Source organism: Canis lupus, chromosome 33 (genome assembly GCF_003254725.2).
Source record: "Canis lupus dingo isolate Sandy chromosome 33, ASM325472v2, whole genome shotgun sequence".
Taxonomy (NCBI): domain Eukaryota; kingdom Metazoa; phylum Chordata; class Mammalia; order Carnivora; family Canidae; genus Canis; species Canis lupus.
In genome coordinates, this window is record NC_064275.1 from 19,852,517 (window position 1) to 19,996,695 (window position 144,179).

Below are 144,179 nucleotides of genomic sequence, written 5' to 3' on the forward strand. Positions count from 1 at the left end.
AAAAAAAAAAAGAAAGAAAAATAGCTCAAGAGATGCTTAGTATTCAAAAGGCAGGGAATATAAATGAGCTATATTTAAACACTTGCTGAAATAGTATGTGAAAGAGATATTGTCCTAGGTGGCCCAAGGTTTACAAACTGAACTAACAGGTGGGAGACAAATCTCAATTTCTATAGGAAAGAATAGGGACAACGTATATCCTAAGTATTGTCAAAAGTTCAAAAATGAAAAGCTTTGAAAGTAACGTGCTTTCCTTCAAGCACAGGATGTTTTATCATTTGGTAACATCAGATGAGGTCCTGGGCCAGATGACCTTATGGGTATCAGCCAACCTTCTGGAACCTTTGAAGTTCAGAAGCATACAATGCAAATGACTGAAGGCATGCAGAGCCCAGTTTCTGTGAAACTTATTATTTGAAGACTTGCTAAGAGGGGCCCCATATTCTCATTATCCTTCAGACCATTAAACACATCCACTCTGATGAAAGCCCCTAGAAGACGACAATATGCTAAATGAGGGGAAAAGACTCCTCTAATATATCAGATATTAGGAATGAACATGACAAAATCTTAATGAGAGACTCTCTCATCTTGAAAAAAGTAAATAAAACTGCAGTCATTAGTTAGTGGCATGGAGATAGACGAGATGACATTTTTGAGCTTCCATTTCAGTAACTCAAAACGTTCAATGCTGAACACTCTAAATAAATGGATTAAATGTATATAAACTAATACAAATATAATAACACTTTCTAATAGTGAATGTCTTTACGTGAGTCAAAGAGACTAGGGTGTGGACTAAAGTACAGCACAATTACAGATGGCCTGGGAGAGTTATTACATGTTAATCTGCCTTGGAAATTCAGAGAAGTGTATTTCAAACAACAAAAAGTCTTAAATCTCAAATGGTGGAATTTTTTGTTGTTATTGAATTTGACAGAAGCTTGGGGCTTTGAGATGAAGGAAGGAATACAAACTTGGGAACAGAAAGCCAAATAATCAGCAGAGGAATTTGGGGGATCTAACAGGTACTAGAAGGGATTTAAAGGAATACCAGATGAAGATCGTTGGAAATAAATATCCCAGAGACTTAAAGACAGAGAACGGGGAAGTCTGTTCAAGAAAATTCTGTGGACAGAGTACATTAGCCACTCTAAGTATGTTTTGGATGGCTTCACTATGAAGGATTTTAATGTAAAGGAGAGTAGACTTGGATTTCAGACAGAAAAGGACCAAAGTTGTTTAAGCAAAAAAAAAATCTCAGTTCTAGTCTTGACAGAATCATGGTGGGACTGGGGAAAGGGAACAAGGAGAAAAATAAACCAAGGCATTATGTTATAGGATGAGCTGCCCTGTTTGAATTAAGGTTGAAACGAATCATGTTTAAGTGATATCTATCAATGCTTCAAGCCAAGATGAGCAAATTAAATAATATAAAGCTATATATCTGAAATTTCTCTTACTATCCAACTATATACATTGTATACTATATAACACCTCCCAATAGCCTGTAGTCTACCAAAAATAATAAAAGAGTATCACAAGACATGGGAGAGGATAAAAAGTAATGAGTTTAGGGATATAGTCTTTGGAGAAGAACACCTCTCTGATCCCTCACATAGTGGCAGTTAACATTTGATGGAACACAAATGGGGAGCCTCATATTTGGACCCTACCAGGAAGGCGGCATTTTGTCATTTCTCCAAGCCACATACACTCCAGAAGGATGTTTAGAATGGGGCAGATTCAGGATATGCATGGAGCTGGTGAGAAGCAGAGCCACGTCGGTGTAGAACAAAATCACAATTAGATTGAAACAACTGGGGATTCTGAAAGTTAATGTTTGAAATTGAGTTCAAACAGCCTTCTTCTCTTTTTCCCCTTCTCACCTCCTTTTTTTTTTTTTCCATTCTTCTCTCCCTTTCTCCCTCCCACCCTCCTATTCTTTAACAACTGTTTATTGAAGACTTAATGTCTCTGTGTCAATACCAGAAACCAGAAGCAAATTTACTAAGAAGCTAATTCAGCTTAAGGTTTAGGGCTCCTCACTCACATGGGCCAGGAGTTACAGGTTTGTACATTTGCACAAAATTTGAAATAGTAAGATATTCTAATAACAGCCCGTGACTTCTGTCTGTTTCCACTAAAACTTCCCCTCTGTAACATTCCCCACAGGTCAGGTTGTACTGAATGGCTGTGGGCAGTTCTGGCAACTGGGTAAGATGTGGTTGTATTGGTGTTACATTTAGATTGGGTTTAATGGGATTTGTTTATGTTTCTTCCCTGGGCTTTTATGTGCAGTTCAGTTATTGCTAGCCATTTATGACTCCAAGGAATACAGTGAGCCAACTCACTGGGCATGGTAACCTGAAGTGCAGAACCAGAGGTTGAATTGAAATATAACCATCACTTGGCTTTGGCCATGTAGCACCTGAGTCATGTGGTAAAGATGAGAAACAAGATGTGAAACGTATGCGCCAAAAGTCTGTAGAAAATTTTTCCAATCATCAGCTATATAAAATTTAATGTGAGAGATTCAGTTTACACCAAAGTCTAACCAAAACTGAAGTTCTTTTCTATTAGGAATAAATTTGATAAGGCCACATGCATAATTTACAAATGTATCATGCATATTTTTTCTCTTTCCATAGCAACTATTTGAAATTTCTCAGAATTCCTGTGTTTTTGTATTACTGCTTGTGCCCTTTACCAAAAACACATCTGTATGTGAAGTCTCATGTGTTAAGCCCCCCAACTATCAAGAATAAAAACAAATCCAATCAACCGTGTTAGAGGAAAAGACTCAATTATCTTTCCATTCTCCTTCAGAATATTACATTTACAAAGTCATCGTTATACAAAGAGATGATCAAAGAACATGTAGCCAAAAACATAGGTAGGAATTATAGAGATGTGTCAGGCACTTATTTTTAAATATCACATTTATTTTTCTGAATTTTGTGATATTTATGGTAAAAATCAATTTTTATATATAACTTGTAATATCTTATTTCAAATAAATGTCCACTTTCATAATTAACTTGTATTCCTTTTCTTAAGGAAGTCTCTCAGTCTTGAAAGCTTTAGGTCCCACAAAATCTCTCTATGCCTCTGCTTGAAGACACCAGAAACAAATAAAAAAAAATACTAAGACATGCAGTCAGAGAAAAGCAAATACCATATGATCTCACTCACATGGAATTTAAGAAACAAAACAGATGAACATAGGGGAAGGGAAGGAAAAATAAAATAAGATAAAAAAGCAGAGAGAGAGGCAAACCAGAAGAGACTCTTAACTCTAGGGAATAAACTAAGGGTTGCTGGAGGGGAGAGGGGTGGAGGGATGGAGCCCACCCAACTGGGCGATGGGCATTAAGGAGGGTACTTGAAATAATCAGCACTGGGTGTTTTATGCAAACAATGAATCACTAAATTCTACCTCTGAGACTAACAACTACAAAAAAAGACACGGTGCTTGCCATCCAGAAACATGCATTACAGGGAGGAGACAGGCTGACAAATAAGCCATCACCCAACTTCAGGGGGAATAGAGAAGTATGTGGAAAATTCTGTGGTTCTTTTAATGACCAAATCAAATGCAGCTCTAATTTCCATCCCTGACCCTGTGTTGGTAGTGGAGGTTTGTGTAACCTGGTGGAATTTTCACGTCGGCTGCTATTAATACACTCCATAAGCCAAGGAGTTAGAGTTGTTCACTCAGGCAATTACAAACTTCCTCAGGAGTTACAAGGCTACTGAGTCTTAGCTTATGGGCCACATGTCTTTCATCTCGTCCTGTGACACCAGCACATGGTTCTCTCACTGAGATTTCTGCGTTCTGGGATATTGGCCACTCACAGATTTGGATGGCCTCCAGTGCGCTGGAAGGAGAAACTCTGAGGGGATTTGAGGCAAGCTTGGAATGATGAAGAAAGATTTAGAGGGTCCTAAAAATCATCCAGGTCCCTGTCTGTCTGCAGGAAGCAGGATGAATTCTGGCAATGAGGCCATACTGAAATGCTATCAGCCTAATTAATGTGGTGACATCATTTCATAGAGGCTCGCCTCCCCCTGGATCCCGATGTAGCCATGCCTGCCTGGAAACCTTTGGCAGGCTCAGACAACTTCTGAGTCTTTTCTTACAATCTGATCCTGTGACACACTTGAAACTTTCAATGCTTCCTGAAAATGAATGCTTTTAGAACTGACTCATCACCTCCCTCACAGTACCAGCCCTTTTTCTGGACCTCCTCACATCTGGGTTTTGTATTTTCATCTCCACACTGCCCCGGCCCAATCTCCAAGCCACTTTCAATCCTTCCATTTTTCTCTCCCTCCAAGAGGTTCTTCGGTGAGGTGAATGAGACAAAATATGGAAAGGACGGCATATGTAACATCCGGGACATGCTAGACACTCAGTGAGTGACAGTTCACTTTTTCTCCACCATTCCTCCCAGAACCAGGCATTAGAACAATTCCATGATTCTCTCACCAGGTCTTAGTGTACCCTTCTCTCTATTCCATGCTATACAACATTACCACAGGTCTTTTCTAAACTGTTCCTATAACAAGCCTAATGTATAATCCCCTATAGTTGATTGACTTGTGTTCCTCAAAAAACTATCTAAATCCCAACCCTCACTTCTATGAATATGACCTTACTTGGATAAGGATCTTTGCAGATATAATTAATTTAGAATCCTGAAATGAAATCATCTTGGATTTAGAATGGATCTTGGATTCAATGACAGATGTCCTAATTAAAAGAGGGAAAGACATAGAGACAGAAGGAGGGAAAGCCCATGTAAAGATGGAGGCAGAGATTGGAGTAATGTATCTACAGATCAAGGAATGCCAAGGACTGTCCACAGCCACCAGAGGCTTAGAGAAAGGTATGGAATGGATTCTTCCTCAGAGGCTCCAGAAGGAATTAATACTGTCAACATTAAATTATGACTCCCGCAAATGTGAAAGAATAAATTTTTAAAAGAATTTATTTATTTATTTGAGAGAGGGACAGAAAGAGAGAGAGAGAAAGAAGAGAGAGAGAGAGAAGACAAGTGGGGAGGAGGGGTGGAGGGGGAAGGCAAAGCAGACTCCTGGCTGAGCAGGGAGCTCGATGTGGGGCTCAATCCCAGGACTCTGGGATCATGACCTGAGCTGAAGGCAGACACTTAAATGAAGAGCCACCCAGGCACCTCTGAAAGAATCAATTTATGTTATGTTAAGTCCTCAAGTTTGTGGAAATTTGTATCGCAGCCCTAGGACACTAATATACCCCCTCTGCCTGACTTTTAGGGTTCTCCCCATCTGGTTATGGCCTGCCCTTCTAAGGTTCTCTCTCATGACCCTGCTTTACAACTGCCCCTCTTTTACATATTGACAGTCCCTTGGTCATGCAGTGATCCGTTCTATATTTTACCTTTTCCAACATGACCCCTTTCCCTTCCCTAAAACTCATCGTGTCTTCTGCACTTTTTCAAATCCAAATCATGAAATGGAAGGTCTACCCTAGTCCATTGTGATTTCTCTCATGTTCTAGATTCTTGTAACACACATTTGACATTGAATCGTGTTTTGTCCAAACAGCATTTTTGTTTCACTTTTCACATATGTGTGCATCTCCTTGAAGGCAGGATGTTTTTGTAACACAGAAAATGTTGAATAAGTAAGTGGTGCCCAAAAGTACTGATAGAGAACGCAGGTGTTATGGGCTGAATTGGGTCCTTCAAAAGACATACGTTGAAGCCCTAACCAGTATCTCAGAATGGGCCTGTATTTGGAGAGAGGGTTTTTTAATAGGCAACTGAGCTTAAATGAGGTCAGAGGAGTGGGCTCTAACTCAATATGACTGATGTCCTTTAAGAAGAAGATATTTGGACACACAGAGACACCAGGGATTTGAGTGCAAAGAAGGATAACCATGTGAAGAGATGGTAAGAGGGTGGCCATCTGCAAAGCCACAGAGAGAAGCCTGGAATAGATACTTTCTATAGAGCCCTCAGAGGAAACCAATCTTACCATTGGGCTTCCAACCTTCAGAACTGTGAGGAAATAAATTTCTATTGTTTAAGCTGCACAGTTTGTGGTATTTTGTTATGGCAGCTCTAGTCCAAGAATACAGCAAGTAAAAAACTAAGACTGAAAGTTAAAAAAATAAGCTCCTGAAAGGGGGAGTAAAAAGATGAACATATCTTCTACTTGCACTTCTGACACTCTTCTCTCGAGTGCCATACCTATTCCTAAAATGATCCACTCTCTGACAGAGCCCTTAGTAAGGCCCAGAGATTTCCAGGTGTATTATGAAAACAGTATCACTTTAGTATGAAGTTCAAAGAGATTTGAGAATGGAACTGGCACCTGCCCTCCACCACTCTTCACCCTCTTCTAGAATGATGTTACTGCCTAACCTACAGTTAGGAAGTTACCTGACAGTCTGTTGAAGCTAACCTGCCAATTAAAATTATATGAGGTTCAACCATGGGGCTTAGGTTTAGGCATTTTCTGGGATTGGTTGCAAGAATATCGATAAGGATTAGTGGATCCACTGACTAGTTGGCTGGTGGGGATCAGGACAATACTGGTATTTATTTTATTTCATTTCATTTCATTTCATTTTCCTTTCTTGTCTTGTGTGTGCCTTTCTCCTTCTTATTCTTTTACTATCCTATAACCTCCATTGCTCGGGGAAAAAAGGTATTGGAATTGATTCCATAATATTTAAACTAAATTTGGAATTCTGAGCTCCCTCCTGGAAAATAATTTTAGAGGTTCATTGACTGAATGTAGTATATCCAGAGGGAGGCACTCAGAATGGCAAAGACTCTAAATACTGAGGCACCTGAGGGTGGCTGAAGTATGTGATGTTTGGTCGGAAGTATACGGAGGGCTTACTGAGGACATCAGTGTGTTCTCCATGGCTCCTGAGGTAAGGGCCGGGTCAGTAGGTGTCCTAGCAGAATGCTGATGTCATTTCAACACAAAAACTTACATTGCATCATCCAATTGCCTAAGGACTAGGGGTAATAGGGTATGGAGGCCCATTGAATGCCACGTAGCTTAGTGGCTAAGAGAGTTTGGAGTTCTAGCTTTACCTCTTATTAGCCATGTGACCTAGTCTAGGTACTTAATTCACTTAGCTTTAGTATCCCTATCAAAATGGGAATAATGATCACACCTCCCTCATTTTGGGTATTTGATGAAACAGTGCATGTCAACCACTGGGGAAACTGGTGCCAAGAGGGTGGTTTAATGTATTTAGCCACAGCGTTCATCCATGCCTATGCCTGCTTTTGAGCTCTAGGCTCTGTCTGACTCCATTATGTCATGTTGTTTCCAAGGTTCCTTCCAAAAAATAAAAGGGAAAACAAGACATAATTAGGAGGGCTGAGGCAAGTGTATTGAAAAGGAAAGGAGTTGGCCCCTTTCTATGGCCAACTGCGTTGCCATAGTTGACAAAAGGATCTTATCAGTCAAATTATGTTTCTTTCTTTTTTTTTTTTAAGATTATTTATTTCTTTATTCATGAGAGACACAGAGAGAGAGGCAGAGGCGTAAGCAGAGGGAGAGGCAGGCTCCCCTCCGAGAGCCTGATGCAGGACTATCCCAGGACTCCAGGATCATGACCTGAGCCAAAGACAGATGCTCAACCACTGAGCCACCCAGGTGCCCCAAGTTAGGTTTCTGTTAAAACTCCAAAAGAAGTAATTTCTTCTCCTTTGTCCCCAGTCCTCACCTCCTCTGTTCCTTTCTTCTCTGCTCTTCAGCTCTGGGCAGGCAGGTAGGCCCATCCTTACCCATAACCAGAATGTCTCTGATGGAGCCATTTCTTACTCATTCTTTGCCCTCTTCTACCACTTACATCTATAGAAGGTTGTTTTTGAAAGCTGGCTCTTACTAGACTCATTATAACATTAAAAAAATATATATTAAACTCAGAGCTTAATTCTGTTTCTTATCATAAAATGTGAAAATTAAGAAGCAAACGGGAGTAAAAGAGCAAGGAAGGAAAGATTTAAAGCAGGTCATGCTCAGAAAGACCTCTGGGGATAATTTATAACCATCACCTCTTGGGTGTCTCTCTGAGATAGTCCATTCTGAGATGGATGTACCTTGAATTTTGTTAAAATGTATTAAGCACCTATTAAGCTCAGTGATCCTGATAATATGTATGATAATAAGCTGTCTGGTTGATACCTATTAACTAGGCTTGTGTCGAGGAGACACTAGAAAGAATATGAGGTATTTAATTGGGGATGCTTGTCATTACTAATAAGAAATAGTTTGATAAGTTCTTTGAGGTATTCACTTAAAAATGCCACCAAATGTTAGAAAAGTACAGTCTCTGAGGTAAGCTACTACATATTATGAATGGCTCCATTCTAATGTATGCTTTACATACATTATATTATTTGGTCCTCACAACTTGTTAGCATTATAATCCCTATTTGATAGATTCAAAAATTAGGTCAGAGAGGGTCAGTAACATTCTCAAGATCACACAGAACTATATGTCTAAAAATTGTGTATTCTACACTTTTTCTTAAAGTAGTATTTTCCTCTACTCAAATTATAAAAGACCATAGAAGGAATTGAAGACATAGACATCGTAATATATGTTTTCTTCTCATAACAATTAACTTTTTTTTAATTTAGTTCTTAATGATTAATACAGTTAACCGTCTCTTACAAGGTATTTTTTTAAATTTTTATTTATTTATGATAGTCACACAGAGAGATTGAGAGGCAGAGACACAGGCAGAGGGAGAAGCAGGCTCCATGCACCGGGAGCCCGACGTGGGATTCGATCCTGGGTCTCCAGGATCGCGCCCTGGGCCAAAGGCAGGCGCCAAACCGCTGCGCCACCCAGGGATCCCATAACAATTAACTTTTATTCTTCTTGACCAAAGTGTAAAAAATCATTTGGGGCACCATTAGTATTACAGACTTATTTTTCAAATATGCTCCGGTTTTTAAGCAAAATTAGAAGACACCCCAATTCTCAAATAGGTGTGAGTCCATTAAGAACCACCCTGTGGAAAAAAAAAAAATTAAAAAAAAAAGAACCACCCTGTGATCTGAGATATGAATTCTAATTCCTGAACATTAGTTACCATTTCTTAACTTAAGTGCTTAGAATGTTTAAAAATGCTACATACTCATGTGGATTTCTCAAGGATATCAGAGCATACACGAGATGCGTTCTTTGTGCATATTTAAGCTTAAATGTATGTATTTTAGATTATATGAATAGTGAAAACAGTATACATAGTGTATGATATTTATATATTGTTTCATTTTTTGGAGAGAACTTAATCCTCACAATTATTAATAATTATATATTATTTCATTTTTTGGAGAGAACTTAATCCTCACAATTATTAATAATTATATATTATTTCATTTTTTTTGAGAGAACTTAATCCTCACAATTATTTAACTGTACATTAAATCTAAATAGCAACTACAACTGATATTGGTACAGGTCTGACTAAGCTGTTCTTTGCTTTTATGATATGGGAAAAGAGAAGAGTTAGTAAAGAAATGCAAGCGTTCCTCAAGCCCCTCTTCCCTAAAACACATTCCATCCAATCTCCTGAACCGGCTGGAATATCCTTCTCTACCCCCACCCCACCATCCTCTCAATGCAGTGGGAAAGTCGGTGGGTAATTGGGTCCAGATTGGAGATGTTTAAATATTCATGAGGCTGGCAGGGGACTGGGAGGGGGTGACTGTCTAGAATGGGGGTGGGGGCTGGGGAAGTGATTAGTCATTGAAAGCTAGTGAACAATTCTGAGAAAGAGAAAAGGAAGAAAAAGACAAGGGGGGGTAGGGAAAGGGGGAGAAAAGAGGGGAAGAGAGGGAAAAGGAGAGAGGAGAGAGGCAGGGAGAGGGAGAGAGAGGGAGAGGGAGAGGGAGAGGGAGCATGTGCGCTGAGCAGTAGCCGCGGACCTTACAGTTGCTGCTAACTGCCCTGGTGTGTGTGAGCAGGAGAGAGAGAGAGAGAGAGAGGGAGAGGGAGGGAGGGAGGGAGGGAGGGAGAGGGAGAGCGCGCTAGCGCGAGAGAGCGAGTGAGCAAGCGAGCAGAAAAGAGGTGGAGAGGGGGGGAATAAGAAAGAGAGAGGAGGAAGGAGAGAAGGCAGGAAGAAGGCAAGGGACGATACAACCATGCTGTGCTGTATGAGAAGAACCAAACAGGTAGAGCTAAAGATTTTTACTTCTTGCTGTTGTGAAATTACCAGACTACAATATTTCCCTGTAAAGGCAGGAAAAAAAAAATTTTTTTTTTTTTTAACTGCTTCTGCTCTGGCCATGGTGCTTGCGTTTCCTTAGCATATGGTAACTGATGGTTGCATCCCAGCTTTTATTCCATTCTGTCTGTCTTTCATGCTCTTGGTTTGGGAATGCTGCGGCTAATTAGGATGAGGTTGGGGGGAAAAATATATGCCGGTTCGCTAGAAATGAGATTTTTTTTTGGGGGGGGGGCGAGGGGCTCTTGGTGAATGCTCAGCGTTTTAGGTCTCTGGTTTTGCGGGTGTGGATATAGAAAGGGGTGTGGGGAAAGGATGTAGACTCTACCTACAAGATGGGGAGGCGATCCTTTAAATCATTTGCAAAAGGCAGGGTTGAAGGAATCCTATTCTGTAATGAGTGTTGCTTGCTCTGTCGTGCAATTTTCTCACATGTGCTGCGGAAGAAGCCTTATTTCGTACATGCATGAGCTTCAAAGGGGCGCAGGTATTAATGGAAAAAACATGTGAAGGGTTTATTTATTTTTCAATGAATGAATGAAACTGTGATTTGGAAGGTGTTTTTTTTTTTAATGAAATTTATTTATTTGCTTTTAAAGAGGTTCCAAAGACAACTGGGGTTGGGGGAGAAATTGGAGGTGCAGGGGGAGAAAATCCCCTTCCCAAGATCGGTAGCCGATTGTGCACCAGCTGGTCGGAGGAGAGGGTGGACCACGCCCCTAGGAGCCTTGGGCTCCGATGGGATGGGAAAGACGAGCCGAGTATTACCTGTTGGAAATCAGGTCTTTTCTCTTCTCCCTTCCCCTGCATCTTTCCTGGGATTGTCAGTGACCGGAGCCGGGCTAACATTTTGGATAATAAGCATGGTGACTCATTTTCATCAGAACAGGGACACATAAGAGCTTTGCGAGAATCCGTGTCCCTCCATCCCTCCCCCACTACCCAGGTTTCTCTTCTATTTCAAATTGCTCACTTATTTCTTGAAAGACATTTTAGAAACTTGATTGGGCTGAGGGTGGGGAGCAATGACGAGTTCAGTGTTCTGCAGCAACCGGCAGTGCTCTGGCATTCTCCAAATGAAGCTTTCAAACATTCATTGGAACATGTTTGAGTGATTTTGGCGAAGGTTAAAGAGAAAAAAATGGGTGTGAGATGTGGGTGAGTGTGTGTGTGCGTGCGTGTGCATACTCGTGGGAGGGGAGGCAGGTCAAAAGAGCCCTTTGCAGATTGATTGCCTTGGGGTGGGGTGCAAGAGATGGGATTTGGGCATTATTCCTGTACAGGTATTGGATATTGAGCAATTTGTAATACACTCGCTGAATCCGAAGGGGGTGGAGGGGAGTGGTGAAGAAACAGTCTGCCAGCTTTGCACATTTAGCCAGCGCCCTGGAAGGAGGGGTGAGGGGTGGGTGGTGTGGAGGATGAAGAAGGAGAGGAAGGGGAAGGGAAACAGGAGCAGAATATCAGATCAGTGGGTGCAGGGCGGGGGGGGGGGGTGGAGAGGCAAGAGAAAAATAAATAAGTTAAATAAATAAATAAATAAATAAATAAATAAATAAATAAATAAATATTAAAAAGTAGCAGACGCTCCAGGGTTTTGTGTGTGTGGTTTGTGTAGCTGTGTTTGAAAAAGAGCATGAGAGTCTTACATGCACCACTTCCCCAAACTGCTCAATGGTTCCAGAGATTGATGCTTCCATTGGCTCATTTTTCAAACCAGGACATTTCCTTTCCTTGTCTTCCTTCATTCTAATACATAAAATGCAATAGATACAGGTGGCTGGGTTAAGCACACTGTCAAGGAAACGTTCTGAGGTTACCCCACTGGTGAGCAGAGGAAATAAAATTTAGGAAGGCGGAGCCCTAAGGAAGCCAATGCTATTCATTAAAAAAGGTTTCCTTTTAGATAGAAAAATATGCCGGTTTACAACTTTTTGCCACCCCATGTACACACATACAAGGAGACACACACACCCCCTTCAACAAAAGAAATCAAGCATAATTTCAGAAAAGGATTTGAAGCTCTAAGTATTCCCTTCCTTTCCCCCCCAAAAAGGGGACAGCTGCCTTCACTTGGGTTCTATCTCACTCCCAGCCCCAAGCATTCACTGTGATGTGCAAAGTGAGAAAGCTGAAATTGTGTGTTTGGGGAGTTGTAGAAATTCGCATGTAAATGTGTAGAGCATCCGCATACTTCATGTACGACGGTCATGCGTGTACCCTGTACAGCTTCCACACGCCTGCATGGGTTTTAGCATAAATCGTAGTCAAGAGAGAAAAGGAAAGGTAAAGAAATCGTCATATCTGCCCATGCATTTCGTGCATGTGTACTTCTGTGTGGCATGGCCATGTGCCCTCTGGAGTACTGCTGTGCACCATTCACGTAAGTCAGTATTTCGGATACCATTAAATCAGACAGAAGGAAATGGTGTATTCAGGGCGTGGGCTGCACACTACCCTGACTGGCATTTACATAGCGTGAGTACTAAGTCTCACACAGGTTTCCTGCTTGGGGGTAAAATGATCCTCTATCATTCAATTGGGCTGAACCCCGTTGTGTTTATCCTCCTGCCGTCTATTAATCATTCCTAGTCCTTAACAGGGAATAAAACAAGGGCAAAACCCTGCAAAGGTCTACACGCTGCCACACCCATGGAATCCAGCAGAAACGTGGGAGGGGGCTGGAGGGACTGCACTTCCTTCCTCTTCCACTTGAGCCGCATAAAGAAGCAACCTTGGATTTCTGAGTTGTAATACACGGCCAGTGGGTGAGGAGAAAGCGTAAAGGATCTTTATTAGCCATTAATTACCACGATGGATTATTACAGCAGGAAGAAGAGAATGGGAGCGGGGTGGCCATGAGAACATGGTAAAGGAGTGGGCAAAGGAGGAATAGAATAAAAGGATCCCTGAGACCTTATTAGTTTCTGATTTTCAAATATCTTGGGGCTAACTTTAAATAGCGTAATTACCATGCGTACTGCAGATGATGAAAAACTTGCAAGATGGGATCTGTGTCCACAAAGCCAGAAAACTGAGCTGTTTTCCTTTGTTTCAAGATAAGGATTTTAAATTGTAATCCAAGTGTAAAGAAAACCAGGGCAAGCAAGTAGCCCCTCCGTCCCCCACCTCTCAATCCCACCAACATCTGCTTTTTTTTCCTCGTAAAACAAATAATTTTTATCTGGAGAGAGTGTGATATGTCGTTTGGAATGCCAGCCTCACTGCGCCTTTCCTTGCAGTGTTGGAAAGGTGTGGAAGGATGCCGCCTGGCTGCTTGGTGCAGCCGATTCCTCCTAGTGATAAATTGGATTCCTCCTAAATCTCACTGAGCCACACCCAGTGTCACCCAGGGACTAAGTGAATTAATTAAATGGAGGCATTCTACTTAATATAATTGAAACTTTTTTTTTTTTCAATGGTGATTTTTATCACACATTTCCAAATTTAAACAGAAGAAATCATGTAAGGGCTTTTTTTTTTTTTTTTTTCCTGCCAAATTATGTAGACTTGCAGAGAACCTTAGAAAATTCATGGTAAATCTAGAAATGAGTTCCTATCTGGTGACTGTAATTCCTTAGAATCCCTTCCTGGGTGCATACACAATGAGCCCTCTCCCTCATGCTGTGGGTCTGCAACTTAGGAACCCCCCCCCCCCCCCCACACACACACACACCCATGCCGAGGCAATTGGGATAAGAAAATGTAGGGTTAATTTTCTCTCTTGCTGAGTTGGCAAAACTACAGAAACCTTCTTTCATGTTTTATGCGAAATGGCAGAGCTTCTGTTCAGTGAGAGGGAGAGTAGCCTGGGTCTCCTTTGCCTCCGTCATGGTGGAATTGTCAATGCAGTGCCTGGGGCTGATGAATCCACATACTTCAGTTTTACCTGACCCCATAAAGAAGGGGGGGGGGAGTTCAGTCAACAGTAGTGCATATATATTAACCAAATGTTCTCCTTGTTCTCACTGATAAAGTAAGACAAATCTAAAATCTTCCTCTGATATTAAAGGAACATTTCAAAGGATGCACATACGTATGTCATCTCCAGAAAAGATACAGCATTTGATTATTCACTTCCCTATTGGCTATCATAGAGGCATTCAGGCAACCAAGCGGGTCTTCTATCAATCAAGAAAGTGATTGTGGGCCCTTCTCCCTTCTGAATTTCTGAAGTGTGATTAAGTTGCCTCTGCACCATTGAAGTCAGTTTAAGATTCTCTGAAGTGTTGGGAAGAGCACTGTGCTGAGAGTCCTCAGTTTATGCCACTTCCTGATTCTGTGATCTTGAATGAATATTGGGCTTCAGTTTCCTCCCATAAGTTGGAGACTAAAAAGCAAAAAACTAAAATCAACCAAACAACAGCCCCACCTTGCTGACTCTAAAGTGTTTTTGTAGGGATTAAACAAAATTCATGTGAAGACAAAATCAATACAAAGGTAAGGAAATTTTCTCTGCAAGTTGTGCGATGTCAGTCTTGGCTTGGACTTGCTAGTTTGTCAGGGTTGTTGTGAGCCTACTGTTAACGAGCAGTTCCTTCGGATCAGGGGTGATTCCTTCTATTTATCACTCCTTATTCACTATTTCATTTATTTTTATTCTGTTCTCATATCCTAAAAAAGATACCACTTCCAGTGACTCTTTGGTTTCCATCTTACTTGATATCTCTTTGGCATTTTGCATCGTCCATTCCTCTTCCTGAAATTCCTCACTGGGCTCCCAGCTGCCCTGGCTCTCCTCCCTCTCAGATATGCTTTTCTTAGTCCTCCTTGCTGACTTTTTCACTCTTTTCCCCTCAAATATCAGTTATCTTCTGGCTGATGATCTTGATCCACTTCTCATTTGATACATGAATTCTAGGTGATCTCATCCATGTTGGGAGGTTTAACCACTTGGGTGATTTCCCAATCTGTAGACTGGATATCTTTCCTCAACACCTGACCCATGGATATTAGTAGGTCTAGGCATTTCAGAGACACCCACATTCATTATGTAGAAAACCAGACTCAGTGTCTTCTGTGTTGTTCCACTTAATCTTCCTCCAAATTCCAACCCTTCTGCTATAACACCATCTAACCAGCTTCTGAGCTCTAGGAACCTGGGAGTAATGTGAAGGCAGTCCTTGCTTTCAGTCCTCAATTCCAGATAATAAATTTCTTGATTCTAGGTAAAAAGCTTTTGAATCTATCCTCTGCTTTTCAACTCTATCACAAATATCCTGGTTCCGACTTCCATTACCTCTCATCAGGACGGAGGCAATAGCTTCTTGCATGGACTTCCTATCTCCATCTTGCTTTCTTCCAATTCTCCTCGCATAGAACACCACACTTACCTTTACCTAATGCAAATCTGGCCATATTATCTTTCTTGTTAAAATCCACCAGTGGTCCCCTGTTAACTATAAACTATAATACATGGATAACATGACCTCGGCTTTCCTATCTTTCCAGTGCCATCCTCAAGTACCTGTTCGTCCAACCATATGATACCACATCTGCATTTCAGGCCTTGGTGCCTTTGCTCATACTGTATATTCACCCACATGACACTTCCTTCTGCCTGGAAAATTCCCATTTCCTCTGTCAGAGTTTGCTCTTTGGAGCAAACATTCTTGACCTCCCAAAGTTCCACTTTCTTTGTGACCATGCTATAGTTTGTAGCATCGCTATTAAATCACTTGTTGCACTATATAGCATTTGTTCTTTTTTTCTTTTTTCTTTTTTTTTCATTAAATGGTGTCTCTACTGTGAGCTGCTTGGGTGGAATCTTCATTCTTTCTCTACTTCCAGGCCTATTACAATGTTTGACACACAGAGTAACTGGTTTTACCTGTGGATAACATGTTTCCTAAATAAGTATAAAACCAGGCTTACTCTAAATTGTGGCATATTTAAATGGATGAAACCACTAGTAGATTTTTTTTTCCACTAGTAGATTTTTGTTTAATCTATTGGCATCAAATTTTGAGATGCAGCCAATCATTGTTGATTCTTATTATCAAACTATAAATATGACAACCATCAGTTTTTAATGAAAGTAGGTTAAAAATGAGTCAATTTACATTGCAATTCTCCAAACTACCATAACTGGTACTATCTGGAAACCTCCCTTCAGTGTCCTCCTCCCCCACCAATCCAGCAAATTAGTCCACCCCCTTAAGTTAGCAAAGTGCCAGGTCAGACACATGGTTACCAGTCTTGGATCTTCCACTGCCCTTCCTTTAAAACCCCACAGTACTCACACATGTTGCTTTGCTCCACAACTGTTCCAAATAGAACTTGACTCAATCTCTCATTCCTAGCTGATTTACTTCACTGATACACAAATCTCCAAAAATATATGTAGTGTTGGCCTGTGCCCCGGTGTCTGTGCTCAAGAATCAATTTTACCTTCACTTGGGTTTCTTTCCTTTCCATTGAAGTATCTATATAATACTATTCCACAAAGGGAAAACTTTCATGGAGGTAAAAGGAGGTTAAATGATAAGTAGCCCCTCAAATATCTGTTACATGAATGAGAATCAGATCAACTTTATCCTTCTTACATTTGAATAGACTGAAGGGATTTGGATTCTGAAGTAGGCCTATTGTGGTTAATATTGGGCAAATTGCAACCACAGCTCTCCAGGAAAATGCTCTTTGCCAGACTCTATGCCGTATATTTTCTGTGAATGAATTGGCATGGCCTTGAGAAGAGTAGTAAGATAAAATGATTTGTAGGTGAACTTTGTCTTCAACTGAGAAAGCTGGGTGATATTTTCTAATCTCCACACCCTTATTCCATATCTTGGTCGTTGCTCTCAATCTCTTTCTTTGAGTTTTTCTTTTGCTCTCCTTCTTCAGGTCCAGGGGGAATTTTCTGATTAAGTAATACCAGCTCATGCTAGTGTTTGACGTGTGAGGCTATGAAAAGAGAACTTCAAAAAGAGTATTCCTTCCAACTTTCCAAAGAGGTGTTTTAGACAAAATATTTTAAGCTATGTCTAGCACATACTACCTTCTCAATTAAAAAAATACTCATTGAAGGAATGAAAGTAGGAAGGGAGAGGGGGCACCTGGGTGGCTCAGTCAGTTGAGCTTCTGACTCTTGGTTTCAGCTCAGGTCATGAGCTCAGGGTCCTGAGATTGAGCCCCAGGTAGGGCTCCTCATTCATTAGGGAGTCTGCTTCCTCTGCCCCCACTCTCTGCTCGCATGTGCTTTCTCTCTCTCTAAAATAAACAAATAAATAAAATCTTTAAAAAAAAAGGAGTAGGAAGGGAGAGATCATCATAATGAATAATGGGCCATTAGGGGTGATATTTTGGAACACACCATTCCTGTGAACTTATTTAGAGCAGGTTTTGTGTAAATGCATAGTCAATTCCATTGGTCCTCCTCACAGGGTGGTTGTGGTCAAAGTTACAATTCCCTTTCCTGTCTGCTTAGATCAGAGTGGCATACTTGGCAGTGAGTTCGGGTTATAGTATGGGAGTGTGACTCTCCAGATTTCCTATCCTTAATTATTTACAGATCTTATTCTTTTAGATGTTCTTTGTTTAATGTCCTGTTTCATGTCTTTGTAGTGAAATAAACCCTTCCCCTGAGTTCTAGACCTGGGTCTGCCAATTGCTTGTCCTGTGACCTTGGGTAAGTAACTTAATCTTCCTGAGCCTCAGTTTATCCATTGATATAGTAGGCACATAAAAAGGACACACCAAATCCTGACTTGCCTTTTCTAATAAATTAGCATGAGGCTTAAATAAAGTGATAAAAATAAAAATATTTTGCAAACAATGTGTTTTTCAAGTGTAAGGTATTATTAACTGAGGAATTCCACATACTGAAACCCAAAGTGTTCATGGTTCGAAGCAAAGAAGTACCTGTGCTTTCTGTATAAAATGTGTGTGTGTGTATATGTATATATGTATGTGTATAGTATATATATATACTACATATGTGTTTACATATATAATTCCCTCCTCTCCTCCCTTATTCTCTACAGAGTAAATAGTAACCATGCTAATAGATAAGAGCATAATATATCTTTATTATTTCCTTTAAAAATTTTAGGAACAGAATTTTAAAAAGCCAATGTTCAAATTCTCATGCAAGGTCAGGTCAAACACATTTAGAAATATCCACTATTCTTTTTATATCTTTTTCCATTTTAGTCTTTCCTTCACACTTAGATTTCTTCTCTTCTCCATTTGCTAAACTGGCTGCTTCTCCCCCACCCCCATCCCCACCCCCACCTCACATCTAAACTGGGTTCTCAGCACTAAGATTACCAGGCATGCTGTGCTCACATCTATCACAGGAGGGCCCAGTCAGGCAGAAGAATAGGCATGTGGGGCTGGTTAGGAGCAACTGACAATGGGGATGAAGCCTGATTGGGGAAAAACACAGTGCAAAGATTATCACCTGAGCACCATGTTCATACAATTTCAAGATTCCTCAATGCATCAGGAATTAACCTTGATCAGAAGAAGTGACATGCAATCCTGAACCTTTTCCAACCCAACTCTAATGCCATATATAATCTTCTATGCTCTCAGGATCTCTACAAAGGACATTTCAGATCTCATATGTCCCTGATTGATTGACATAGTCTCCAATTTAATAAAACAAATTTATGAAATTCTCACATAAGCAATGGAATTTTGTAACCCAAAGAATTTGATTTCTTAATATGTGGATAACATTTGAAAATATTTTAAAGTGTAATAATTGGTCAGGTTTGTCCAGAAGATTCTGTTTTTCCTAAAAGTAAAAGTCTAAGACAGAAAAATGAATATCATTCATATTTTGGAAAATTTTTTATATGTTGGGCTTATATAGAGTTTAATAGGAAGGTGTATTAACTAGAAATTTCAAAATAAGCTGGTATCAAAAGGGAAACAATCATTTATTATGTTTATAGTTTATGAAGGGTCAGTATCACCCCTTAATCCCTCCCTGTAGCCACCTCTTTCTGTCTCTATCTGTCTCTCAGTCTCTCTGTCTTTTTCTCTCTCCACACGCAGACCCCCACACTCTTTTATTTATGTGCACTTTGATAGGGTACAAGTAGCAGAAACCAACTTTAAGTCTATCAAAGGGAAACTAGATATCACACAAAATTAAGAGGTGGAATAACCAAGCTTATAGAAACCAGAGTAGATCTGGGAACCTCAAAAGTAGGAAATCATAGATAGATAGATAGATAGATAGATAGATAGATAGATAGATAGATATAGATAGACTGACTTTATTTCTGAAGCCCTGAATTTAAAAGACTCAATTATTAATAACCCTAGCTTCTCTATCTCACATTTCAAAATTCTAAATGAAAGACATATATGTGTGTGTGTGTGTGTGTGTGCGCGTGTGTGTTTGTGTATATCATCTGTTCACATTCAGAGAGAGAGGATACAGAGACAGAATGAGAATGAATGAATCAATCGGTCCTTCTTAGATCAGCTAGTTACCAATAGACCAATTATCTCTGATTGGAAGAAGAGCCAAGTTGCACTCTTTAGACACAGTTTTTGGAAGCCCACACATACATAGATGTGTATGTGTATAATAGGGTAGCTACCCAGATTAAGAGGGATTTACCTCAAATGTGGTGGATCACTAATTTTTCCTTTTGGTTGCTTTCAGTTTGTCCTAGTTGTATATTCCTATAATTGGTAGGGTTATCATCCCTGACATCCATTCCTTCAAAAAGGAAGCAGTAACCACAACAGGCAACTAATCCCATAAAAAAGAAAGGTTAGGGCAAGTCTCCACACACTTGGAATTGATAAGCACTGGGTTTTCAGGGTCTTCCAGGATCTGCTCTGGTAGGTACTACCTGTTTAAGAGGAATACTAGCTGCCCTATATTCTCGATAATTTCATGTGGGGTTAGTCTTTCTTTTCTAATTTTGGGGATTCATTTCTGCAAAAGGATTGGGCAATAATGGGTGTAAAATATCTCCCTTGGATTAGTATCAGAGAAATGCTACCCCTTGATATTAGTCATCTCATTTTGAATGTCCTTGAATTAATTCCAGCAATAATCATCATATTTATCTATTTTTAGCAAATTGGCACTTTCTAAAATATTGAGCTGTTGTCTCCATATGCACCAGTTTGTGCTAAATGTAGAATTTTGGTAATTAGCCTTACATCCATTATTTATAATCCCAGTTCCAATAACTATTCAGAAAATGTTATTTTTAAATGAGAATTTGAGCGACCCTAATATCTTCCCATTAATGACTATATAAAAGAACTAGATGAGGAAAATAAATAAATAAATAAATGATCTCCAAAGGTTAAGCAAAAATTGGCTGCTTCAGAATCTAAATCTAAAGGGCTTCAGAATTCCTTAGCACAACTAGCCTAAGAATTGGCCTAGGGCAGGAGCTATTAAAAAGCAAGTCCATTTTTCACTCTGTTTTGGTTCAGAAACCAATTTACCTGCTTGAAGCATAAACTGAGAAGTAAAATCTCCTAATCACCAAACTAGATCCTTAACAGCTATTCCAAGGATGCCTTCCACAGTTCCATCTAAACTCCAGTAGAGGCAATTGTCTCCATTATTTGCCTCCCCACCCCACCAATCAAAGCAGCATTTCTTTAAAAAGAAAATTCTCAATTTCTAATAATTAATTTGCAGCTAAATTTCTAGGTACATGTTGCACGTTTTGAGGGCAACTCGATTTGGCTACCTAGAATCTTATGTGTAGGGTTCTAGAGGGGGAAGGGCAATAGGCATTGGGTATGATTTGGTGGACATTGCATTTGAAAGTTCTTTCTCTTTAAATCACTTTTAAAATGATGTTATTTTATTTGAGAGATGTAAAGTAATCGTGATTTTATAAGTGATCCATCATCAATTTACCCCATTTCATCTTTACCTAGGCATTTGGGGATTTTTCTTCCAAAGTCTTATTGTATTAGTATTTCTAAAAATTTCCAAAGGAAGGAGAGCATGGTATCATCTCATTTAAAAAATACTGGCTTTTTCTTTAGTCAGATCTGACATGGGGGTTTGATTTATTCATATTTTGTTCTGAAGAGTACCTTTTGCAATTTTCCCTTAACCTTGAGTCTCAAGGACTTGTTTACTCCCATCACCTGGGAAAGCTACTCTGGAGAAATCACGTTGGTATTTAGTGTTCATTTGAATAAGTCTTTCATGCTAATATAAATTCAATGTTCTTCATGGCTTTGATTGCCTTTGATTGAAAGACACTGGGGTGATAGCTTTTGATAACTCAGCCAGATTTGTGCTCCATACTGAGAGCTGTATAGGAAATATGAAGACCTAGCTAGTTTCTTGCATATTCTTTCTTCCATCTTGAACTTCATGCCTTACACCTCTGGGGTGAAACCAGTATAGAGGAGGAAATGAAGATTATTATAATTGAAAAGGGAGGAGGAGCTATAAAACAGAATTACTCCGTTTGGAATTGGGCCATAACCCTCTAGTAAAAACTGTCATGGGAACTTTAATGACCACAGATGGCTCCGACTTCACTTCTGAACGTCAGCTGGAAGATGCAATAAGCCCACAGTAAGCCCAAGAACATGCATATCAGGAAAGAACCCAAGAAGTTTGGGCATTAGTATACTTAAGCATACTCAAGCACATGCAGGACCAAATTTAGGTTTATCCTCACTTAAATGGGAAGAAACTATTAATTCTTGGCTTAAAATAATGCCGATTTTGTCATCACAGGTATTTTCTTATTTTACACAAGATTCTGTCTTTCAATTCTTAAAAGTTTTTCTGCAGGCCTCTCGATTCTACATTATCATTCTAGTGATGCTGGAAACTGATTGGCTCTTGTACAAACTGAAATTTATTTGTTAGATATGTTTTTACCAATATTGTGCCCTGACCGAACCTGAGTATATTATAAAAACCCACCCATGAAGAACCAAACTATAAGAACCATAGGAAAACCAATAGAAAATTTAATCTTCCCATAATCCAAGATTTCCAGATACTAAATTTTTTTTCCCTTTTATTCTTTGTTGGTACCCCAGAAAGTCTCATGTTAACTAATTATCTTCTCCCTAGATTAGAACTCCTGACTCCTCTACTCTTGATGATATCTTAGAGATACTGGCACATTTCAGTTTACAAGCTCATAACATGGGAATAATTTATTATTATTTCTTCCCTCACAAGAGCCATAATACTAGTTACCAGATTCTACTTGCAGTATCTTTCACATCTGTCCTTTACTTCTTCTGCCAGCCTTTTTTCAACCAGCAATCTAAAAGGCAGCCAAGCCTGAAGGTCCATGATTGTACATAATGAATTCACCTCTTTCCTGTACATCTAGACAGGTACTAGTTACACACCATCCTTGTTAGGATGGAGAAAAATCATCACTGAAATCATTATTTGTGTTCTGGAGTTCAAATGAGAAGCTCCAGGTAAGAAAGGCTAGATAGTCACCAAAATTCCTTGCTTTTGGCATTGGCTTTTCACGCTGCTTGTTTGTAAATCTTACACTTCACTCCACCTTTTCTCAAAATGTCAGTAGTATTTCTTTGTTTACAGGGTTAATTCCAATTTATTCATTTATTATTGGTTTTAAGGGCTCCTCAGAATCTGGTACCAATTCTCCTATTCTTGCCTATTCTTGCCTTTACTGGTTCTGCCATCAACTAGGCTTGAGAATTTAAACAAATATAATCTGTCTGGGTTGTCATCTCCTTGAATACAAAACGAGAGTATTAGACTAAGTTGTGTCTAAGGCCTTCCAACTTACAAAATAATATGTCCTTTAGCTAAGTTTCTCCTCCACTTTGGCATCCTGTCCCAGCCAGACTTAACATGAATTTAAGTATTAGTTCCCCTGTACTTTTGTTCATTGTTATTGCCACTACTTGCGAAGTTCCTTTTCTGCTCTGCTCAACCTGAGTCCTGAACCAAGAGTTATCTCACTTGTGAAGACTTTTCTAACTACCACAGTTCTCTGTGACTTCTCCCCTTTTTTTTTTTTAAGATTTTATTTATTTATTTATTCATTCATTCATTCATGAAAGACATAGAGAGAGAGAGAGGCAGAGACACAGGCAGAGGGAGAAGCAGGCTCCATGCGGGGAGCCTGACTTGGGACTCGATCCCGGATCTCCAGGATCACACTCTGGGCCAAAAGCAGGCGCTAAACCGCTGAGCCACCCAGGGATCCCTGACTTCTCCCCTCTTAGATCTTAGGTAGCATATACTCCCTGTCCCATTTCTTCAGCATACATTAGACAGAGCCTTACTTAATTGGCCATGTGGATTTATATGTACTTGATTTCTCCCAGCTAGTTACCAACTCTTTGAAGATAAGTTATCAAGTTCAGTGTCTGGTTCAAGATATACTGTTGATTGACATCTTGATATCTGCAATAGCTCTGCATTAGACCCTGAGGCAGTATAAAATACAAATAGAAGTCTCGGTAAACTCTGGGAAAGACAAGTTGGAGCTATCTTGCATGACCTCACTATGACATCTGAAACCACGAAGCATGTCTTCTTTCTTGGATCTCTTTACTTTCTGGGCTTCCATAACGCCTACTTTAGCTGCTTTTTCTCTCTTGCATCTTTGGTTGCATGTTCTTTTTTTTCCCCCTTGGCTTCTCTTTCTCTACTAACTGAAAGTTGATGTTACCGAGGCTTTTGTCCTTATTCTTGCATGTTCTTCCTAAGCAAAAGCACCATGAGTAATCTAATTCATGTCCACAATTCCTACATGGACTGGTGAGTTTCAAATCTTCCAGGCTCTCTAGCCAAACCTACCTCATGGGCTCTAGCACTTTATATTTAACTGTCCCCTGGAAATCTTTTTCTGACAGCCAACAAGATCCCCAATCTCAACATACCTTACATACCTTAAAGGTCATTCATCTCTTGTTCACAAATCTCTTCTTTCTCGTGCAGTCATTTAAATGGAAACAGAATCTTGATTCATTCCTCCCATCTCTCTTTTTGATTAGATGCCACTATTTTTTCCAGTTTCTAAAAATAAAAAGCTCCTTTCATTCTTCCTTTCCCTCACTCTCTACCTCAAAAATAAGTCTAGGCTCTGTCCACTTTTCTCCATCTCCTCTGTCATTACTAACCCACTAGTCTCTCATGGAGACAGATGCAATAGCTTTCCTTTCTAATCTCTTCTTTTAACCTCAATCCCTTACAATTGTTGTCTCCTGAGTAGCCAGATTGGTCCTTTTAAAAGTGTCTATCAGATCTGTGACTCTTCCATTTAAAAACTTTTTATAGCCTTTGGAGTGTCTGGGTGGCTCAGTCAGTTAAGTTTCTGACTCAGTTTTGGCTCAGGTCATGATCTCAGGGTCTTAAGATCAAGTCCTGCATCAGGCTCCATGCTAGGTATGGAGCCTACTTAAGATTCTCTTGTCCTCTCCCTCTGACCCCCACCTCACCCTGTCATATTCTCTCTCTCTAAAAAAAACACAAAAAAACAAAACACCTACTCTTGATAACTTCCCATTTCACTTAGAATCAAAATCAAATTCATTATCACTAATGCTTATAAAAATTTACTCTTGGTTGCCAAGTCTATTGGCCTTTTAGTTTTTAAAACTCATCACACATATTCCTTCTTCAAGGCCTTTGCATGTGTTACTTTCTCTACCAGGAATGCTCTTTCTCTGGCTTTTGAGAGGGCTTCTGTGGCAAATACATCCAAGTGATGTCCAGAAAGTCACTTTCTAACACATAACCCCACTTCTTTTATTTTCTTTTAGGATTGCCTTCAGTCTGATTTTATATATATATATATATTTATTTGTTAAATTTCTGGTCCCTCCCTGCCTATCTCTTTGAACTTCAAAATCTGCCCCTCTTCACATCCTACATTCCATTACAATTGTATAATTTCATGGAATAACCCATATTGTTTCATCTTTTCTCTCTTTCTAAACACTGTTCCTTTTGCCTGGAATGTCTTCCATTCTCTTGTTTTTATATAACACACTTCTAATTTATTTCCATAATGTGGCTGAAGTGGTTTTCTTCTTTGTCCTCCAAGCAGATATGATGATCCCCTCCTTTCTGCCATTATTGTGTTAATATATACTTCTGCTACAACTTTCAGCAGACTTTATTATAAATATTCATTTATTTGAATGTCTTTTTTTAACTATACCAAGAGCTTCTTTAAGGTAGTAATCATGTTTTGTTTATTGCCTATGTATAGCTCTACTAGGCTCCCATTAAATAAAAGTTGAGTAAATGGAGCCTACACAAATGGATAAATATCAGTGTCTAGTGAGTAGTATGTGATGGCAAAATTTGGTTAGATCTAAGGCAAAAGTTGCCCAGTTCCCACTAATCAATCATGGAACCTGCTCACTTTGGCACAGTTTATAATTGGGCACCTAATAGATATCTCACAGAGCTAAGACTTGGATATCCCCACAGACTTGGATTTCACCCAAATAGTGCCAGCTGGTTGCTTCAACAAACAACAGGCACCATTTTGTAGATACTTCAACAGTGACAGAAAGATAGCCATACTTGACACTCTGAACTTCTTACAATCTGGGCTAAGGATGAGATAGCCATTTAAAATATATTACTATAGTCTTTTTAACCCATTAATCTGCCTCCTAAGCCTAGTACTAAACATCAGCCCTTTCCTAGTACCTAAAACTGGTGTCATCTGGTACTGCTCCCACAAGAATCTTGGTGAGGTTTCATATCATTCCTCTTTGTTAATGATATAACCTATATATCTGTATATATACAAGTATGTACATGTACATAGTCTCCCTCTCCTTTTGCTTTTTTAAACTTCAAGTTAGAAAAAAAATTGTTTAATTGTTTTTCCTGGTCCCTGTATGTGTGCTATGGAAGCATCCATCTGTCTGATGTTGTTATATTTCTCCTCAAACTGGTAAACAAATGAAAAGGTACTAATAGATTTACCTACAGGGGAATGAAGAAACAAATGGCCAGGTAATCATTGAGTTATCAACATCTAACTGATGTCTCTTAAATACAAAAATATGATTCCTTCTGGGGAATTGGGCTGAAAAGGAATAGGCTTTCCCTCAGAATTCTGGAGACAGAGAAATTTTCTTCAATTTCATTTATCTCTTTTTTAAGAACACTTATGAGAATCAAGAAGGGAGAACGATTCATGGATCCATGGTCACTAGGAAGCCAGGTCCCTTCAAGCCAAAGCTAAATAACATAGAGATTAAATATACATTTTTGGTTTGGAAAACTTAAACACTCTTTCAAATTTATTTCTTCAGGAAATTACATTCTAGGTTTCAAGCTGCTAACTTGCAAAACAAACTTTGGAAATGCATCTCATTTATAGGTTGGGGTAATGCTCACTCTAAAATCATATTTGGGAAGGACCAAAAGAATATAATTTGCCTGCTTAGGGAGTGGATGAACATAAGGAAGGCAAGATGAAGCAGACTTCAGCTGAAAAAAAAATGAGTCACTTTTCTCAGTTGTACATTTTTTATTTTGGTGAGTATGTGGGAAGTGGAGAAGATGCTTGAGTAGTTTTGGTTGCTGAGAGAGTAGATGAGAGAAGCAAGTATTCAACATTGAAGAGGTTGGTTTGGTAGGATATGATGGAACTTTGAGAGACCCACCACACATAGGTGGAACCACTTGGAGCCATTTCTAGAAGAGGATTCATATTCCATCCCACTGATCTGGCCATATATATTTCTACCTCCATTTTCCACAGACTTTTCCATAGACTGTTCTCTGAACAGAACCCCTAATAGGGTAGAAAACCATTTTCACTTCAAGGCTCTGGGCTCAATTTATGTATATCCAGAGATGGCTGCAGTGTCAGGTCACTATATATTTTAAGTTGCCAATAATTTTGTCATACTCCAGAAATGTCCAATAAATCTGGGTTGTTCTGATAAAACCAAGTTTCAGCCACAGTAGAAATAAGGGAGTTTCCCTGGATTCCAGTGGAAGGTCTGCAGGTTAGGCCTATGTTGGTACAAGATGACCAGAAGATAGAATAACAAAACCTTTGAGGCATTCTGTACCTACAAGCTTATATTACCTCCTAACACTAAGTGATGCTATTTTCTCCACCTGAAATACTTTCTTCTCCTTCATTCTGCCAAACCATGTTCTGCCTCCAAAAATTCTGTTGAAATATCACCTCCGTTATAAAATCATTTGAGACATTTCCTCATTCCCCATCTGGTTCCGTACTGCAATCGTTATAGTAACCTCCCTAGTGATTCCTCCTCCCCCATATTGTGTATATGGATATATGTTGCATAAACATACATATACACATATATGTAGTCAGAGAACGAGAGCATATATAAATATTTTATATGTGTACTTGTGTGTCGTCCTTTCCTATTCCTCTAGACACTGCTTCAGTGTCATTCCAGAGTTTTCGTTTTAGATTTCACAAGGCACTGTACAATATTTGCACATCTTGGGTCTGCAGTTTACCCTACTACCTTTTTATTCAATTTCCCAGGGAAAAGTTTTCATCCTTTTTCATCATATGCCTGATGATGATAATTATCATTGAGGGATTTTACAGTTCATGTAGCTTGTTTATTTAATTTCTCTTTAGCTCCAGAAACTTTTTGTCCCAGATATTAGAATCCCAAATATATAAAACAGATAAAGGCGCTGTTGTGGCTAAACAGAGTTTAGTGGCTCAGAGATCTGTCTGGTTAGCATCCCCCTCCTTCTTCTGAAGCTCCTCTAAGGAAGCCTAGGGAACAGAGTTTTAGAAACACTGATCTACATCCAGTTCTTCAGGGTACAGATGTTGGGAGTTGTACGATCAAGGTCATTCAGCACGGGAAAGGCTGAGCAGAAATTCCTTCCTGTATCAGTACTACTTCTTTTAAAGGATGAAAAAGGATCATGCTCTTAATTTCTACATGTACAAATTCCTAAATATTCTAGTTTGTGATGTCAGCATTTGTGTGGTTCATCAATAGATAGGATTCTTCTACAAATGAAGACTAAAAGTTATTTTTCTCTTTTCCACCTTTTGACTCATTCATCTTATTTTTCAATTAGTCTTTTTTATCAAGACAAATTTTGAGAGATAATATTTTCCTCAAATATTATATGGATGTCATTCATTCATTCAACAGACATTTATGAATCATGTCCTAAGTCAGAAACTGTGAAATATTGGAAACACAGAAGTAATTTTTTAAAAAGAAACACTCTTCACCCTCAAGTATAATGTGGTAGACCTATATGTGTGTCTATTTCAAAGTCTGTATTCTAAAAAGTGCTCCTAGATAATTTTATTAATTTTAGTTGTATTTTCTTATTGCTCAGGGAAGCTCCCCATTATAAGAATAAACTAGTATTTTTTTCTCAATAGATATGAGTACCCAACTTGCCTTGGAGGCCTGGAGGTGAGTTTTGTGAATAAGAGAACATTCACAAGCATCAAGGTTTAAATACCAGAACTCTCAAGGATTTTTGAGGACAAATGTGTTAATTCATGTAAAATACTTAGAACTATACTGGCATATAGAAGCACTTAATGTTAGCTATTGTTTGTTACAGTTGATGTTCTTGATGATGTTGTATTATATTTAATGAATCCTAAGTATTATCTGGTAGGAATTCTTCAAGGACGAGTTTCTGGACTTTGGGAGGTGTGTGTGTGTGTAACATGCGTGTGTATGTGTATACATGTCTGAGGTTTAATGGACACGTAATTGATTAACTGAAAAATGAGTTATTAATGTGCTGATTTAGGTTTTGTACAGTCTGAACTCTCAATGCTCTTTAGGGCTAATATATATTGATTCTTAGAGTCTAGAACTCAGAAATAAGTCTATCTTACAGATATGACTAATAAAATAGGAATAGAACTTTGAGCCTGCCTCATACTTAAAAGGTAAAGCAGCCCATCATTTCCAGGCAACTAGAATGTGAGCATCTCAAGATCTAGACTCAGACATTTTGAATCTTCAAGGAACAATGCCAACATGCAGTGACAATTCTGAATTGTCCTCAGTGGTGTGGGCATTCAGAGGCTGGTGGCTGTGGTGCCCATAGACTGATGTCCTAACCAGTCAGTGGTCCTGACTTGTCTGTATTTCCTGGGTTCAGCTTGCTTCCTGCTTGTTTTTCAAGTCGCATTCTCTAGCTTTCCCATTAATAACATGAGCTCCAATATTGCTAGTTTCTATTGCTTGCACCCCAGAATTGACTGATGTAACCCTACTCCTCAAGAAATCAGGCCCTAGCTACTATGTTTCACCTCAGGACTTTGCACATGCTGTTCCTTCTGCCTGAAATGCTTTGTTCACCCCTATTCTCTTGACTTGCTTCCTGACTTCCTTAGGTCTCTGCTAGAATCTCACAAGTGTGGATCTCATCAAGAATGCTTTCTGTCCCCACTCCATGTAAAGCAGAACCTACCCTGACACTCCCTTTCTTGCCCCTTTTATACTTTTCATTTTTTCTCTCTAGGCCTTGTATCCACCCAAGGTATTAATTTATTATCTGCTCATCCCAGTGGCATGTAAACTCCCTGACTCTTAGTCACTGGTATTTTCTGACACCCTTTAGAGTGCTTGGCACTTATTAGATGCTTAATAAATACTTCTTGAATGAATGAATGAATTTAAATTCTGCTCAGATGCACTAATTACAATAAGCTAGAAATGTGCTATAGCTAATATATACATTCCACCTTCCTCCATGTCTTTCTTGATTTCTGCCCCTTAATTTTGACCAGTAGCATCCTGTATATGTCTTTCTGCCTATCTGTCAGTCTCAGACATGTGATATAGTAGATTTCCTAAGAATAATGAAAGAGAAATTTGGTCCTGCCTACCACTACAAAATGCTTATTTATTTCTTCTTTTACATTTTAATTGTTTAAATATTTGGGGAGGATTTTCCTGCTGTGGTAAATTTATACTCATTAAATTGTCAAATGTGATGGTATTAGTTATTTATGTATTGTGGGTGCTGTAAGGGGAAATGCTTGCTTTTGCCACTGGCACCATCTGGCTTTGACTGATTATTGTATTTTACCTGATAGTCTTTGGACAGGACTATCAGGGTGATGAATGGGTGAGAGTGGGAGGGGCTCAAACACTGGTTGAGAAAGGATAACAAACCTGTAGCAATAAGTCAGACACTATGAGGCATTCTAAACACTGAATAAGATAGAACATCCATCGCATGTCCTATTTGCATTCCAGGTTAATCTTCAAAGAGCCAACATGGCAAAAACATTGCAAGATAAAAATAGCAAGATCTTCTAGAAAAGATTCAAGTTACAAAGAAAAAAGAAAAATCCTTTATGGTTACTGAGTGTGCCATGACTCCACATGATTATGGTTGTAGCTGGAATTCCGTGTATATCTTTTAACAGCATCAGCGATTTATAAGTGGAGATTTTTTTTAAATGAACCATTTAAAGACATCCCAAGACATTCTAAGAAAAAATTTGTTTTGTAGAAATTGAAGATTAAAATATATAATGGCAAATGGCACCATGTTAGGCACTGAGTTCTGTGGTTATAAGCTGATCTTGAATCAAAAACTAGTCCCCCACTGGCATTCTCAAAGTCCAATTTTCATCAGAGGCTTTACTCCAGACAGAAATATGGTGATAACTCTGCTAGTGTAGGGTGTCTTCAGCATGCCGGGATTCATCCAACAGTCTTGTTGAAGCAGGAAGCCTCAAGAAGCTATTAATTAATCTTTTATCTTTCTCCAGAAAAAGATATCTTTAAGGCACATGCATGGCTGGTTTTTATTATTTTGGTTTATCAATAAGTCACTTACCTCTTTCATAATATCTCAATGCTGGAAGGGTTTTAGGAAGTCAACTTGTCCATGAATCCTTCACTTATTCATGAAGAAGTATGTATGTATGCATGTATGTATTTATTTATTTATAATATTTTATTTATTTATTCATGAGAGACACACAAAGAGAGAGAGAGAGGCAGAGACATGGGCAGAGGGAGAAGCAGGCTCCATGCAGGGAGCCCAACATGGGACTGGATCCCGGGTCTCCAGGATCACACCCTGGGCTGAAGGCGGCGCTAAACTGCTGAGCCACCTGGGCTGCCCAAGAAGAAATATTTATTGAGTGCCTACTACAAACTAAAAGATGTAGACTGAAAATATGAATCAGATATGGTTGTCCCCTCTATGGGATTCATTAATTCCTCTTCATGATATCCATATTAGGTTGGCGTTCAGCCTTTGCTGGAGTACCTCCAATATTTTGTGTGTTGCTATTCACTTATACCACTCTTCAAATGAGAGAAATTAGGTTAACCTCACTTACAAGGATAGAGAGGCCGAACCAAAAATGTGCTTACCCCTTATCATTCAAAAAGACAGATTCAGAGATCAAAGGAGAGTCCTCAAAGCTCTGATCAGTTAATTTAGTGACCTCTTTTACCTTTGTATTCTTGTCTTGGTCCTGTCAAACTTACTGACCATTATACTCACCCAGAGATGGGAGCAAAATACTAAATTTGGATATCTGTAACCCAAGGAGTATTTTTGTTACCACAAGGAATATCCCCAAGCCTCTTAATGTATTCAGAACACTTTCCCTTCTTATTGAATGAAGCCTCATTAACTCAGGTTTATTTGCATAGAAAAATTAAGTTTTAGAATAAATCTACAGTATTAAAATGAAATTCTTACATTTGTAAAATGCTTAGAAACATCTCAAAAAAACATATTTTGGCAAAAATTAAGGCATTAAGAGTTTCACAAAATGAAAAGTAAAATGGCATACAAACACATACATATACACACAAAGTATGGAATTTTAACGATTATCAAGATTTCTACTTTGGATCTAAGGGAATAGTCAATTGTCATTTATCAGAACATTGGTTCAATAATAATTTAGAAAAATTAAACATTGGACTAACTTTTAAAATTTAAAATACAATACTAAAACCAAAGCATATTAGATTATGCCTCTTGATAAGATTAAACCATGATTTCAGATTCTCCTAATATTCCTCACTGTCAGGGTCCAGAAACTCAGGGCCAAGGGTAAGTCAGCCTTAGATAAACAGATTGTCTGGCCTAGTCCACCAATCTGTCCAACATTTGTGACCTATAAAGATTTTTCCTGCAAGCAGCTCTGTTCATGCCAACTGTTTATGTGCACAGTGGAAACTTCCAAAACTGTCATTCCCAGGTTTGCTTTGCTTATGCAACTAATTACTATTGTGCTAGGTCATTCTTTCTTTCTTTATCTTTTTTTTTTTTTTTTTTTTTCTTTTTGGGCTATGTATTGGAGCCAAGAAGGACTCAGTTAATCCATGCCTTTTGGTCAAAGACAAAAGTCAAAGAAGAAAACCTCAAAATTATAGTGTTCAAGATTTGCATAGTGTGCCTTGGTCATGTCAAAGGACTTAGAGATGGTTGCTGTAGGTGGAGATTCAGAAAGGGTATAATGAGAGAGAATAATAAGAGAGAGGGAAAGAGAGAGAGACTGAGTACATGCTTTAAATCATCCTGAAGAAATGTAAAACTATAGAAATAACCCAAGACAAAGGAGGGAAAGTTCAACAGGTATTTTAGATTAAACATAAACCCTCAGAAATATTTGTAGTGCCCTAAGTAGATTGCCATTTCTTGTAGAGAAAATATAATCAGGAAAAACTCTAATCACAAGAGACCTCCCCACTGGGACTCATTTGCAATATGATGCCATATTATATGTTAAAAATCCCCTTCTCATATTTTTTTATATATTAAGTATCTTTTTCCTGGAAAATAACCAATTTGTATTTTCTGAGCCCCTACTGTGGGCCTAATTCTATGAGGACATATTGTGATGGCAAAGAGAATGTAAACCCCACAATTTGGGAGAGGAAAAAAGACTGATGTTTAAGAAATTAGTTCAAATTGAGGAATGAGGAATGGCACTCATGAATATAATGAAATAAGGCAGCCTGTAACTAAAAGATACAAGTGCTATGACAGATTCTCATTGGAAGAAGGAAAGGAACATGAAAGACTTTAAGGATGGGTCAAGATGAGAGAAGAGAAATGGTATTCCAGCTACATAGGATGACACAGAGCAAATTGTGGAGCTTTGAGGGGATCATCCTGAGAAAAGTGAAGAGTGTTTGATGGTAAGAATTAGGGAAGGAAATAGGTGTGCAGATGTGACCTACCAAAAAAAAAAAAAAAAAAAACAACAACAACAAAAAATTGAGCTGTTCTGGTAAGAAATTTGTGCCATTTACATCTTTTGGCTAAAGAAGTGACAGGACGGGGATCCCTGGCCCAGGGCGCGATCCTGGAGACCAGGGATCGAGTCCCACGTCGGGCTCCTGGTGCATGGAGCCTGCTTCTCCCTCTGCCTATGTCTCTGCCTCTCTCTCTCCCTCTGTGTGACAATCATAAATAAAAAAAAAAAAAAAAAAAAAAAAAAAAAAAAAAAAGAAGTGACCTGTCAGAAAAGGTATTTAGGGTATATTTGCATGTAGTATTGCCTGGGTAGATTTTTGAGGCAGGAAGGTGAGTTCAGAGCTTAGTATTTTTTCAAATATGAGTAGGGAAATGAAACCTTGGACTGGGATGTTCACAGGTGGAATTGAAATATAAAGCTGATTGTGGCCCTTTTGAGGAAAATTGACCAATTTCAGAGGTTAGGGGACATGAAGAAAAGTCTTTATCAATACATGTGGTCTGTGACTCTTCCTATTCATCACACAGGTGACAGGTGGTATAGGTAGTATGACAAAGGAAGTCATAAAAACAGCTGGGGATCCCTGGGTGGCTCAGCGGTTCAGTGCCTGCCTTTGGCCCAGGGCGTGATCCTGGAGTCCCGGGATCGAGTCCTGCGTTGGGCTCCTGGCATGAAGCCTACTTCTCTCTTTGCCTCTTTCTCTCTCTCTCTCTCTGTCTGTCTATCATGAATAAATAAATAAAATCTTTTTTTTTTTTTTTTAAAGCAGCCCTTGTTTTAGGTAATTATTCTGGGTGCTTCTACAAATCTACTTGCTCCTCATTTTCAGTTTCCTAGTCCTTGGATTGCTAGCTCTATTTCTCACTCTTATTTTCTGCTTCTGACCCCTTCATGTGGATTCTATCAGGCATTTCTTCCTGGCCTGATATTGAGGATTCTCCTCTACTGACCTCTCAGTCTTGCTGTCTTCTCTGGCCTTGGAGACAATTTCTAACATTGAACTTCATTACCCATTTCAAATCTACAACCCTACAAGCCATGCCAATGCTCCTTACTTGCCTTGTGATGGGTAGAGAAATAAAATATGATTGTTAAGATTTCCAGCTTAGATAAGTAGAGTGGAAATGCTATTGGCAAAATCAATAAACTTGAGAGATAAGAGCTGGTTTGTGAAGGAAGACCATGGTTTTGATTTCCAGCATGGGTTGTATGAATAAGGTATCCAGAAAGAAATGTTTAATTTCTTGTTAAGCAGGGGCAAGTGAGAGGAGAGGAGGAGACAGGGGCAAGTGATTCAAAGGATAATTGAAAGCTTATTCATCTCCATGGGCTTCAGTTAAGGGAGAGTTAGAAAAAGAAGAGCTGAGGGAAAGGCTTACTCTCCCTTCAGTGGCAGAAGATACTTCATTAAAAGAAAAGAAACAGGTGCACTTGGGTGGCTCAGTTGGTTAAGCATCAACCTTCAACTCAAGGCATGATCCTGGGGTTGTGGTATAGAGCCCTGCATCAGGCTCCCTGTTCAGCAGGGAGCCTGCCTTTTCCTCTCTCTCTGCCTCTCCTCCTGCTCATGCACTCACCTTCTCTCTCTCTTTCTCTTGCAAATAAATAAAATAAAGTAAAAAAGAGAAAGAAAGAAAAAAAGAAAGAAAGAAAGAAAGAAAGAAAGAAAGAAAGAAAGAAAGAAAGAAAGAAAGAAAGAAAGAAAGAAAGAAAGAAACAGATGAGTTAGTAAAAAACTATCATACAAAATCAAAGAAGCCAGTAAGGAGTAAGCTCCAAAATAGAATGGTCAACATGACTAAATCAGAGTGATCAAGAAGGATGAGAATGAAGACTAGACCACTGCATGTGGGAGGACCATTGATAGCCTCCAAGTGGGCAATTTAGTAGAATGGTGAAGATGAAAGCCAGATTGTAGGGGCGTAGGAGGGGACTGAGGTGGAAGAAATACAGGCAATTGGCAGAGACCGCACACAAGAAATTTGGCACTGAATGAAGGGAGATGAGACTGTAGTAAAAGGGTGCTATTTTTTGAGCTAGGGAGAGACCTATGTTAAAGCAAAGAGAGGAAAAGAGAAGGGAAGACCAAAGGGCTAAAAGCAGGAAACAAATATGACATCAATGACCAGATGGGTTCAAATTTCTAAATTTCAAGAGAGTTCCTTGTAGAGAAATATCCTTTAGAATAAAAAGGAAAAAGAGGATGAGAGATTTGTTGGATTGGGATGGTGTACACTCAGAGGATCCTGTCAAAATTCCACACCCCTTCCTTTTTTTTTCCTTCCCCCAAATGAAGAACTGTGGTCAGTTGCTCAGAGCAAAAAAATTAGAAACAAACACTGTCAGGGGAGCTTACTAAGCAACAAGAGTGAGTTAAGCAGCATGTTTCCCAGTGGTTTATGAATCGTCTGAATTTGCATCTCCTAGAAGATTTTTAAAATGCAGTTTTCTGGAGGAGAGATCTCATTTACAAGCTCCTCAGATGACTCTTAGGCATATGAATTCAGGAGCCAGTGCCTTACTGAGAAGTGAAGCCATCTTGAAAACATTGTGAATTTAGGAAGCTAACAAGAAGCTACAATATCTCTCACCCTGTGGCCATTTTAATCTTCACATCCCTCAGAGTGCTTCCTTCAGTAGGTGTATTTGCATGGGAAAGAGTGAAACTCATCCCAGCAGACACTGGCAAGAGCGCTTGGCTAGGTCCATGACATCTGGGAAAGCTCTAAGGTGTATCTATAACCTACAAGAAAACCCCAATACTAATTACATACACACCTGAAGTTTAGAGGATGATGTAAACCACTTGTTTTTTCCACTGAATTTCCTTTCAGTTCATTAGGAGTTTCCTTCAGGTAGACATCTGGGAGTCCCTGTCTCTCTCTGGGCTCTCTTATTTTTCTCTTTTCACTCATCCCCATTTTTAGCCCTTTGTCCCTCCTCTTCCCCCAGCCTAGTTCCCCCCCAGACTTGAGGTGGGATATTAGATCTTTCTAGTTCTGTGCCTGTTCTGTTCTAGAGGGTCAGCATTAGAAGCTTCAGACATTTGGTCCCTACAGTTTTCAAAGCTGCACGGTAGATCAACTGACATTTGCTTGGTAACCTTGCCCCCTCTCTGTAGCGTAACTTTGATAAATTATTATATATTTAAGTCAGTGCTTCTTAATCTTGTCTTACTCCTCATAAGGAGTAAGGGGGAAAGAAAAAGTGTGTGGAAGAAAGTCAAATTCAATTCTGTCACATGAGGATACCTTTAATTATTTGGAAACCATACGCCAGGAGGCCCACAACAGGAGGAGCCTGGGATTCATTGCTGGAGTTCTGGGAGTTGTAGCATTATTAGTTTCCTGCTGAGTGAAGTCTTAGTCTCTCTCTCTCTGTCTCTCTGTCTCTCTGTCTCTCTCTTTCTCTCTTTTCTCTCTCTCTCACACACACACATACACACACACACACACACACACACACACGAGCTATTATTTTATTTTGTTTGAAAAGTTAGGCTTAGTGTTTGAAGATTATCTTATTAATCTTTTCATTTGGTTGGTTGGCTGATTGTGGTTTTTGTTTGGTAGAAAAAAATTTACTATCACCTAGGGTGAGAGCATCAACACTGAATTTCAGACCTCTGAACTGGACCCTATTATCAAGAGTAAACATATCCTAAACTCATTTTACGAGTAAATTCTATATTTTTCTTTCCTTACACTGCATTCCATTTTATTTACCAACGCAGAAATGGGAGGTTTTACTTTCTCTATTTCCTTCAAATGATATACCAATATACTTAAAACAGTATAGTAATTTCCTCCATTTTTATCTGTCCCATGCTTCTCTTAAACACATGTAATTGATCCTTCCCAACCTCCTCCCCTGTTCTAAAATTGTTGTCTGAGGTCTTTAGTGACCTCAGCATTTCCATTTCCAAAGACCTTTTCTCAGTTTTCACTTAACATTTTCACAGCATTAGACTTTTCCAGACACCTTCTTGGGACTCTCTCTTCTCTTGGATCATTGGTTCTTCTCAATGCTTATCGAGGCTGGCTTTTACTGGATCAACTTTCTCTTCCTGTGTTCTATTTAAGATATCCCCCATAACAAGATCTTAGTTTTTCTGACCAAACTCATTCGTTAGAAATCTCATTCATCTTCCTAGCTTCAGCGATCACTTTTTTATAAAGGACTCTCAACTTTGCTTCCTGTATTAAAATGCTTCTTACTGGCTATCTTTAGTTGAATTCCTCTTCCAAACCTTTATGATTGAAACTGAATTCACCATCTTTCTCCAAAACCTGTCTTCCCCTTTGAATGCCTCCCTTTCTGTTATTTCTTCCAGCCTCAGTGATGATTTTCTCATCTGAATTTTAAACCACATACTAACTGTACCACCCATTTAATTCTGAGTGTATGCTACTTTGTTACTTATTTAATTCTTTCATTTTATTTCTTGTTACCATTTTATCGCCTGTTTACCTAAATGCTAAATAGTTTGAGGGCAACAATTGCATTTTCTATATCTCTACGTTCCTGATTCTAATCTAGAGTTCAATAAATTTATTGTTAAGATGTTTCAACTAAGTTGCCAATATTCCTATATACCTCTTTCATTGTTGTCACTTTTGAAAGATTAACAGATTTTGATAAAAAATAGTAGATAGGAAGATTTAATTGTGGTTTAGACCACCATCTTGAGACAAAAATGGCAGCTAGTAAGTTTACTTGTAAGAGAATTTCTGTAACATTATTAAAAATGGATTCTTTTTTTTTAAGACTTTTATGAATTTATTTTGAGAGAGAGAGAGAGAGCATGTGTGCACGGGGGAAGTAGGGAAGGCCAGAGAGAGAGGGAGAGAAAATCTCAAGTGGACTCTGCTGCTGATTGTGGAGCCTCATGTGGGACTTGATCTCATGACTCAGAGATCACGATATGAGCTGAAATCAAGTCAGTTGCTTAACCAACTAAGTCACCCAGGCGCCCCAAACAGTGGATTCTGTATAATTTTGTACATGTTCACACTAAAGGTGTCCTGCTATTCATAACTCTGATAGAGGGAAGCTACAGGTCAAAACATTTATGAGGCAAGCTGAAGAGGCTAGAGTTAGGTGAAGCACACAGCCAAATGAGAGGTCAGGCTGAACTAAAAATTGGAGACTGGACTCCTACACCTCATTTGAAAAAATGCAGACATCAGGGGATCTGCAATTTCTTATTTTTTTTCTCGACCAAATTATAGGATAGTTTTTCCAATGTCAAAGGCAGCTAAGGAAGGTTTGAGAAATAGTTTCTGCTCTTACTTTGTGTTTTGTGCCATCAGTTTACCAAGAGTAGCCTCTACCTTAGACTCCTATTTCTCTCAGGAGTAGGTTTATAGATTCTTAGTATTAATGAGCTGGAAAAGATTTGACCATCTAATTAAAATTCCTTGTTTATAGATATGCAACCTCTGGGTCTTATCTCTGAAGCCTCAACTTAGTACCAGTCCTAGAGTTTGGGTAATTCGATGCAAATGAAAATATTGCTGTTATATTAAAAACAACATTTTAAATTTTAAATGTTGTTTGTGTTTAATGGATTTTTTTTATGAAAAAGTAGATTCACTCCTCACTTTTCAGGTACTTAACATGTGAATTGAAAAAATTACACCTAAAGAGTGTTTCCAAAAAATATATGTAACAATAGTAGGAAGGAAATATTTCTCTCTCTCCTGTCCACTTCTCCTTCTATCCCAAATCTACTGTATATAAGGACTTATGCATTGCTTCTATGATAATTCTGCTATTGTTAAGGCTGGAACACTCAGCTCAGGTGTCTCTTACTGGTTTTAAGTTTTCTGCTCTGTTGTAAAATAGCCTGTATTTCAAGTTTTCCATTGTTTTCACTTTAATTTTTCAGTTGGCCACTATCTGTATAAAATAGAATTGGAGCTCAGAGAAAAGTACCAAGTGATTAAAATCCTGACTGTTATATTAATTTTTAGTATGACTGTAAGCAAATCACATACTTGTCCACTCAGCCACCTACATAGAATAAAATAGCAAATTATACAAGTTTATCTTAAAAGTTCTTCTCTGGAGAAAGAGACTTAGGAAATACAAACTCCCTCTTTATTGAAGAGCTCAGCTCTGCCCAGGATGATCTGAGGAAATGGTGAGAAAACCCAATACTACTTCAGCACACCTCTCTCACAGTCTTTTTTTAAAAGCCCTATTTTATTTGAACACTGTGTTCCTGAGTCAAAAGAGTACTTCAGCAAAATCTGCCTTCCTGGGGGCAAAGCAATCTCACACCGTCACACTCTCAGAAAGGCAGATACTGCTGAACACTGACTGGACAAAGATGTTGTGTGTTTTTCTTCTTTTTTTTTCCTCCAGCAAAAATTACTCAAATTGCTTGAGAAAAAGACACAATATGATGTTTATCCCTGTTTACAGATGTTTAACCAGTGCCCCTTCAAAGGGTCATGTGTCTACAAACAGCATGGTAGTAATTATATCCATTGCTGCAAAGAACAGATGTGTAAATTGGTAGTTTCTTGGGGGAAAATAATACCAAGTCCACTTTCCAGAAATGTACACAGTGCAGTGCAGCTGTAACATTCTGTATGGAGGTCTCTTTAGTGTCTAAAATGGAATGTGCCTGCATTTAAAAGTATGAAAGTTCAGTGGGGCATCTAGCAGGGAAGTCCAGGGGCACCCAAAAAATAATTCAGATTGGTGTGTTTAAAAATTCCTAGTGCTATTGAACAAATTTCCATATCCAGAGTAAGTAATAACAAACCTTTGATTCTAAGGTTTTCAGGCAAGAAATGTATATTGACTAGAAAGTGGTATTAGGAAACCTCTGTGCATTTAAGATATAAAAACCAGGTTTCAGTGAGACCAGATTGCATCAAGGTAATCATACTTTTGACACGTGAACACCAGAATATTCCTAAACTCATCACTGCAGGGGTTGGCAAGGACTGGGGGTGCTGAGACCCTCCCCTGAAAACTAGAATTCAATAATTCCTTATTTTAAAAGCCTATGTTACCTTGGATACAACAAGAAGAATTTTATGAAATGTTTTCTACTAGTGAATTTACTGTATTGAAAACTGGCTTTCCAAAAAAAAAGAAAACTGGCTTTCCCTGAGGATGGTCTATTTATATAAATACATGGAAATCAGTGAGACCCCTGAAGATTAAAACAAAATACTAACCAAACAAGTTAAGCTTATTGTTTGGAATAGTTTCTTGAACAGGTCTGTTATCGCAGATATGGATATCACTATAAGCTTTACTATCTTCTTTCTATATAAATCCTCCTCCTCTTAAACTGTGTCAAATTCAGTATGTTGAATGTTATACAGTGATTCAGTGTGTGCCTAAAGGATGCGATTTCTCCTGGACCCAGGCTATCTGTACCTTCACATGTACTTTGCAGAAAATCAATATGTATCCTATAACTTAGTAAATGTGCTAAAACATTTTTAGTTAATTTGCATTTACATTACAAACTATAATACGCAATGACATTATGCCTGACTTGGGAATTTTGCTTCTGGAGCAGAAGCATAATCTTCTTTTTTCAAGCTATGCTTTTCTGCATTCATGATTCCATACAAACTATCCAGCAGCACCAAACCATGGTTCTATGATTGAAACATAACAGAGGAACAATCTAGTATGCTAGTCTGGTTCAGGCCCAGAATAGGATTGTAAAGAGACTCACCATTGCCTTAGGCCAAAGCATGCCTTTTGACACTAATGATCTAATTCAGTTATCTACTTGGTTCCAAATTCAGCCTTCTCATTCTCTGTGGCCTTGGGGACTCAAACAAAACCACAGGAGGTGATAAGGGCTAGCCCCAGCACTGTTACTGACCTCCACTGACCGACCTGCAGGCCTCGGTTCCCCCGGAGGTGAAATGACATGGTTTGATGACCTCTTCTAGGCTTCATGTCTGTGTTCAGTGTGTCTGCACATACTGGAATTTAGAATAGGAATTCTTGGTCCTATGTGCTGGTTAGTGCCATTTGTCTCTAAAATCAGTAGGGAATGGGGGCAGGAATAGAAAATTCTTACTGTTGTTTAATACAGACATATTCAGTAAAATCAAGGAGGCTATTTCCAAACTGGGCCCACACAGGTACTTATTAAAATGCATTTCAGGTGCTCTCCAGCTAGCTTTACACCAAACTCCCTCAATGAGCACCATAGGAGGTGGGGCCATGCATCTGATTTACAAGCAGTCCTGATGGTAAATATGTATGCTGAGTTTTGGGAACTCCTAATCTTGATGAAAGAGCACTTTTTCTGCTAATCTGAGATTTTGGGGGAGCAAAATCATTTAATTTACCCTAAACCTCAACTTTGTAATAACGGAAATATTATCAGGGTGCCCGGGTGGCTGTCAGTTGAGTGTCCCATTCTTGGTTTCCACTCAAGTTATGATCTGCTGGTGCAGGACAGAGCCTGGTATGCACACCCCACCCTGCCCAACCGCAGGTAATCTGCACTCAGCAGGGAGTCTGAGTCAGATTCTTCTCTCCCTCCCTTCCCCTCCTGGCTCACCTGCATGCTCTCTCTCAAATATAATCTTGAAAAAAAAAAAAAGGAAACATTATCTGTCTCTCCCAATCTCCCAGAAAGTAACAGTGCTAGTGTCTTAGTGTAACAGCCTTTTAGAAAACAGCTTCTTAGAAAAGCAAGCAACTTCCTAGTTACAAATGGATTATATTTCAAAAACACAATGTTAAACCTGAAACTTTTAAAAAGCTTTCTCCATGGAAATAACATAAAACATAAAATAGTCTTAAGATTTCCGGACCTGTCTATAAAATTCAGGTTAAGCCAAATGTAGCTCCAATTCTGTACATTTGTAATGGAAGCACAGGAGAAAACAATGTTACTGGGTTTGGGAAGGTAATAGAACCAGTTCTTGATTGTTGTGCCCAAGATTGTGAATCCGAGAAACCACCAAGGAGCCGACACCGATGCAAGCACACGAGGGTTTATTAGCAAGCTCGAGCTTGGGTCCAAGTATACCCCACACAGTGGAGCAGGGACTTGGACCCCAAAGTGGGTTACAGCTGGGTTTTTTATAGGCTGGTCTAGGGGATTTTCAGAAGGGTTGGAGGAATTTCTCAGGTTCTGTTTACACTCTGATATGGGGCTTTCAAGGGCATTGAGATCTGTTCTCATTCTAATATGGGAATTTCTACCATGGGTGTGGGCTCTGTTGTCTTTCTGATATGGGATTCTCTGCCCAGGGCAATTCTGAGCTCTGTTGTCTTTCTGATATGGGATTCCCTGCCAAGGACATTGAGGACATTCTGCAGTTTTTTCCGGGTAAAGTTCAGCTCTTATTCACAGGGTCCTAAGATGGCTGTACTTGTGCTAATGCTAAACTTTAGGTGGGATGGCCTTAATTTTTCTTGGCCTCCACATTGTTATCTAATTTCACTTGAAAAAAAAAGAAAAGAAAAAGAACCATACACCAACTTCCCTTTTTTGGTAAGGTGTTTTGCTACCCCCTTTAACAGTAGTGGGAATGAAAACTATAGCAAGATTCTTGTTTATTAGGCAACTTTGGGTCATAATGGCATTCTCTCTCTCTTTTTTTTTTTTTTTTTTAAGAGAGGGAGTGAGGGGTAGAGGTGTGGGGTGGGGGGGCAGGGAGAGAATCTTAGGCAGGCTTCAAGCCCAGAACCGAGCCTACACACTGGGCTTGACCTCACAACCCAGAGATACTGACCTGAGCTGTCAGAAGCTTAACCAACTGAGCCACCTAGGCACCCCGATAATGAGATTTTCTTGAGGAATGAAAAAGAAGGGTGCTCAAAAGGAAATTTTCAATGCTGTCTGGGCAAAAGAGGAAATACACCGGGGGGAAAGGGGGTTAAAGTCAGGGCAGAGAGAAAACAGAGAAAAAGAGGATTAAAGAGGAGATGAGTAGCTTATGTGAGCATGTGATATCGTGCAATGTAGGAGACTTGAGTTGCTTAGGTCTAAGGAGAAAAACTTACTGGGCCTCTGTTTCCCCACCCCAGACTCAAGAAAGGAACACTGGGTAAGAGATTTTGTCAATTACCTATATTTACCACCAGATGGCAAAATTGATCCGAGGCCTCTAGGGTCCTGGTCAGTTTGGAGGGGGGGTGGGGGGTGGATTATGTGGCATTATTGTGGCAATTCAATTATTTGCTCCACAAATATTGAGTGCCCACTATGTCCTATCAACTCTGCTAGAACTGAGGTTGACATGGCCAGAGTCCTTGCCCCCAGTGAACTTACAGTTGGGGTGGGGAGTTAACCAAGCACAAGAGTGGCCCCAGAATATTAAAACTCTTCCGTAGTGAGGCACAGACTTGCTCCTTTGGTGACTTGCCTCAATGTCCGCCAAGACAGAACCACAGACATGGGCCAGTAATTCTTTTCCTGCACTCACCTCCGCGCCCACAGGTGGGGGGCAGGGCCTCCTGAACTTCTCCAACCCCACTTCTGCGTCTTTCAGAGCTAAGACTTCAGTCTTCCTTCCAGCAGAACTTACTAGCCTTTTTGGCCTTTTTCCTTCGAAATATTTATCCTGGTGAGGGTGACGGGCATTGATCTGCTTAACCGAAAAGAAGAGGGGTTACAAAAGTCCTCGGCCCTGGGATCCTTGGCCTGTTAGGTGTGTGTTCTCCTTTTCCTTTCCTTTCCTACAAGGACGCAGACCAGGGGGATGAACACACCTCTCACATTCGGGTAACGCTGTGGACATTGGACAGAAAAATAATTCTATAAACAAACTACATTGCATACGACTTCAGATTCAGGAGCCCCCCCCCCATCCTTAGGGCACCCCCAGACTTTTTAAAAAAATCATGCAAAAAAAATAATTTAAAAAAATCATGCAATTTCGGGGATCCCTGGGTGGCTCAGCGGTTAGCGCCGCCTTCAGCCCAGGGCGTGACCCTGGAGACCCGGGATCGAGTCCCGCGTGGGGCTCCCTGCATGGAGCCTGCTCCTCCCTCTGCCTGTCTCTGCCTCTCTCTCTCTCGCTCGCTCGCTCGCTCTTTCTCTCTGTCTCATGAATAAATAAAATCTTTAAAAAATATATAAAAATCATGCAATTCAAAGAACTGGCAGGAATCGTGGGAGTTCGTGGAACAGCACGGCGGGGAGGGTGTAAGCAAACTCTTGTTTTGCCTCAGAAAAGCTGGCTGCGCCTGGGGTCTCCGCGCTCCGTTTCTGCGGGCGCGGACGAGCGCCTGGTGCCCCTTCCCCAGCTCAGCCTTTGTCCCCCGCGCCCTCCCCCTGCACTTGGACCCGGGTCGCCTCCTCCGGGCCCCAGAGCCCCAGGCGTTACCTCCGGCCTCTCTTCGGGGTGACCTCATCCCTTTGTTTCTCCGCGGCTGCCGGCCCCGCCCCGGCCCCGCCCCCTGCCTAATTCCGGGCGGGTCTGCGGGCGTGGTGGGCGGGGCCTCGTCCGCGGTGGGCGTGGCCTAGTTCGCGGTGGACGTGGCGCGGGCGCGGTGGGCGGGGCCTAGTTCATGGTGGACGGGGCCGCGGGCGCGGTGGGCGTGGCCTAGTTCGCGGTGGGCGGGGCCTAGTTCATGGTGGACGGGGCCGCGGGCGCGGTGGGCGTGGCCTAGTTCATGGTGGACGGGGCCGCGGGCGCGGTGGGCGGGGCCGGCCGCGAAACGCCCCGCCCCCTCCGACGCGCCCTCTCGGGGGAGGCGCCCAGCTGGCGGCTGCACCGCGGAGGCTGCTGCGACCTCCGCGACCTCCGCGACCTCCTGCTCGGGCGCTCCTCGCCGCTCTCGGTGGCCCGGAGAACAAAAGCCCCGGGCCTGGCCGCGGCGGAGGAGCAGCCCGGGGCGCCGCGCGGGCTCGCCCCCTCGCCCCCGGGTGTTCGGTTGGCCTGCACCCCCTGCTCGCGGGGACGCGGCCCTCGGCCTCGTCAAGGTTACTCAAGGTTACCCACTCAGCCGGGGGGAAGGACGGCAGTGAAAGCTGGGTCGTTGTAGCCCCGCCCAGCTTTCCTCGCCTGGAGGCTGCAAAATGCACATTAGCATTCCTTGGGCTGCGTGCGCCTGCTTCTCCAGCCCCAGAAGCGGAGGAAGGTGTCTGTCAGCAGGAAAAGACCTCTGGGAACTAACCAGTAATGCCTTGTCATTGGAGTATAACAGAGGTGGGAAAACCAGCCAGGCCAGGGTCAGGGACAATGATCCCTCATTATTTAAAAAAGAAAGAGAAGGGGGGTGGGGGAGAAAGGGTGGGAAAAGAAAAGAAAGAAAAAGCTATTTCCTAGGCTGCTTCATCTGAGCTTTCCATTTCCCACGATGAAGTGCAGGCTCCTTAGGCAATTGGGGGAAGGAAGGGAACTGAAACGGGAGGGAGGAGGTGAGATGACTTCTGCAGGTGTGGTCGCGTTTCGACTCCGTGTGAGATTTTTCTCTTAACCCGGAAAGGCATGGAACCAGCATGCATTCGTTCATTCATTCAATAATATTGTTAAAAATGGTTAAGGAAGTCAACTTAGATGTTACAGACTTTAGCACTTCATGAAACCAGCGGTCTCTGGTCTCAGGGGTCCCATGGAAGTTCAAAATGGAGTGAAAGGCTTTTTAGGATAAAGAAGGAGGAACAAGAAAATAATAAATGAAGAGCTCAGGGTTGACTTGACATTTGGGGGATGGGTTAATTGGATATACTGTGTTTCTGATCAAGTGGAGCATTCATAGGGGTATGAAAACTTAACTTTTCAGTTTGCTGACATGGCATCAGGGGCAAGAGCACCTCCATCTTGGGCCTAGGAATTTACTTCAAAAATATGTGTTGAACATTGAGCACTTACTCTGTGATGGGCTTTGCCTCTGGCTGTAGGTGACCTCAGGTCCACGTGAGAGGATAGCTGCAAGCAAGAGGAGGGGAGAGCTAAGGTGTGGCCCTATAGCTAGGCTAGGGTCTGGATGGGCCTAGTGTACCAGACTGTGAAGGGACCTGGAGAGGAGAAGAGCTGCAGAAGACCAGCGGCACTCGGAAATGATGAGGGTAGGAAGCTGATGGGACTTGGAGCTTTCTCTCTCTTTCTCTGACCTCTTTTTCTTGCTTAAATAGGTTAAAACCAACTGTGGCAGAAAATGAATGATTGCATCTCCCATTTGTTTATTTTTAGCAGTCTTGGTTTTTACCCCCCAACTAGGACAGTAAATTTCATTCAGATTTTCCATACAGGTGAACAATGAGGCTTCAAAAATTATAAAATAAGGTGTTCCCTTTAGAAGAGCTTCATGCTTTCATGTAAAGGCTTTTGGGAAAGTGGAGAAGAGATAGCTTTTTGCTGGCTGCCCAGTGATAGATATGGTCCTGCATTCTGAAACGGTTGGAATGAGGTGCCTCAAGGAAGGTGATGTCCGCTTTCCTGATGAGGTGGGTCCTTACTAGATCATCGAAGCCTATAAGCAAAGTCATCCTGAACTGTGCTGACTCAAGAGTCCGTACATGGGAGGCTAGTCAGTGGACAAATTCCATGCTCCCTCGGTTTGGTGACCCTCCTTTGGAAATTGGCACATTTGAGAATGATCTTAATCTCATGAATGTTCAATGTATAGAACTAACTTTAGAATGTAAGTGTCTGTGTGGGGGAGACCCTGCCCATCCCAAGTAGTAGGTCTGGATGACAGTCAACTTCTCTGAGGCTTTCTTTTCTACAGAAATAGGAAAATGGAACATACATATATATACACACATATTTATATATATGTATGTATATATTTGCACACAACTAGGACACTGGTACTTAGAATATTTGAGTCCTGAATCTCCTAGTCAACGCCCTTAATGTACAGACACAGAAATGGAGGCGCAGGGAAGTGAAGGGACTTCCATGGAGTTGCAAGGTTGGGATGTATCATGTTTATAGCCCTGGTCTCCTGACTGCTAGGCCATGGTTTCTGCTACTTCCCCTGCTGCTCCTTATTTCTCTGTGCTTTGTAAGAAGAGAAGCACCTCTGAAATTATATATTTTTTTTAAATCTTTTTTTTTATTTGTTTATTTTTTTATCTATTTATTATTCATGAGAGACACAGAGAGAGAGAGGCAGAGACACAGGCAGAGGGAGAAGCAGGCTCCATGCAGGGAGCCTGATGTGGGACTCGATCCCGGGTCTCCAGGGATCCTAAACCGCCGAGCCATCCAGAGATCCCCTGAAATTATACTTTGGTGTAAAGAAATATTCAAAAGAACTGTGGATTTCCTGGGATGGGTGTGTTTGGTCTGGGTGTTGTAAGCTAGTACTTGTCACATGGTCATGTGCAGAAGATTTGTGAAAACGCAGATCCTGATTAGTAGATCTGGGGCAGGGCGAGAGTGCATCGCCACCCAGCTCCTGGCGTACAGATACTGCTGGTCCGAGCCCTGAGCAGCAGAATTGTCAACAGCATTTCCTCCCTGTCTTTTCTTTCTCACTGATGGAACAGCCCTGGGGATTTAAGGAGCCCTTTTTTCCCCTGTTACCAGGTCACTGTGTTCCCTCAACTCATCTAGATGCCTTTCACTTCCTGGTCCTCACTCCAACCTGAGACTGTTAGAAACAGTCCCTGGAGACATGTGTCTTGAGCTGGAGGGTGTGATCTTTTGTCTAGTGACTTAGCACCATCTAACTTGATTCCACAAAAGCTTTCGCACATAAGCAACTTACTCAACTCTGATAGTTGGTTATAAAAAAAAGTCTTTTTTTCCTCTCCCACAAGTGTCCTCCCAGCTGCAGCTCATTTCTCTCCTTCTGGGAGTGCAGCTGTTATGCTGCTAGCTAACAGGCAGGGCCCTTCCCCTGGGGCTCAGCAATTTTCTGTGCATTTTCCCACCACTCCTGCCTTGCATTTCTTCTCAAGCTGTGTGAGATACCCGGATTCAGCCCTGAGTGTCTTTGTGCATCGGTTGAGGTGTGCAGGCAGCTAAGGGACAACCCAGAAACCCTTCCAAGGTAGGCAAGCTTAGTGCCTGCCACTCGGTCCTCAGTTCTCTGAAGCCTGCCTGCCCCAGAAGAGCCTCTGCCTTTGCTCTCTTAAGTTGCTCTATGAGCTCACTTTCAATCCTCCTTGTTATTTCCTCACCTGTGAAAATAGTAAGTCTCCTCACTAAAAATAATAGCATCTACCTCATACAACTGTTATGGTCTTTTTCCACGTAAAACACTGCGCTCAGTGCCTGGCACAAAGTGATCAATAAATGTTAGCCTCTGAAAGGGTCCTGAACCCAATTCCAGTGTGGGGGGTGGCGCTTCCCTGTACCAATAACAATTCTCCAGACACCAGCTGAGTGCCGTACAATTCAACTCAATTCTGACACTTTATTTGGAGATAGTATCAGTTCCACAGTAAAGGCCTCAGTCCCCCCAAAAATTGCCTTTCACTTCAGACACCAGTGGTAAGCCCAGGGTTGATACCTGTACTTCTGACTGGCTGCCTGTAAGTCAGAGGTTCCCATCATCCCCTCCTTGGGTTCAATGCATTTGCTAGAGTGACTTCCAGAACTCTGGAAAATGGTTGATTCACCAGATCCCTGTTTTATTATAAAAAGGTATAAGTCAGGAGCAGCCAGGCGGAAGAGATGCACTGGACAAGGTGTGGGGAAAGGGTGCAGGGCTCCATACCCCTTCCCACTAAGCCTCTCTCCCCAAACCCCCATATATTCAGGAGCTGGGATGCTCTTGAAACTGATCTTTTGTGTCTTCATGGAGACTTCATTACTTAAGCCAAGTTGATCAAATCATTGGCCATTGGTAATGGATTCAACCTCCAGTTCCCACTTCTCCCCAGAGGTCAGGGGGTTGGAACTGAAAGTTTCAACCCTCCAATCACTTGGTGGTTCTCCAGGCAACCAGCCCCACCCCTAGGTGCTCTCCCAAAGTCACCTCATTAACATAACAAGACGCCTTTATTGCAATCATTACAGGAAATTCGAAGGGTTTTAAGAACTCTGCCAGAAATGGGGACAAAGACCAAATACGCATTTCTTAATAAAAGTCACAGTATCACAGTCTCTACTAATAAGACAAGATTCCTGCCCTCAAAGATCTTATAAAATAATGGAGTTGGGAAATAAGTACACCAATAGCTGGAATGCAAAAAAAATTAATAAAAATACAAGGATGCTGTGAGAGCTTAATGTAAAGATAACCTCTGCCTCAGAGATTGGCAAATTACAATCTATGGGCTATGAATGGGTTTTTTTTTTCTAAGTGGTTGACAGAAAGTCAAGAGTAATGCTATTTTGTGACACTTAAAAAGTGCATGCAATACAACTTTCAGTGTTCATAAAGTTTCATTGGAACACAGCCATGCTCATTCATTTACGTACCAGCTATAGTTTTTTTTTACACTACAATGAGTTGAGGAGTTGTGACAGACACTACAGAACTCAGTAAATAAAAAAAATTTTTTTTTTTTAATTTTACTTTCTGGCCCTTTACAGAAAAAATTTGCTGAGCCCTGAACTGTTCATTTAGGGTGATGCAAGAAAACTCCTCCTGCCAAGGAGGTAAGGATTGGGATGAGTCAGGAAGGGCAGGCGGGGTTTCAGCAGAGACAGGACAGAGAAATGCTTGAGGGGTCCACATCCTAGATGAAGTCCGAGAACTTGGGGAGTAAGGTGCGTGTTCAGTGAGCAGCATGTCAATTACTTGGCTAAAGTAAAGGGTGTGCGACACAGAAGACGCTGGAAGGGCAGGCTGGGCCCATTCCATGAATTTCTCAAATGCTACAACAATGCATAACTTTTGAGTGTGAAAAGCAATGGGAATATGTTAAGTGTTTTGGGAGGGGCAGAGGGAAGTTTGTGGTGGTGGAAGTAGACAAATTATGAAACCATAATTCTGTTTTCATTTAATCTGATAAAATGTGTAGCAGAGAATGGAAGGCAGGCCAGTTATGAGAGTGTCTATAGTTTTAGCTTTCAGGGAATAATAATAATAATAAGGGAAATATGGGTATAATGCTCCAAGGTGGAATTTCAGACTTTTGGCAAAAGGGGAATCTTTAAGTTTTCCCTGCATACCCCCTCCACTACTAGCCACCCCCATTATTACCTTAATTCTCCACAGTGGTTTAACTATCTATCTGTTCTTTATTCTTGGGTTGCTTGTATACCATGGCACAGCCGACTGATGTACCCACCCAGAGGCTGCAAAGGTACCAGGTGACTTTACTTTTTTAAGCTCACCGGGCTTCCCACCCCCCACCCACCCCCTTAAGATTGTATTTTTAAATAATCTCTACATCTGACCTGGGGCTGGAATTTACAACCTTGAGATCAAGAGTTTCACGTTCCACTGACTGAGCATCCAGGCCCCAGGCTCCCCAGGGTTTTATATGTGACTTTTTTTTTTTTAAGATTCTATTTACTTATTCATGAGACACGGAGAGTTGCAGACACACAGGCAGAGGGAGAAGCAGGCTCCCTTCGGGGATCCTGATGCGGGAGTCGATCCCAAGTCCCCAGGATCACGCCCTGAGCCAAAGGCAGATGCTCAACCACTGAGCCACCCAGGTGCCTTATATGTGACTTGTAGCTGTAAGTTCAGCCTGAGTAGAAAGCAGGGAACTATCTTAGCCTGGAGCTTCCAGTTGCCCCAACTTGAATTGCCCAACCTACAGGGGAAAGATGCTTATCGGATTGCCCTGGGATCTTTAATTTCTAGTTTTGGGTTTAGTCCTGAGCAGACACAGCATGTGGGGGATCAGACTTCTGATGAGTAAATTGGAACTGAGGGAAGGGTGCTGGCATCACCTGAACTCTCAAGCTCAGGACAGTTTCCAAGTCTTCTCTATGTTGTGACACACCTGTAAAGCTCTTTTTTTACAGTTTTACAGAACCGGGCCAACTTGGTGCTCTATGTGGCTCTTCGTGTGGTGCGATATCACTTATGAGAAGGTTATGGCCCATCTCATAGTTGTCTATGCCTCAAAAATAAAGGAGAGTAATTTTCATTCACCTAAAGACCTCAGAATCAGCCTTAATATTTTCTTATTTTTACCCAATTCAGCCTAATTATTCTGGCTCCAAGTTCTGATTATCATAAATCCCTATGTGACTCATACAGACTAATTCAGAAGTTGTAGAATTTGCCTGCCTCGTTTCAAAAACAGAGAAGAGGGAACTTTCTTTCTTTGGTGGCACCAAACAGTATAGTGTTTCTCCCTACAGAACCACAAAATGGGAGGTATGCTGGTTCTTTGTGCCATGATGAACACTGTCACTAAATTCCTCTACTGAACTATATGACTTTTTTTTTTTTTTTTTGAGAATATAATCAGAGCAACTAGTATGACAACTATGGAATGTTCTAGATGAGTTTCCCTGTTTGCTTCACCACAATTGTGAGAAAAAGAACAGGAAAAGTTGATTCGAGAAAAAGGCAATGTCTAATTCAAGAACTCTGGCTGGATTAAATCCTCAGATCTGGGAATAAGTCACAGAACCTGCTGTTTTCCACCTGTTCAACTCCTTCCTTCTGATAAGAACTCCTATAAGTGACTCGAGTTCATTCATCTGCTTTTCTCCTGTAATTAAATAGCCCTAATTCCTGACCTGGGGTCCTCTCCCTGCCACTTCCCCCAGTATTTTTTTTTTCTCTGATCTCTGATATTTTCTCTCTTCTACTTTCAGAATTAATAGGGAACCTGGTCTCTGGGATCTCCTCAACATCCCAAGTGTGTGAATCCTCCGTCTATATTTTCACAAGGAAAATGAGTCATGGCATCACCTGGGTGATGAGGTCATGATGCCACAGCCTCTGCTTTGAAAATGTATTCTGTTTTCAATTTCTATTTTCTATTGTAAAGAGATTTTGAAGGGGGAAGAAGAAATTGTGGTGATAGCTCTGAAGCTGGGTCCTTTAGACACTCAGAACTAGCCCAGGCCTAGCAGGCATTGGCCATGAGAAAGTCCTGGTCTGAATTCCCCCATCCTCCTCTCACATTTCACTTTGCCTGAGAGCCTGGAGGCAAAACCTGCAGAGAGTAGATCAGCCCAGTCTTCTTGGGATGATTTTATCTCACATGCAATCTATACAAGTATTTTGAGTTCAAATCCTGGCTCTGCCATTACCAGTTGTATGATTTTGAGCAGTGATTTAATGTCCCTTTATCTGTAAAATAATAGTACCCAATGTATAGTCTTGTTAGAATTAAACTAGTCAGTATATATATTTAATGAATATATTTGTGTGTATATATAGAATATGTAATAAAGTACTTGGAAGAGTACTGGGCATAGTACTATATAATTTTTTCAATTCATTATTAGTATTATTTCCTCTAAGGATCTGATGGTATTTTATAGTCTTTACCTTTAAAGGGATTTGTTGTTGTTGTTGTTGTTTTTTTGGGAGGGGGAGGCATTTATTTTTTTGAAATGTGCATAGCCCTGAAAAAGAATTCCTTCATGAGCTATCAAAGAAAGGAAAGCATAAAATACTCATCAAGTAGGGCACCCAGTCCCTAGTCTCCAGAAAATAGTCATTTTCACTTCAGTCATTATATCTTCTTCCAAACAATTCTTTATTGAGCTCTCAAGTATCAGGCACTTTAGAAAATTTAAAAGAAAATTTTGCACAGTAGGTATTAGTATTCCAATCTAAAGTTGAAGAAACTGCATTGTAAAGAATTTAGGTAGTTTACTTTAGGTCATACATTTAAGTAGTGACTAAAACAGGATTTGAACTCAAATCATTTGACCCCAAAACCAAGCCAGGGAACATGTACTCAATGAATGTCAGTGACTGATGATCAAGAGAAGTAATGCCAAAAACAAAGGGAAGGGGGACGCCTGGATGGCTCAGTGGTTGAGCAACTGCCTTCGGCTCATGATCCTGGAGTCCCGGGATTGAATCCTATATCCCTGCTTCTCCCTCTGCCTGTGTCTCTGCCTCTTTCTCTCTGTGTCTTTCATAAATAAATTAGAAAACTTAAACAAAACAAAAACAAAGGGAAGAATAAGAGAAGAAGAATGACAAAAACATGAGCAAATTTAGACTCAGTTATGATTTCCTGTCTAGTAGCTTGGGAATAGAAACCCAGTTAAGTGGAAGTCTATTTGTCCTCAAACTATTTCCTTCACCTGATATCCCTGACCCACCCCCAACAAAAACACTCCATTGTTTGTTTGTTTTTTTCACACATAGAAGAATACCACAACATACCTTCCAGAATCAGAGAGAAAACATACTTGCACTTTTTAAAAGATTTCTCAAATACTGCTGTAAACGGGCAATCACTTACCTGGTGACTGATAGAGTACATTAAGGCATGTGCAAACTATTGCTAATAGATAGCAGTGGCCCCATTAAATCATCCTACCAGCCTCATATAAATAAGCCTACAGTAAAAAGCTTTCCCTAATGAGTGCAGTTTCAGGTAAGATCACCCACTCCCCCTTCCAAACGTGTCTCTACTGTCTCTGCCCTTAACCCCTTCTACATAGAGATTCTGGAGCTGTTTCTGTCCAAAGATCTGAAATACAGACCAATTCTGTTAAGTGAAAAGTGTTTCAAGTAGTCTATGTGCTGATATGAGGGTTGCTACTTATCCGTTGATCCCTTCTGAGCGTTTAGTGTTGAATTCTTAGATTGAGTTCTCTGTTAAATTCCATAAAATGTAGGGGATCGGAGGCCTAGAGTTAAGACCCATTCTACCATTGGGGGGCTTTTCATTCTGTTTCAGTTTCTTCATTTTGCAAAAGGGATAGCTTGCTCAGCCTAGAGGGACAGTTTTATGAAGTTGAAAGTTGAAGAAATATGAAAATTCAAGCTATTGTCTTTTTTTTTTTCCTTAGTCAAAGGTATCCGAGTTCTTCTCCATCTCTCATCAGCCAGGTTTTATAATAACTTGCACTCTGATGACACATTATGTACCCTCACTAGATGTTAAGCACAATGACATTGGAAGGAGTTCTACTAACTAGCCAGTTGGATAGAGTTGGAAATCCCAAATCATGAAGCCCCTCTCTCTTCAGGAGCATCTGTTCCTAAGCTAAACCCTTGCAAAATGTTGGGCAGCTGCATCCACAGCTTTTACCAGGTATGCGTATGACCATACATGTGTAAAAAGAGTAGCTCTCAGAACTTACACACTTACACATTGTTTCACTGATGTGTAAGGTCTATAGCTTGATCCATGGGTTAGATATGTGAAATGGAAGCTGGATGAGATTTTTTTTTTTCCTGTGAGAGTGTGGTTGTCAAGTGAAGGGCATAGATTTTGAAAATAAATAGACTTGCATTTTAAATGAATTTCTGTCACCAGATGCTTGACCATGTGGAGGTTTAGGGATGGATATAGTTAGGGAGGATTGGTGTGTGTTCAGTGGCAGAGGAGAGGGATTATGGTTTATGCTTGACACTGAACAGATCCTCCTCTTTCCCCAGGATAGAAAGAAGTAGATTGAGTATTGTGGCACATTTTAGACAGATTTCTCCTTATCTCTTTGAGGATAGATAGCTCTGGAACACTGTAGTGTTAAGGAAATGGACTCTCCTCCCTAGGTAGGGATACCAGTAATCATGGAGATGAATACAAGGCCTTACAGCCAAACCTCATCAGTATTGTAGGGATAGGGAGGGGAAAAATTCTTCCTGTACTTTTCAAGGTCTTCCAACCTGCCCAAGAATTAAATTAACATGAGACAGGAGAAAAAAAAACCAATTTTATTACATGTGCATGGCAGTCCAATAATGAAACTGAGATCCAGAGAAATGACAAGGGTGGGCAGTTTTCATATATTTTAGACAAAGAAACAATATAAGTGTGATTAATTGACAAGGTAAAGAAAACATGTGTTGAGGCAGCCCGGGTGGCTCAGCGGTTTAGCACCGCCTTCAACCCAGGGCCTGATCCTGGAGTCCCGGGATCGAGTCCCACGTCAGGCTCCCTGTATGGAGCCTGCTTCTCCCTCTGCCTATGTCTCTACCTCTCTTTCTCTCTCTGTGTGTGTCTCTCATGAATAAATAGATAAAATCTAAAAACAAAAATACATGTTTGGGAAGTTAATAAATTCTAAGCAGAATTAGGCTGAGGTAATAGGTTAGGAAAAAAATAACAAAGTTTGTTTCTACAGCTTTCTCAATTTTTAAGTCCCTATATCTGGTGATAAGGATATTGTTTTACTTCTTAGTACAGGGGGGATATTTCTCATATGGGAGATTTGTTTCCTGCTGTTAGGGGAAGAGAGGAGGGCTTAGAGTGTCCTTGAACTGGTTGTTTCCCAAATAGTTTCCATTCAAAATAATTAATATGCCAGGGTGGTGTATTTTGGGGTGGGCTGCCCTGGGTCTCTACAGTACTTCCCTTATTGTCTTATCTAGTCTAATGATAATGTAGAAATTACTCTGAGATTGTAGTGATGAGGCCAATGATCAAAGTGAGAAAAAGTAGCAGCTAGCCCTTTTTGAACATGTGCAACATGACAGGGGCTATGCTAAGAACTCTAGCTGTCACACTCACTCATGTAATCCTCACAGCAATCCAGCATGAGAGACTTGTTCTTCCCACCATCCTGCAGGTAAAGACAACTGAAGCTGACCTGCCAAGCTCAAGAGCTGGTGATCAAGTGGCAGAGTTGAGATCCAACCCGAAACACATTTAACTCTACAGCCTATGCTCTTAGATATCAGGGAATCTCGGCTTGCTACATTTTTTAAATGCACTGGTTGAGGAGTAGAACTGAGGTAGGGTTTCATCATTTCGAAGCTGGATAACACGGGCTCTTTTCTGTTTCCTTAGGTACCTCAATTATAAAACAGGCACAGTGATATGTTTCTCATGTGTTTATGATGAGAATTGAATTGAAATACTACCTGAATATGCTGTCCACTCATTATACATATAAGTGGATAGAGAGACCCCAAGCATTAGTGTCCCAGAGTGAAGAAAGGACATCTGGCCAGTTAGCTTGAGTGCTGCTCATTGACATTCCCTCTGGAATCCCCACAGTGTGGCACATAGTCACTTGACAACTACAAATAAATATGTTTGGAGCTTCAACCATGAGCCAACGCTATTTTAGCTACAGAGGTTTTTTAGTTTGTATAAAACCGACAAGGTCCTGCTCTCCAAAAATTTATAGTCTAAGGAAATAATAATGAAAATATGCCACATAATCATAACCACAAAGAAGGAAAAGCAAGTAGGCCAAGAGGAAGGGTGTGTGTTAGAATGGTTGAGGGAGGTCTCTGTCATTCATGTATTCATTGAATAAAATACATCAGGTACTACTAACTTAGAATATAATTTATGAAAGAGGATTAATTAGAAATAACAAATCAGGGTATCTGGGTGGCTCAGTGGCTGAGCATCTGTCTGGCTCAGGTCATGAGCCTGGGGTCCCGGGATCGAGTCCCACATCGGGCTCTGTGCATGGAGCCTGCTTCTCCCTCTACCTATGTCTCTGCCTCTCTCTTTGTGTCTCTCATGAATAAATAAATAAAATCACTAAAAACAAAAAAGAAATAACAAATCAATAATCACTATTCAGTATAAGAGAAGAATAATTAAGTACTTATTGTGTCTTGTATTCCTGCATGTCCAACGGTAGACATTTGGAATATCTTACCTGGAAGTAGGATAGTTTTCTATCCTGGGGTCTGGGGCTTCTCTTCCTTTTTTTTTTTTTTTTTTATTTATTTTTTATTGGAGTTCAATTTGCCAACATATAGCATAACACCCAGTGCTCATCCCGCCAAGTGCCCCCCTCAGTGCCCATCACCCAGTCACCCCAACCCCCCCGCCCACCTCCCCTTCCACTACCCCTTGTTCATTTTGGGGATTCTCTTCCTGATGCTTGGTTCTGAGCACCTTCTCTGGCAGCTTGGGGCGTGGTTTGCTCTTGGGAACTCACACCGGGGAGCAATTCACCTGTGAGGGTGGTATGAGAGGCGGTCTGTTGGTAGACTGCTTTTCTGTCTCTTCCCAGATGTATTGGCTGCCCGCTGTTCTCCCTCTTTGTCCAGATGTTAGCAGAAGAAGCCTCCCAGTCCCCTCTTACAGTCTTCTATGTGATCCCAGCCTTTTCAGCACTTGATGGGGAGTGCCTCCCTTTGTTTCCTGTGCAGTGGCCTCTATAGGCATAGAGACTTCTCCAAGAGCAGGATTTAGTGCCTCTGTCACCTTGCCTGCCTTTTCCTCCTCTCAGCATGCCACTTGTAGGGCAGTGAACACTTGCAGAGGTAGTGAGCTACCATGAACACTTGTCAGAGGTCTGGTCTCACTGCTCAAGAATGGAGTGCCTTCCTCCTAGACCTGACTCTTAGCAAGTATTTGCTTGAGCACCATGTTTGCCATACTCCCAAGGTTTTCAGAAAGAGTTTTGTCAAATTGTATCCACCACATGCCCTTATAGATGGACCAGCATAAGTATGTCCCTCATCTCAATTTGGGGCTCTTCCCAGCTCCAGTTTGTGGACTGAGACCTTTCATCTTTAATAACTAAGGGACTGTAGCTATCCCCAGCTCGCAATCATACGCCCTAAGGCTCATTATACAGATCAAGTATAGAGATCAAGTATAGTAAATAGAGGGAAGGGAGAGGGGTCTCCAACAACCTCCAGTACATATTTTCATCTGTTTTACAAATGGAAAATCAGACACATATATTTGAAAAATAATTTTTTTAAAGATTTTATTTATTTATTCATGAGAGGCACAGAGAGAGAGAGGCAGACACACAGGCAGAGGGAGAAGCAGGCTCCGTGCAGGGAGCCCAACGTGGGACTCCCATCACAGGGAGCCTGATGCGGGACTCGATCCTGGGTCTCCAGGATCAGGCCCTGGGCTGAAGGCGACGCTAAACCGCCGAGCCACCCAGGCTGCCTGAAAAATAATTTGAATGATAAGACTCTAGCCAATTTATAGATAAGATAAATATAAGTCAGTTGTCTTTATCTTAGATTTTTTGCCATTTTCAAGTAACTTTTGAAATTATTATTATCAGTGCCATTCTATAGCTTTGAGATCTCTCTTGTCTGATTTCTACTCATTTCATAATTGGTTTTTGTGTTCAACCTCACCACATGAGATCAGTCACCTAGGTATTGGGGGGTCACATACCTGTTTTAGTCAGATGCTCATGAATTCCATCCCAGGGAAATGAAGGATTTTAATGAAAGTTGACAAAATGGAACTCCAGACTTCCTTGTCTGTCATCATCTTTCTGAAATGACACTGACATGTTCAAATTTTGGATTCATTCAATAAATATTAATCAAACATCTACCATGTGCCAGGGACCATTCTAGCAACTGGAAATCCAGCTATGAGCAAAATGGACAAGGTCTTTCATACGCTGACTTTTGTCTGTTAGAAGCCACCAATTATCATATGCTTTTACTCTTCTCTCTGTCTTTGTGGGACATAAAGGGTTACAAATATACAATACAAAATAAAAGATAACTCTTTTGAAAGGAAACTGAGTTCTCTTCCAGTAGTGCCTTACCCTGTGTTGCATATGCCACCTCATATTCCTTTGGAAGCAGGTGGGCTGTACATGTCAAATAAATAATATAAAAATAATATAAATATTAAAAATATTTATAAATATTAAAATAAATAATAAAGGTAAGCTAAAGACCCATGTCTTGATCACTGGCTATTATCTGAAAAGTTAATATTACTATTCCAGTTTCCAAAATGAGATATTTAGTTTTCTCATATAGTCAGTCAAACAACGAGCATTTCTCACTCATTTATTTTAACTCTGAAGCTGCAGCAATATGCTGCACCTTTTATTTGAAGGGAAAAAGAGAGTTCCTTTGCTGCCACTCTGCCAGGATTTGTAAAATCACTCTTGATGTCTTACATTCCCCCAGAGATATTTTTAGTCATTATATATTTGCCTTGCTTCCACCTGACCAGGAACTAAAAAAAAAAAAAAAAAAAGTGCACTGGACTGAAAATCAGAGGGTTCTTGTCTTTTGGTTTTTTTTTTTTTTTTTCAAGATTTATTTATTTACTACAGAGGGTGGAGAGGCAGAGGAAGAGGGGAAGCAGACTCCTCACTGGGCAAGGAGCCTGATGTGGGGCTTGATCACCCTACTGGGAGATCATGACCTGAGCTGAAACCAAAAGTCAAACACTTAACCCACTGAGCCAGTCATTTAACCCACTGAGCCACTCGGGCGCCCCGGAAAATTGGAGTTTCAAAATGTGATGACAGTTGTTGGCAAAAAACACCATTACTCTCACCTGCATCCTACTCCCCGCAACCCCAGCTGCCTCACATTCTTAGTTAGACCTTCAAACCAGACTGAGTGTTGAAGGAACCCTGCATATCTCAGCTGTGTCGATTCATCTTTTTGAACAAGACTTTCTTCCTAACAATTGTCCAGAAACCGGAAGACATTTTATCCTCACAACTGGAGGACATTGGTCCATCCTCCTTTTTCTCCTCCATAAGTGGTATTTCACTGGATTTCTGATCCTTGACGATATTCAAAGAAACACAGAAACTTCAGCATGAACTTTAATACTTGGGCATTTTTTCTGAAGTATATGCCATCAATTATATTTGAAATAAACTATGCTTAAAAATAGACTGAAATTTTCTATGTGAATTTTATCTCGATAAATTATTAATAAAACTAGAGTGAGCCATAGTAGATGTCTGCCAAATATAAATATATAATCAGTACTTTATTTTGGTTTCCTTACGGATTGCATAAGAACCTGATAGGCATGAAAACTATAGTATGATAATGAAAATGTTGCTTAACATATCTCTGGCTCTCCAATTTCGCTTCTCAGAAATATTTTTTGCTCAGCCAGATAGAAAATATTTTGATTTACTAAAGATGTTCTTAGAAAGAAGAATCGGTGTACACCAAGGATTTCTTTAAAGGCATTTACAGTTCAATCTTATTTAAGGGAAAATTTGAAGTATTTTAATAGTAGTATTTGTGGCTGGCAGAAGTAGATACAGAGCCAAGTTTTTCTGTGCTTAGAAGGTTGAGGCAGTACTGTGATAATTGGAAAATATGAATGAATTGAGGTACTCCAGTTGAACAGATGATGATATTTTAGTTCTGGAAGTCGGGGATTCATTTGCCTAAAGTTCTTTTGTATCTTTTTTTTTTAATATTTTATTTATTTATGACAGATACAGAGAGAGAGAGAGGCAGAGACACAGGCAGAGGGAGAAGCAGGCTCCAAGCACCGGGAGCCCGATGTGGGACTCGATCCCGGGTCTCCAGGATCACGCCCTGGGGCAAAGGCAGGCGCCAAACCGCTGCGCCACCCAGGGATCCCAGTTCTTTTGTATCTTAATAAATGCAAATTTTTGGACATCTTATAATGAATCCCAAGTTGTACACTCCCCCTTCCCCAGAGGGAAAGGAAGACATTAACCAGAGCAACAATGTTAGATATTAAATTACATCTTACATTTGGCTTTCTTATCTGTGATTCTTTTTTTTTTTTTTAAGATTTTATTTATTTATTCATCACACACACACACACAGGCAGAGACACAGGCAGAGGGAGAAGCAGGCTCCATGCAGGGAGCCTGACATGGGACTCGATCCCAGGTCTCCAGGATCACACCCTGGGCCAAAGGCAGTGCTAAATCGCTGAGCCACCCGGGCTACCCTGTGATTCTTAAATACTATTGAAAATTATTGTCCTTTCACCTAATAGATTTAGAAACTTGATAAGGTCCCAACAAGTTATTATAATGGTATGCTGTATTATAACAATTATTTGGTATATAATATTTTTATCAAGATATAAGATTTATGCCAAAGCTAAAATCTTGGATGAAAGGTAAAGATTTTACATACTTGAATTCCTTCAAGACTTTATAAATTACAGAGCTCCCAAACTGGTCAATATAAACAATAAGCTATAGAAGTGAAGATTCCTTAAAAAGTTGTTGCAACTTACGAGATTCTTCCTACGTATAATTCATTGCATTGAAATGTCCTCCTCAGTTACTTCACAGATAGCAATAATCCCATGTAAAAATAAAAGAATTTTGAAGTTCCCTCAGAAAACATCAGAGCTCAGCACAAAGCTTATTTGCCACAGGACCCAGTTGAAAAGTAAATCTTTAAAAAAAAAAATGTTTTATGTTTGTTTTAAGTAATCTCTACACCCAATGTGGGGTTCAAGCTCACAACCCCAAGACTGAGAGTCGCATGCTCTTCCAACTGAACCAGCCAGGCACCTCAAAAGTAAATCTATCTTGATGAGACTTATGAACTGACTCTAGCTGCTGAATACCAGGATCCTCTTTTTTTCCAGACCTCTTCCATCTATAACTCACTGTGTAGACTACTGGCCTTGCTTTACAAAATGGGCATAAGATCAGGTGTCTAATGTGAATTCCTGGGAAATTACTGATTGTTAAGGCACCATGAGGTTATTCCTCTCAAAAAAAGCATACTGAAAAAAGAATGTTATGTGGGTAGAGACAGTACCACCTGTTCACTAGGGTCCCAGAGTGCCTAGCATGGGCACTCACTATTGTGAAATGAATAAATGAATGGTGGTGTTGACATGATGCTTTACAGATTATCTGTCAGAAGAAAGCCTAAGCTATTACAGGTTGCTAATGCAATAGCATCAGACTTGGGTTTGGATGGGAGGGAAGAGGACCTGAGCTCAAATACAAGCCATAATTTAGGCAGGTCACTTAACTTCTCGGGGCCCTTTTTAGAAACTGAAAGAGTTGTGCTGAATTTGCTGAGTGACCTCTGGTTTCTCTGGGCTCAAATGACCTTTGTCTACTTCCAACTGGGAGAAGTTCTATGTGGCCTGACACATTAGGGTTACCCTGCAGCCACTCTTAGGAAAAACATCCTCTTCCTTCTTGTCTCCTCTCTCAAGAAAGTATACTCTTAGTCCAATTACCTCTAGTACTATGAAGGGAATTTTACCAGAAAATAACCTGGAATTTAAGTCATATTAATAGAATCAATTAGAGGTACAAAAGAAAGACACACACACTCACCATTTAGTACTGTCTAGCTTAAGACCCAGTTTTTACTTAAAATATTTTCCTCTTTGGATCTTTCTATTCAGTCACTTAAGCCCAACCTTATCTTAGGCTGGTTTCTTCCCTCCCCTCTCTTCCTCTCTTCCCTCTCCTCTCCTGTTCTCTCCTCTCCTTTTCCTTCCCCATTCCTTCCTTCCCCTCCCTTCCATCTCTGCCTCTCTTTCTATCTGAAATATTTATGTGAGTTCTCTAAAATCCAGTTTCTCTAAGTTTCTAATGATGTTAAGTGGTCCAGCAGTTTCTCCAGAATGAGCGGCAAGCCCGTAGAAACTTTCAGCACCTCTTTGGTTTTCCCTGCCTTTTTGGGTGCCTCGCTCTTACAAGATTGCCTTCACCTCTCTCCTGTGATTTTGGTCTTCCATGATTCTCTCCCTTCCTACCTATGCCTTCTTCTTTTGTGTTCCTTATACTCCTGGATTGCTCAGATGAGGCTGGTCCCACAATCCTGGCACCCAAGCCTAGTCTGAGCCCTGTTAAACAGATATTTTAATGTCGATGCTATGTACAAAAGCTTAAGCCCTGATCATTTGGAAAGGTAAAGTGGTAGATAATCTGAAAAATTGAAAGAGAAAGAAAGTTTCGGTAGTTTGGGGGAAGAATCAAGAAGAGCTCTTGCTTTATCCATGTAAAGCTTCTTTCGTTCTAGAATCAGTCTTAGCTTCCTTCTTTTTATGTTTCAGCTTTTAAAAGGTTTCATCCCCTTTGCTTTGTGTTCTCAAAGGGGAAAAGGGACTGTAAAAAAAAATTTTTTTTGCACACCTGCCCACTCTGAAATGATTAGTTTGTCTACTTTCACAAGGAACAGTATTTGTATTAAAGAGCCACTTGGCATCAATGCCCAAGTGCAGATGTCCTATCCTATCATATAAGACTGTGCCTCATTCAGAAAACTCAAGATAGAGTAAAATAAATTAACAACATCTTGGCTCTGTGCTCCATTCACAACTGTTAATTTAACAGGGTTATGCTTCCATCTCTGAGCAGAGAGTTCCTGGCAGGGACAGCTGCTCCCATGCCCCAGATTGTGCTGTGTGCATCCCAGTAGGAGTTATCAAGAACAGCAGGATGGAGGGAAAGTGGTAGTGCATCAGAGAGCTGAACAGAGTCACAGCACGACACTGGGAGGAGAGAGAGAAATGGGCCTCTCTGTAACGCTTTTCATCCGCTCCTTCGTTCTTTGTACGGATACACGCACAGTTAACTGAGGGAGAAGATAAACTGCTTTTAAAATTTATTGGAAAGAGGATCCCTGGGTGGCTCAGTGGCTTGGCACCTGTCTTCAGCCCAGGGCATGATCCTGGAGTCCCGGGATCGAGTCCCACATCAGGCTTCCTGCATGGAGCCTGCTTCTCCTCTGTGTTTCTGCCTCTCTCTCTCTCTGTCTCTTATGAATAAATAAATAAAATCTTAAAAATAAATAAATAAAATTTACTGGAAAATTGTCAGTCTTGCTTTTACTGTTGTATGTAGCTAATTTTCAAAAATAACTTTGTGTATCCACTAGCATGTTGATGAACCTACACAGCAACAGGCCCATATGCCTGTCCAGAGACTCAGACAGACCTACATCATGATTAGCAGGATCTGGGTCACTGGGGTAGGGCTGGTAGGACAGATAAAAAATACTCCCTGTATTGATCTGCTGTGGCTTACCTCTTAAACTGGAGTGAAGGCCAAGATCAGGCCAAAGTCAAGATTGAGGCCAGACACAGGACTTGGTACATGAAAAGCACTCTTCTGTTATTAGTCCTTTGAAGGAAATGTGCTGCAATGTTCACCACTGTCTTTCCCCATTGTCTAGAACAGTGAAGAAGTAAACAAAAGTTAAATGTTCCACAGTTAAAGGAAGAAGTGAATGGAGACTATAAGTAACCGCATTAGGGCACCATGGTCAACCATAGAGCTACATAAAATTTTTGTGTACGGACGTCCTTATACATTTCCTTCCATGACTATACCTTTTCTGCCTATCTTCTGATTTAATTTCCTAATGGGAAAAAAGTGATTTTCAGCATATGTTACTCTATAAATGTTACAACGAAATGATAAAAAAAAAAAAAGAAAGAAATTGTGTTCAAGTCTCTTGCGTTCAGTAACAGGATGACTCCATTAATGATAATATAAAATTAATTTTAGGTTTAAATTGCTTTGGGAATAGAAATTGTGATTTTAGTGAATATATGCTACTGTTTCAAAAGTGGAAATGGTTGTTTTCCATACTTTTGTTTTTTTTAACTCAGAAATCATGACCATTTCCTATATTCAAATTTTGAAGGTCTCTGTGTTGATTAGTGAGGTTAGACCACATAAAGGTGAAAGTAGGCATCATTTTGTGACCAGCATTCTGAGTTGTCACATTCTGAACAATTCCCTCAAAGCCCTGAAACTCGTTTGCATTTTGCACTAAACCATGATGGATTTGTGCTCTAAACTTTTATTTATCATACTGTTTGCCTCAGTCTATTGGTTTTCTGACCAGATTTGAAATCTTGGGAAAACAAATAGACTTTTCCATAATAATTTCTAAGCCGTCATGTTTTCCATAGCATCCTCTTTCAGGAATTGTGAAAAACAGTACCTTTCAGAGCTCTTTGATTAAAACCTAGGATGAACGTAATTTGAATTATCAAGCTATATCTTTAAAAAGGCCGGTTTAAGTTTGGTAATGGAGAGAGACATTGAGCTGGGGAAAGAAATACATATAAAATAATGCCAGTGATTCTGGAAGGCCAAGAGGACATTAGTTTTCCCGTAAGACAATGTGTGGTCTACCCAATTCTCCATCAAAGAGAGGAAAGGCTTGATTTGAATCCAGAGTCTTGTTGACTTCTTAACTTCAAACATGGAGCCTCCTACAAAATACATGGTTTAATGAATATTGTTGAATGCTGTGATCTGTAGGAAAAGAACATTCATTCCACTTCTTGTGTTTTTGTTTTTTCAAACCCCCCTTTTCTCCACAAAGGTTGAAAAAAATGATGAGGACCAAAAGATTGAACAAGATGGCATCAAACCAGAAGATAAAGCTCATAAGGCCGCGACCAAAATTCAGGCTAGCTTCCGTGGACACATAACAAGGAAAAAGCTCAAAGGAGAGAAGAAGGGTGATGCCCAAGCTGCTGAGGCAGAAGCGAAGGAGAAGGATGAAGCTCCTGTTGCTGATGGCCTGGAGAAGAAGGAGGGAGAAGGTGCCACTCCCTCTGAGGCAGCCCCTGCCTCAGGCCCCAAGCCTGAGGAACCTGGCAAGGCAGGCGAAACTCCCTCCGAGGAGAAGAAGGGGGAGGGCGCCCCTGATGCTGCCACAGAGCAGGGGGCCCCCCAGGCTCCTGCCCCCTCAGAGGAGAAGGCCGGCTCTGCTGAGACAGAAAGTGCCACTAAAGCTTCCACTGACAACTCGCCGTCCTCCAAGGCCGAAGACGCCCCAGCCAAGGAGGAGCCTAAACAAGCCGATGTGCCTGCTGCTGTCACTGCTGCTGCTGCTGCTGCCACCACCCCTGCTGCAGAGGATGCGGCTGCCAAGGCAACAGCCCAGCCTCCAACGGATGCTGCAGAGAGCAGCCAAGCCGAAGAAAAGATAGGTGAGCCACCTCCAGGGCCCTGCCTTGGGTGGGTGGGCCCCCGGGGCCATCAAGGGACAGGGAGAACATCTAGAAGGGTTTTTTTTTTCCAGGAAATTAAGGGCAGCTGTGCTTCATTCCCCAAAGCTGCAGGGCTAAGAGCTAACTCTGGCCACTTACACTCCCCAGTATCTCCGAGGCCCAGAAGGAAATCCGACGGGTCTGTGTAGCAGCCAGAAATGGAGAGATCTGGCAAGTATCTTATTAATTGAATTGGCGTGAATAGTAAAACTAGGTAATCCTGGTTTTAAAAAAAAAAAGTATTCTGCAGGCTGGATACACTTAGTTTAATAAGTAATTATGGAGGCTATATATATTATATAGATGGGAATTAGCTAATGTGATTATTTGGCTCTGGGAAGTGCCTGGTTATAAGTACAGCCAACTCCCTATTGATCCAGATGATCTATTTGTGAATTGCTGGCAGCAAAAACATAATCTCAGACCACCTTTGCCTATCCCACAGTATGTTTCTGGGCATTCTCCCCACCATCAATTGGTGAGTAGTGTGCGTGTGTGTGTGTACGCTCAGAGAATGTTAATTGTAACATTGAATCAGGGTCAAACTAATTAGGAAAATAAGTCTGTTGATGTTGCCAGAAACAAAAGAAAAACCCCAAATATAGAACATGCTGTGAAGTCAAACATAAATTATCATTTTGCTATTGAAGATACTACTTTCTACCATATACATAAATAATTGAGAGTTGAACGATGATTACAAAAAGGAACTGGATTCTCTTCGATTTGGAGCTTTAACTTGAAAGCTGGAGTGTTTTCACTATTATGGCCCAAAGAGCCTGTGCAGAATTGGAATAGAGCATTCCTAGAGCAAGATCGATTTAACGGAACGTCACCTCTGGAGACTAGACCCGTCCCTCACTTTAACCATCCATATTGGTGAAGGAGGCCCATAGTCTCCAAGATTTTTCTCTAGCTCAATATGTCCCATGAATAACTTTCAGCCTCAACGAATTTGAATATAAAATTGCTTCTGTGCCAATTTAAAAGTTTGGGTTTACTCCTTTTGAACTTGGTGAATTTAACCCATGATGTGTCCAAGAACCCATATTGTGGCCCTGAGAAAGGACCTACTACATGGGGGTTGTCTGGGAAATGCTTGGCATCTGACCATTATATTGAGAAAGTAATCATTGGATAGTTTCCTTGATATTCATTTTAGATACTAAATTAGATATTGTAGTTGACAGATGATTATTTTAGATATCTTCAAGTCTACTTCTTTCATCTTACCCCCAAAATTCCGTAAGAAGCCAGACTATATTGATTATTATTCTTATTAGCATTATCTGCCTCCAGACAAACCATATGTCTCTTTCTACAAGTGACTCATTTTAGATCTTTATTCTAACTACATACCAGACTTTGTGGTTAAGAAGATGGGAATATTTCCCTAGAAAAGGTAAGGCATGTGATAAAGAATGGGGTGTTGGTTTTAATTTACTCAGCAAAACCAACCTTGTTGACTACTTTTTTTGCTATTGTTTTGGGGTTTTTAAGGTTTTTTTTAAAATTTTTTTTATTTTTATTAGTTTCAGGTATACAATATAGTGATTCAACAATTCCATACATAACCTGGTGTTCATCACAAGTGTGGTCCTTTATCCCATCACCTATTTCACCCATCCTGCCACCCACCTCCCCTCTGGTAACGATCAGTTTGTTCTCTATAGTTAAGAGAGTTAACTACTTTTCTTTTCTTTTCTTTTTTTTTTAATTTATTTATGATAGTCACAGAGAGAGAGAGAGGCAGAGACACAGGCAGAGGGAGAAGCAGGCTCCATGCATCGGGAGCCTGATGTGGGATTCGATCCCGGGTTTCCAGGATCGTGCCCTGGGCCAAAGGCAGGCGCCAAACCGCTGCGCCACCCAGGGATCCCACTACTTTTCTTTAGATCTAAGGTTATAGTCTCAGATATGATGGCTGGAAATCACTTTGCATATGAAAGACTACCTATTATATCATTTTTATAAATTTAGAAATTAATCATGGTTTTAAAAACAAAATACTTGAATGAATGAAGTCACATTTTTTTATTGGAATTTCTAAAGTTATGAGAATAAACAAACACATGATGTGATTTTAGGTATGTTTTCATGATTTGGATTAACAGAAAGACAGCTTGAATCAATGAGGAGTCTAAAGTATATTTTTAAGGAAATTCAGTTTTATTATTTTGCAAATTATGGTAATTCCAAATGAATTAACAAAGTTTTTTATATAGAACATGCTCAATAAATGTCAAGTGATGAATGAATGAAATTGACTAGATTTAATTTATAGATAATAATTTGTTCACTCATTCTTATTCCACCTGCAACCTTGCTTACTCCATTCACTTATTTGATTAAAAATGTGTTTGGTTTTTGAAAGCAAGTAGAGATTGTGCTCTGTCCTAAGTTTTACAAATTCCAACTGAAAAATATCTCAATTAATCTGATTGGAAGTGTAGGTGAAGTTCAACTTGAAGGTAATTACAAAGGACAATTTATTTTACATTGTTTCTGAGTTTGGGGTAGGTATTGTCTTCTTGGTTAGATTCTGAAATGCCGCCTGTAGCTTCTTTCTGGACTGATGTGTCTATTAGCCTTGCCTGCTATATGTGACAAGCACAAATTACCCAGATGTGGTGAGTTTCAGGAATCACAGAAACTAGAGGTGACAGGGCGATCTATCACAGCATAGGAGGCCCAAATTCCCAGGAACCCTGTACCACATTTTCTTCCATTTCCCATTGGATTTCATTCTAATCCAAGTTAAAGTAACAGTATTTCCAATTGAGCCCCTCCATCTGGAAATGGATGGCCACCCTGAGTTGCTATAGGATTCTATGGCTGCCTGGATGAGCATAGAGAGACAAGAAGAGAATATGGAGTGGGGTTTGGGGCAGAACATGTGATTAGAGAGACTTCAGGACAATAATTTCTGTCTGCAAGAGGGTAAAGAAATTCAGACCAAATCCGATCCCTGCTTTAATACAAATGGCAATGCTTTGTAAATTCTAAATATGTTATTTTACTTCCTTTACTGTTTATGGGTTTATGACAGATAGATGCCATTTATATTAACCATTGGAGTTGGCTAGTTTTTTTCTTTCCTTGCTTTTCGAAAGCCTCCAACTATAGTTCTCTCTTACTCTGCTTTGCCACTCTACCTATCTCTTGATATGCGTATGACTGAAAGATTTCAGTGCATTTCTGATGATGATTCCTTTATAAGAGGAGGAGTGTTTAGGCATATCTAGGATACTGGTCCCCTTTAGCCATCAAGAGAGAACTTCCAAGCCAACTTTAGTGATAGTGTCCTTGGTGTCTCTTGGTGAACAGTGTTGTTCTGCTCATTAGGCTCTCAGTGAAGGAATTCTGCCGTTCTCTTCTCCATGATATTTGTTTTTAATTTTTATTTATTTATGATAGTCACACAGAGAGAGAGAGAGAGGCAGAGACACAGGCAAAGGGAGAAGCAGTCTCCATGCACCGGGAGCCCGACGTGGGATTCGATTCCGGGTCTCCAGGATTGTGCCCTGGGCCAAAGGCAGGCGCCAAACCGCTGCGCCACCCAAGGATCCCTCTTCTCCATGATATTATATTGACTTTCCCCAGTAGAGGAATCCAACATCTCTGCTGTGGCCATATTCAGTGATGTAGTACTACCAAAGTAATACATCCAGGTGGCTAGAAATCAGGGAGGTTGACTAGGTGGTTGCCACAGTGTACTTGACTGATACTAGTGGCAGGTGTTACTCTGCATTACCCTAGGTTTTCTGTATGTTAAACTTGGCTGCATTTTATTTTCATGATCTCATTACTTCTTTCTAACTGGAGTCATCAATAATGATCTTTGAAATAAGGGAGGTGTTTTTTTTTCCTTCACATTTTAATTTAAAGTCTAGTTAATTAACATACAATGTAGAATTGGTTTCAGGAGTAGAATTTATTGATTCATTACTTACATATAACACCCAGTGCTCATCATAACAAGTGCCTCCTTAATACCCATCACCCATTTAGCCTATGTCCCACCCACCTCCCTCCATCAACCCTTAGTTTGTTCTCTATGGTTAAGAGTCTCTTATGGTTTGTTCACACACACCTCTCTTTTTTTTTCCTTCCCATATGGTCATCTGTTTTGTTTCTTAAACTCCACATATGAGTGAAATCATGTGTCTTTCTCTGACTTATTTCACTTAGCATAATACACTCTAGGTCCATCCATGTCATTGCAAATGGCAATATTTCATTCTTTTTTGGATGGGTGAGTCATATTCCACTGTATATACATACCACCTCTTCTTTGTCCATTCTTCAGTTGATGGACATTTGGGTTCTTCCGTAGTTTGGCTATTGTTGATAATGCTGCTTTAAACCTCAGGGTACATGCCTGTACATTCCCAGGGCCCTTCAAATCTGTATTTTCGTATCCTTTGGGTAAATACCTAGTTGTACAATTGCTGGATCATAGGATAGTTCTATCTTTAACTTTTTGAGGAACATCCATACTGTTTTCCAAAGTGGCGGTATCAGTTTGTATTCCCACTAACACAATAAGAGGGTTCCCCTTACCCTGCATCCTCACTAACATCTGTTGTTTTCTGTGTCAATTTTGGCCACTCTGACAGGTGTGAGGTGGTATCTCATCATAGTTTTGATTTGTATTTCCCTGATGAGGAGTGATTTTGAGCATCTTTTCCTGTGCCAAAACAGGTAGATGTGTGATTGTCCTGCCTCTTTTCCCTTTCCCTTTCCCTTTTCTGCTCCCTTCCTCTTTCCCTCTCTCCCTTCCTTCCTTCTTTTTTTTCTTCCATTTATATTATCTTTCTACTATGCTAGGTATGAGGATCACAAAGATGAGTAAGATATGGCCACTGATCTTACGGAGTTCTGATTCAGTCGTGGGTGCAGGGTGTAATTCAGGAAGTGGTGTTGAAAATAATCATAGTAATAATCTCAACTCAATTAAATTCTGCAAGAAAGTATGGAGTACTTCTGTATGCCAACACACTTTGGGACAAAATATGAATGAGATAGTGCTTCATGCAACATGAAGCATTCTGAAAAAAAAAATGTTTTTATATAATGTGTGTCTCTATTGCCAAATTGTTATCAAAAAGAATGGATGCAAAATTCATAGTTTCTGGAATCATAATTACATGTAAGAAAATAAAATAGCCAGCCCACGTTTCCGGATTTGGGGCAATTCTTTATGTTCCTCTAAACAAAATTTTCCCAGGGCCCAAGGTAGCTATCCATAACATTTTTAGCTCTCCAAAGGAGAGTTCCTCTTCTACCAAGCTCTACATTAGATGTGAGATTTCCCAAGGATATTTACACTTATTTGGCAGGGTGCCTCATAAGCAGTTTTGATTTGAAATGTGGTTTCATCCACTTCCCAAATTTATACACAACTCATAAAGAGTGAAAATTTGGGTTGTGCAACTCCATAAATGTTGTCTATAAAACATGGGCACCCTGTCTGATACTCAGTGGCATGCTGTTTAAAAACTGTTGATTATTAACTTTTTATGGAGCATTTTTATATCGCTAGAGTAATCATTTTTATTGGCTTTTCTTGACAACAATCCAGTGGCATTTGAAAATGTTTTCTTTTCTGCTTTTACATTCTGAGAATAGGGACAAAGTAAATGCATAATCTGTCCACAGACAGTCCGTGATGAACCAGGAGTCAAACTGAAAGGACTCTAAACCCTCACCTTAACTTTAGCCCTGCAGTTCTTTACGTCTCTTTTAAGGTACTGTTTTTTATCTCAATCCTTGCATTTTTCTCTTTATCTTAGCAGCTGTGACACTTTCCGATTATTGTCAGACAATACCAACCAGGACTTTCCTGGGCTGTTCTGTGTCCTGTGTGTCCAATAAGATAATGCAGAAGAAAGAATACTGGACTACCTTAAGGAGACCAGGGTTCTACCTCAATATTTCTACTAACCAGCTGTGAGATTTTAGGCAAGTTGTTACTTCTCTCTAGATTTCAGTTTTAAGAGGAGGAGCTAGGAGAGTTGGCTTTTAAGGTCTTTTCGAGGTTTAACATACATGGTTTTTATAATGGATAGCATGTAACGAGCATTTATCAAGTGTCAGACCCTGTGATGACTGCTATATGGGGATTACCCCCTTTAGTCATGAAAAGCACTCTTTTCATGGTGTAAGTACTTTGACAGATGAGGTGTCTGAGGTTCAGGGAGATTGCAGCACTTGATCATTGTGAACAGCTAGCAAGTAGCTGAACCAGGTGCTGCGCCTTACATTGAACCCTGACACCCCTACAAGTATATTCCAAAAGAAACAAAGACAAGGGGAAGATCTAAGAACCCCAATATTGTGTCCTAATCTAAGAACATCCCTTTCATTTGTATAATTGGATCCTATAGGCCCTTGTCCAGGAATCATGAGCAATCATTTTTACAGATGAGTAACCAGTAATTACCCATTCTTCCTGGTCATAATTCCCTCACCCCAAAATTATTGGGAATATTAAACTAGTTCTGAGTCTTAGGTTCCTAGTTTAAAAATCCTTCAAGTACTGTTTTATCAAGCCTAAGAGAGCTATAAAGATCAGTTGAAATTGGTTGGTCTTAACAGAGGTGCTACTGATTCCATTGAATATGCTGGGAGAGCTGAACATTAGAAAGTGAAATTTTTAGATCTCAATCAGACGAAAGTAACTTCGTGTGTTCTAGGTGATCCCCACCCTGAATTTGGCTTATCAAAATTACTATCTTTTAAAATTTGTGTTTATATCTTTTTTGTCCCTTTTGGCAAGTACGTTTCTAAAGGACTCTGGTACCTTTTTATTTGTAACTAAAATAATATATAGAACTTAATAGAGAGGGCAGATTGGAATACAATGACTCTTTAATTTAAAAAATGTAAGCTGACAAAAGATAAGAGATGTTTTAGAGTCAAGAAACTCGTATTGTAAAGCTTTTTATCTATTCTTTCATAGCTCATATTAAATAACTACTATTGCCTCATGAAAGAAGCTAATAATCAGAAAGGCATGTAAGTAACTCTGCGAATTTTAAAGTGGTAAAACTATATTTGGAAATGAAAACGAAAGAGTATTTCTTAAAATACAGAATACTTTCAGATGCTAATGTATATTCATCAGATATATTTTCTTGTTTTCTCTACTCACATACACATGCACACAGCATCCCAGAAGGATTAAATGGTGGAGTCAGAACTAAGAGCAGCAAGGGTTACATAGTCCATTTGGCTAAACATGGAGAGAGAACAGAGCACTCAATTTAATGGACTAGAAAGCACTGAGTGGTCATTACTCTTATTTTCTTCTCACAATCATAGCTTCATTAAGTAAAGAATGGAAAGCTTTCCCTAACCAGACATAAAAGGAGGGTAAAAAGGAAACCAATGGTGTTGCTTCAAGCTATAGAACCTGAGCCCTTGAAGATCTCCCAAGATGATATGGTTCACAGCGTGCATAAAGAGGAGAGAGAGGTTTGAAAGGATGTGTAAGTTTTGCCAGCCCTCTTAGTCATGTGTGAATTTTGTGTCATGAGAAAATGACTGAAACGGGTGCTGAACCTCAGACCAATTCCTATAATCAAGAAAATTTGAATCTCTGCATCCGTCTTTCACCAGCTATTGATCTCACAGCAATAAAGCTTGGCTCTCTAAGCCAATAATTTATTTCTGGGCTTATTTAAACGAATTGCCTGTAAATTGTTTTCACAAGGATGATGAATAGAATCCATGTTTTCAATAGATCCAATATCATATAGGAAATATTTGGTGCAAATGCTCTGTATTTTCAGCATGATAGACTAAACACCACTTACAGTCAAGAGATTTGGGTTCTTGTTCAGGGCTTGCTGTGATTCCAGACCAGTCCTCTATCCTCTGGGCTTAGTTCCAACACCTGCAAAGTAAGTGTGTTCAATGGGATCTTCTCTGCCTTCTAGCTTGAAAAGGCAAGTATACAATGATAGACTGAAGAGGGATCCTTCAAGGGTGGGTGTGTGGCCTCTTATTCAACCATCCTTGCTTTCCTGCAGCCCCTTATTTTCTCAGCTATTAGGAAGTAGGTTTAGCAGACAGGGTAGATAATAAACAAGTCTAAATAGAGTGGCAAAGAATCCAGGAAGACTCAGCTCCAAGAAAGTTATGGTTATGCTGGAGGCCCAGGAGACGGAGAAAAAATAAAAAGAAAAGAAATTTTCTAACTCACTTTATACTTGAGATTGAAAATGAAGAATTGACAGGGATGTTTTCTGATATGATTAGACTCTTCCTTACATCTCTCCTAACCCTGTCTCTGAGATGGAAATCGACAGCTATAGTGGCCATAATTTGCTGTCCATAGTTTCACTTCCATTTTAGATTTAATTTATTTTTTTATACCCACCTTATTTATTAAAATAATTAAAGTAGCTTCAAGAGCACATGGAGTCTTGAATCACTGTGTAGAACAATGGCTGCATCTGACAGACAATTGTGGTTGATAAGCATTTAAAAAATGTTGTCAGTAGAGTGACACTAAAACGTAAGAATTATATGGATAAGCCTAATACAACATTCCTCCAATTCTTTTTTTTTTTGGGGGGGGGGGGAGATTCCTCCAATTCTTTTATTCATTCTACAGTTATAGTAATTGGATCTTAGGCCATTAGTGAAATTAGCTAACAGGCCTAAGTGGTTCGAATTGGGCTACCAAATATTCCAAGAAGAGATTTGTGTAGGTGATGCACAGGTTAGTTGTAATTAGTTAGCAATTCTCAGCCATATTTTCAATCTTCACATCGCAAATTAGGGGAATGTAGAAGACAAAATATTTCAGTTGGGTCATCTCATACTATTCTGTTTGGAATAGAATACCACTTTTAAGGTATCTTCAAGGGGAAAAAAGTACCCTAGGAAGGCTAGTTGCTTTTATTTATAAATCATGTTCAATATTAATGTTCTTTCCTGGAAGCATATATATACTCAAGTAAGTTCTGAAGCTAGTTTTTTGGTTTTATTTTTTTTCCAATATTAGTAAAACCTTTTGGATTTTGTAAAAGAAGCCAGAAACCATTCCCCTAAAATAGTCCCTTCTTGCTGGTGCATGGAAAATGTGTGTATTTCTAGAGTAGAGAAGAACATTTTATAGCCTTGCAAGAATCTTCTCTTTGGGGTATGAAAAGGTGAAAAGTATAATTTAGAAATGCTGAAGCACTGTATCTATGCCCATAGCATACTCTCCTGCCAACTTACTAGCACATATGTACACACACACACACACACACACACACACACACACACACACGCAGATCTGAACTGTATGGAAAGGCCTGCTCATGAGTTCAGGCTGTCCGAGAACATCTGAAAGAACACTGAACTATATATTTTTCCACTCTTGAGGCCATCAAGAAGCCAGGAGTGGGGGGAGGGAGCAGAAGCCTCCAGGAACACCTGCATGTCTCTCAGAGGATCTGTGTGGAGAGCACCACTTCTTCCTCTGCTGGGTGCATCATTGGGATGTGTCTGTGAATGCAGTGAGATGGGGGGAGCTAGGAGGACGGAGGCTGTCTGTGATGAGATTTACAGTGTGTGAAAGTTAGACTTCTGTGGAGGCTAACTAGGGGCAAAGAGTCTTCTCTTCTTGGAATAGAAGACTTCTTGGTATAGTGGTTAGCTCTGCTGAGTTTTGAAGGAAAAGACGTATCTACTAAAAAAGAGAGATATCTTTTGTTAAAAAAAAAAACAAAAAACCTAGAAACTATCTTTCATATGAACTAACGCAAAAATACAGATACTTTAATTCAAGTCATAATTCAGCAGCAGCTATTGAAGATTAATCCATAGTGGAAAAAGTAGCTCCACCATATGTTTTGCTCATTGTTGAGTCCCCGGCACCTGTCACAATGATTGGGGAATAGAAGGCGGCCAGTAAGTATTTGATGAATGAACTAAGGATGAGTGAACAATGTTACTACAGTAGAGAAAGTCCTAAACTGACAGTAGGAGACTGGATTCTAACCTGAACACCTTGGGCGGGTAAATTCCTTGCATTTTCTGGGAGTGAGTTTATCCTTTGATGGAACAAAAATGTTGGACGGAGGATCTCAGGATCACTGTTTCCAAAATAGCTCGGCAATGCCCATGTTACGACACATGCCAACCTCTATGCGGATCCTAAGTGACAAAAGGAGGCAGATACTTGCTTAAACAGAAAGCTGTGCTGCTGTCAACCTTTCTGCTATTTTGGAGGCTGCATAGAGCTTGCTGGAAATTTTGCTGCTACTCAAAGGCATACGTCATCCCTGAAGTAGCTAGATTTCAAGCCATCCGGAGACCAAAGTGAGCATTTTGCATCACGTTCAGAAACATATTGAAAACTGGAGGAAACCAAAGCTGCTCTCTTCTGAAAGCAGGTGATTAATTTCATTCCGGCCCCGTGAGTGACCCGTGTGAGGCTCGTGCCAGTGTGTGACAGGTACACCCGGAGAAGCAGTGGTCTGCCAGGATCCTTGGCTCCTTTTCCTTCTCTGACATGTTTAAGTAATCTTCACAGGGTGTTAAGAGTCTCCTGACCCTGCTGTGCCCCACTATAGGATGAATTGTTGATACGTTCCCAAACCAACAGTGTTGGGACAGAGACCAGAAAACAGGCTTTCCCACTCCTGTTGCTTATTGTCCTTTCCCACAGTGGTATAAACACAATTTGTGTACAGCTTGTGAGCTGTTCAAACTACAGGCCATAAGGAACTGAAGGAGGCTGAATAGATTTTTTTCCCCACATATAAACTGTAACTTGAAGCAACTCTCATGTAGTTGGTGAAAAGAAAGATAGGGCCCCCACTCTGTGAAACTGTCCCTTGTCCAGTCAAAAGGGCTGAGAAAGCCCAGAGTTGAGCCATGCATTTGCAGGATTTTCCAACTGGTGTAATCAAATCATTTTGGAAAGAAAAGCAGACATGGAAGATGTTGGTTTCCCTCCTTCCTTCTCCTTTAACATGGGGGTTTTAATATACCAGGTGGAGAGGACCTGGCTTCTCTTGGAAAATACAGGTCAGCTTCCTCTTTCTTGCCAGTTTTTAAAAAAGGAAAAACAGAGGGTAGATGTGAAGCAAAACCTTGTCACTTCCTGATGAGCTATTTATCACCCCCAGCAAAAAGGTAGACTTTTAAGATGTAACACCGTTTTTGTACTACATTGAGTGTGGTCTGGATACAAGGTTGGCGCAGTTGTCAAATTACATATTGCTCTTGAACTTTTTTTTTTTTTTTCATTTAAATTTAATTAGCTAACATATAGTACATCATTAGTTTCAGGTGTAGTTTTCAGTAATTCATCAGTTACATATAATGTCCAGTTCTCTTGAACTTCTATAAGCAGAAACCCTTCTCCACTTTCCTGACATCCTGATAAAGCAGGCTCTTGCAAGAGTATCACACAATAAGTGAATAAATAGTTTTTCATGTTCAAATTAATCTGGGAACTCCGGCTGCATCACATCAGATGTCTACATCATAGGATTAGTTTGAAAGATGAATTAGAATGAGCATTTATCACATTTTCAGGCCTTATAGAATAATGTCTCTCTTTCCCACTCTCCCCCAATCTTCATTTTAGTCATTGTCTGGCCATTTGTCCTGAGTTTCCTGATGACTGCATGTGGATATATGTTACAGTGTAACAAAAAAACAAACCCAAAACATAAATCGTTCAAGACTGATGGCCTTATCAGATATCTGCAGTGATTGATGTACTAGTAAACTGGCTCTCCAAAACAAAACAAAACAAAACAAAACAAAAAAACCAATTTGAAAAGGCCCTGATTTATAGTATTTGCCAATTTCTGTGGTATAAATACTCCCATCATAGCTGATTTCAGGCTACCAATCAATGTGTTGTCACTGAACACACAGATGGGAAATGTTGCTAACAACTTACTTTCAGTAGCCAATGTGAGCCAGCTCCATCATATCCCAAATGAATATATCCTAATAATTTAATAGACTTTACTTTTGGTGGAGTCTAAAATACTGGAGCAGTAGTCAGCTCCCAAACAGCATGTTGGTATAGAAGCACATAAATATCGATCTACAACACTCACAAACTTACATGCATACACATATCATAGGCCTTGAGAACTAGCTTTAAACATTTGCAGTGATTTCTGTTACACATTGTACACCTATCAGTGGTTAAGGAAAAGGGGGAGGTTTAGAAACAAACGTACCTGCTATACAACCAGGAAAATAGTTGCTACGGAAGGAATTGATATATATCTAATATTGCCCTCAAAAGTGTGATCTCAGCTGCATCTTTTTAGTTAATTGAAAGACTTTTTATCTTTTCAGAAGTGAATTCTGGGTTCATACTGAACCATGACCATGTTGCCTTTTCTAACCTTTAATGTAGAGAAATGGTTGCCTCTCTCCTTTCCTCATACTAATTTTTGGTGAGCATGATGCTTTTAATTCTAGGAGGAGCATTGTGAAGCAATGAAGTCACAGAAGGTAGGATCAGATTAGTGAATAATTATTGAGGACAGAAGTTTTGAAACTTTTTAGCCAGGGTACCATTTGTCCAAACGAGTTTCAAATATATCTATACGAACCCCCAGAGTTGATCTGGTTGGGAATGGCAGAGGGAAATGAGGCCCAGGGCTCCTTCCGCTCTGCTTCTATCCTTCCCCTCTAAATGGACCTTCGCTGGGCTCTGAAGTGTAAGTTTGAAAAATATATTAAGAAATCTCTCTCTTACTGGTTTTCTACACATGGCCAGGATGTGGTCAATGTCAGGTCCAAACCTGTTGATCTCACTCACTCAGATGGTCTTTACCCACGAGTATGGATAACTGGAGCCACGTTGATTTAGTAGTAGATTATGTGTATTATTTAGAGGGTCAACATACACTCCCCTCATTACAGTCCAACTGTTTAGACACGGAATTGGTCAGAGTAACTTCTCAGCATGGTGTTAGGTATATTAAACAATGTTCTATTTTATTTTGATTCTAAACAGTATTGAAGTCATGCAAAATTTATAAAGAACAAACCCGAGAAAAAGGTTTCTAAAACCTTGTTTTAAAACCTTAAACCAGTGGATTTTGAACTGCGTTCTTTGGAGCCCTGAAATTCCATGCAGTAGCACCTCAGAAGTGGTTTCTGGAAATTGGGTTGTCTGGCAGAGCCAGGTTGGCAAAGATCCAGCTCCTCCACTATCCCATAATCCCCTTTCCTCCACTAACCCTTTCTAGATCTTGGTAAAATTTTTGACATTCTAACTAATAATTACTGAAAATTACTGTTCTAAACTTAAGGCCAATTTCAAAAGTCCTTGAATTATGGGATGATTCAGATTTGACTGCGCATAATTCAGAGCTCATCTTTTCATTCAGGCATCCACGCTATACATAGCCTGAATTGTTTATTTTACCAACAGATGATCTTCCCAAATATATCATAGGAATTGTTCAAATTCTAGTTGTTCACATTCAAATAGGAGTTGTCCAAATTGTTGAAATCTATAAGAATTTGCTCATATTGCAAATTGTAAACAAATGGAAGTTAGGCAACTTACCCAGGGTTACTAATCAAAGCTAAGTAAAATTACTGCATCTGAAGCTTCTGTGTTTTTAAGGATAATAATGCAATAATATTTTTTAGTTCTACTCCAATTTTATAATTATATAAACAAAACATCCTCTGTGATGTGTTACCAGTTAAGGAATTCCATCTATTTAGTTTCGAAATATCTATTTAAAAATATCTTTAGAAAGCTAAGACCATCATCTGTCTCAAAAAATCCAAAAAAAAATTGGCCGCCTTTCTTTCTTCCACTCTTTAGCTGTAGTGGATAATAACTTTGTGCCTCTGTCTAAAAGGAAACACCCATGGGCAATGGGGCCAGTTCTTATTTTATTCTAGAGATTAACTTCCTAAATGTGACTTGAATGATTAAAATCACAATGTGAAGCAACCTGGGTGGGTAAAAGGAGTAGATCCAATCATGTCATGATAATCTTAGGCTTAGAGTTTGAGGGGCTTTGATTTCTTCTTGTAATTTCTAATAGATTATCCTTTTTTTTTTTTTTAATTTACTTATTTATTTTAGAGAGAGGGAGCAGGAGGGGCAGAGGGAGAGAATCTTACTCCACACTGAGTTCAGAACAGACATGGGGCTTAATCCCATACCTGTAAGATCATCACCTGTGCTGAAACCAAGAGCCAGTTACTCAACCCACTGAGCCACCCAGGTGTCCTGGTCTAATAGATTATTCTGAAGACCACTCATACAAAGCTACAAATGTACACCTATCCATACAAATGCCCTAAATAAAGCCTTCCAGTACTTACCTTTAGAATGAAATCTAATGGATTACGATGGCCTACCAGGCCCCATATGATCTGATTTCTGCTTTCCTCTCTGATCTGATGTCTTTCTACTCTGTCCTTTTTCACTCTACTTTGGCCACATGACATTTTTAGTTTCTCTAGAACACACTCCACTTGTTCCTATGTCAGGGACTTTGCACTTGCTTTCTCCTTTAGTCTTCCCTAGCTGGCTCTTAGCGCTTGGGTCTCCATTTGGAGTCACTTGCTCAGAGAAGACTCCCTTGACCATTTGACCAGAACAGTACCACCCTGGCCAGCCCCATCCATTCTACTACCTTACTCATTTTGTTTTCTCCATGTCATTTTCAGTGCCTAAAATAACTATATTTATCTAAAAATGACTTATTTCTCTTCCTCTCCCGACTTCCCATTCCTTGAAGGCAGGGACTCAGCACTTGAAAAGCCTGTAGCTCCAGTCCTCAGGATGGAGCCTGGCACCTAAATAACCTTCGATGGACATCACTGATGGACCAATAACATGAATTGCACCTACGGATAGGTTTCTTTTTGTAAGCAGCTTGAGAAAGGGAGCAGAATTATTTCAGTTTTCAAAGTTGAAGACCAACAATAAAAATTAAGAATTTTTAAGGCAAAAATCCAGTTTTATTACTTATAGCCCAACTTGTTTAGACTTTATAAATCAGGAACCTCCTTTCGATGACCTTCTGAATATCATCCAGGCACCCAGACACTTTGCATCTGGATGTTTAGCTCAGAAGGGAAATTGGTTGAAGTATGAAAAGAAAAGCTTGGGCCCCTAGGAAAACCTGGTAGGTTGTGGGTAGGGACCCTTCAGTGAACAAAGAGCAAAGAGGAAGTGGAAGGGAAGAAGAATAAGAGAGTCTGGAAGATAGGAGAGGGAAAAAGGAGTGGAAAAGTAGATGAGGACCAGAAATGAAAGTATCAGGGGACCAGAAAGAACGAGAAAGGAAGTAGACAAAGAAGAGAAGGTAGAAAAGAGGAAGAGAGGGAAGCATGAAGCATGGGAGAAGCAGGACTGGGAGGGGCAGGGAAGAGCAGAGGAAAGGCACAGATCTAGGCGCCAGGAGATGAGGGACTCAGTAGCTCTAGATTGAACATGCTCTCTGGAGTGGGCAGGACACATTTCCCTTCCTCTCTGATAAGAGGATATGGTTTTGAAACCGTCTCCCATCTCTAGGGCTCTCTGTTCTTGACTTCACAAATAGCAGGCCTGAAGAGCTCCCTGGCAAATGGATTTTCTGTCTGTGAGCAGATCTAAGTGGCAGATGGGGCCCCTCCCCAAGGAGACGCCCCTCCCCAGCCCCCAGCCCCCAGCCCAGCTCACTGTTGTTAGAGTCCTTCTACAGCCTCAGTCCCCAGCCAGCGCAGCCTCTGCCACCAAAAACGCTGCCTCTGCTTGCTTCCAGGCAGCAGAAGGAAAAAGGAATTGAGCTTCATTACCCTACAAGTTTAAATGGATGGCTCTTTACATACAACCTCATTATGGATTCCAAAAATATTTTTTATATAAAATGCCCCGTAGGCAGAGAGCACTGAGTCCTGGGTTCATCCCCAGGGTTTCTCTCACTGTGTGGCTTTTATGATTTCCTTTAACCCCCAATCTCTTCATTCCTAAAATGGAGGTAGTAACGCGACCCTCAGTTGTGAGGATTTAGTAATGTGACATATTTAGAGAACCTGGTCCAGTGTAGGTCCTCGTTGAACATCATTTTGTCTTCCCTCTCTTCTGGTAATCTGAAATAAATAGTTCTCAATGCTCCCCTCTCCCCATATGGCAATCCCCTGTGCAGATCTTCAAATTGGAGGTGGGAGAAGCGAGGATTATCTGTCATCTGTCCATAAGTAAAATAGTGGAAGAGATTCATCCAGCAAATAAAGACAATCTTTTTTTTTTTTTGCAATCCAAAGTAAAGCATCTCAAAGAGTATATAAATACCACGAAAGAAAAATATATTGCTTAATGGATACTGTAACAGTAGACAGAGAATTGCAACAGCTGTGGATTTAGCCAACTCTCCCTTAGAGACTTGCGGTGCAAGGGGAAGATCACAGGTGTTAGAATTGGGCCTATCAGTGTCTGAATGAAAGGCCTGGTCTCTAACCAGCTTTATGCCACTAGCTCAACATCAGTTTTATCATCTCTGAAATAATGTAATATCCTCATTGCTGAACTTAGTGGTTGTTAGCATTATACAGATCACATGTAAAGTGCCCACTATGGTATTTTACTGAACACATAGTAGGTGCCCAATGGAAAGTCACCATTGCTTCTGGTTCCTTTCAGCTAAAGCTGTCAGGAAACTTTTTTTTTTTTTTCTTCTCCTGGCATTATACCTCTGATTTTTATAAAGGAAATTAATGGGCAAATAGGACATGTTTTATGGCCAGCAAGAGAGACACATAATGATTTGTAATCTCTTTTGGGAGTCAGAGACTATTCTATTTGGCCTACCTGTAGCTCAGCAAGATTACTGAGTCCTTACATTATCAGTAATGATTGAGCCTGGAAATCAGCCAACGCCACAGGTAGTGATGTTAGGATTAATTTAGGCTCCATGTAATTGGTCCCTCAGAAACTGCCATCTAGGGATTCATCAGACACTGTTGGGGGTCCCTTAAGGGAAATCATTAATACACTCTTTCTAGGTAGATACCAGCTATAAACTGTAACATCTTGGACTTTAGTCTTACATCCTTAGACCTAAAAAGAAACTTAAAAATCACCTAGACCTGCAAAATGGGTGGGCTCCAAAAGGGTCCTTCTGAATCTTCTGAAATCATTTGCAATATGTTATATTATACATAAATATGGATGACATTTTTGTATCCTCGCCTTTCATCAGATGCTCAGCTGGGACCATGACACAGAAAGATTAAGATCCATTGTACTCAAACAGTCTTCAGGAGAGTTTGTGTAGATGCAGGTTTTAATGAAAGATGAAACATGCTCAGGGAGGGGTTCAGGTTGCATGGTCTGCCCATGGTCACACAATGAGTATCAGAAGAGAGGCAGTAAACCCAGATGTCCCCAAAACTGAATTTCCCTATTATTCAATTAATTTTTATTTTTAATATGTATAATTTCCATGCTGCACTAGGCACATGGGTGATATAGATGGATACAAATGAATATCTGCTGTCAAGAAAGTTACAATCTGGTTGAGGAGGAAAAAAAAAAGTAAGGGCCTTTAAATTAAAAAAAAAAAAAACCCTCAGGATCAGTAAAGAACCATATGTCTGCTTGCAAGCTGCAGTTTGTAATTGCAAAGAAGGAATTTAGAGGTCAGGATGGTGGGTAGTGTCCTCAGGAAAGAAATGAACGTCACTATGGAGGAAGCATTGGTAAGGATATGGGCCCTAGTAGTTTGTTTGCATGTGGGGACGGTGGATACGCAGGACCTTATTAAAAAACCTTAAGGTAAAAAATTTTTTAAATAATAATAAAAAAATTAAAAAAAACCTTAAGGTGATTAAAGTGAATAGAGGGTGGCTAGAGGATGGTTGGCGGTTTCGCCTTATTATATCATTTTTCTCCAAGAAGGGCTCTGAGGTTTCTGCAAGATGGATACAGAGCACAATCTACCCTTACTAAGTCACTTCAAAGACTAGAACTTTTAGTTTATTCCTTAAAGGAGTTTAAATGAACAGTATTTAGGCTGTTTAATCGTTTCCGAAGGACTAAAATATAAAAACTGATTTCAGGACAGTCTAAAAGTAGGACCGTGGCACAATTAGGTCGTGCCAACCCTGCTGATGGCATCCGCCCTGTCACCTGCCCCGAGTCCTTTCTTCCTGGAGAGGGATCCCGGGTTTAGGGTCCGCCCAGGCGCCGCGCCTGGGAACCGAATTACGCTGGTGCCCTCTGCTGGGCAGAGGAGGGAAGCTCAGCAGGAAACAATGGTGCCCCGGGCCTTGCAGCTTGGGGTGGGGGGGTGCTGGGTCCCTCATTCTGAGCCCACAGCAGCCTCCAGGCTGGATCCCTCTAGTGCTCTTTACAGCCATCCAGGCAGGTGGGCTCTGGCATCATGCCTGAATTCATTAACCAAAAGCAGTAATCGGATTTTTATTGCAAGGAGGTTGTCAGCTGATTTTTGTAAAAGTCCTCCAAGAAAACTGTCTCCTTTTGCTGGACAGTTTGGGAGCTGGACTGTCCTTTCCATGGGACACAATACCGTGACTCATTGTGGGTGCTGGCCATCTTGCTGCAGAACAATACCTCCTGGGAGGCCAGTGACAGACCTTTTTTAAAAAAAAAAAAAAAAAAATCCTGTTCATTTTATTTGTTTATTTATTTTTAATTAATTATTTATTTATTAATTTTTAACAGTGGGTAAAGCGCATTGACACCCATCACTGATTCCTTGGCTCAAACAATCAGAATGAAGGCCATGGTGTTAGAGTGAATTCAGAATATCTGCACTGGGGTTGCTGTAGTACCCTGCTCAGCTGATTTTTTTGCTAGAGGTGAAAACACATTCAGTTGTAATTAAGTAAGGGGGGTGGTGGGGAGTGGTGAGAAGGAAGCCAAAGAAGAGTTGTGAATTCTCCTGCGTGCAGACTGGAGGCAAACTTCTGAAATAAAACGATGGGGGAAGTGGATGAAATGGTCATTTCCAGCACTCCACTTTTATTTTATTTTATTTTTTTTAGGATCAATAGCAGGGACATGGAGGTCTGCCTCTGGTTTCCATAACAACCTGGCTTATTGAAAGCCTGCAGGCTCCACAGATCGCCAATTATCAGCCTTGCAGGGCTTATTAATGGAGCTGAGGATCCCAGGGAGGCAGGCAGCTCATTGCTGGCACGTGCCTGGTGGGCTGGCGGGAGGATGGAGGAGATGGGAAGGGGGGACGTGTGGTGAGACAGTAGCCATTTGTCCCCCTGTCACTTGGGGGGGGTGCAGTCATTCAGGAGGCTGTGTGAGCATCCCTGACGCCTTGAGTGGCTGTGGCTGTGGCTGCTGGTGCAGGCAGCCCAGAAATCAAAGTGGAGACCGTTTTTTTTCCAGCCCCACCCTATAAGCCTCCATCTGGAGTAAATCCATATGAATGTATCACACGCCCCGTATGTTTATTGAGCTCCTATAATTAATTGAAGCTTCCTCACAAAGACAATGGTGACTCTATATTTCTAATATTAACTCAAGCCTTAATTAACATGTGAAGCCAATGCATATTTGCATCTAATGCATATTTGATAGCTCTGAATTGCTCAGTCTTTGGTCTGGTGCTTGCTTATTAGGTCCTCACCGTTGAACAAGTGCAGCAGCAACAATAAAAGTGCTCTTGGTAACGATACAGAGAACGTTTACTTGTCTCATACCAGCCAAGGTACACGGGTCTCTGCTATGACCCTTGATGAGCAGCATCATTGTCCCTTATGTGGAAGTAAGAGAAGTTAACAGCTTATCTTAGGCCACGCGGCTAGAGCGTCAGTACATCAGGGCCTCATTTCCGCGCCCACTTCTATTCTTCCCTTATTATTTAACTCGAGTGTCCTCAAGATAGAAAAGGAACAGCACATTTACAGTAAATTCTATGTTCTCCAGTGTGATTGGGGAATGGAACATTCTGATTAATCAAATGTTTTGATTAATAATTGCCATCTGAATCCAATTGTAATTGGATTTCCATTTGGGAGAGGTTTGGGACATAAAAAAATAAACACAACATTAGAAATATAGTCACCATAGTCATAAAATGCTTCAGGATCATTATACAAATGTCAATTTTTATTGTAATGCAGAAGTGTTAGTTGATAAAGATGTCTGTTTGACACCTGAATGCCAGATGAACTGTTTTTGTGGCCTAGACGTATCAATGCTGTGACACTTTTGAGCTTTATATATTTTGAAGTACTTTAGATGAACCACCCCTGAAACTTAATGGGATCAGAAAAAAAAATCTTCGGGGATCTTTCAGAGTTAGAGAATATTAGTGCTTGGAAAAACTCAAGCTCATTAAATATTCTGGATCGCTGTGTATTTTATTAAACTGTCTTTGCTAAACCAGAACGTTACACTATGTGGAAAATGAAATATGAGATTCCCTTTGGGCAGTTCGATCCAAATCTGTCACAAAGCACTGAGAGTAGATCAAGGTTAGCAGAACTTTCGTCATAGTTACTCAAATAACAATTTTTATGATTTTCGTCTCCAGAACTGGTAATAGAACTCGTTCACAAGGACCCTATCTTATTGGGGATTGAGAAAAGCGATGATAAAGCCTGCTTTTTGTTAAGACTTAGCATGTCATCTATGCATTTTATATGTCCCATACAACAACCCTATGAGGTTGGTACTTTATCACCATTGTTTAAATAGAGAAATCAAGGTACAGAAAAGTTATATAAGTTGTTGGGGGTGCACCTGGGTGACTCAGTCGGTTAAGTGTCCAGCTCTTGATTGTGGCTGAGGTCATGATCTCAGGGTCATGAGATCAGAACCCTGTGTTGGGCTCCGAGCTGCTGAGCGTGGACACTGCTTGGGATTCTCTCTCCCTCTGCCTCTGCCCCTCCCTGCTCTCAGAACAAAACAAAACAAAATAAACAAAAAACTTGTTGGGAAGTGGTAGTTTCTAGATTTAAACTCAGGCTGTCTAGGCTTTGAGTCTGTATTTCCTAACCAGAATTGTCTACACTCACTCTCTACAATTTTCTTCTTGATCTCTTGAATGCACAACAATCACCCCTACCCTCCCACCCTGCACTGAAACAACTTTTGCCAAGTCCCAAATGACCTCTACTTTGCTAAAATCCGGGGGTCAATTCTAAGACCTCATCTTCTTTGGCCTACCAACAGCATTTGGTAGGTGATCGCCTTCTCCTCTTTGAAATGCTTTCATTACTCCTCCTCCAGCACATTATCTCTTCCTGATTTTTCTTCTCACATGTTGGCTATTCCCTTCCAGTTTCCTTTGCCCCTCCTTCTTCGTCCCCTAGCTTCTAAATGTTGGCATACCCCACAGCCAGTCTTGGACCTCCTCTTCTCCATTCATGTTTAACCCTTTGGTGATCTCCCCTGGATCATGTCTGTAATTATTGTCTACAATCTGGTAAGTCCCAATGTTCCATCTGCAGCCCAGACCTCTGTCCCTACTCCAGACAACTGCTTACTCTACATCTCAACTAGTATATCTAATAAACACCCAAAACTAAATATTTAAAAAAAAAACAAACTCCTACCTTTTCCCCCAGAACCTGCTCTTTCTTGAGTCTTTCCCTTCTTAAGAAATAGCAGGCCGATCTTTTCTTGAGGCTCAGACCATGTATCCTGGAATTATCCCTGAATTTATTCATTTTTTTTTAATGATATAAAGTCTGTCAGCAAATCTTGCTGGCTCCACCTTCAAAATACATCCTAGAACATGAGCCGATCTCAATTTGTCTAACACCCATCTGGTTTCAACAAAAGCCACAGTCTTAAAATGGCCTTGAAGCCCTCTGCAATTAACATCCCTCTAGGTCCCTGCTTGGATTTCATCTTCTTTTGCTCTCACTTTCTTGCTCTATTCTAGCAATACTAACGTCCTTGCTACATCTCCAGCAACCACGTGTGCTCACAGCTAAGCTGTATGCACTTCCTGTTCCTCTGCCTGGAAATCTCCCTCCTCTTGAGGCTCATATCATCTAGTCCCCAACTCTCCTGTTTGACATCACCCCACCTTCATCCCAGCATTCTCTATTCTCCTTCCCCCCATTATTATCTCTCTGTTGTGTCACCGGACATGCTATATGCTAAGCTCCATGAGGAGAGGGGATTGTTTGTTTCATTATTGTTGTGTTCACTGCCGTATCCCCAGCAACTAGAACAGACAGTGAGTGCTCAATAGACGTGCGTGATTCAACAGGTGAGGAAGATGATACATACTTGGGTGAACAGGGTAGCTGAGTAATCCTGATGGTCAATGCAAAGGTGGCAAAGGTGACCCCAAATCACTGTCACATTCAATTGGTTCACTCCTTATTGCCACTAAAGAAACTTCTCCTCTGCCACATGGGCAGATGCTCCTCCATCTTCCTTTGGCCCTGCAAGTTCCTTGGTGCCTCATAGAGTTCTCACATGCGATGCCATCTCTCCTATTGACCAGAGATGTTGGCAACTGGACAGTGACTATAACTAAGCTGTGTCAGTGGCACCAGGGGACCAGCTCCATATCCTAGTGTCACTGCTTCACAGTCATTTCCTACATGGAGCACAGGACAGAGGGCAAAAATCTGTTTCATCTCCCCATGCAAAGACAAGTCTCTAAAAGCTGAGAATCATTTTAGCAATTCAGAATCACTAGGAACTCTGCCCTGATTGGAAATTGCTGACAAAAACACACCTTTGCTTAGGAATGAGCTGTCTTTCTCTCATGTGAAATCATCCAATCAAAGTCATGGAAGCTTTTATGTCTAATAAAGAGTCCTTAGTGGATTGAAATGTTCTATTTATCATAAATTATAGTTAAGTCAGCATTTATCTCTTAGTAGCCCTTTTTCAAGTATGTTGAATTTGCCTAATGTTGATTATAGCTCGATATGATAATGATTGGGGCATTTTTTCCTCACTTAGGAGCATTTCTTCAGAGGAACCACTGCATACAGATCTTCAGACTATATGTGTATAAGTATATATTCAGTCATCTCTGTTGGTTTTGATTAGTCAGAGTGGCAAGGATTAACTCTCACACCATCTATAAGCTTTGCACAATTGGAAAGCAGTTTTATGACCCAGATACTACCTCTAATAAAACCTGTACGTCTTCTATTAGAGTCTAACTGTGAGACAAAGTTGCCTGAATAAAGACAAAACACTGAGAGGCAATAAAATCAAGTCTGTATAGCTGTGATGAACTTTGGTGAGAAAGGACTGTTCTGTAGGAGCAAAGAGCTTGACGGTCCCTGGGGGCATGTTTGTCTGTGGTAGCACTCAGTCAAGGGAGTGGAATGGAGACAAGTGGGTAGGGTGTGAGGCTGGGGATAAAATTAGGTGATGAGAGGGTGGGGGTAGTGCTGCCTAAAAATTCCTATCCAGAGGGAATGGGTGGTGGAAGGGACTAGGATTTGAGCATGCAACTGAAAAGCTTTAAAATCTTTAGATTGGAAACCTTGGATGATAGGAACCGGTTAATGAGTGAAGAACAAAATATATATTTGTATGATTGATGATTTTGCTCTGGATTGGTAACTCTTCATTTCTTACTCGTTCCCACCACCATCCTTTATTTGAACAGCAGCCCAGCCCTTGCATCTAACAAGGGAATGTGGGAGTAGTAGGCAGGGAGGACACTTCAGGTATACTGTGATTAATCTTCATTGCTGAGGGCTTGTAAAAGTGGCAGCTAGTCTTGAGGATTGGAATCTCCTACTCCCGAGACTCCACAGACAATTGTTGATTGTGTCTGTTTACTGTGGAAAGCTTTCATTTACTGAGGAAGTACTTTGGCACTGGCAGGAGGTTGATGGGAATATAATCGTTCCAGCTCGGCTATTCATCTTTAGCAACCTGTGTCCTGACACCTGCTGGGTATGGAAGATTTATACCTTGTCACCATGTGTGTAATGTGCATGAGAAAACCAGTAACAAGGTTAATGCCACCCTTTCACAAAGAGAGTTTTGTTTGCTCTTGCTTTCTCTGGTACTACTCTAACACTCTCTGCCATTACTCCCACCTTCCTTCTTCCACCCCCACCACCATGTTCCCACCGGATCTCCTGAGAGTCGTTACTCCTCAGCCCATCAGCCAAAGTTAGTGGGTTTCCATGGTTACCAGGCAGCTGGTGTCTAGACACCGAGAGATGCCTTGCAATTGAGCTGCAAATCTAGCTTCTATCATACACACCCCTCTCTTCCCTCCTCCTCTTTCCTCTCATTTCCTCTTTATTTACAGCAGGCATTAATGCCAACACAGAATGGAAGTTCCTTTTGACAGGCCATTAAAGGGAGGAGGGGAAGAGAGAGAGGGTAGAAAAGCCAAACTTGATGTCTTGTCACATCAGTGAAGTGCGAAAACACCTGAGTGACAGACCTCGATCTGGATTCTCTTTCTTCCTCACCAAGGATTTTATTTAATTAAAATATTTTAAATTAGAAAACAGTGCCACTAGTCCATTGGGAACCATAAGCATCTTTAAGACCAGTGAAAGCATTTCAGGATAGGCTTTAGCTGATGGCACTGGATTGAGTTAGAATCTTCCATCGTCTCTGGGCAATCAGTGTAATTTCTCTTTCTCCAATGCTCAGGGGAATCAAACATCCCTCAGTATTACCAGATGGAAAACTTCGGAGTGGGATACAGGGACACACGAGGAAGGGCTTTAACAGCAACACATCAGATCTAGGAAAGTCAAGTTTGATCTCCTTTCTTCTGAGAAAGTGAAAAGCAGCTCCTGACAACCAGGAGCTGGACTGGCCCTCACAGATAGACCTTGGTAGTCTCCTATTGACATAACCAATTCCATAGATGCCAGTATCAGACTTTGTGTGATGGCCCAAGACAAGTCTGAACACAGACTAATTATGGGGATTGTCTAAACCATAAAATGACCAAATATTTCTCTATGTGAGTGCTGATACTCACCTAATTCCTTCTTCCTTCTGGATAATGTCTGTTCAGATACCCAATCATAAAATGACTCCTGTTTCATGATAGCATCCAATTCAGACCAAAGCTCTGCTTCCTTAAATCCAACTCCAAATCCCCTAGCACAAGTCCAGATAACTCCTTTCTAACCCTGTCTTACTTGATGCCTCATGGTTTCCCACTGTCTGTTTTCTAGGAGCAACATGTCAGTAAATCCAACTTTGTTCAACTACAGGTGTTCTAGGTAGTTCTTGGCTGGAAGGTGCTGAAAATCCATAGAATTTCTTTCTATATTATAATTTATAGTCAAATTATTTCAATCAAAAATATTTTTTTCATTTTCTCCTATATCTTGTAAATATTTTCAATGCTATCTTTATCCCCAAATTTATTACTACATCTTCCTGAGTTCCAGTTCTCCTCTAAGAGCTCATCAAAATCTAACCTAGAAAACAAAATTAACTCCTAATTGATCTTTCCTATCCCTAGTATTTTCTTGCTTTTGGTCTCAACATGAGACAAGATGACCCAGGCCCCCAGGTGAGTTTAAAAGCCTCTACTCACATGAAAACATGTTCAACATCACTTGGCATTAGGGAAACACAAATCAAAACCATATGAGATACTACCTCACACCTGTCAGGTTTAAAAACTCAGGAAACAACAGATGCTGGTGAGGATGTGGAGAAAGTGGAATCTTCTTACAGTGCTGGTAAGAATGTAAACTGGTGTGGCCACTCTGGAAAACAGTTTGGAGGTTCCTCAAAAAAGTTAAAAATAGAACTACCCTATGACCCAGCAATTGTACTACTAGGTATTTATCCCAGAGATACAAAAATAATGATTTTAAGGGGTACCTGCACCCCAGTGTTTATACCAGCAATGTCCACAATAGCCAAAATATGGAAAAAGCTCAGACGTCCATCAATAGATGAATGGATAAAAAGATACAGGGTGTGTGTGTGTCAATGTATATATATAAATTTATTATGTATACAAAATGGGATATTACTCAGCCATCAAAAAGAATGAAATCTTGCCATTTGCAATGTCATGGATGGAACTAAAGGGTATTATGCTAAGTGAAATGTCAGAGAAAGACAAATACTATATGATTTCACTCATATGTGGAATTTAAGAAAGAGAACAGATGAACATAGGGGAAGGAAAGGAAAAATAAAGTAAGATTTAAAAAAGGTAAGATAAAAACAGAGAGGGAGGCAAACTGTAAGAGACCCTTTAACTATAGGAAACAAACTGAGGTTGCTGGAGGGAAGGAAGGTGGGAGATGGGGTAATTGGGTGATGGACATAAAGGAAGGCACTTGATGTTAAATAAAGAATGACCATTGGGTGTTATATGGAACTGATGAATCCCTAAATTCTACCCCTGAAACTAATAATACACTATATGTTAACTAAATTGAATTTAAATAACATTTTAAGAAAAGGCCTCTCTATTACTCTTTGGAAATTTTGTAACCTGAATCAGCAGTGACGGCAAAAACATGTGGGTCAGATAGAGTGCAAAAATTAAACATGCCTAAGCAAAATGGTAGTGAGACTACGACCAAAAAATTTTTTTTAATTTACCTAGTCTAGGAATGAGAATGACATCAATTCCAGGAGCAGGCATAGAACTCAATCTGAAATCTGAAAGACAGATAATGTAAGGGACATATCATTCCTAGACTAGGTAAATTTAAAAAGCACCCAATTAGCTCAGCATCAAGTCAAATTTGCCCAAACACCAGTAATTGGTCTCCTATTTAGGAACAGTTCCATTAACTAGACATATGCTGGGTTTGCTTTACCTAAGTCCCTGTCTCATTCATCTCATTTGTGTTCTGGTTTCTCTGGGACTACAGCTCTGCCTTATTCTCATCTATCCTCTTAGAGATGGAAATCTTGCTCTAGAATCCATGATCAGAGGGCCCCATTACTGGCTAATTGACTTCTCCACATGTCCATGGTCTCTCTATTCTGGCCACCAACACTTGTTGACCACTCCTCTTGAAGACCTCCTTTTTGACCATCGCCTTTAACTATATACTTCAGATACTAAGTTATTCTTACCTACCTATACTCCCTCCCATTTATATCGACAGAAATAGGTGCATATATAGAGAGAGGATTTTAAGGAATGATAAGGCCACCCTGGTTATATTTGTAGTAATAGTGATTGTGTGCTGTCCAGTATAGATTGAGATGTAGGATTGGAACCAGGAGTAGAGCCAAGGACATAGAGAAATATTTGGCAGTAGAAATTGGAACTTAATGTCTATGACCCCAGGAGACATTAAAGTTTTGTCATAAAGAAAGTATTATGCTTTCAATGAGGTATAAAAATTAATAATATGATGGTGGTGCTATAAATTGGGTAGCTACCTGGTTATGAGGTCAGGCTTGAAGTCATTAGAAAGAATGGGTTTTCTGTTGCAGAGTCTACAAAAAGATGGAGAATTCATTCTTGAATTATAGTCATGTTAAGGGACAGGGAATAAAAACTAGACCCATAATGGCAAAAGAAAATGTAGGAAACAGCTGAAATAAATGCAGAACACAGTCTTCATTAAAGTTTAAAAAAAAAAGTAGGGGACTCTGGGTGGCTGAGTGGTTTGGCACCTGCCTTTGGCCCCGGGGTGTGATCCTGGGGTCCTGGGATCAAGGTCCCCAGTGGGCTCCCTGCATGGACCCTGCTTCTCCCTCTGCCTGTGTCTCTGCCTCTCTCTCTGTGTCTCTCATGAATAAATAAATGAGATCTTAAAAAAAAAAAAAGTTAAAGTAATGTTTTAAGAAACAAAAAAATGCACCAACAATTAAATATTATTTTATTTAAGTTACTGCAATAGAAACTCCAGCTCCCAAGATCATAGTGACTTGGTAGGGGGTGGTTTTCCCTTAGGCTTATAGGGAGAAGTAGTCTAGTCAAGTTACAGGTGGGGTGATTTATAATTGGGGTTGTTGTGTAGTCAGCAGAAGTACAGTCAGTTAGCTGAACAGGATTTGTTTATCTCTGTGTCTAGCTTGTTTCAAAGGGACAAACAGTTCTAATCTCGGCTACCCATTCATGAGACAAAGAAGGGGCAGTTGGAGGGTCTGTGTCTGGCTTTGTCAGCAGATGCAGGCAAAGGGGGGGAAGAGCCATGTTTGGCTTTGTTACAAGTAAACAAAGGAGTCATCCAAAAGTCTTCTGGGAATCATGAGGAAGAATGTACAGCAATATGTGGAGAAGGGTGTTTTACAGTAAGCCATTTTCTGGAGCGAAAAAGGGTAGAGAGACTTCAGAAAACAAAAGATTAGGAAATCTTACCATCCTTAACCGTCACTGTATTCTGGAGTATAGAGCTCAATTAAAGGTTAACACTGTAAAAAAAAAAAAAAAGTAGTTGTCAAAAAAAGATCAAGAACAACAGTTAGGGGACACCTGGGTGGCTCAGCGTTGAGCGTCTGCCTTTGGCTCAGGGCGTGATCCTGGAGTCCCGGGGTCAAATCCCACGTTGGGCGCCCTGCATGGAACCTGCTTCTCCCTCTGCTTATGTCTTTGCCTCTCTCTTTCTGTGTCTTTCATGAATAAGTAAATAAAATATTTTTCTAAAAAAAAGAACAATGGTTAATGACAAAAGGCCTTATGACTTACAAAATAATTTTCTTGGTGAATTTGAGGAGAGTACTATCAGAAAAATGGTAAAGTTAAAGTCTAGCAGAAAAATGGTAAAGTCCGCTTATAGAGACATAAAAGATGATGTGAAGAAATTATAGCCTAACTACAACTTAGCTTTTCATGCAGTTTGACCAAAGAGGGAAAGAACAGTTTTATAAACTTGAACAAAGAAGCTGTTATCGTTGCATTTTTGGACTGTCTGGTACAAAAAAAATCTATATATTTAGGATATATTTTGTTCTGTGTTATTCTAGAAGAAAGAGCTCTATGAAAGCTGAAGGGAGGTAGATTTTAGCTGAATATCAGGAATAAGTCACTGTTAAAGTTGGAATGGCCCGTTGAATCAGAGTCTGTCCATCTGCTAGGAGTGTTCTAGGGCATTCTTGTACCTAAGGTGAGGCACTACTGGAGGGTTTCCAAAGCCCCCTTCTACTCTACGATTTCTATATGCATGTAGTTTGGGTACTTTCACATAAACAGCATTTTGAAAGAAAGAAGAGAGTAGAAGGCAGATTTTAGACATGAGGGTGTGCCTTGGAAAATGGCTTTCTTCGAGAAAAACACCGAGTGGAGAAAAGGAGAAAGCCTTCAGGGAGATGATCTTTCAAATGGGAGTATTATATGGCAGGCGGAAGATATATGATTGTGTATCTATCCCAGGCAAGCCAAGACTCACTGTGAATCTTTATTCTTTAACTGCTTATTGTCCCAATATCCTCAAATAGCCAAAGCTATTACATTCTTTGCCACAAAGTAAAGAACTTTCTCCTCTTTGACTAAAGAGAGAAAAATCGGTACAAATACAAATATTATTTTTTCAGTATAGTTCTGGTTGTGTTCCAGTGAGTGCTATCGATTTTTAAAGCAATTTTTCACTCAAAGGCAGTGCCATAATTTGACAGGCCCCAGGAAGCCAAAACACACAATGAGTGCAAAATGAATTGTCCCAGTAAGAGATGGGGATTGCATTTATTTACCCACGTGCAGGCATATAACACAAACAACTTTTATAGGCCTTTCTTATTATAATAATATTTTTTAAATTAATTTCACAATTGAGTTAAACCTTCTCAGTTGGTTTTTTAACACTCTGCTTCCATTGGGAAGTGAAGGGGGTGGCAGGTGAGGGGATGAGATGCATCTTCATTTCCTCTTCTTCAGGACACAGTAATGGTCTTTCACAGATTCCTAGATATGACAGCTTTTGTAATAATTTTAGCAGTTCTGGACTTTCATTATCTGGTAGCTCTTTAGTCATTTAGTTTATGAAACCTACCATAGTTGATGGTAACGTTTCAGCCCAAGTTACTAATTTTAGAGGTCCCCATATTTTTCTTCTCTGCATAGAAGGACCCCTATGTGCACCCCGTCACAGTCTGTACACAACATATTGAAATTTGATACAACAATAATCCTTAGTCCTGGTTCTGAAAACATCTAGAGTATCTAAGTGTACTTCTGGAACCACTTAAAGCAGACTTATACTGAGTTTACCTCTCATTTCACAAAGAGAAGGAATGGAAGGAGACAGTAGAGAAGGGGGGTGAGAGAGAAAGAGGGAAATGGGTAAGGGATGAGGTTGAGGGGAGGGGCAGGAAAATAGATTTATGCAGTGTGTTTAGAACCACGGGAGAGAGATGCAAGTCCAAATCGAGCAATGGAATCCACTCATCCCCAAGGCTGTGAGAGGTATTATGGTATTATGGGGAGATCTGAATTCTAACTATGTGACTTTGGGCAAGTCACAGAGACCCTCCATCCTCAGTTTCTGTCAGAGGGAATGAGGGACTGAGATCAGATCATCTCTAAGACTTCCTTCAGCTTCCACTATTCTGTAATTTTACATACAGTTAGAAGCCAACTCAATGAAAATATATATAGATTTTGTATTTTTGTCCTGAATTATGTGGTTTCTCCACTTGCATTGATAAAATTAGCAACTACCACATCTTTAGTTTTCTTTTGTACTATATAGATACAGCCATAAGGGAAAAAGTAGGCAACAAAGTTAAATAACGGTCTGGCTAATCTCAAGTACCACCCAAACACATCATAGAATCACAGCAAGGCACAAGCTGAATGTGACTCATAAATGTAATGCTTTCGTTTAAAAATCTAAATGTTACCTAAGCAATAGATGTTCACAAGTAGGAAAATTTTTATGCAGCTATAGTCTTTATTGGAGTGACTCTGACAGAGTTACAATCATGTCTAGTTTTGGCTTCTATATTTTAACCCTGGAGTCAGATAATCAAATCATTTAATCAAAAATCAGATCATGAGACTTGACAACCTAGGATCCGTTTTTGCTTTTAAAGACAAATGTTGAAAATACAATCTTTGTAATAGGCATATTAACTCGCTCTATGTTAAAACATTACAAATGATTAGTTGAATTTTTATTTTTATTTTTCAATTTTATTTGTTTATGTAATCTCTACACCCAATGTGGGGCACAAATTCACAGCCCTGAGATCAAGAGTTGCATGCTCTTCCGACTGAGACAGCCAAGCACCTCTGATTAGTTGAATTTTTAAATGAAAACCAGTATAACTCGGAAGATTGTTCATTAAATTTCTTAAGGTCTGACAGATACAAATTACTATACTTGCATAACTGATCACTAGATGAGATTTATGGTGACTATAATAGAAATACCTAAGGAAAAACAAACTTGAAAAGGCTGGTACAGTGCCTAAGTAGCCTGTTACGAGGAAAGTGAAAAACTGTGGGAAAGAAAAGCTGAGACATAGACTCAATGAAAAATGAGTCGGATTTATGATAAATGATAATCCTATTCAATATTTCCCATCTCCTAAGTAGGGGCCTAAATAATTAATATCAAAACTTGAGGGTCTGATTTTTAAAAACTACTAACTTCCTCCAAAGTGCTGCAGGAGAAATTATAGATAAGCCTTGGTGGGGGGGAATGCTAACTTAACCATATTTTAACAAGATTCCAAAAAGTATCATGTTTTCTTACCTGGAATTTTTAAAAGAAAACCATCCTTCCTACTCCTTCTTTACTCTGTCCTTCAAAGTCTGCTGTAATTCCTTGCTTTAGAAGGTCCAGACACTAGAGCGTTATGCATAGGTAGGAAGAAAAACCCATCAGAGCAGTCTCTACACAGCCCCAAGGACTTCTCCCCCAACATATGCCCTGTCCCCAGAGGACAACAAAGCTTCCTGGAAATTTAAAAAAAAAAAAAATTTCTCATAATGAAGTTAAAAAAATCTCACTGTATCCAATAATTTTCCTGAAGGTTAAAGACAAGAAGTCTTAGGTCTCTTTCAAGTCTCAGACTCAGTGATTATTATGAAATAAGGAAATCTTTTCTTAAACTTGGATGTGATGTCTTGTGCCTGGAGAATCGCCATGCCCTCTGTAAGTTGCCTACTGGATGCAGGATTTACAATATATCTGGGGATGGGGGTGACCTAGTTCTTGTTCATTCAATGTGGTCAATTTTTGCTACAAAATTTGTGGAATCAAATGGAGCTAAAGCCAAAGATACGGTTATTTCATTTTGAAATCAATTAGCTGCTATTCTTTGGGCATGAAATAAAGGAGACTGTTCTGTTCTTAAGCAGAGATAATAAGCAGAGAAGTTCTGCCTTTGAAACATCACTGTTTAGCAGCCTTGATTCTTGCATCATACATCATAGAATCATTCCCTTCCAGTTTGGTCAGTTGTCATCTTCACTGTTTTAATCATTTCTGGACTCTGGCCCTTGACTTCAAAGCCTTTTTTCAAAGAAGGATTTTTTTCCACTCTACAAGCAAAAAGCTTCGTTAAGTCACAGATTTTTATCTCCCTTTCTTGAACTATTTGAAAAAAAATTGGAACTGTGCACTAAGATTGATATTAGCTTGAATTAGAGGAGAGAGGAAGATGTTAACATACATTTCTTAGGCACATAGGTAAACCAAGATAGTGACAGTCTCATTTGCTTATCACAAATCTATGAGATAGATATTATTTCCACTGATGAGGAAATAGAAAAGCCAAGGAAGATCCATATTAAATACCCATATGTGAAACCCCTCAATACACTGCTTGACACTTAGTAAACATTAAGCCAATGTTAGTTCCTGTTCAGTCACTGGTAATAATAGTTGACACTTATTGAGCACTTACTGAAATATGTCTTAAATACCTTGAATAATTAACACACTTAGAACAACTTAGAACAATCTTAGAACAACAATACTACCATCAGTTACAGGTAAGGAAAATGAGACAATAAGAGGTTAAGTTGCTCACTCAAAGTCATGGTAAGTGTCAGAGATAGACTTTAAATGCAGATAGTCTGCTTCTAGAACCAACTTTCTTATTCACTACTCTGTCATCTAAAAATAGTTATGCTTTTAGTACATATCTATTTTTTACATTTGGGGTTTTTTTTATCTCAGTAGTTTGTTATAAAATTAGAAGATAGACATAAAATTAAAGTTAATTTTAAAAAAGAAAAGAAAAGGAGGATGGGATAATGCTTTCCATGGCCATGAGCCAGGATAATGTGGAGGTTCCTTTCTGTAATGCAACCTTTTGAAATTCAGACAAACCCCTGCTATTTAAACTTTACAGGTCCACAATTTTTCTGCTTGAGGCAATTCAGGTTTTATCTACATGTCACAAAGCATTCTTGGGATTTTTCTCTTTTTTCCATATATTCTTTCCTCTATAAATATTAAATGTTTATTTTGTGATAAGGATGATACTTAGAGTTGGGGTTAATATACATGAATCGATTCACTAGAAAACGTGTGTGTGTGTGTGTGTGTTTTCCCAGATCCTTTTCTAGGCATTTGGGATTTATTAGTGAACAAAGTAAATTAAAAAAAAAAAAAAATCTCTGCCTGAGGATCATAACAGAAGACTTGGTCTAAAGGATCATGGATGTCTTTCTTGAGAAATTAGCCTGGATGTGAAACCTAAAAACAGTGGCATAGCAAGACCGGTGGGAGTGGTCTTTCCTAAAGGAGGGAAGTGCTTTATTACTTACTTTGTTTATAATGGTCAGAGCATGGTTTTAATTAAAAGGTAGACCAACGGGGTAAAAAAAATCTCTGCCTTTGTGAAGTTTAAATTCTAGCAAATGTATCCTTTTCCTTTGAAAAGTTGTTCACAGTCAAGACTCAAAAGTATACCACAAACTGATGTATAATGCAAAGGATATAATTTCCATATAAATAAAGAGTAGGAACTGACTAATTATGCCTAGGATAGCCTTGGAGGTGTGGAAACAACATTTGAGCTGTGTCATGAAGGAAAATTAAGCAGCAAACCAGAATGATTCAAACCTTGAAGACTTCCTATGCACATTGACTGAGGTAATTGGCCCGTCTCCCAACTCCAGCACTTAATTTTTGACGAAAGGAATAAATCTGATCCCATTCTCTAAAATTTGAGCTTGAGATGGGACTCTTGTGTGGGTACTTTATTGGTGGAAATCTGTAAGGGAGTGAGAAAGAAGATGGACTAGGAGAAGAAGACAAAGATGGGGGTGCAGGAAAAAGTGAAGTCCCAGCCTGATGCCACAGAGAACTCTGAAGTACCAACTGTACCACAAACAGACTGTTTTGCCCCAAAAAACAAGGACACTAAAAGTCATTAGGGGCAACCGGGTCATCACCTTTGGTTGGGGTGATTCACAGTTCATACCTCCACTCAAGGTGCAAGAGTGGGCCATTGGCAGCCAACCCCTCTAGCAGCTGGAAGATGGCAGAGAGGATCTGAGAGGGCACCAACAGTATCTGTGACAAGGAGCACAGGACATCTGGGCCTAAGTAGGGATGTAGAAATGTAGTAAAAACTTGAATGGCAAGCAAAGGGAGAGATAATATTGTGACTTAATTTTTTGCCACCTCTTTCTGCTTTGGTAGGCCATTTATAAAATCTGAAATAGGCATTCCTTATTTTTTTTTTTTACTTCATTCACTAAAAAAGTCTTGAAGTATGAATACAGATGGTTCCCGACTTACGATGATTTGGCTTACGATTTTTTGACTTTATAATGGTGTGAAAGTGATACACATTCAGTAGAAGCTGTACTTTGAAGTTTGATCTTTCCTCAGGCTAGCCGTATGTGGTACGGATCCTCTCTCGTGAAGCTGGGCGGTGGCTGAAGCTCCCAGTCAGCCAAGGGATCACAAGGGTTAACAACTGATAGACTTACCACCACTCTGCACCCATACAGCCATTCTGGTTTTCGCTTTCACTACAGCGTTCAATAAATTACATGAGATATCCAACACCTTATTAAAAAGTAGGCTTTGTGTTAGATGATTTTGCCCAGCTGTAGGCTGATGTAAGTGTTCTGAGCATGTTTTAGACAGGCAAGGCTAAATTATGGTATTTCGTAAGTTAGGTGTATTAAATGCATTTTTAATTTTTGATACTTTCTTTTTTTAAGATTTATTCATAAGAGAGAGAGAGAGAGAGCACAAGCCTGTGCGAGCCAGGGAAGGCGCAGAAGGGGAGGGAGAGAATTCTCAAGCAAATCCCCTGCTGAGCACAGAGCCCCGCACAGGGCTTGATCCCAGGACCCTGAGATCATGACCTGTGCCAAAATCAAGAGCTGACCACTTAACCAACTGAGCCACCCAAGAGCCCCTGACTTAGGATACTTTCAAAATTACAATGTGGGGATGCCTGGGTGGCTCAGTGGTTGAGCATCTGCCTTTGGCTCAGGGTGTGATACCGGGGTTCAGGATCGAGTCCCGCATCCAGCTCCCTGCAGGGAGTCTGCTTCTCCCTCTGCCTATGTCTCTGTGTCTCTCATGAATAAATAAATGCAATCTTAAAAAAATAAAATTACAATGTGGTTTTGGGGACATAGCCCCATTGTAAGTCGAAGATCTCTGATTTAAAATTAGCAGAATAGAAGAGGCATTATTATTCAGGACTCCTGATTTGAAGTTAGTTCTTGAAGACAAATATGATTGTTATTTTGATGAAAGGGAACCTCTTTCGTTTTGAAATCAGGGTCCGCAAATGTATCTTCTTGGTACAATTAAAAAGTCTTACTCCAGACACCAGCCTGCCTTCTTTTATTTTTCCAGTGAGAGTGTTTTTTTTTTAAAAATTTAACCTAGTTTCTGTATTTTTCATATTGAGTGTATTCCTTTTTTTTTTTAAGGATTTTATTTATTTATTCATGAGAGACACAGAGAGGCAGAGACACAGGCAGAGGGAGAAGCAGGCTCCATGCAGGGAGCCCAACGTGGGACTCGATCCTGGATCCAGGATCACGCCCTGGGCTGAAGGCAGGCACTAAACCACTGAGCCACCTGGGCTGCCCTCTTTTAAAATTTTTGAATGCCTTTTGACCCTACCACTGATTTTACCTGTGGCCAGATTTTTCAGATTAATGTTATCTGCCTGCCTGGCCTCTAAGACAATGGAGTTTGTAAAGGCTGGAGACTTGCAAGGAAGCCTTTCTCCCAGCTAGGATTCTCCTCACTTGGGATACTGGGAAGTGAAAAGGGGCGATGGAGAGCTGAACTCCTATCAGATGGAATTTTGGACTATTTAAACAATAGGTAATTCCACAGAAAAGAGGAAAACCAACTCAAGTTCTAGTCTAAACTGTTTCTTACCACCACTATTAGCAAAACTCAGTATCACAGCATCACTTTTGTATCCCTAACACGGCCCTTCTCAGTGTCATGGGAGCCATCAGGGCTTGTGTCACTCCCCGTCCCCCGCTAACTAACAGGAAACAGTGTCTCACTGGATCTCCAGTTCAACTGCCAGCTCGGCGGAGGGTAAGATGAAGGGGTGGAGCCCCTTGATCAATATGCTAGAGTGAAAATCCTCCCAATTTTTGTTTTCATTTTTAACCTTTAAAAGTTGAACTTAGGCATTGTGAGAACAGTAAGAAATAATGAGAATACTGTTTAATTTTATGTATTTATTCCATCTTGTCCCAAAAATGATTTAGGCCAACAACGAGAGCCACATAAATTGTCATTTCTAAAACATTTTCCTGCATGTTTCTAGTGGAGGAAGATAGAACACTAGTTTTGGATGGTTTGGCAGACATTCTGTATAGAGAATGTTTAAGAAGTTTTCAAGGCCAGTCAACTTGTACATTCTTTGACTTTGTCTTAATTTTTCCAGAACAAAAATCTTCAGGGAAGAAAGAAGGAAGGAAGGGAAGAAAGGAGGAAGGAAGGAGGGGGAAGGAGACAGAAAAATCACCAACTTTTGATCCCACTGTTAGAGATCTTAGATTCTTTCCCAGCCCAGATCTGAATAGTTATTTAATTAATAAATCACTTGTACCCTTAATTTCTGATCAGAGACTACAGGAGCATTCTAGGGGAGAAGTCCTCTTGATCATTTATATGAGAAAGAAGTTTTTTATCCCTTTGGGAAATTGTTTTGTTTTGTGTTGTTTCTCCTGGGATGACAATGTTAAACTTGATTGGTGTTTTTTACACAAATCTCATTTACAGGTCGGATTAAAGTCTCAACAATTCTACATTTTAAATTTGATAAAGTCCTTTCAAATGCCTTCTTTCAGCTTCCAAACAACGTGCAATAGGTTGGGGCGATCATTATTCATATTTTTTTGTAAATTAGGAAATTGAGGCAAACAAAGGAAAGTAACTTCTCTGAGATCATATGACTAATTGGTGGCAAAGTCAAAGTTGGAATACAAATCAGCTTGGTCCTAGGCCTAAACTTTTAAGAGAAGTAAACATGTGTGTGTGTTTCAGATATCACTGGGACACCCCCACCATACTGCCTTTGAGTTTTCTCCTCAGTTAAATTTTTGTTTGTTACTCTTCTAAATTCTCAAGTAAATAGTGTTATAAGCAATAGGATTATCCTCTCTTTCAAAGGCTCAGAAAGCAAGAGGTGGAGGCATAGGCGATATATGCACCATTCTGCTGACATCAGAATGGTATATACTGACACCGTGCTCTGAAAGGAATTTAAAATGTAAAACATAGTTTTAAAAAGGGGGTTCAAAATGTGGATCCAGGGACATCAAAAGCCATGATCCAGGGCAGCACAGGTGGCTCAGCGGTTTAGCGCCTCCTTCAGCCCAGGGCCTGGATCCAGGATCGAGTCCCACGTCGGGCTCCCTGCGTGGAGCCTGCTTCTCCCTCTGCCTGTGTCTCTGCCTCCCTCTCTCTCTGTGTCTCTCATGAATAAATAAATAAATAATCTTTAAAAAAAAAAAAAGGCTGTGATCCAGGCTCCAGATTGAAACCTGGTCTACAGCTCAAGAGGAAGACCACGTATATGACAAAGGAATGTATAGGAGTTAGCTACAGAATGGAGTTTTTTATTATTATTTTCATTTGAGCATTTGAGATGATCATGTTTAATATTCAAGAAAAGTGAAAAATAAAAAGAAAGCAAACACCCCAGCCCAGTGTGATTGGTAGAGTAATTGTGGGGATGGCCCCAGGATGATAGCAGCTTCTATTTAATCAATGTTGACAAGGCTGGGGAGAGCTGGGCAGGTCCCAAGAGATAATGTTTTACTCGGAAATCCACTCAACCTAATTTCAGTAATGTAGGGCTGTGGAGGGCCCTGGAGCAGAGCCAGTAAACAGGGCCATTAGAGCCCAGGGTAGGCGATGGCAGCTGGGAACACCGCCATCCCTCCAGCAGCACTGCAGCCCGGCTGCCCTACTGAGCACTCGAGCAGCCGCTGCTGCATATGCTGCTGGTATTTGCTCACCGACCGAACACGCAGACGTGCTATTTTCACCCTTTCGAGGAAGTGAATGAGATGCATAAAACCAAGAGCTGCTTCCAGACTCCGTTTCAATAAAGATCAGAAAGCCAGTTTGGCATACATCTTTTAAGGACCACTGATCACCCACCTGGGTCCCCTTACTCTTTTAAGGCTACCACCACACTGTTCCAAGTGCATACAGAAAGGACTTCTAGCTTTCCTGCTGTTTTCTAAAAAGATTATTTATTTATTTATTTACTTGACAGAGAAAGAGCACAAAAGGAGAGGGAGAAGCAGGCTCCCCACTGAGCAGGGACCCTGGACCCAAGGTTCAATCCCAGGAGGACCCTGAGATCATGACCTGAGCTGAAGGCAGATGCTTAACTGACTGAGCCACCCAGGCACCCCTTTCTTGCTGTTCTAAAGTGGCCTCGATCTTTCTTAGGAATGGTGATTATGTATCGAGAATGTGAAAACTACTAGGGTTTTCCATATTTTGAAACTTATGTGGCTTTATTAAAGATACTCAACTTTTCAAATCCAGGAGAAATTATGCCCTTTGGGGCTGAGTTCTTGTCTAGCTACGACCACTTGGAGTGGTCCTTCTCCAACAAACAATACACATGACAGCAATGCTGTCGTATAAATATGCTAGTGATTACTAGCACACCAGTTCCAGGAAGGTAAAGATTCTTGCTTGGTCTTTTCATTGCTCTAGCACTGCTGCTATATTTGCAATATGTTGAATGGAGTGTGGTACATATTGAGGCTCAGGACCTTTTACTGAATAAATAAATGAATGAGGAACACATTGTTTCTTCCCTTTTTTAGTGTTTTCAACTCTAGTGCCTTCAAGAACACATGACTTACTGTCTGTGATGTTAACTTTCTTCTTAAGTTAACACAGAAATGGTAAAATTCATGGAGACCCCCAAGAACATGGTCGTTTCTTTTCTTTTTTTTTTTATGATTGATTGATTGATTGATTGATTGATTCATGATAGACAGACAGAGAGAGAGAGAGAGAGAGAAAGAGAGAGAGGCAGAGACACAGGAGGAGGGAGAAGCAGGCTCCATGCTGGGAGCCCAATGTGGGACTCGATCCCAGGACTCCAGGATCACGCCCTGGGCCAAAGGCAGGCACTAAACTGTTGAGCCACCCAGGGATCCCCAACATGGTCATTTCTAAGAGGTCTTTGAATCTGAAAGAAGTAATGTTTTTGTCAAGGCTAAAATACCAATGCCAGAGAAGGTTACCAGATGGTAACATCATCTGTTTAAATTGACTACCTATCGTTTTTGATAATTTAAATATTTCATATATTTAATATCAATAATTATAAAAAACTACCCAATATCATTTTTTTTTTAAAGAACTTTTTTCTCCCTTTAGACCAGACTGTTAAAATGCATCATTAGTTTTTGGTTTAGGGGTACATTTTTGTTTGTTTTAGAGGACACATTCTGCTTCATAATAAACCTGGATTTAGGGGTTGATTTCCCTTGGTGAAGACTGGTTTTGGGGGAGAAGCCGTTGCTAGATAGCGAATAGTAATGTCTGTCAATGAGAATAGCTTCACTGGTCACCTGAAATATATATAACCTGGGATTCCTTCAATCTTTCTTTTCCTATGATCTCTTAACCATAATGTTAGGTTTCCATGTTTAACATGAGCAGAAATGCTCTTCAGATATAACCTGCAAGAGAAATAGCATTTTCTACCCTTTCACTTGCTGGATTTCAGCAATCACATGAGCAACTCCAAGCTCTCCTTGTTCGCTAGCTCCAGGCCCATTTACTTCCACTTGTTCTGTGTCACTGAGTACTAAAAATTCCATTCAATCTTTAGCTTCCACAGCCTCTTCTTAAGCAATAACTGTCTCAGAGGGAGGTTGATCCTCTAGATGGGGAATGTGATTATTTACCCTAATTGGATCATGATAATTGGAGTGACCAGCTGGCCTCAGCCATTCATCTATCTCTGACACTCACCATGGTGATCAAAGTTTTTGCACAAAATACTAAAGATTACATATTAACTCATCTCTAGCATTTACAATTATGTAATTAGTGGCAGAGAGTGCCAAGACCAGATTTCATATTGTTCAAGACTGATCAAGATTCTTCCCTCCATTCCGAGCCGCTTTTATTAAGGCCAGTTTTTGGACTTTGTAGGCTGCAGGTGTAGGTACCTGTGGATGCCCCCACCCCCACCCCCACTCTAGTTCCCACTATGAGCCCACTCATTCTTCTTGGGCAAAGATAAGGGCAGGGGGAGCAATCTAAAATAGAAGCTGCCTTGATGTCTCCATCTTAGGTTGAAATTTACTGCTGCCATTGACAAACGTTATAGTCTTAGGTAAGTTACTTCATCTCACTGTTCCTCAGCTTTCCTAGCTGTAAAATGGGATGATTAAAGAGCTGCAATGATTCAAAAATATGACACAAGTACATGTAGAACTGCTGAGTGAACATAAAGTAAGGGCTCAACTATGTTAGCTACAGCTAAACTCTTTATACAACGGGTCAGGAAAATCATAATTTGTGGTTCTTTCGAGGCAATGAGGTTGCTGAATAGAACAGGTAAGAAACTGTACATATACAAGTATATGGTCAATATATTTATTAACTACAAAGACTTTTCTAGAGTTGGCATTAAAGGGTGAGGGAGTAAGTTCACAATATGCAGTTCTCTCTGGCATTCAGGCTCAATGGATTTATACATGACTCGGATTCTGTTTCCAATAACTTCTCCTTTGAGGTTAAAACCTTTCACAAACTCATATACAGTCTCCATCAAAGTGAATCTAGCCAGAGCAGGTATGTGCTCCACATCCGATTACTGTTTCCTTCATTTGCATTTAGGCTTTTTCTGGTTTTAGAAGACTCTTACTTTAGATTATTTCCTTCCTCCGTATTTTTTCTCCCTATAATTTCCTGGTGGCCTATAAAACTTTCACTGAATCCACTGACTTGACACATTTTATTTCTACTGACTAGTTATCCTTCTTCTAACACAAAGATGACTCCTTTTTTTCATTATTCAGTATCATCAGGTAAATAGAATTTTTAAAAACTCCTTTCATCTCATATAAAATATAATGTATATATAATTGATATATTCAGTTAAGAGTTTTAACTAACTGACTGACATATTTCCTTTTGTAGTCAACTAATTGAGTTTCATCAGTTTTAATTTTATGGTTTTTATTTTAAATTTTGGAGCCAATGATTTGTTTTTAATCTCAGAGGTTTTATAGGTCATTAAAAGCCTCTGGACCCTAGCTACTTATTTCTAATGCTTAACTGAAAAAAAAAGTAATTTGATCTTGACTTTCTCTGGTCAAATTTGGCCAAGATTAATAGAACTTCTAGGTTTTAGTCCTGGCTAGGTCATCAGAAAACCATATGATTTAGAGAAATACCTGGACTTCTGTTTCCTCATGTATAAAGTGAGGATGTCCATTCATTCTTTTATTCAACAAATGTTTATTGTTTGAAGGCCCTTTCTGCATGAGGTTCCATGCTAGACACAGGGAAGTTCAAAGTTGGGCAAAATGGTATTGTTTTTACCCTTGAAGAGTTATATCTAGTGACTAGATGTTCTTTGAAACCCCTCTTCCTGCTAACATTCTATGATTATGGGTCTCATTGTCTGTTAAACGTATATTGTTGAAAGGCTTAAGTGAAAGCAAGAGTATTTGCTGGGTTTTTTTTTTTTTTCACCTTTTCTCAATATCTAGAAGAATGTCTGACACATTGCAGATGTTCCAAAACAACCTACTGGGCAAGTAAATGAACAAATAATTATATTTCAAATACTTTAAAGCTTTTAAAGGAAAGAATAGATATGTAGATATCGAAGCTGTTAAAAACAGGGAGTAAACAGCAGCACTTTCTGTCACAATAAACAAATGTGTGCAAGTTTCACCCCTTGTCCCAGGCCCAGGCAAAGGGTGACAAGAGAAAGTACAGAAATTTGGGAGGATTTAACCTGATTTCACTCCAACAGGAGATAGAAAGTGTGTCTGCTTTTTAGAATTCCTTGAATCTAATTTCCCTTTTGGAATGTTGTTCCCTTATTCCATAACCAGACAGTTCTCTTCATCTAAAATAATTCCAAATTGTTATAAATGAACCTCACCGAAATAAACCTGAAAGCTTTCTTTCAGCAGAAAATCAGCTGATTCATTAGTGCACTGAAGTTCTATCATCCATGAGGAATAGTGCTGGTACATAGAGTATTACAATGATCAGAAATGAGTTAATCTTCTGATACAAAAAATTTTCCTGGAAAATATGATTGGTATGCCGAATTCTTCAAGAGTTAATAATGGTCAACTTAGAAGGTTATAGCCTTAAAATACCTTTATGAGTAATGGTAGGCAGCCTTAGTGCAACAATTATATTTTGCAAGTAATTTATGGTCAATGACAAATCCCCAAAATAAATCAGACTTTAAAACTTTGGTCAAAAATGAGTCATTGTAGGGGCGTCTGGGTGACTCAGTCGGTTAAGCATCCGACTCTTGATTTCGGCTCAGGTCATGATCTCGAGGTCCTGGGACTGAGCCCCATGACAGGCTCCCCATTCAGTGGGAGTCTGCTTGTCACCCTCTGCCCCTCCCCGCACTTGCACTCTGTTTCTCTCTCTCTCAAATAAATAAAATTTTTTTTAAAAAAAGAGTCATTGTAACATTAAAATTATCCATCATAGCTGCTACTTTATTTACCAGACCAGCCTCATCAAATCTATCTTCAAGGAGATAAGCATTTTCTTCTACTGAAAGATTTGGAAGAATATTATTAGATGGTTGTTCCAAAGAAAGAATTCCAAAAATATATTTCCAATGGTGGTCTTTTTGGATGTGGATGTTGAGCTTAATCTGAATATAAACATATAGCTGAATGATTTGAAAGAGACATACATTTATATGATCTCTTCTTATGGTTTCCTAAAAGGCTCTGATTTCTCTAGTCTCAACACCTCTCAATTCTTAGAAAGGCTGCTTGTGAAGTTGATCCTTGGATGGCATCTAGCAACTTGGATTTTGAGAGGGTTCTCACCATTCCCTAACTAAGAGTCTTTACTGTGCCTAAACTCTTTTTGCAAATAATGTGGTTTATGGTAGACCTATGCTTTCCTTCTGGGAGTCTGGATTCAGTATATGCGAGGTAGAGGTTGTCCACATGACCATCCTCTGGTAAGAACTATGTATTTGTAAGCCCAGGTGAGCTTCCCTAGCGGACGACATCTCATATATATCACAATTCACTGCTGCGAACTGTGGATGTGCTGGAATTAAGCACATCCTTCCTGTATGACTCCATGGGGAAAGGACCCTTGGAAGCTTGTGTGTGGTTTCCTCCGAACTTCAGCCCATGCAACTTTTCCCTTTGCTAGTTTTGTTTTGTATCCTTTCACTGTAGTGACTTATAGCCATGAATAGGACTATATACTGAGTCTTGTGAGTCCTTCTAGCAAATTATTGAGCGTGAGGGTAGTCTGAGGGACACTCCACACGGGGAGTTAAGGTCATCAACACAGGTAATTGCAGGGCAAAGGAATTCTCTTTCTACAAGCTGGCATATTAGTAAACTGTCTGTAACATGAAATCGATTGCATGAGTCTCAGCAAACTAGGAGCAAGAGTTAGAAAATTTGCCGACTTCCTGAGAAAAAATTATCCTTTAAAAAGATGCAGTGTTCCTTGTTAAGTGAAGTACATTGCATAATGGATTATTAACATATTCAGTTGGAATGTTCTTGACTGAAAGAAACTAAAAACTACTACTATGGTTTAGTTTAGAGGTTAGCTATTTGTCTCATAATTTCAAAAAAAGTCTGAGGAAAAGATGTGCAGGAGTGACAGGTCACTCAATGACAGTTTTTTCCGCATCTTTCTGCCCCACCATCCTTAGTGTATAGTTTTTGTCTTTATGGTCACAAGATAGCTGCTCCACTACCGGATACTGTTCGATGTCTCAGGCATCAGGAATAGCATAAAGGTCAAACACCTCCTCTGGGATCCTCTCCAAGGAATTCTCTATCTAATTGGCCATCACTGTGCTACATGGACAACCCTAGCTTCAAGGGGATCTGGAAATTCAAGTATTTTACTTTCCAGCCTTTATAACACCACAAATAAGAAATGAGACAGTTGGAATGGGTGTTCAATGATCCACCAAAACTATCTGTCACAATTAGCTTGACATTGTTGGAAAAGAGATCCAAGACTGTTGTCGATTCCTTATTTGAAGAGCCCGTGTATGGATACCCTAATTACAAGGCTGAGTGATTGAAGACCATGGTAATTTCTGTTTAGTGATTCTTTCCCCTGATATCATAGCTTTGTTCCTGAGCTCATCCATATGTGTCACTGAACAGCCTTCTGGAGGTAACATCTTCTGAACTGGGAAATTGTATCACTGGGATAGCAAAAATCTCTATATATTAAATCTCTTATGAAACGGTATGAAAAGGAGAAATGCATTGCATTATCATATGAACAGATGAGACAAAATACTAACCCCTCTCCCCTCTCCCCACCTTGTTTTCTTCCTCAGAAGCTGTAGATGAAACCAAACCTAAGGAAAGTGCCCGGCAGGATGAGGGTAAAGGAGAAGAACGTGAGGCGGACCAAGAACATGCCTGAACTTTAAGAAATGGCTTTCCACGTCCCCACCCTCCCCTCTCCTGAACCCTGTCTCTCCCCACCCTCTTCTCAACTCCACTCTGAAGGTTCCCCTCCTGTCCTGCTCACATCCGTGAGTCTGTCCTCTCCTACCCACTAGCCCTCTTTCTCTCTGTGTGGCAAACATTTAAAAAAAAAAAAAAGCAGGAAAGATCCCAAGTCAAACAGTGTGGCTTAAACATTTTTTGTTTCTTGGTGTTGTTATGGCGAGTTTTTGGTAATGATGATCCAATCATTTTGGGAAATTCTTGCACTGTATCCAAGTTTTTTGATCTGGTGCGTGTGGCCCTGTGGGAGTCCACTTTCCTCTCTATCTCTCTCTGTTCCAAGTGTGTGTGCAATGTTCCGTTCATCTGAGGAGTCCAAAATATCGAGTGAATTCAAAACCATTTTTCTTTTCCTCCTTTTAATGTGATGGAATGAACAAAAAGGAAAAAAAATCAAAAACCCAGTTTGTTTTGAAAATAAATAAATAAACAAATAAATAAATAAAGCAAATGTGCCAATTAGCGTAACTTGCGGCTCTAAGGCTCCTTTTTCAATCTGAATATTAATAAATCATGAGAGTAAGCAACCTCCAGGACTCTTGTGTTTCTGTTCCACCTTCTCATTAGTTGATCTGACATATTGACGTCTGACATTTCATCTTCTTTCTGGCCTCCCAGTCTGACATCAATGACCCTGATAAAGAAAAGAAGGATGAAGTCTAAGATTCTGGTCAGGACCAATCTCTTTGGTCTTTGATTGGATTGCTGGGGACTATACTTATTTACTGGGGCACTATAACAAAGAAGCACAGTCTGGGTAGCTTACCAAACATAAATTTCTCACAGTTTTGGAGACCAGAAGTCCAAAATCAAGGTGTTGGCAGGATGGGTTCCTCTTGAGGGTGAGGAGGAAAGGATCTTTTTCAGCCTCTCTCCTCAATGTATGAATGGCCATCTTCTCCCTGTGTCTCTTCACATCACTGTGGGCATCTCTATGTCCAAATTTCCCCTTTTTGTAAGGACCTCACTCTTACTGAAATAGGCCTCACCCTAATGACCTCATCTTGACTGTATTACCTCTGTCAAGACCCTATCTCCACATAAGGTCACATATGCATCTGGCGAGGTGGGGCATAATTCAACCCATAACAGGCACTAAGACTTGCTCAAATGACCTTAGAGTATTTTCATGATCCTGGAGAAGTATCTAATGGAAGATTATTCTAGGTTTTGCTAAGCTGAATATTACAGAGACATACATAACTCTTAGAAACCTCCTGGCTTTTGTTTAAATGATTTATTTTAATCCAAGTATTGACAGGGTACATTGTATCTTTTTCAGCTTTAATAAGTTAATACTTTTATTGGATTTATCCTCCTGTGAGGCAAGTGTCAGATTCTTGATTTATATAATCATTGCTCCTGCAATGATGATACTATATAAGGGAAAATTGTACAATTAGCACATCCATCCTTTTCAAATTTCCTTCTAGTTCCCATTTTCTAAGTACTCTATATCAGAAGGTAAGCAGTTCCCATGAGAAACAGCAATGTTCCTAAATCTTGAAGTGTCTGATGCTGTTCTTTTTCCCTCTAAATTTCCTAAATCAATCCTGGAGCAATTCCTAACAAGTAATACTCTGCCCTGACCCCAAATCTTCTCATAAACAGGTATGACCAATGGACTCCCGTCAGCTTCCTGTCCTCATCTACACATAGAATTTCCTAGCAAGGAAAAGAAAATTGTGTTGAAGCTTTTACAGTAATGAATATCATGGAAATAAGTGATCTTGGGAGAAACAACCTACACTTGGTAACTCTTCTCAGCTCTGCATGGAGCTAGTACCTATTTAATAATTTGAAGATAGCTGATGTTACTTAAAGGTTGAGTCCTCACTGGATCAAGGGGTCTTTCCTCATCGCTGATACTGAGTGAAATTTTCATTGGGAGAAGAAACCACACAGAAAAAGGTCAGAAAACATTAGGTACATATCCAAAAAATTTAAAGGTTTTTTTACTTCATTCTGAGTTGGTGAGATTTCCACAGAAGACTTTGGAGCAAGTACCTGGGACTCAATTATAACATGATCAGGGTCTCAACAGGTGTGCCATAAAGTATTGGAAAAGGTCATCCATGGGTTGGAGCCATATCGGTAGTATATTTTACCTTAAGGATTTTTTGGTAGGATAAATACTTTCATTTCTCTCCCAAATCTATACTTAAAAGTAACATCCTTGTGACTTAGCAGTTCAACTGCTTTTTCAAAGTATAACTCTAAACTTCTTCCACTAGCTCCATGGTCACACTGAAAGCAATAGCATTTTAATTTATATTAATATACACTGTTTAATGGTCTTACTGGTTGTGTCAAAGTTGGGATCTTGTTTTTATAAGTTCTTGATTCCTTAATGGAATGTTTAAGGTGGGGGAAAACACATCAGAGAAGCTGATAATAATCCTAAAAGATATACCAAGGATAATTGCAGCCCTCACACTGATACAAAACAATGTGGCTCGAACTTACACATAACACACACGAAGTGAGGATTGACGCTGGCTGGTATAGACCATTCAAGATAAAGAAATAAATAGATTCCAAATTCTGGTCAGAAAGCAACACAATCTGTCAATTCTAAAACATGTACATCTGGAGCACGTTAATAAAAATTAAAACTAGATTCACTTTTCTCTTTCCCCCATCTTGGAACCTGTGGAGACCTGCTGGGTATAGGACTCCTAAAATGACAAATATGTCCGGAAGTCTGTGGCACAAGACCATTTTTGCTGGCTGTAAGTGGGGTCTCTGGAACCAGAGGGAGCATGCAGCTCTTGTTAAAATTGAAGGTGTTTATGCTTGAGATGAAACTGAATTCTATCTAAGCCAAGAGATGTGCTTATGTGTACAAAGAAGAGTACGGTGACTCCTGGTGGCAAAATGAACAAAACCAGAGTAATCTGGGGGAAGGTAACTTTGCTCATGGAAATAGTAGCCTGGTTCATGCCAAATTCTGAAGCACTTTTCCTGGTTGGCCACAGAATCCTTGTGATGCTATACCCCTCAGGGATTTAAACTTACTGAAAAGTAAATAAATTGGGGTATAGATTTATTTTCTTATATTTTTGTAAAAAAAAAAAAATTAGAGCACTTGGGTGGCTCAGTCAGTTAAGCACCTGGCTCTTGATTTCAGCTCAGGCCATAATCTCAGGGTTTTGAGATCAAGTCCCATGTTGGGCTCCAGACTCCCTGGAGGTCTACTGGAGATTCTCTTCCTCTCCCTCTCACCTTCCCCCAGCTTGTGTTCTCTTTCTCTCTCTCTCTCTCTCTCTCTCTCTCAAATAAATATTTTTAAAAATTTAAAACTCGGTTGATGACAAAAAAGGGTTCAACATCAATGGTATATCTTTCAAAATAGTAATAAAATCATATTCTGGACACTATTCCCAATATTCCACTGATAGCAAAACTATGGCCATGTCTATATGAAGTAGTCTAGTCATTGAGCTGTATTATTTGGGTCTAAAACATTCAGTCATGATATAATACAATCTCTATCATTCTAGTCACACTTTGCCCATCCTTTAATCTTTTCCACTATCATCCATCCAGTGATTTAGTTCAGAAACTTGGAAGCAGGTTGATATCTCTTTTCCTCATATAATAGTTAATTATAAGCAAATTATGATATAAACTTGTGCCTGCTACAGTCTTTTAGATGCTCTAGGGGTCTTTTATAGTGATCCCTACCCATATTCTGCTCTAAAGAGATCAGGGAGGGATTATCAAACTCTCTGTCTCAACTCCTAAAGAAAAGAGCACTTTGGAGCTCTCAAAAATGCATTATTTCCAACATCAGCCAGCTCCAGAAAAATCCAGTTCTGCAGTTGGCATGGAAGCCTGAGAAATAGGAAAATCAGATTAATGATTTCCATAGAGCATTATTGAGATCACCACAAATCCCATTAACTTTTTTTTAACCTTTCCATACATTGTCTGTTGTCATGGAAACACAGCTTCTGCTAAGCTGCCTATAAAAATAATTTAATGATTGGTGACCCTTCTAGCTAAATGTTAGCTAATACGCATTAGAAATGTGGGCTTTCTTTATTTCAAAAAAGCAAAGCAAAATAAAACCTCCAAAAAAAAAAAAAAAAATCCCTCATCTAACTTTTTTCCTAGCCGGTTAAAACTCAGGGCCGCCCATCATGTGGTTAAGGCCTGCATCCGCACCCACCATCTCTTTCAGTCACATATTTACTTCTATAAAATTGCAATTTTGTCCTGTTTTCCTGGAAAGAAATTCATAGTCATCAGGAATGAAGGCAAGATTAAAGCTATGAGACTGATGAGTTACCAAACGCGCTTGAAGAATTCTGTTAAAGTAGCAAACACATTTTGAGTGTTTATTTTCCAGCCGATTGATTACTTGATTTGGTTTTTTTTTTTACAGGTATGTGTCATTGTTGGTAATTTTTTTTTGTTGTTTTTTTTTTTCATTGTTGGTAATTATAGCATATTTAGTGTTGCAGACGGTACCTTAGTAAGTATCTTTTTGTTGAAGTGAGATGCTTCCATAGGAAGAAAAACATTTCTGGCTACCATTGTATCACATGTGATCAGACTATGAAAGCACATGGCGTTGTCAAAAGAATCTTAAGGTAATTTTATTGTTTAATTACCCAAATAATGCTGTTTCTTTGTAGGGATGTAAAAAATAAAGTAAGAAGAGGAAGACAAAAATACTCCACAGTTTGCCACCCACAATTGAGCATTTTAACATTCAAGAGACAGCTTTATATGTCTGTCTGCCTGCTTACCTGCCTTCTTTCCTTTCTGTAGACCATCCACGTCTCTATTTATCTATGTCTCTCTGTACATAGAGATATGTATTTAAAATGGGCTCATATTTTGTAAACTGCTCCACACAAGACAGATATTTTCATACAGATTGCTAATTTATAGACAGAGGACTTTAAAATTCAAGGTTCCCAATTCCTTATTGACACCTGAGGTATAGGGGGAAATGTGCGATTCTATACGTATACACCTATTAGAACATTATCCTATATTTTGAACCAAGTGAGAAGGTTAATAAATCTCCAGAATCAAAGAGATGACTCTATACAAAACCTCATGTCGGTTGCCCAACCTGTCAGCACACCGTTGTCACCCCTTGTAAAGCCACCTGCTGATGGCCACGGGAATGAGGGCTGGTTGAAAAGGATTAGTGTCATTGTACAATAACGCAGGGCTGCAGACATACAAGCAGAAACCTGTCTTTTTTTTTTTAATAAATTTATTTTTTATTGGAGTTCAATTTGTCAACATACAGAATAACACCCAGTGCTCATCCCATCAAGCGCCCCCCTCAGTGCCCGTCACCCAGTCACCCCCACCCCCCGCCCTCCTCCCCTTCCACCACCCCTAGTTCGTTTCCCAGAGTTAGGAGTCTTCATGTTCTGTCTCCCTTTCTGATATTTCCCACACATTTCTTCTCCCTTCCCTTATATTCCCTTTCACTATTATTTATATTCCCCAAATGAATGAGAACATACAATGAGAAACCTGTCTTTATTTGATATTTTGTTCAATCACAGAGATTTTTGTATTAATTTTGATTTTCCAAATATTGCATTAACATTTTTTATCTCAGTTACTGATTTTATATATATATATATATATATATATCCTTAAAGTTCACACTTGATGCAAGCTCCTCACCCGCCCCACCCTCATCCTGGCCTTTAGGCTCCCAAAGGGAATGCTAGAATTGTTGTTGGTTTTTTTTTTTTTAAGATTTTATTTATTTATTCATCAGAGCCACAGAGGGAGAGGCAGAGACACAGGCAGAGGGAGAAGCAGGCTCCCTATGGGGAGCCCGATGTGGGACTCAATCCTGGGACTCCAGGATCATGACCTGAGCCAAAGGCAGATGCTCAACCACTGAGCCACCCAGGTGCCCCTGGAATTGTTGTTTTCTAAACAGATGTTTTCTGTGGGCTGGTGGCTGTGACTATGTGGGCTCTTAGTGATACCCAGGGACCGTAAGGCTTGAGAATGACTGGGCCCACGAGGACTTCGGAATTAAATGTCTAATATTCCTAGGAAGTTAATAGATTTACTTTAAGATGTTTCCTTGCTTTCAAGAGAAGACAGAGACGGTGAAACACGTGGAGGTAGGCAATGGGGGGTGATCCGAAGCTGGTGGGGGGCTGTGGCATAAATGAAGAATTCATGCCCTTCCTGAACACTCTGAAAATAAACTGAAAAGTAAAGAAGAATAACACTGGCCAGACCAAACCAGCAGTTCGCGATGCCTGGTGGGCTTTCAGTGCCCCCACGGCTGTGTGGGCCTGGGAAGCCTGCGGCCGTGAACCTCGACTTGGTCACTTCAAAACTGGTGTTGGCGAGGAAGCTGGTCAGCTGGGCCTCCTAGAACCTGGAGCTAGTGGTTCCCAAGCGTTGTGAGAACTAAGTGCTCATTTATTAACTCACCATGAGTGCAAATTTATGTTTAAACTATAGATAAGAAGATGAATATTTCACTTTATACTTAGGGATAAAAAAGAAGGTGTCCCTTTCGTTTGGATTTTTTTAAGCACAGCAAGTAGAATTAAGCTTTTTAAAACTTTCTTTTCCATCATGTTGGTGTTTTACCACCTTCCATCGCCCTCCCTCCCCCTCTGCCTTTAGTCAGCAGAGGCAGGAAGAGCCTGGAGACGCTGGGGGGGTGTTCTGGAAGCAAGGGGCAATGCAGAATGGCAGCCAGGAGGGAGCAGGGCCTGTGGGCACCGTGGACAGCGACAAGTCACCTCCAGCCCGAGGTGTAGGCAGCCTCGCTCTCCCACCCCCGGGTCACCAACAGTGCTATGTATGCCGTGCTGCCCTTGCTGCCCTGCTGACCTCCTACCAGCCTGGGCCTATGCCTTCCTCCCCCCACCGCCTGCCAACGTAGCCCACCCTGTCTGTGTAGACTCCTGCCAGACCGTAGACCACTTAGGTGTGGGATTTTTGTCCTGCTCAGTTTTATACCCTGGTTACCTGAGTGTCTGAAAATGGCAAGTGCATATCAAGTAAATGCTCCAAGAATGCACGAATGGAAGAATGAACAAATGAATGGATGGGATTTGATTCTTGCCATTTCAGTGTCTACTTCCTTTTCCCTTCCTCTGGTTTTGCAAACTTCCCATAGGACCTCCACGTTGCAACTCAGGTTCCTGTCTAAGAAGAGGGAGAACACCTCCCTGAGAACTCAGCCCTCTCACATATCATACCCAGTGATGAACTTGGAGCAGCCATGGCCCTGTCAATCTTACAAGTTGCAATTCAGTCGCTAAATGGTGGATGACTGAGAGGATCCAGCAACAGCCTCCCCATTTCCGTGCTTGCACCACACCTGACTTTGCATCTTGCCTCCGTTACTTCCTCATTGCCTCTGCACTTGCTGTCCCTTCTGCTTGGAATGCTCCTCTAGATACCTACACGGCTCTCTCAAGTCTTTTCTCAAACAGCATCTTTTCACCAAAACCTTGCATGACCAGATCACTCAGTATTTTCTATCACCCTTTCCTGTGAAGATGTAACAGGTGGAGAAATATCTAGTCTCCATTTAAGATACTATGTCCTTGGGGTGCCTGGATGAGTCAGTCTGTTAAGCATGGGACTCTTGATTTTGGCTCAGGTCATGATCTCTGGGTTGTGAGATCGCCCCCCCGCTGCCCGCCGCGATGGGGGCTCCATGCTGGGCATGGAGCTTACTTAAGATTATCTCGCTGACTTCTACCTCTGCTCTTCCCTGCCCCCATCTCCCCTCATGCTCATGCTTTCTCACTCTAAAATAAATAAATTAATAAATAATAATAATAATAATAATAATAAACACTGTATCCTTTACTCAATTGTTTTATTCACCTGTGTTCCATCATTAGAATATAAGCTTTCCCTGTTTTGTTTCTGTCTTCAGCTCTTAAGACACTGCTGGCATTGAGTAGGATCTCAATAAACAGCAAATGAATTTCCCTCAAAATTGCAACCACAAACTTTACTTGTCTTGTATTTGTTTCTCGAATTTAGCACATACTTTTTAACCTTCTCACTTTTAAAACCGGTTTCTCCTAAATATAACATTCATCCCTGGATCACTTTCTCACAACATTACATAGCAGTAGACATCTGTTCACCGCATCTTTTCACACTCTTCTGGTAATAGACTACCTCTTTCTTATGTTGAATCTATGCCATTTAATTTGAATGCAGCCAACTTTGAATCTTTTCCTTCTTCTCCTCAGCACAGAATAGATATTAGAACCAGGCCTGAAAAAAAAAAAAAAAAAAGAACCAGGCCTGGCCATTCAGGCCATCACACCTCCTATCTTCAGTGATTAGCTTAGGCACCAGCATGTTACTTAACCAAGTCTGCCCCTGGAATATACTATATTGGCTCTATAATGGCTCACCAAGTGGAGAGAACTTGCCCAAGAAATAGCAAGAGACAGAGTCCTGGTAACATTATCTGGTCACCTAGTTCTAACAATGCCTGAAGCAAGTACTATTTGTGGACTTTACAGTTATCTGTGTTAATACCCTTTTTTGCTTAAGTGAGTTTGAATTGTATTTCTGCCATATACAACTTAAAAGATTCTGATCTATCAGCCCCTCCATACTTGCCCCAGTCCCAGTAACCTCCTGAATATAAGTAACCCCCTCAGTGATGCTCCCACCTGGCTGGTCCTGGTTTCTCTTGGCCGCTGGACATTTTCACATCATCTGTGGCATAAGCATGGTGATTTGTTATCCAAATATATAACATACCCCTCTTCCCCCCGACATGTTGATCATATATTTTCACAATTTAATGCATACATTGAAAATGCTGAAAGAACACCATTATGTCTACAGAGAAAGAAAACGTGATAATATAGAGCTAGGGTTGGAAGTGAGGTTCAGTAATGCCAATTATATTTTTCCCATCCCCAAACTCGGAATGAAAGCCATAAAACATGTTATATGCTTAGAAGAACAGGATATCAAGTGTGATCTATTTTTGAAATCATAGGTGTCTCTCTCAAATATCAAATCTTAATTTATATCAGAACAGCATATGGTATGAGAGTAATTATACATCTTAATGAACATGAATCCTTTGCTATTAGCAAGCTATGTTGAACAAATATTTTAAAATATTTACTGTTTTGCTAAAATAGAGTGGGCGTTGAATGAAATAAAAATTAGTATAGTTTTCTTGCCAATAGTAGAAAATACTGCATATATGTGAGTATGTATGTATGCATACATACACATAGGAAATGTATGTGTGTATATATATACATGTATATGATAATTTGATAAGACACGGAAAGTGAGATAAGAAATAAAAAATTGAAAACAAAAATAAAACAAAAACACAGCAGGCTCACTTTAACAGCTATAATACAGAATCAGTTGTTACTGGCATCTATCCTAGGTCTCTTACAAAGGGATTAGAACATAAGAAAAGCTCATTTTGCTCTTAAAATAGGAATCATTAGCAAGCACCCAAAGCCTGGGAGGGGGCTTCATTGTATTTTTAAAAAGACAAAGTCAGCTTTCTTTCCCCTTTTTTGCTTGCCTTTCTCCAAATACTCTTTGTGAGGCCTAAGTTGGAGCTACTGTATCATGTTGTGTATTATTAAGCAAGTCTTCATCTGCTACTTTAAAGCTATTGCCAGGGCAACTGATATGGAATCACTCCTTCTACTCGGCCATGCTCAGTCCAGAAGCTACTCATCGTCAGTTGATTCCACAGAAATGTGTTAAATGTTTGTACTGCCTTAAACCAAAGAGATAACATAAGAAATAAAATGCGGTCCATAAAATTAAAGGATGCCGACATAAAACAAGGGCAGTGCAAGGTTGTGATGACTACTGTAGAGGAATATTGCTGTGAAAACCAGATAGAGGTGTACCCAAACTGTGCGGAGAATAGGAAGGCTTTCTGGAGGAGGGGGAGAAATTAGACACACTTAGTATTAGTGATGTGGAAGTTTGTTGGTGAAGGAGTAGGAGAAAGAAATCCTACCTAGAGAGACCACCTCTACAGACCTCAATGTAATGACTGGAAATGGCAAGAGGTCTGTAGGACCATAAATTAGAGTACAAAGGGATGCACAGTTTTGTACACATAAGAGACTATAAAAAAGTATTGGAGATATTTGTAGAGTTTAAAAAACTAACTTTTCTAAGGAGTTTGGACTCTATTGTATAAACAATAGGGACTCAACTACTAGATTCCAACAGGGATAGAATTCAGTGGCTTTGTAAACTCAGATGCAAAAAAATCTTTATTATGAGACACATAATATGTCCTTCTGTCTCAGTCTGGTTGGCCTGCTATAACAAAAATACCATAAACTGTGTAGCTTAAATAACCAACAATTATTTCTCTTAGATCTGGAGGTTGGGAAGTCCAAGATCAAAGTGACAGCAAATTATTTGATTATTAGTGAGGACTCTCTTCCTTGCTTATAGATGGCCACCATCTTGCTCTACCCTCATATGGCAGTGAGAAAGGGAGCTCTGCTATCTCTTCCTCTTCTTATAAGGGCACTGATCCCATTATGGGGACTCCAACTTCATGACCTCATCTAAATCTATTTGCTTCTCAAAGGCTCCCTGCTCCTAATACCATAATGTTGAGGGTTAGGGCCTCAGCATAAGAATTTTGGGAGAAAAACATTCGGTCATAACACCTTTAATTATGAATGTAGCTAACAGAACACAGTGATACTAACAGTACCTATGATTTCGTCACCAAGAGAAATCAGTTATTTTCTTTTCATATTACAGTTGTTGCAGATATCTTGAAATGATGTTTATGTTAAATATCTCTTCAAAATTTTGGTAATGAGATCTACTGCTACATCCATTATTACCAAAGAAGCACATTAATAACCATATCTTACATTTTTTTTAAAAAGGTAGTTATTTCACAATAAATTTGTGCTATAATTGTAGGCATATTATATCATTATTTTCAGACAATATACTGAGAAGGAGGAGAGTGGGTGCATATGCTTAGTCAGTTGCCAAAGGATCTAAGGAACAAAAAAGGTTATGAACTTTATATTATAGAGATTTTAGAGACTGGATCTATGGTTTAAAAAGAAAACTGGCAATACTGCAGAGTACAAAGAACTTGTGAAGATAAAGACTAGTCAGGAGGTTAAAGTTATTGCTTAGATAAAAGATGACGGGCATAAACAGAAACACTGAAATACAGGTTGAAAAGAAGGAAGGTATGGGAAGAAGGGAGGAGGAAAAGATGAGGCAGCAGCAACAGCAAGCTCAAGTCCTGAAGTAGACAAGAACTGTCTGTGTTCCAGCAAACAAATGCAGAGCAGTGTGGCTGGGAGGTGGTAAGGGCAAGTGGGACAGCTTGAGACTGTAAGGTAGAAGGACCGCATCATTAGGTCTCTGTCACCTTTTTAGGCCCTTAAGAACTTCAAGCAAGGGAGACTATGTCATTTCATGTATCCCATAAAAAAGGGACTGATTTTCTGAAAAGTGAGGCTTGAGGACAAAAAAAAAATAGGATGGTAATGGAGGCCAGTGAGAGATGATGGTGGTGGGGGAAAATAGTGGTGAAGGTGGGAAGAAGTTAAACATGGTATGGTGGATTAATTTAATGTGTCAGCTTGGCTGGGCCATGGTGTCCAAAGAATTGATCGAACATTATTTTAGGGTTTATTTAAAGGTGTTTTTGGATTAGATTAATACATTGGAAGACTTTGAGTAAAGCAGATCGCTCTGAGTATTGTGGTAGGGCCTCATTCAATCAGTTGAAAGCCTGAACAGATAAAAAAACTTGACCCTTCCCCAAGTAAGAGAGAATTCTCCAGCAGATGGACTGGAATCAAACTGGAAAATTAGCTATTCCTGGTTTTCCAGCTTGATGGTTTTCAGACTCAAACTAGAATATTGGCTCTTCAGAGTCTCCAGCTTGCCAGTCCACCTTGCAGATGTTGGACTAGTCAGCCTCCACAATCATGAGAGCCAATTCTTTATAATCAATCTCTTTCTCTATATACATGCCCCATTGTCTCTATTTGTCCAGAGAACAGTGCTTAATACATACGCTTTGGTAAGGGTTGATCAACAAAACTTTCTGACAGACTATCTGAAGAGCAAGGAAAAGGGAGGAATAAATGGTATTTCTCAAACTCTTGTCATGAGCAAATGGGCATACAATGGTGCCATTTTCTGGGAAAGCAGAGTGAGGGAGAAACAAGTTCAAAAGGTTAAATGAGTTTAGTTTGCATATGTTAATTTTGAGATGCCTATGATACATTCAATTGGAGACGTCAAATAGGAAGATGGATCTGAGTATCGAACATAGAAGAAAGAACTAAGCCAGAACTATAAAAGTTAAATGTTATAGAGAGTATTTCAATTGACCTGGAGGGAACAGAGAAAAAGACTCAGGACCACACCTGAGGGCATTCATAGGTAGGAACCAATAAAGGAAGCCAAGAGGCAAAAATCAGAAAGGCAGGCGAAAGACCATGAAAGTGTAAAATTCCTGAGAAAGAGAAAGTGTTCCAAGAAGGAAATAGGAGTCAACAGTATAAACTATAAAATCTATTTTATTGATGTAATAATACACATATAATTAAATGCACATATTTTACCTGTATTGTTCAATAGGTTTTGAAAAATGAATATACCCATATAATCCTTACCACAAGGTAGAGAACATTTCCATTATTCCCCCAAAGGTTCCTTTTTTGCATTTTTCCAATCCATTTCCAAATCTTACCCTAACTCCCAAGCACCAGTGGGTCCTTCTTCTATCACCATATATTTGAATTATCTTTTCCAGATTTTCATATTAACTGAATCACATGGTGTCTAGCTTCTGTCAAGCAGCAACTTTTTGAAATTCATCCATTAAACAATTAAACATTGTTTAATGTACCACATGTACCATCGTTCAGGCTTTTCTGTTGCTGAATATTATCCTACTGTATGGATACAGTATAATTTGTTTATCCACTCACCTATTGTTGGGTATTTGGGTTGTTTCTGGTTTGAGGCTATTATGAATTAAGTTGCTATTTACATTTATATTTGTGTTAACATGTGTTTTCATTTCTCTTGAGTAAATAACTAAGAGTGAAATTGCTGATCACACAGTAAGTGAACATTTCATTTCTTAAGAAGTTGATAACCTGTTTTCCAAGGTGGGTATACCATTTTTCATTCTAATCAGTAATGCAACAGAATTCCATTTGTTCCAAATCCTCCCTCACCAACACTGGATGTTGTCAGTCTTTATAATTTAGCCACTGTATTGGATATGTAGAAGTATTTCACTGTACTTTTAATTTGCCTTATGGATGATTAATAATCAAAATCCCAGCTCTTTTTTTCTTTCTTTCTTTCTTTCTTTCTTTTTTTTTTTTTTTTTTAGGAAAAATTGGCAAGCTGATCTTAAAATTTGTTTTAGGACCTAAAATAGGAAATGTAATTTTGAAAAAGGACTAATTTGTACTACTTGATTTTAAAATTCACTGTAAAGCTACAGTAATTAAGATAGTACGGTGTTGCCGTATCTCAAAGGAAAATAATACAGAGTTCAGAAATGGACCCACATTTATATATTCAATTAATTTTTGATAAAAAATTCTTATAACTCAACAGTAAGAGTATATATATTTACATATACAATATTATATATTATATAGACAATATATAATATATACTTAATGTATATATATAATCCAATTAAACACTGGTCAAAAGATTTGAACAGACATTTCACACAAATGGCCAACAAAATAGTTCTAAATAACTGCTTCTTTAAGAAAAAAAACACACACAATAAAAACAGAAACTTTATCACCTCAGGTATATTCATCCTTGAAGATGAATCTTATTTTAGAAATATTAACATATGAAAAATCCATGTTTTGGGAATCAGGAAACATATACTACATCCCTGCCCAATTGTCTACCTCCAGACTATCACTGTCCTATTACTCAAGGAGCCCTGATTCTCAGTTTCTCCACAAACCTTTTAAAAATATATTAGAGAGGGACTTTTTTCCCCCTCATTAGCTATGTAGATTCAGAACTAATACTATTCCTCCCTTATTTAAGACTCCTCCAAATCTCACATTGGAGAATCTTTTCAAACATCTCCAAACCAGTTTAGAGGACATCTTTCAGGTTTATTATAACTACTTTATATTCTGTTAAAATGAAATTGCTTTGAAAATTTGAGGAAATGTAATGCTACCTGCAGAATGGCACTTCCCTTCCCGTCTTTGGCCTCCTGCTGGCTTAATCTTCCTTAATGCGGGTAAACCCTTACCGAAGAGATTCTCAAGTCATACAAAGTACTAGCAAGCTAAATCATGCATCAATGACAAAATTTTCAGATCATTTCTAACTGCTTGGTCTTTATTTCATAGTTCATCATAAGTAAAAGAAAGAATAGCTGTGTTTTCTGCTGATGATAAAATTTATAATGCTGACCACTGAAAAAAAGGAAAAGAGCATGTTCTGATTGGTATAAGTAGGTGTGTAGTTAGGAGACTGAATAGAATATAAATCCAAAGTCTTTAAAATATATATTAATATTCTGTACTTATTCTTTCTCCATCTCTTCTATATTAAGTTGGCTCATTTAGCAAAAGAAAATGGAATTTTTTTTAAAAGAGAAAAATCTTCCCTTGCATTTTTGTAAGGAGCTAAAAGAGGGAACCATGTACAGGGAAATGCTGGAGCATCATTATTATGAGTAGGGTTCCCTTTATTATTATTCCAGCTTTAGCTTACACCTTCAGAAACAATCACAGTTCATTCTTCCTTCTCCCTTTGCCAGCACCAGGCAGAGCTAAACTGGCTGTTACTGAAGCTCGGTGAGAAAAATGGCTTTGCCCTGCTCCCACGACATTGGCTTCAGCTCTGCTGATGATGGGGAAACATGTCTATTTCAGCAATGTAAGCAGAGAGCAGGCCCACGATCACACCGGGCAATGCTCCTGTCCTCCAGAGAACCACCCTCTTTGAGATTTGGTTATTTAGTGCACTCTTGAGAAATAATACAAGGAAGAATTTATCAGAAGTTGGTGATAGATAGCCAATGGGATGGAAAGGGTGAAAAAGAGAGAGAAATGGAGGATGGCTGTAGGGTTATGAATCTGATCATTTAGAAGGATGCTGGTGGCAAGGAAGACAGATGGAAATGTGTGATCGCAGGGACATTTGACATTAGATAAACAACTTGGCTGTTTGCCTCTTTAAGCCCCATTTATTACTACTTAGACTGAATTGATTTCTGCATGGCAAATATTGACTCATCTTTCAAATACCCCAGCTAAAATGTCACCTCCACGGAGAGACCTTTCAGATGCTCCCCAGGCATTTAGTTGCCTCTCCAGGGCCCACAGAGTACACACTGCATACACTGTTCATGCTGTTATATTTCCGATGCTGTACCTTACCGCTTACACATTTTTTCTTTCTGACCAATTGAGTCTACATGCCATGGTAAAAGAGCACTGCTTTTGGAATAGATGGATCTGGTTCCGATTCCAGCTCTGTCACCATAACATAGGGACCTTGAAGATGACTGGATTTCACATCATGTGGGGAAGCTCACCATTTTGTAGGATTATGGTGAGGATTAAGTGAGAAATATACCCTCCAAGCTTGGCACAAAAGTGGCACTTAATTCATGCTCTTCTTGTCTCTTTCTTTGTCTTGTCAAGACCGTGTGATTCCTGAAGGTAGGAGTTGGGTTCTTGGGATCCCTGATTCCAGTGAATGAATTGGTCCACTATCTGTGCCCCCTTAGCTCTGGGAAGTCATCTCTTCTTTTATAGTCACTGTGCAGTCTTTATTTGTCCATCTTCTTCACTACACTGTGAGCTACTCAAAGGCAATGGACCACTAATACCCAGTACCACTAGAACATTCCTGCTGTTCACCATCCTCATGGCTCTCTGCCTTCTGGCTACATGTTAGGATTGTACTTCTTGTGGCTGTGTGTGGACCATATGACTAGCTCTAGCCTCTGAGTAGTAAATAATAGTGACTTCCTGACAGAAGCAAATGTGTGCTCTTGTGAGAATCTCAAATTTTTTTTTTCTGTCTCTGCAACTGGTAGTGATCAAGAAGGTATTTGGCCAATCTTTTGTGTCCCTGAGAAACTAAGAGCAGAGCTCCGATCTTCTACACATGACTAGAGAGATAAGTCAAATAACTGAGGATATACCTTGGTTGGTTTCAGTCACTAAGATTTTGAGGATGTTCATTACTACAGCCTAATTTCACCTATCCTGACTGATGCGGACAGCAATGCACAGGAAGTCTAGCATTATATTAAATAAAATGCAATTATCAGGAGGCATGTTCAATAAACCAATTTTATAGTATTTTACTATTCAAGAAGCATTTTAGAAGTAGTCTGTCATTAACATTACACAATCCTATGTGGTGGCTCTTTGAAAGAGGGAATTACCCCCATTTTATAGATGGGGCAACTGAAATTGTTATTCATAAGAATTTCAGCAAATCATGCAAACAATTTCAGAGTCAGAGTAGAATCCATGGTTTTTGTCTTCTAGATAGGTGACCTTGGACAAAACCTCACAGAAAATATTAGAAATGTAAAATTCACGTTGCTAAAACCTCGACTCTTAAGAAGACTACAATTTCGCTGGGAGTGAGACGACCTGAAATAGTTGTGAAACAATTTAAGTTCTAAATTATAGATATATGTGAATCAGCTCTACAAGATCAAAAACAGGTGAGATTAATTTTCGACAGAAGAGCTAGGGGAAGTCTTCATAAAAAGATGAGACATGAGATCAAGTATGTAGCATTTTATTTGAAAGAATTTTCTCTGATGAAGCTAGAAACTCGCGTCTTGTATCAACAATTGGATAATAACTCACATTTCAGGACTCAATTCAGCCGCTGCTACTTCTGAGAAGTCTTCCCTAACTCCCTCATCTGCTTTTAGGGGGCCTCCCACAGGTGTCTTGCCATGGCACTTACTTCTGTGCTAGCTCTCCACTGCGTTACAGTCACCTGTTTAGTTGTCTGCCCAGTTAGTTGCCCATTCGATGCTAAATTCAGTTGTCTATAAGACTCCAAGACACTAAGGACAGGGACAACTAAAATGTTCTTTGCATTGCCAACTTCTAGTTGACTATTAAGTAGTCACGTAAAATGTTTGTGTTGTGGATTGAACGTTTGTGCTCCTCTCCCTCCCTAAAAAAATACTTGTGTTGAAAATGTTAGGTTACGGAATGAGGAGGAGGGGCCTTTGGGAGTTGCTTAGATCATGAGGGTGGAACACTTACCAATGGGATCAGTGCTCTTATACAAGAGGCTCTGGGGAGCTCCCTTCCGACGCGTGGGGACACCGTGAGAAGTCAACTGTCTGCGACCCATAAGAGCATCTTCTTAGAACCTGACCATGCAGGCCCCTTGAACTTGGAGTTCCGGCCTCCTGACCTGTGAGAAATAAATTTCTGTTGCTCATAAGCCACCCAGTCTGTGATATTCTAGTGTAGTGAACTGAATGAAGACAGATTGTGAAGAGGAACTACAGTATTTTTCAATGGCTCAGAGAAAATTCTGTAACCTGGAGGATGCTTTACTGATTAACTGCTTCCAAAGCACCTTGGTGGGTGCCTGTGCCATCTCTGCCCTCAGGGAGTTTACACGGAGCTCATCACCGGGAAAAATCATTCCTCTTTCTCCTACTCAAGCAATGCCAGGATTCAAAAGAGATACTCCCTTGGACTCTGAGTTGATAATGACAAATACGAATAGCTGGACACCTCAGAAGTGATTTTTATATTGTGTGGAGGTAGCTAAAGAAAGGGAAAGAAAAGACCACTGCCAGACCAGAAAGCAGAAGGTATGGCCTGTTCCACACCTGCTACCTAACTGGTCCTGACAGCGCAGGGGCCATTAATGAAGGCTTTCTAGCCTGTTGCATGCATGTGTGGGCTTAAAAGCCCTGTTCCCCGAGGGCCATTAGACAGAGGACTGGGTCTGCTGCAACAGATGCATCTGTCAGGCAGACAGGCTGCTTGCTCCTGGAAATGCCAGGGCTGGCCGCTGACCCAACCGATGGGCAGAGGCCTCGCACAGCTGTAGTTCGATAAGAAGTTGGGAGAAGAAGACAATGCCTACGCACATAGGAAAAAAATGTGGGGGAGGAATGCACAATACAAAGGAAAAACATTTCCTAGGCAATTAATCTGAGCTCTGAGATTTATGTGCCTTGCCATACTTGATTCTCATTACACTCTTCTAACGTGGGTGTCGAGATCACTATCCCCCGGATCCTGAATTTTTTCATCTTGGCATGCAAGTAGGGTACCTTCCAAGGTAATGCAAGCCCGTCAATATGAGAAACCAGATTCCAACCAGGACTCTTGGACTGGAAAGGTTTGCCCTTAACCATTGTGTTACTTGACCCCCTATGCCATTTTGTGGTGATAGGCACAAGAATGTTGGAAGTCCGAAAAGAACTGGCTGAGAGAGAAGGCTGGAGAGGAAATGGAGGTTTTGTCACAGTGAGAAGCATTTTATTTTATATCTTCCTGTTTTGCTCTGAAATCGCCTTAGCAGCTCTGAGCATTTCATTATTCAGTCTCTTTCCCCATTTACAGAGGAGTGTGCGAGGTTTAATGGAGTCCCTCGGCTTTTCCCTTTGAAATATTCATGGGCCTTTAGCAGTTTTTTCCATGGTCACCTTTTCCCCCCTCAGGGAAGAGGCCTTGAGGAGGCAAGGAGAGGAAGCAGGTGCAGAAGGCATGTGCAAGTGTGGCGGGTGCTGCAGCACTTACTCCTAGCTCCAGGAGGGGAGGGTAGTGCACGTCTCCCCAGGAACCAGGCCTACTCTCCCCAGATCTGAAAGAAAGGAACTGTAGAAACGCTCCATCCTGGGACAAGGGAGTTGACTGTCAGTTCCCTGCCAGTGTCTGCCCACTGCACTAGATAACAGTTTTCCAAGGTTAGAAGAATATTGAGAAATCCCCTCCATGCAAAGGCTTGGTGAAGGGTCAGCAAACAAGAATAACGCATGAATTGATGAATTGATCTCACGCTTCTCAAAATAGCACCTTCACCGTGTAGCCTCTGGGCTCCTGCTCTACCTTCACACCCACTCAGCCAGCCCCCTTCCTCACTACCATCCATGTGCCCCTTTCAGTCATAGGGGGAGTGACATAGTAATCACATAGAAGCATAGCAGCCCCCCTCCCCCAGTGGTTTTAATCCTGGTTTACTGAGGTGGAAACAGAAGATCAATCAATCAATCAATCAGACAATCAATAGATTGATTGGTTTATATATAGAGCTCTCACCTAACAGCCACTGCCCATCTACCAAACGTGAATCCTTTTCTAGAGTAGAGGCTAACCGTTTTAACAGCCATCCTTTACAGAGTGCCTATTATGTGCCAGGTACCATAACCATCTTGAGATGGTCAAGTAAATACAATCTTCTTTGAGAGAGAAGGGAATGGAGGCTCAGAGCCTCTCTTGGAAAAGCTCAGATTTGAACCCCGCTCTGATTCCAAAGTCCAAGCTCTTTTCTTTTTCTGCCTCTCTTGCTAAAAGTAGTTTGAGAGGTTCCAAAAATTGTCCTCCCTTCTCCTAGGAATTCTTCCTTTGATACAACCTATACTCAGATTATATGATAATATTATAACACTTCTTTCTATTTACTGAATATATACTTATTGAGCAATGATAACTAGCATTTATTGAGTACTTGTGTTCTAGGCACTTAGAGTGCCTAGGTATTTAAGTATCTTATATATATTGCCAAATTTAATCCTCTTTTTTAAAACTTTAAATTCGATTTGCCAACATATATCACCCAACGCTCATCTCATCAAGTGCCCTCCTCAGTGCCCTTCCCCCAGTCACCCCATCCCCACATTCTCCTCCCCTTCTGCAACCTTTTGTTTGTTTCCTAGAGTTAGGAGTCTCTCATGGTTTGTCTTCCTGTTTAATTTTTCCCCACTCAGTTCTCTTCCTTTCCCTTATAATTCCTTTCACTATTTCTTATATTCCTCATATGAGTGAAACCATATCATGATTGTCTTTCTCTGATTGATTTATTTCACTCAGCGTAATATCCTCCAGTTCCACCCATGTGGATGTAAATGGTAGGCATTCATCCTTTCTGATGGCTGAGTAATATTCCATTATATCTATCATCTATCTATCTATCTATCTATCTATCTATCTATCTATCTATCTAACTATCTATCATCTATATCACATCTTTATCCATTCATCCATCAAATGACATCATGACTCTTTCCACTGTTTGGCTATTGTGGTCATTGCTGCTATAAACATTGGGATGCAGGTGTCCCGTCATTTCACAACATCTGTATCTTTGGAGTAAATACCCAGTAGTACAATTGTTGGATTGTAGGATAGCTCTATTTTTTTTAACTTCTTGAAGAAACTCCACACTGTTTTCCAGAGTGGCTGCACCAGTTTGCCTCCCCTCCAACACTGCCAGAGGGTTTCCCTTTCACCGCATCCTCTCCAACATTTGTTGTTTTCTGTCTTGTTAATTTTTTCCATTCCCACTGATGTGATGTGGTATCTCATTGTGGTTTTGATTTGTGATTCCCTGATGGCCAGTGATGCGGAGCATTTTTTCAAGTGTTTGTTGGCCATGTGTATGTCTTCTTTGGAGAAATGTCTGTTCATGTCTTCTACCCATTTCCTGACTGGATTGTTTGTTCCTTGGATGTTGAGTTTGATAAGTACTTTAGAGCCCTTGGATATTAACCCTTTATCTGATAAGTCATTTGCAAATATCTTCTCTCATTCTTTAGGTTGTCTTTAGTTTTGTTGATTGTTTCCTTTTCTGTGCAGAAGCTTTTTATCTTGATGAAATCCTAATAGTTCATTTTTTGTTTCCCTTGCCTTCACAGATGTGTCTTGCAAGAATATGCTGTGGCCAAGTTCAAAAAGATTGTTGCGTGTAAACTTAATCCTCTTAATAATATAAAGTAGATGTTACCTTTATTGCCATTTAGAGATGAACACACAAAGGCACAGAGAGATTATGTAACTTGCCTGAAGTCCTCAGCATGTGGCAGACACAGAAATCAAACTCAGAAGTCCATTGCCGGATAGGAAGCTCTGATCCGGTGTCATACACTCCTCGCCTAAGAGTCAGGCACTGAACTAGGCCACGAGATGATGAAGGGACAAGCGGCACTCTTTTAAAGATCTCACAGTCTAATAAGAAATAAAGCCTGGGACCAGGTCTCTCACCTATGACCTCTGATCCAACCCCCCTAAATATCCAGTGCTCTGTTGATATCTCAGTGATAACAGACCCAGAGGCCAGAAAACAAATAACTTCATTTCCCAGTAAAAGGCTAACATGGAGTTGCCACCAAATTAATTGTGTAAGAAAAGTCCAATAAGTACAAATGAGCATTAAATTATTTTACACCATTCTCCTATAACACACCTCCTAAGGTAGAAAAGTAAAAATTGACATTAGGTCTAAAAATGAGCTGTGATTTTATCTGAAAAACCATTTGGCTCACTTGCCCTGATATGCTGAAAAGGCAATTCTGTTTGGCCATATAAAAATAGAGCTTTCCCCCCTTAGTTCTGTAAGGAGGGGTTAGGCTCCTGCTTTAACTACTGAGATAAGAGAGGCAGAGATGGGAAATTGCACAGCAGGTTAAATGGGGCCGGTGCCAGGCCAGAGGCATAGTTCTTGTCCCTCATTGCTATGTATTTTTTTCCCTTTATAAAAGTTAACTTTTCTTACAGAGGCTTTAAAACACAAAATGATATTATATAATCATCCCAGCTGGGATACAGGCTTGATAGTCTTCCTTGCAACCTCAATTAACTAGATCACCAGGCAATTTCTCCCCAAAGGTCAAATGAATATAATCCTTCAGTTTCCCATTGCTGAGGCCTGAGACAGAGCTGAATACATGTGCCAGCCATGGCTGCATCAACAGCATATGCCCCCCTGGGGCAGAATCTGATAAAATAAATCAGGATCAGGGCTCAAAAGAGGGCTGTGAGATCTAAATGAAACAGAATCTGGAATGCTACCACCTTTTTCATAAATTACCTCCATCTCACAAAATCAGCACATTTATACTTTAATCCAGTGTCCCTGCCAAAATGGTAATGACCTCATCTTCTGCTGCCTACTGAAGTTAAATTATTTATCTGCAAATTGGACCTGAAACCTGTCCCTACACATCATTAGCAATGGTTTTACCATTCTCTGGGAGACCTGCAGTCCCTTGTTTTCAGTAAAACAAGGCTAATACTACCTACTTCATGAGATTATTGTGGCAACTTCATGAAGTAACATGGAATAAGGATAAAGAAATAGATGCCTGTATTTAGTCTGTCTATTGCAAAAATGGCTGCAGTTCTTGGCCTCTCCTTGTGTCCATGTTCTTTGTAGTATGACTTTAGAGCTGCTGCTCTTAAGAAGTAGACTCCATTTTTCAATCTGGGCATGTGGACTGGCCTTGTACTTGCTTTGACAGCCAGCGTACAATATGGCAGAAGAGATGCTATGTCTTGCAGCCTTCTGCTTTTTCTGTTGCTCTGCCTTCTTTGTCGTGAAAAAGCCAGGCCTGCCTCTCAGAGGGAAATAGGGGAAACATGGAGGAGAACCCAGGCTATCTCATACTGAACAGCAGATACCCAATAGACAGCCAGCCCCCAGCATATGAGAGATTCCAGCCAACTTCGGCAAAGCCAATACCCAAATTACTTCAGATGCATGGGTGAAGCCAGTTGTGAACAGAAGAAGTGCCCATATACTTCAGGGCAATAATAAATGGCTGCTATTTCAAGTTATTACATGTTGAGGTGATTCATTCTGAAGCAAGAGCTTATTGATGCATTAAGCTTTACCTTAATTCTCTGGATCAGAAAATGCAAAAGCCCAGGGTTCTGAAACTTTTTAATATCCCACCTCCAAGCCTGTGATGTTGGTTAAAAAATGCACATTTCTAGGGGCGCCTGGGTGGTGCAGTTAGTTAAGCAGCCAACTTGGTTTCAGCTCAGGTCATGATCTCAAGGTCCTGGGATTGATCCCCACGTTGGGCTCCATGCTCAGCAGGAAGTCTGCTTCAAGATTCTTTCTTTCTCTCTGCCCCAACCTAAAATAAATAAATAATTTTTTTAATGCACATTTCTAGGATCTATCCCAGGCAAGAATCAAAAATTAGGGGTAGAGAAACTTGGAATTGGCCTGTTTAACAGCAGAGGGACAGGGAAAATCCTAAGCAGGCTCCATACCCAGCAGAGTCTGACTCAGAGCTCGATCTCACAACCTTGAGATCGTGACCTGAGCCAAAATCAAGTATCTCACAATTAACCAACTGAGCCACCCAGGCACCCATACAAACGTATGCCTTTACGTATACAAATTAATGAATAAATTTTTACAAGATTGAATGGCAATGTTCAAAGAACCTGGCTCTAAAGCTTGGCTGCACATTATATCACTTGGGTAGCTTAAAAACTATTGAACTGGGGGTCCCTGGATGGCTCAGCAGTTTAGCACCTGCCTTTGACCCAGGGTGTGATCCTGGAGTCCTGGGATCGAGTCCCACATTGGGCTCCCTGCATGGAGCCTGCTTCTCCCTCTGCCTGTGTCTCTGACTCTCTCTTTTTGTCTCTCATGAATAAATAAATAAAATCTTTAAAAAAAAAATTGAACTTGTCCAAGCTCCAGAAACTCTTATTTAATTGATATATAGCATGGCCTAGGCATGTCATATTTTACAAACATCCCCAGATAATCCTAATGTGCAACCAACTTTAAGAAACAATTCTAAATGATGCTGTGCAGTACCATTTCCAGTTAAATGAGAAAAAAATAAAAATAAATCAAACAAAACAGATGTATGCGGTGTGGTCATTAAGATTCCCTGTGATGGTTCAAATTGCCTACCCTTCAGGAGGCCTTGTAGCTCAGTTGACATCATTTATCAGCAGCCTGTCTTTATCCTAATATAGATTTAGAATGGAAGGAATCACGGGACATAGAAATCTGGGCAGACCCTCCTTAAATTGCAAACACATTACATTCTTCCACAAGGTTGAATGATTTGGCAGGTGGATATTCTCCATATTAAAAAAAAAAAAATGCACTTATCCTGGAAGTATTCTTCACAGTACAGGTGCTAACATGAAGCTTACTGTCAGGAACTGACTGGAGCACATATTTGATGACAAATCTTTGATTGAACAAAGAGCAACCTTGCCATAAGCCTTGAGTGGTTTTAGCCTGGGTTGTGGCCCAACTTTACAAACATCATCAGGAGCAGAAGCCTTGATTAAAGTGTCAATAGTATCACTAATGCAATGTGTTGACGTAATGCACGGCCTTTATTACCCACCTTTCCTTGTTACTTGAAATCCAGATTAATTTCTCAACATAAGCAAGGATAGGAAAAGAAAGAACATGGCACAAAAGTTGATGCTTAAAATTTTTGACTACTCATTGGCAGTTAACGAAGCACTTTTAAAGCTATGATTTTAATTACTCAATCAAGCATAGTCTGAAGCAGCTCTTCTTCGACTGGACTGGTTCTTTCCTGCTGAGTCCTGATTGTGAAATAGGAATTTAAAAATATCAATGCTCATAATTGCCTTATCTGTGATGATTATGATAATATCACCGCCAACAAATGCAAAACAATTATTGAGCACTTACTGTGTTCTAGGAACTATACTAAGGCCTTTATAAGCATTAATTTAATTCTTCCAATTGCCTTGCAATGCAAGAGCTATTATTATTATCCACATTTAATGCATGAAGAAACTAAAGCATACAAAGGTTTAATAATCTCCATAAGATCCTTCAAAAAATAAGTAAATAAATGCACTGGTGTCTAAATTGGATCTTTAGCTGATGAACTCATTAAAAACTCTAGACTATATTTCTGTATGTAACATGCAATGTTCTACAATGGCACTTACCAGAATGAATGTATGTAGAGTTGGGTAGAGACTTAGAGATATTTCCAAACCCTCAGTTTTATTTTATGGATGACAAAACAAAATCTCAGAAAGGTGAAATGATTTGTTCCGGGTCATTGTGCAAGTATCTGGCAGCAAAAAAAAAAAAAAAATTAGGATCCACAATGCCTCAGGAAATATACATATAGCTCCACATTTTTAAAAAGATTTTACTTATTTATTCATGAGAATACACAGGAGGGAGAGAGAGAGGCAGAGACACAGGCAGAGGGAGAAGCAGGTTCCACACAGGGAGCCCAAAGTGGAACTCGATTATAGGTCTCCAGGATCATACCACGGGCTGAAGGCAGTGCCAAACCGCTGGGCCATTGGGGCTGCCCTACATTTTTAATTATTACCCATAAAACTCAAGTTCAGGAAACGTTTTCACATTCCAACACATATGCAAAATGCTTATCTCAGTGCCTGGTACAAAGGGGATACTCAAAAAGTATTAGTATCTCCCTTGGCATTTTTACTGAGATGCTTTCTTTATTAATTATTTAGAAGAATAAAAAACATATTTGATCTCTACTGTACACCCTCTTAAAATCTCTCTTTTTGGCTTCTCCTGATTATGTTTTACCTCTGAAAAGATCATTTCAGTATTCATCAAGTATTCTTTTTTTTAATACATTTATTTTTTATTGGTGTTCAATTTGCCAACATATAGAATAACACCAGTGCTCATCCTATCAAGTGCCCACCTCAGTGTCCATCACCCAGTCACCCCCACACCCTGCCCACCTCCCCTTCCACCACCCCTAGTTCGTTTCCCAGAGTTAGGAGTCTTTCATGTTCTGTCTCCCTTTCTGATTTTCCCCACTCATTTTTTCTCCTTTCCCCTTTCTCCTTTCTCCTTTCCCTTTCACTATTGTTTATATTCCCCAAATGAATGAGACCCTATAATGTTTGTCCTTCTCTGATGGACTTATTTCACTCAGCATAATACCCTCCAACATCGAAGCAAATGGTGGGTATTTGTCATTTCTATTTTTTTTAAATAATAAATTTATTTTTTATTGGTGTTCAATTTGCCAACATATAGAATAACACTGAGGAGTGCCCCCCTCAGTGCCCATCACCCATCATCAAGTATTCTTTTCCTTGACCTCTTCAATCTTCAGTGCTAATGTTTCCAGATTTTGTCTGCAATTCTCATTCCTTCCCTGTCTGTACACCCTCCCTGGGCAGTCTCCTCTTTTTCTATTGCTTCATCTACTTCCTGTGTGTCTTGAGGTTAGATTTCTCAACTGAGCTACAATCCTGTAGCTTAAACTGCCTACTATATACCTAGATGTCATTGTCTCTGACATTTAGGGACAATATAACTCAACACCGAACATCTGAGGCAATGGTGGTGGTGGCAGGTACTTGTATAGGACAACTAAAGTTCCCACCCAGTTGTCTGAAACAGACCACCTGCCTTCTGTGACATTTATCAGCAAAAGCAGACTAATTTGAATCTGCAGAGATGTCCAGTGGGTTAGCCTGCCTTGCTTGCAGTAGAATCCAGAACTCACCATTTCAAAGATCTATCTCAACACCTCTGTCTATTTTAGGATATATATATATATATATATATATATATATATATATATACACACATATATATATATGGAAGTGTGTGTGTGTTTATATTATGGAAGTGTCTGTGTGGGTATTAATTGTGTAACCATATATACACATATACATTTATATATACACACATATATATATACATACAGACATGTATATTTCCCCCTCCCTTTCTCATAGCATGGTTAAAAGGTAGTGGGGTGGGGTAGGGTGGGGTGAGGTGGGTGCAGAGGCCATAGCACTCACACATTTATTTCTAGCATGAAAATATTCATCCACCTGCCTACACACTCTCCAGGAATGAAATGTTTATCAAAGTGTTCACAGATTGTGCCATGCTGCCATGAAATCATCCTAATGTGCCCAGAATCATCCCAATTACCAGGTATTCATCTGCTTACCACAGCTCTTTCTGCAGGGGCATGAGGCGCCTTGTTCCTGTCCTCTTGCCTTGCACATTCACAGAACCAATCGGAAGCCAAATCATATCAGCAGTTATCCAGGGAAAGTGAAAATCAGGCAAAAGGAGGCATTTCCTGATGAAGATCAGCATAAACTCCCACCAGTGCTGCAGTACCTCAGTCCCCAGAGATGGAAATGGCCACTTCCAGGTGGCAGTTGGTACATATCGTATGAGGGTTATTATTTCTGCATTAGGTTTTCATTTTCACTCTATGGTGGTGTACATTCCTAAATTCAATTTCCTATAGGCACAAAATATATTACTTCTATTTTGCTCTGGGTATGGAAAAACATACAAAGAAGGGAGACCAGTTTTATTTCTACTTCCCACCTCAATTTATCAACCAACCATCCCACCCTAAAATAGAACTGTCTTAATATTAGTATTATTTCAAATTCCCCCTGAACATGGATCATTGCCTATACAATTGAGTGTCTAATTAGCACTATTATTTTATAAAATCCCAAAAACTGCATGTATAAATTCTATAATTAAAGATCTCTATGAATTAGCATCTGTTATATGTATATAATTAAAACTTATCCCTTCATCAGGTTTTCAATTTTTACCTAGAAAATTTTACATTAATTTTAAAAGCTTGGAATCAGTGTAGCACAGTAGAAAGGGTTTGAGCCATGCAATGCTTGGATTTTAAACTTCTTTCCCATTCAGGAACTGCATGACCTTGGCCAAGTTACTTTCCACCTTTTAGTTTTATTTTCCTGTCTGTAAATTGGTAATAACAATGCCTACATTTCCGGTTGTTTCTACAATTACACACACCTTCTAGGCATTAGTTGGGAGCCCCTCACTGTCCCCAGGATGCGGGAAAAGGGGAAAGGGAATCTCCATCCTGTTGTATGTGGCAGGAATGGATGTTAGAGGACAGGAGTGGCATTTGTGCCTTTGCAGCAGGAGCTCTGCTGGTAACAGTGATGGCCTTGTGCTTCATGCTTGATTCTTCAGGTCCTAGCTAAGCTCAGAATCTCTCCCTCTCTAATGTCTGAAGCTCTCACAGGATTAGACCCTCTGGCCTTGCAGTTCCCAACTCCTCCTTCATCCCAGTAGATGACTAACTTTCACAAATGGCTCTGGATAGCAGTGCAAAATCACCTCTTTGCTTTTCCTCCATCTGCCACAGCAAGAGAGTGTGAGGATGCACATAAAACCAATTTGTAAGAAACTCTTCAAAGCAGTGGTACTATTATTATTTTTTTTTAGTGGTATTGTTTTGTTGCAAAGGAATTTTATGAATGTGGAATGTGGACACTTTGAAAGCTAACACGCTCTTAGACTATAGCAAGAAAAGAGGGAAAGATAGTCACTTCTCTCAGGTTTTGCTCTTGTCAGGAAGAGTTGGAGGGTGATTTACAAGCCAGTAAGATAAAGGAAGTATAAAGAGCTCAGCTTATGGCTTAGCTCATCTCTCCTCCTTGCCCACAGGGCACAAAACCAGATTCTTCAAAGAGTTAGAACTCCAGAGAAGGAAAATCTGCAAAGGAAAGTCTTCAAAAAGGATTTGGTATCAGGCCGGATATACAAAGCTGATTGTCTCTGGTTTAAAATATCCTCTTGGCATCAGGCTTTTTATTCTGGATATAGTGGGCTCTAGAGAAGGTGATGGATGACTCACTTGCCCTGATAAATCGGAGCTGATGATTTGATATCCTGAAGTAAACCAGAAAAGATAAAAAGGAAAGGTGAGGCCACGTTAAATCACTGCAGGGGCTTAGGGAGAGGATAGAAGGGGCCAAGGCCTCCATGAATCCTCTTTCTCACGGTAGCCACTTGTGTTCTCATTGAGCCCCAAGAGCGAGCAGCAGACAGATCAGAAAAGTGATTTCTCATCCCACTCTATTCAGCATTAATGGCATAAAATCCCATTAGTGCACTCTAGGGGTTCATTTCAAAACAGACAATGGCCTCTGAATCAGCCTGCCATGCATAATCATCTGGCAATAGGGAAATTACACAATCAAAAATTTAGCAAGGGACCATGAAAGGCAGCTCTGTGAGGTCATGCCCATTCCTTCCCTTTTGTGCGGAGGAGAGGAGTCACTTTAAAGGCAGCAAGACAGGGTTCTTTTTCCCAGACCTAGCCGAATTCTCATGATCAGCCCAGGAAAGGTACCCTACGCTGTTTTGGAAGAGAAAGTAAGAGGAAGGAATCTTATAATTATAAATTTTAAATAAATAGGTGAGCATGATTTCATCTGCCTTAGATAGTCCTGTGTTCCCCACAAGCCTTTTTAAAGGAAATTCACTCCTTTTTTTTATGTCAAGTCTGGGAAGATTACGCTTTGTCCCTGTCATCGACCTATACTCTCCCCTTAGCTTTTTGCTTTTCCAATAGTCTGTCAGATTTTATCACATGGATTTCCTTCAAATGCATGTCTGGTATCAAAATATCATCATCATGCTTCTCATTCTTTATTTTCAGACACGTTTATTGCTGCATTTATACAGTTACTTTCTGTTCTTAACATGCATCCATACACATTATCTTGGTTCCCACAGCTAAGGTATAACAAATTCTATCAGGATTCTCTCAAACCCTTCTTTCTGTTTCTATTCTCACTGCCATCAGCCAGTTTAAAATCTTATTATGCCGAGCTAAGGTTATTGCCATCTTTACTCTGTTCTTTGTGGCTTCAGTCATTCCCTTCTTCATTTTCTCCTGCCGCTGGAGAAAATGTATAATTGCTATTATACATAGCAATCCCTTGTTTAAGCAATTCTCTTTGCTTAAACGGCTTAAATTATGGGCTTAAATAAGTGGATTAAATTATTTGCCATATAAAAATAAAAGCCCTTCTGCCTAGCATTTAAGCCCTTCATTGAAAAAGGCCCAAGTTACCTTTATTTTATTTATTTATTTATTTATTTATTTATTTTTTTTTTTTTATGTTCACCATTTCCTACATGCCTCTATATTTCCTTTTAAAAAAATATATTTTATTTATTTATTCATGAGACACACACACACACATACACACAGAGAGAGAGAGAGAGGCAGAGACACAGGCAGGGAGAAGCAGGCTCCATGTGGGGAGCCTGATGTGGGATTTGATCCCGGGACTCCAGGATCACACCCTGGGCCGAAGGTAGGTGCCAAACTGCTGAGCCACCCAGGGATCCCCCTATATTTCCTTCTATAAAAGATCTGTGCTGGGTGTTCCAGGTTAGCACAGTGGCTCCATTCATCTAACCACAGATAATTGGACAAGGGGCAGACTGGACCAATCACATCTTCTATTCAAGGAATTTGGATTTGGTAGCAATAAGTCAGTTGGTTATCTAGTATTTCCAGGCCTAGATGGTAAAGTTGGCGTAAGGGTGTGTGTCTGTCATTTCACCTCAGCTATTCAGGGCATATGGATGCTGAGCGCTGGATGAAAAGAGTGCTCCACAGAGAGAAGCAGGCAAATAGAACTAGAATGCAGAAAAGTACAAAATGAGAGACCCACCCTGAAAGAGAGAGAGATGAAAAGTAGATGCCTTGGGGCTCCTGGGTGACTCAGCTGGTTTGAGCTTTGATTTTTGATCGTGCTCAGGTCTGATCTCAGGGTGGTGATCCCAGCTTCTGTTGGGTGTGGAGTCCGCTTAAGATTCTCTCTCTCCCTTTCCCTTTGACCTCCCTCACTCCTGCCCATGCACACTCTCTTCCTCTCTCTCTGTGTCTCTCAAATAAATAAATAAATAAATAAATAAATAAATAAATAAATAAATTTTAAAAAGAAAAGGTGCACGCCTTGGTTCTTTATCCATAGCTCTTGTCTTAGTTCTATACAAACAGGAAGCTTAGCTGGTCTTCCTGCCCTTGGGTTCCATGAAGTACTCTAGATCTTTGAGGAAATCCCTATTAACTTAACCTAGTTTGAGTGAACTTCTGTTTCTTGCAACTAAGCAGCCCCTGACTAATAAATATGCTTTAGGGACAGCCAGATCAGCCTTCTTGCCAGGCCTGAAATATATCTCAGCTGACTCTTGCACCATCTGTCAGAAGGGCCCTCCTTTTCATTTCCTCACATTCTTCAGCATTTGCTTCAATGCCATTTCTTTTATCCACACTTCCATAACTACCCTCCTCTCAAAGATAAAATAAGCTTCAGCAATTCTGCAATCTGAAAACACCAACAGAATGTTAGGAAATGACTTCTAATCTAACCCACTCCATTCCCTCTCCTCTGGAGTTACATGGCCCAAACTGGCCACTTCTGACTGCCACCTCACACTGACACCTCAACTTTTCTTTCATTATCATTGTTACACGTGCTCCTGATCATCCACTATATGATGCTTTGGATATTTTCACCAGATGATCTAGTTAGCATTGATTCAAACTGAAATTCATTTTCTTCCTATTTTCACAGATCCTGTTTTATACTGCAGGACAGTTTCTTTGTATCTTTTATTTTGCATGTTAGAGAAGCCTACTGAATTGTGTGCTTTGGCCCTAGCTTTGCCATGAGAGCTTTGAAGTTATAATCTGGACCAATTGCGAAACGGTTGTAATAATTCTCTTTTATTAGGTGACTCCATTGAAGAAATTTCATTTGATAGTAAGCATTATTCTAAAATAAACTATATCTAGGACTTACTTTTTTTAGAACTTTTAAAAATCACCTATATATTTGTTAACTCAAGTTTTATTTTTATCTTTCTCTTCCAGATAAGTCTTTAATTTTATAAAAATCTTATTAAGTATTCTATCTCTTGTTATGCTTGGGAGCTGTGCCTGACCTTTGCCAATTGGTCTAGAGTTGATATGTCTTTCTTAAATACTGCTCTTTGGCTCCCTAGACTTGGGAATCTACCTTTGTAGCCCTTCTTTTTATCCCCTTTCTGCTTCCTTCTAATCACCCTGTTCCTGAACTTCCCATACTTTGTTATGCTGAATTCTTTCTGAAAAATAGTCACATAGCACATATATTAGTGGCATCCAAACAGATTTTTTTTTTCTAGTCTTCTGGAAGCCAGATTTCTATTCTGTGACCTTGTTCCCTTCACCAGTGCTGGACAATGAATCCAAGCTCAGCCATTTATCTTTGTTCTTTTGGAAATTTGAACTGAGAGATACAAGAGTAGGAGCATCACCTGTATATGGTTATAGGAACAATTCAGCAGAGAGCAAATATTTGATGAGTTAGGAGAGAAAAGAGGACTTACTAGACCAATGTCCTTGAGTAGACAAGAATGAATAGGATCCAGTACACAAAAAGGAGAAATTAACTTTGTATAAGAGTATGGACATGCCATCCATTGGAACAGGAAGGAAAGTGGTGTAGGTAAGTGCAGATGCTGGTAGATGGGTGTATGTGATGGTGTAATGGGAATGTTTGGATATTTCTCTGTTGATTCAACTTTTTCAGGAAAATGGGAAATTAAGTCATCATCTGAGGATAAGAATGGGTAAGGAGATGTTGAAAGTTAGTGAAGAAAAAATCTGAATAGTTGTACATGAATTGGGAGACGGAAGTGAATCATACAATTTGATTGCCTACCAGTAATACAGATCCACTTGGGATTCAAGATCATAAATTGCAAGTTAGTAAGGTTGTGTATTTTTCTCCACTTATGTTCAATAGCACAGGTGCAGTTGGGAGTAGGCAAAGAACTAGAGTCCAGCATAGAATTTAGCTAAGCATGTACAAGGAAGCAAAAAAGTAGAGCTTAAGAGAGTGATTTTAGTGATTAACTACAGAACTTAGCTGGGTAAGGAGAAGAGTAAGGATATCAAGATACAATAGCAGGGTGGTAAAATCAAAGTTCAGAGAGTCCCCTAGAGAAGAAGCATTGTGCATGTTGAGATACTGGAATGAGCCAGAAATTAAGAAAATGAAGAGCATAAAAAGTAAGGAGATAGGATAGTAGGGGGTCTGCAGTAATTGGTAATGAAAGATAATGTAGGAGTGAGTTGCTGAGGTTGGAGAAGAACAAGACGTTTGGAAGAAAGGAGTTTAAAAAAAAAAAAAACCTGAGAGGGTGAGAGTATTAGAAGGATCATCGAGTGTACAAAGAAATCATAAAGAAAAAAGGCAATCATATTATTAGAGAGAATTACAATGAGCCAAAAGTG

The 144,179-nt window shown here is 40.0% G+C and overlaps 1 protein-coding gene across 2 annotated transcripts; it reads left to right on the plus strand.

Annotated features, from left to right (window-relative positions):
- The first annotated feature begins 10,041 nt into the window (after positions 1 to 10,041).
- GAP43 (growth associated protein 43) lies at positions 10,042 to 111,591 on the plus strand. Of its 2 annotated transcripts, none has more exons than XM_025476842.3 (3): positions 10,042 to 10,197; positions 65,372 to 65,984; positions 110,890 to 111,591. In XM_025476842.3, the coding sequence occupies exons 1-3, from the start codon at positions 10,168 to 10,170 to the stop codon at positions 110,976 to 110,978; spliced, it is 732 nt and encodes a 243-aa protein (XP_025332627.1). In that variant the 5' UTR covers positions 10,042 to 10,167; the 3' UTR covers positions 110,979 to 111,591. The 2 variants fall into 2 exon arrangements, with proteins under 2 accessions (XP_025332627.1, XP_035566007.1); XM_035710114.2 differs by lacking the exon at positions 10,042 to 10,197 and adding an exon at positions 45,412 to 45,552.
- The last annotated feature ends 32,588 nt before the right edge of the window (positions 111,592 to 144,179 follow it).

Coding starts and splice junctions, on each gene's coding strand:
- GAP43 (XM_025476842.3), top strand. CDS start 10,168: ATGCTGTGCTGTATGAGAAGAACCAAACAG. Junction 10,198..65,371: donor GTATGAGAAGAACCAAACAG/GTAGAGCTAAAG, acceptor TTCTCCACAAAG/GTTGAAAAAAATGATGAGGA. Junction 65,985..110,889: donor CCAAGCCGAAGAAAAGATAG/GTGAGCCACCTC, acceptor TTTCTTCCTCAG/AAGCTGTAGATGAAACCAAA.